General features: G+C 40.6%; 8 protein-coding genes and 2 pseudogenes across 10 annotated transcripts in view; 7 read left to right on the top strand and 3 right to left on the bottom strand.

Annotated features, from left to right (window-relative positions):
* The window catches only part of LOC119893528 (plasmolipin-like), a 9990-nt gene extending 3152 nt beyond the window's left edge, over window positions 1-6838 (top strand). Inside the window, exons 2-4 of the mRNA XM_038705749.1 lie at window positions 3056-3229; window positions 3841-3957; window positions 4693-6838. Of these exons, the coding sequence (XP_038561677.1) occupies window positions 3056-3229; window positions 3841-3957; window positions 4693-4800 (399 nt within the window). The 3' untranslated portion in view covers window positions 4801-6838. The remainder of the gene's footprint in view (window positions 1-3055; window positions 3230-3840; window positions 3958-4692) is intronic.
* On the bottom strand, window positions 6833-10684 carry LOC119893529 (ADP-ribosylation factor-like 2 binding protein). Its single transcript, XM_038705750.1, has 7 exons — window positions 10577-10684; window positions 10175-10244; window positions 9732-9793; window positions 8975-9081; window positions 8443-8528; window positions 8091-8187; window positions 6833-7790 (listed from the first exon to the last, which is right to left on the bottom strand). Exons 1-7 carry the CDS (start codon window positions 10593-10595, stop codon window positions 7695-7697), a joined length of 537 nt encoding a protein of 178 aa, XP_038561678.1. The 5' UTR covers window positions 10596-10684; the 3' UTR covers window positions 6833-7694.
* A 1435-nt stretch (window positions 10685-12119) lies between these two features.
* Window positions 12120-29160, bottom strand: rspry1 (ring finger and SPRY domain containing 1). Its single transcript, XM_038705731.1, has 15 exons — window positions 28776-29160; window positions 27653-28254; window positions 24437-24489; window positions 22089-22201; window positions 19053-19179; window positions 17815-17873; window positions 16703-16769; window positions 16312-16443; window positions 16046-16161; window positions 15690-15833; window positions 15495-15606; window positions 15122-15224; window positions 14815-14967; window positions 13942-14046; window positions 12120-13769 (listed from the first exon to the last, which is right to left on the bottom strand). Exons 2-15 carry the CDS (start codon window positions 28048-28050, stop codon window positions 13673-13675), a joined length of 1779 nt encoding a protein of 592 aa, XP_038561659.1. The 5' UTR covers window positions 28051-28254; window positions 28776-29160; the 3' UTR covers window positions 12120-13672.
* A 2396-nt stretch (window positions 29161-31556) lies between these two features.
* On the top strand, window positions 31557-33463 carry anapc13 (anaphase promoting complex subunit 13). Its single transcript, XM_038705751.1, has 2 exons — window positions 31557-31894; window positions 32744-33463. Exons 1-2 carry the CDS (start codon window positions 31796-31798, stop codon window positions 32867-32869), a joined length of 225 nt encoding a protein of 74 aa, XP_038561679.1. The 5' UTR covers window positions 31557-31795; the 3' UTR covers window positions 32870-33463.
* A 601-nt stretch (window positions 33464-34064) lies between these two features.
* LOC119893521 (lathosterol oxidase-like) lies at window positions 34065-47182 on the bottom strand. 3 transcript variants are annotated; one of them, XM_038705738.1, is made up of 7 exons: window positions 47148-47182; window positions 46745-46814; window positions 37505-37718; window positions 37189-37321; window positions 36896-36996; window positions 34573-34701; window positions 34065-34334 (listed from the first exon to the last, which is right to left on the bottom strand). In XM_038705738.1, the coding sequence occupies exons 3-7, from the start codon at window positions 37712-37714 to the stop codon at window positions 34065-34067; spliced, it is 843 nt and encodes a 280-aa protein (XP_038561666.1). In that variant the 5' UTR covers window positions 37715-37718; window positions 46745-46814; window positions 47148-47182. The 3 variants fall into 3 exon arrangements, with proteins under 3 accessions (XP_038561666.1, XP_038561665.1, XP_038561667.1); XM_038705737.1 differs by lacking the exons at window positions 46745-46814; window positions 47148-47182 and adding an exon at window positions 39323-39785; XM_038705739.1 differs by lacking the exons at window positions 46745-46814; window positions 47148-47182 and adding an exon at window positions 39147-39225.
* A 6780-nt stretch (window positions 47183-53962) lies between these two features.
* On the top strand, window positions 53963-56443 carry LOC119893525 (UPF0428 protein CXorf56 homolog). Its single transcript, XM_038705744.1, has one exon. The coding sequence runs from the start codon at window positions 55520-55522 to the stop codon at window positions 56195-56197; it is 678 nt and encodes a 225-aa protein (XP_038561672.1). The 5' UTR covers window positions 53963-55519; the 3' UTR covers window positions 56198-56443.
* A 2219-nt stretch (window positions 56444-58662) lies between these two features.
* On the top strand, window positions 58663-87761 carry nup93 (nucleoporin 93). The gene is made up of 22 exons (XM_038706250.1): window positions 58663-58790; window positions 59753-59933; window positions 60933-61050; window positions 74818-74880; window positions 76450-76578; window positions 77496-77570; window positions 78705-78797; window positions 78914-79053; window positions 79214-79346; window positions 79701-79858; window positions 79994-80159; window positions 80387-80480; window positions 83717-83908; window positions 83999-84125; window positions 84297-84369; window positions 85089-85133; window positions 85780-85896; window positions 86015-86133; window positions 86227-86344; window positions 86602-86685; window positions 86775-86903; window positions 87403-87761. The coding sequence occupies exons 2-22, from the start codon at window positions 59755-59757 to the stop codon at window positions 87511-87513; spliced, it is 2463 nt and encodes an 820-aa protein (XP_038562178.1). The 5' UTR covers window positions 58663-58790; window positions 59753-59754; the 3' UTR covers window positions 87514-87761.
* A 3915-nt stretch (window positions 87762-91676) lies between these two features.
* Window positions 91677-94494, top strand: zpd (zona pellucida glycoprotein d). The gene is given in 11 exon segments (XM_038705717.1): window positions 91677-91783; window positions 91952-92003; window positions 92096-92203; window positions 92755-92963; window positions 93092-93249; window positions 93316-93430; window positions 93543-93664; window positions 93762-93945; window positions 94077-94182; window positions 94348-94428; window positions 94431-94494. Coding segments are annotated over 11 exon segments (1200 nt in total). The 5' UTR covers window positions 91677-91762; the 3' UTR covers window positions 94475-94494.
* A 902-nt stretch (window positions 94495-95396) lies between these two features.
* On the top strand, window positions 95397-111572 carry LOC119893504 (annotated as a pseudogene).
* A 3578-nt stretch (window positions 111573-115150) lies between these two features.
* Window positions 115151-141285, top strand: LOC119893058 (annotated as a pseudogene).
* The last annotated feature ends 2894 nt before the right edge of the window (window positions 141286-144179 follow it).

Genomic DNA, 144179 nt, shown 5'->3' with positions numbered 1-144179 from the left:
GGTCTCTTTCAGCCTCTGCCATGATATACTGAGAATAACAAGCTATTTTTTTTTCCAAAGAACTTACATTGTACATTATACTTTTTGCTGCTTCTTTTAGTTTGCTTGCTGAAGAATCGCATTGGTGCAGTAAATCATAACACTGTTGTCGTGACAAATGTCCTACGTGGGATTCCAATGATATAGTGCAGTATCTAGTGTAGGGAGCCCCGATTGGCAATGACAGAGCATTCACCTTATTACAGGTCAGTGTACCATAAAAATGATCCTGAAGCTGTTATTTAGATAAGAAAAATACATAAAATACATAATGTTGCTTAATAAGTTGTGAACACAATGGTAAAATAGAGTAAGTTTAAAGTAGGTGTTTCAAAAAAAACTATTATTTAATTCATTTTAACTGATGTTTATGAATTTTAGAATTTAGAACTACTTTTTGATGTTAAAGCTGTTAAAACTGAACACCGACATTTGATCATCTTATAACGTGGCAAGAGTGTAAGCAAACTGTTGCGTATTAACACATCCAGCAGACATGGAGCAACCTTAGCATTTATTTGGAGTCATGGGTCACTTGACAAATGTTAAGTCCGATATTCCAATAACCTCTTCTGGATCTGTTTTTGGTCTCTATCAACTCTTGAGAAAAATATCTGGCTCTTTAGCTGCTAAATGTAGCGCAGTGTTCACCAACCTGCCGTTTGATGATTGGCAGGTAGTGTAGTATAGTGAGTTTTTAGAGCTTTTTGTTTTACTGAAAACGGCTTCCTGAAAACAGCTGTGAATGGAAACAGCACTGATGAGTGCAATGAGATTAAATTAAAACAGTGAAGTTGCGGGACGTAAAAAATCGAAACAATGAGTTGAAAGACAGTAATCTTCTCTGTAGAGCTGATTCACTTTTTACATTACACATTTTGATCCATTGTTAATATGAAATTACTGATTAGAGACTCTGCCACTGCTTACTTTGACTTATGAGCTAAAACCAATGAAATGTGAATCCTGCAGTCAGTGTGTCCCATACAGTCTGTGGTGTATCCTTGAACAAGGCACTTAAGTCCCAGCACCTTCTGCTACATTGCAAACAGTAGAGGTGTAGATTCTGTGTGTGTGGGTCTTTTGCCATGTCAACATTTAAGACAAAGACGAGAACAGAGTGAGATGTTTCCTAGAAGGATTATTGATATAAAAATCGCTAAATGTCACCTTACGTAACATCAAGAATTGGACTGAGCCATTTAGTATCGTGTTGCAGACTATGTGTGTTTGTGTGTGTGCATATGGCAACATCAGTTTTCATTTTCCCTATGCATTGTTAATAAATTACCGGCCACATGCATACTGCATTATAAAACACATCTGCATAATATATAAATACCGGAACTTGTTTTAGAGTACATGGTTTAACTTGAGGTGAGATACATACGTTTCAATTAGGTTCCTTCCTGCACTAGTAATTGTCTTATAATCCTTAGTGCCCTGGCAGTGTAGTGATATCAAACATGCAATGGAAATGAACAAAGTTAGACAACAAACTTGACTCCCGCTGTGGACTATTGTAACATTTACCAGTTTCAGTCAGGAAGTTAATGTTATGTGCTGTTCTGTGGTTCAGAAGTCTTTGTGAAGATAGGTTCTTTGTAAAGGTCAACACTCAGAAGTTCCTAGTGTGTGCATGTGTGTATCAGGTGTGTAAAAAGTGAAACACGAGCTCTGCATACATAATAGACTGCCCTTTCATGTCCTGTCTCGCGGGACAGAAGCAGAGACGCAGAGGCAAAGTTGGGGGACCTGGTTTTTGTCTGGATGACATCTCTGTTTTAAAGAACCTATATGGTGACTTTCAGGCTTAAATCTCAGACATAACTGCATTGTATTATGTTGAGAGTCCCAGAGACTGCCTGTCCACCTCAAAGTGTAATATTCAGTCTTTACATCTTCAGTCCTTGTGCGGGAGTTAGTATTCAGATGCACATTATCACAGGGACTTTTCAGTGCAGTACAGTCCATTAATGCATTACACTTTATACAGCGCTTTGTCATAGAAACTGAAAGTGCTTTAGACTGCAGTCTCAACAGTCTCAACCAACAGTCCATGTGTCATCCAGTCCCTTTTCTTCATGGCAAAATATATAATACTTTGAAGAAAAAGAGGAAGAGGAAGTGCTGAGAGTTGAGTTGTTGTTACCCTCTGTACAGCATGGCATTTTGTACTTTAATCTGAAACAATCAACATTTTATATTAACAGTCAATCAAATAACCTTGTGTTAAAACACAAGACGTTGAACTAATAAAACATCAAACAATTCTGCAGTTTTTGCTATAAAGCTCTAAAAACCCACTGTACGCTACGTACCCAGCACCAAATGACTGGGAAAGAAACAGATATTTTCCTCAGGAGACAGTGGATACAAAAGTAGAGCCAATAGAGAGTGAATATTGGACTTGCCAGAAACATGATTCCAAAAAATGCAAATGTTGCTCTGTTTCTGCTGTAGGCCTTTATGTAAATACACAACTGAGTGCTAACATGTTATCCATATTAAGGTGTAAGGTGATGTGTCACTGTTGTGTTTATGTATTGGTGCATTCACACTGGAACAAGTGAAAGCCTGTGTAACTGTACACAAACACACACCCAAAACACTCATTATAGGCTGAAGTTGCTGTTGACTTTCTTGAATATTTGGGCTGAAAAGATGTTGTCTAACATTTGCAAGGGAAATGTTGAAATGTACCTTCTGTTTGCTAACATGCTAGCCATATGAACTTAGGAATATACCCGTTTTGTGTTCACAGTTCGCTGCACTGCCTGAGAAAGATTTTTTTCCTTTAACATTTTCATTAGCATGCGGTTGTGTGAACTGCAGGCAGCCAATGTCTCAAATGTGGTTTCATTTACTCACAATTTAGTTACTAATTATATATTAATGTTTAGAACTAAATACTTTTCATATATTAACAGTTAACTTATTGTACTTTCAGCAGGTTTAAGTCGCTGCCCCACTTCATCTCTCTCTCCTTCTTGTTTTCTCTCTCTCACGCCTGTAGGTTCTGGGGCTGCTCCAGTGGGCGTTGATAACCAGCGCCCCCTATACATTGCTGCCAGCGTATGGCTGGGTGATGTTTGTGGCCGTCACTTTGTGGATCCTCACCACCATCCTCTTCTTCATGATCCTGTTCGGCGCCCAGCGAAAACTCGCCGCTGTCCCCTGGCCCCTGACGGTAGGGAGGAGAGGAGGAGAAAAGGGAAAAGTGAAGTGTAATGAAAGAAAGGTTTTAAGACTTATTTGTCAAAATCTCCATTAGCTATGGCTTAAAGCGCAGCTAGTCTTCTTGGGGTCCATATTTTGCTTTGCTCACAGTAGAAACAGCTTTCAAATGGTGAGTCTACACAACCAGAACAGAGAGGGACAGAGGAAGAGGAAGTTCAATTCAGGAAGTCATGAAATGTTGCTTTACTGCTATTCAAAAATGATTGTTTATTCCAGGGTATGCACAAATTAGATCTGTCACGTGAAATCTCCAAAACTGTTCTAATTTTGGCAGAAAATATGTTGTACCAGGTCCTTTAAAATAAACAAGAAGAAGGCAACAGGATTTAGATTCAAGTGTTATTGTCATGGATTGAAGATAATTTGAAGCAAAGTAGGTTATGAAATGAGAATGGAGGTAAGATTTAGGAAAGCTGGATTGTAAACAATAGAGAAAAGGTTAGCAAGAGTGCAATAGAAAGATACAATAAACACATAAATAAACAATAAATGAAAGGGCGCACCAGGAGTGATACGAGCAGCTCTGAGGAAATGTGTATAATGTTTCTGCTCTTTTGCTAGGTGATGGCGTATAATGGCGGGGCCACAGTCCTCTATCTGACCGCCTTCCTGGCAAACGCAGCATCAGTGCGGCCCTTCTACCACACCTATTTCTACGGACATATGGCAGCCGCTGCTGTAAGACACCTGACACCACTAACTCAAACACAAACATGTGGTTAAATATGCACAATAACCCTCTGAGATCACCCTGCAAAGGCAAATACTTGTGACAAGAAACAATACTGTTTCAACCCCTGGCACATTTTGTACATTTTCCCTTTCCTCTCACTGACATCACTGTTTGGCTAGGTGTGCTTCTGAAAGCGTGTTTACTTATCAGGCTGTGGCAGGTAGCCTACACACACCCGGAACTTGAGGATGTGACAGTGGCAGATGAAGGGTGAGGGAAGCATATCATGTGCTTGGCAGAGTTTTTAATACAAGTTAACTTTGGACCAAAGCTGGCACTCCACTCTTCCCCTGCTTTTCAGAGAAGTCAATGTTCAACAACAACCACTAAAAAAGGTTTTAAGACATAGAGAAAGAGTAAGGATGAGGACACACACACACACACACACACACACACACACACACAGGCCACAGCCCTTGTCCTGGCATAGACTCTTATCAGTTGCATTTTACTGCCTCTGAGGCACACCACTTAGGAATAATTAGCATTTCCCATGGTTAACAGCAGATAAGGGCTTTGTTAAAGCTATCACGAGTACCAGGCATTTAAAGATGACAATTTAAACTTTTATTTATGTCAGCTGTTGAAGATTTGAAACCTTTGCTCTGCTTCCTGAAGTCACTGAAGAGGTGTAATTTTCTCTCTTTTGACTTCCTGTTGATGCTTCTCTGTCTGTTCAGTTCTTTGGTGCCTTGGTGACCGTGGCGTACGGTGCTAGTGCTTTCTTCTCCTATTTGGACTGGAAGGGAGATGAAGGAAACGCCGCCACCAGTACAGTGCCAACCTAGGCCTCAAACCTGTGAAGCTGATCCTGGAAAAAGACTCCTCATGTTTTCTTTCCTTCAAGATAATTCAGTTATTTGGATTGTCCAGTGTTGATACTCAACTCTCAACAGTGTCACATGACTGCTGACTCTGGTAACCCAAACCCTGACCTTAACTTAACCCCAGGATTCCCAATAACATATCTATAGTTACTTTTAATTCAAACACCCTGGACCTTTACCTTCACATTATGCTAATAGTAGGTGTATCAGTACTGGGTTAGCCACATAAAATGTTTGTCTCTACAACACAGTATTACTTTTAAGGGGCTCTGGGGGACTGCACTAAGGCCCCAAATTCAGGCCTTCCTAAAATAATACACTGAATAATACTATTGTAAATCAACAAATAAATTCTTGGTAATACCAGGGGCATTGTTTATATGGAATTAGTGGGCTTCATACGTGCATTATGAATAATTATATCATGATATTCAGAGCATAACGTAGTTACTAACACCTCCAGCTTGTATTTAAAATACACATAAGATGCCTCACTGCACTTAAAACAATAGTTCAACATTTCAGGAAATTACCAAAACTCACTTTCTTGCCATGAGTTAGACAGATCGATACCACTCTGATGTCTGTTAAAACAACAATGGAACTACTGGCAGCAGCTGATTTTCTTAGCTTAGCATGAAGACACAAGGGGAAACAGCTAAGCTGTCTCTTTCCAAAGACAAAAAATCCCCTCGAAAGCTCACAAATTAACACGTTAGTACAAAAAAACGTTGCTGTGTGGCAGACTAAGAATATTTCTTAGCCAGTGTAAGTGCAGTTATTTGTCTTACTCTGACACTCTAACAAATCCTAATAATAAAAAATTGCTAAATATATAAATGTTTTATAACAATTTTGATGACATTAGTTTGAAATATTCTAAACTGCTCCAAAGTTGTGTCCATGATACATCATTGACGCAAACAGCACATTCGCACCATGAAGTGTAAAATGTTTCCGACCCTGTGTGAATGAGGGGTTTCAGAGGATGGAAGACTACATTAAACATGCCGGTTGCAAGAACTTCTGGCTCCAAACTTGACAGCCTGACCAAAGACTTCCTTCCAGTGTGGAGCACTACACTGTGTCATCTATCAAGGACAAACATGAAGAAACATCATCTTTGTTTAGTATTTTTGTTGTTTATAGAGCGTTGGTTAGGCTGGTGAGTATTGTAGTGATAAGCCTGTAGCATGTCATAACCTGCTTGATGCCTGTTTTGTGTACTTCATGTTCATTTTAGGATCTAATAACCTAACGTGACAGTGCAGGTGTGAAGAACGACTGTGTCCACAGTAATTGTGCCCTGCAGAAATCCATCTTCATTTCCTCCTCTGAATATCCAGGCTCACATACAAACTCGTAATTCCCAGGGCAACAGCCCAAGACAAAGCACTTACAATAAATTAAAAAAATGTGCAGGGCTGCTCAATTAATAGAAATATTATCGAAATCCCAATATGGCCAAGTGCAATATCCACATCGCAGTAACTAACTGTGTGACAAAACAGCATTATAATGGAGTACTGCAGTGCTGCAGAGATGCCCTGCCCTACAAATTTCGTTTGTTTGGTACAGACCCCAAAAATGTCACATCTTCATGATTTTAATAGTTTTGTCAGTAAAAATGAAAAATTGTGATGCAAAAACCATCATTTCCACTAATCGTGAATCATATTGCAAATTGTCATATTTGTCGAAATAATTGCAATGTGATTTTTTTTAACCATATTGTGCAACCCTAATGGAAAAATTGACTGTTTTGATCACATTTACTGAAGTATGTTAGAAGATGCAGGGTTTCTGCATCTTCCACTAAGGACTCACAAATGTGTAACAAATTTCTTTGATTTATATGACACCATGCTCAACTCCTGTTTTATGTGCCTTTATAAAATATGTTGTGTCTTTTTGTACCAAGAATTTGAACACTAGTGAAACTCACTGTGGGGAGTGCTGGGGCTCAACCGTGCACAAATAAAGCAATGAGTGATTTCCACTTAAGGCTTGACCTGTGTTATATTAAAAGATGTTGTTACTAACAAATGTGACATCAAAAATATTTCACCAGTAACATAAATATACTTTTACAGCTGTCATGTTAAGACAAGTAGAAAACACTCTGAACTACTGAAAACTATACTGTATATCATATTTCTAAATTGCAGACACACAATTACTATAAACATTAAAAATCACTTTCACAGGCACAGTTTGCAAACTGACCAAATAATTTAAAACTTCAGTTCTGCTGTAGTCATTTCTTATGAAAAAACATACTAGGCAAAGAGAGCAGATTCAAACATTCACATCAAAGGGTTTCTGCCCCTGCTTGCCAGGGGAACATGGGAACCAAGAGGATGACCTGAAACACACAAGTCTAGTACCAGCACCAAAATTTGGGGTTCCTACTTCCCAACCAGGCGGAACTAATAAATGCCAAATCTTAATAAATATATACTAGAATAAGAGGATGGTTGTACAATCAGGATTATGCCTTTCACCTGCAAACTCTAGTTAAACACATTTGAATATTTTAAGCAGTCATTACATCCAGTGGTTGGGGAGCAGAAAGAAGCCAAAACCATCACTCTTTAACTACAAAGAGGCTCTTCCATCCCATCCACCATTTAAAACACAGAGGAATGAATATATTAAGAATTTCCTGTTAGGGGCTATTTGTGCACAGACTGTATGTTTATGTGGATCTTTCCAGCAGCTCACCATCAGGGTACAACACTCACAAAACAAGCTAACAACTTTCTGAAGGCCCACAGACAAAATTTTACAAACACATGGAGGAGGAGGCATTTCAAGTGTTTGGACTTGTGCGTGTGTGTGTGTGTGTGTGTGTGTCACTGCGATTTGGTGTGTGTTAGTTTGGACCCTGTGGGGACCAGAGATGTGATCACCAGTCCTTGACTCAGGTCCAGGCCCCGGCCCTCTATCTCCTAGAAACACACAGATTCATACAGGTGGTATTAAAGCAAAGCATTACAAGCAGGGGTCCTAACTGCTTATCAGTAATTAACCCACATAAATCTGTCAAGATTCAAATGTGCTTAAACGCAGGCTCATGCTTAGAGTAATAAAAAGATCTGTTTACAATTATAGCCTATGGCACCAACTGTCAGTATGCATACAGGAAAACAAAAACAGAAAACCCTAATGTGATGACTTTGAAAATCTCTTGTTGGGATTCGCAGTGACAAAGGGGTTTAAAGATGCTCTCCAGCTCGCAGAAAACTCACAGCTCTGTATGCCAGAAACATCTCCTTGAAGGCCATGAAGTCAGTGAACGTCAGCAGCATGTCAAAGATGTCATCTGGTACCTCCTCTTTGTGTTGCCTGCAGATGGAAGAGAGACACTTGGTGAAGTGCATCACATATACAGTGTACATTTGTGCCACCTAGTGGGCCGCGGTAAAATAATGCATCTTGGGAGCAACAGGTGCAGCAAACAAATTACTGTGTGAGTTGAGTGTTTGCTTTCAATGTCACTATTGATATGTCTCCAACTGAAATACAGAGGCTGAGTTGTAGTGAGAGGGAAACAGCCAGGACAAAATGGCCTTAGAGGAGAGTTGTAATGTCACATCTTACACGAGCAGCTCTGTGAAAGCATTCATGGTAAAGCCGGGGATCTTCTCCATCAGCTGCTGCTCCAGGTGTTTCTCCAGCAGGTCAACCTATACAATACAGTGTTGTTATTAATTTGGTCTTTTTATTTATTTAAATTAATTTTAGCTGACGCTTTTTTCCCAAAGCGACTTACAATTGCTATATATGACATGGGGTTAAGTATCTTGCTTAACACCTACACATTGCTCAACAAGTACACATTGGTGTCTCACGGTGGATTTGCACCTGGGTCTTTCACACCAAAGGCATGTGTCTTATCCACTGCCCCATCACCACCCCAGCCTACATACCAGACTAATACAGACTATCAGTAAAAAGTCATAATCTTTGATAGAGCTATAGGTTGAAATTACAGACAAGGTAATATATAAGTGTCATTTTTCTGTAACTGTGTATTAGAGAGAGTTACATAAATTAGATAATTGTATCTCATATTCCTTAAAGACAGATATGGGAGTTACATTTGGCCAGAGCAAGATGCCCAGCAACTCACATATGCATTAAAGATGGGTGTGTAGCTGAGCTTGTTCTCGTCAGAGTCATCAAACTCCAGGTAGTGTTTGTCCAAGAAGCTCTTCTGAAGCTGCTGGAACTCCTCCTCTAAAAGAAAAGTAATGGACATGTAGAACATCACATATCTTCACCATTAACTGGTGAAACACTGAGGATTTCTACAATATGTCTTCAGCTGGCTTAGTGTACTGGCCATATAACAGAAATGTGGAAATGCTTCACCTCTGTACACTTTCCTGCCATACATTTTTCACCATGCCCACACAGAATAAGTATATTGTAGCAGCAAATGTTGGCATCTCTAATATATATTCCATACAGTAATTCCCTTTAATTTGTCCTTCTATATTGCCGTGCATTTCTTTTCTGAATGCCTTTTATGTCCTATAAAGCACTATGAATTGCCTTCAAAGTTCAAAGTTGCTGTACAACTAAACTTGCCTTACTCGACAAGTGTACATGTCTTTGAATCAAAGTAATTTGTAAAAATTTCTCTCACAGAACATAAAAAATACAAGACTGAATTGGTTAAAGCAATTTATATAATGTCTCCAAAGCCACTTCAGTGGCTCTATATACAATGATAACCGCTTCGTACAGTCAGGTTGCTGAATTCATCTTTCACAATTATGATTGAAACTCTCTCTATATATATATATATATACACACACACACACACACACAGAGAGAGAGAGAGAGAGTGTAACACCACTAGAGTGTAACACCACTAGTCCTACCCATGATGATGTCCTCTATGCAGCCAATAACAGCATCAAAAGCAGCGTCTGCAGCCGAGGAACTGGAGGGAGATAAACAAGAAATAAAGAACATTTTTCCATTGTGTATATATTGGATTTGCACGTTATTGATAATTTATATTTGCACTCTTTATGTCGGCAGTCTTTCCTACTTTGTGCAGCACAACTATTTCCCTTGAGATAAATAATGTTCCATCTTATCCTAAACAAGCATTCCATCATCACATAGCTTGACCATTCAATGATTTCGCCTTTGCATGTGACTTAGAGCACAAGTCTCATAAAGTAAAACACTGTATTTACACAGCTCAAAATAGAAAACGTTCAAATGCTAATGTCTTAACTTACACTGGTGCCTACCGCAATCAAGACCTGACCTGAGACTTGCTCAAATGGCTTAAAAGCAGGTCGAGACAACCCACCTGGAAATAGCAAAGTTTTCTTCTTCCATGTCAACCATGTCTACGATATTTTCTCCACAGCTCAGGACATCTGGAGAATTAGGGGAGGGAACGTCAAATTAGCTGCTAAACAAAACAGCTAACATTAACTGATACAAATTTCACACCAAACGCACTATTGCCATTCAGATACAAAGCTGTTCAGCAGCTAACAATTTTTGGTCCTTACTGAGCAATAACGTGAGTTAGCTATGCTATGCTAACGTTAGCTGACTAAGTCAATGTTAGCTAACCTTAGCTAAACACAGCTTTAAATAAATACGAACTGTCAAAGTTTGTTTTATTTCATATTTTCCGAACTAAAAGTATTACTTTACACCTTCCTTAAGATGTGTTAATGATACATTTATTTAAATGACTCACTTCGTCCCTTTATGTCCATGTTGTTAAAATAAATCCTTAACGTGGATGTTGTTGCCTTGGAAACGGCGAACGTGTGTGCGCGCCTGTACGTCCCGTCCGGTACAACAAAATCTGTGTCCGGAGGTTCCTACCTGAGAACAGCGGTGTGGACCATTTACACATTTTTACTGACTTTTACTGAGACGAAGTCCACATGCTTTCCGTACTGTTTCACTCAAACTCAAAAGTAAATAATAAAATTATTACCAGATCTTTACGGTCATTATTCAAGTACCGGTATCTACCTTGGTTGTGATCCACTGTTATTTCAAGGATTAATGCGTAGATAAATGTATATTAAGTTCTGCACATCGACACATACCGTACTCTCCACCTCTCACGCCCCCATCTCCATCAATTGTCAGGCAGCAGAAATTGTTGACGGCTTCAGGTACCTTGACGTAATTTTGGACAATAAACGGAGTTTTGGGAAGAGTTTGGTACCTTGCGCTATAACAGCGTTAAATTCACAAATTCACGATGCCACTTCTGTGTAATATGTGTACAATCTATGCTGAAGGTTGCCCTTTTAGGTAAAATCTGAGAGAAAAAAATTCCTCCATTGAGGACAACAAAGAAAAAATCTGAATCACACACTAAGGCCAAGTGTTTATGTAATAACTGGAAAGGCAGTATTAAATAACCAGATTATCATCACCATCATCAAAATTTGATTCTAAGTGTAAATAAACACCACTCAGTCATACAAAAAAAAAAAAAAAAAATCACATGAACATACATTTATTACAAATATCACAATCCAAGAAACAACAGTTCTTCAATCTATCACATCTTTGGGAACTCTGGGGGAAAATTCCTTTATAGATGTTTTAAATACAGCTCACAATTTATTCTTTACAATCCTGAACTTCATCTCCAACCATAGAGACAACTGTATAATTTATCTCCCCTGTAGGTATAAGGTGCTCCAGGAAATACGAGCTAGTAAACAGTGACCAGACCAGTCTTTTGTCACAATGAGAGATGCATGTAATCTTTTAGAAATCATTCCAGTATAGTCTGAATGATTTTACAGATCCCGTCCATGCAATCTTGTGTAGTAAATCTTTCATAAACAATGACCAAAATAAATTTGAAATTATTCAGTGTGACCATTTGAAATGTCATTGATTTTTTTTTAAATGTACTATTAGAATTTGTCCTGAATCACAATCTCTCTCATGTTCGTTTCGTCACGTGTTTCCAAAATATAAATATAAATCAACCCAGAGAGACTTCAAGTAAAGGACGGACAGAAAGAGACAGTGGGAGACAGACGGAGAAACGGCAAGATGAGAGCAGCGAGATGTGCTGTTATATAAAGCACAAAGAGGGGAAACCACATTATACTCAAGTCTGAAGATACACTTCCTGACAAACTTGTTTTGACAAGATCAGTCCTATAAGCAAGAAATCCCACCAAGAGTGCTGTGATTTGTACCAAGTAAATATAAATTCATGTTTTCTTCTGTAGTGAAGCACACACTCTTTAAGACATGTCACTGTGCTGTGGGTAGTTTCTTTTCTCATTTATGTCAAGTATTTCACCACCAAATCAGACCAAAAAAAGACAACATCTTCAAAATGACGCTGGGATATTAAGTAATATACTGATAAAAAGGAAAAAACATTGATTTAAACAATTTATCGGTCAAAACAACACTGTCAATCAACAAAACATGTTGTACCTCTCAACCACGTTTCTACATCTGTGTTCACCATCATTTACAACACAAAATTAAATTACATCTTGTGGATTGAATACAGACGCACGTGTTTGTCATCACAAACAAAAATTAAGACATTTACTTTATTTGCTGCCCCTCAAATGAGTCTGACTCACAGTGGAGCTGCATCACAAGTTGTTGCCAAATTCTTAGCACCAATCAAACAATAACCAATAAATCCAGACAGTGGAAATTCAAATTGTACACTTGTGCCTCACTTGCTCTTCAAACATATCCACTTATAACTGGCGGGCGGGGTGGGGACTTGGTTCCAAATTAAAAAGATTAGCTGTCAGCATGTGTGTGCAAGCAGCCTAAGCAGTAACTGTTACAATTTGTTGCAGTTGTTACATACATGACCAAGACTGAGGAAATATCAACATCTGAGCAAAGACGATAAAGCACAAAAAGCAGCAGGGTCAGCTGTGCTGAGAATCAATTAGCATTTCGTTGGTTTACTGATTATAAAACATGAATTATGTCATTAACGTTCTCTGTTGTGTAACAGCTGATTTGATTTTGTAAACCGAATCAAAAATTGAACGCTAGGACTAATTCTAGCTTTTTGACACCAAGACCAAAATCTGATATTTTACCCAAAGGTGACTTTTTTTCCCCCCAATGGAAAACTCTGGCAGTGGGCGATCAATCAGTACAGACAGTGAAGCTGACAAAAGGATAGGTGTTGGTAGAACCTTGAGAAAAGAGAATAAAAATGCTACCTTAAGAACATCATAACTAGCATATGTATATTCAAAGATCTCTCTCAAATTTATCTGTACCATGGTTTTTAAACTGGATTTAAGGCTGTGTTCTTTTCTGCCACCCAGCCCTTTCAGATCTGCAGACGTGTGCATGATGGTGATGGGATTAAATAGTAGTAGGCTCTGGGCTGAAAGCGCAGTGGGATCCTCCTATCACAGAAAGGATGTCTGATAACGCTACGCAGGGGCTTGCAGATGAGAGGTTGGTTCTGTTTGTAATCTGGTTAAATTGTTTCTGCTCCTCGCTCCTGCTCCTTTTGTCTGAAAAACACACGGTTAGTAGAAAGTTGACGATTGTTGCTTCTGCGGTGAGTTGTCAGAAGGATACAAAAGAGGGGATGTAGGTAAATGAGGGAAAACTGGGGATCCAGCTGTGGCAAATTCCCCTCTTCTAATTCCTCTCTCCACCATCGCCTCCTTTTACCAAAAGTCCTCCCAGTTATGGTATTATCGCAACATTGTGGAGCCGTACTCTCAGCCCTGTTGGGTGAAAGGGGATTAGTGGAGGAGGAGGGAGCTGTAGGGCTTGTGTGTCTCTCCTTATTGGATGAGTGGCTGGAAGTGTGTCAGGAGATATGTGCAATGAGTCTGACGCGGTTCTGGATGTCCTGGCGGCACAGGGGGCACGTCTCTAACTGTAAGGCACATTCCATACACATACCGCTGGAAGAAGATGGGGGGAAAACATAAAGGAAGATTTTATTATCAATTAACAATGCTCTGATTTACTAAGACAAGCTGCTCTCAAAGAAATTATATCCAAATATTTTTGAGCTAACATATCTTTGGGATTTTCAATTTCCAAATTGTTTGTTCACACCACATGCACACATACCCATGTCCACAGGGCCGCAGCTCCGTGTCAGCCATGACGTCACAACACAGCGTGCAGCAGTTGTCTCTGATGCTGACCTGCTTTAGTAAGGCCAGACGCCGGTGTCTGGGAAACACATACAAAAGCAGATAAATGTTTCCGTTTAAAGCAACTTGAGCAACATGACCTCTTGTTAATTTGATTATGCTCATTTATGAATCTAAAATTCCTTTGTTCCCTGTGTGTGTATATAGTACACATCTGCTGTGGGGCAGCTGGCCAAAAATATTTTTTTGTTTATTATTCCACTGTTGGTCCTCTAGTTTGCCTTAATTGCATATTCAAAATAAAGAACAAACTGTGGTGCGAGTAAACACATTTCCAAGCTAGTGTTCTGTTTGTTTAAATAACAACTGCAAACAACTTTGCAATAATTCCCTTCTTTGTCAAGATTGTAATAGTTCAGTTTGTGTTAACACTGTGTCTGAGAAGTGCTGAGTCAACTCTGGTAATATTCTCAGTCATAATGTTTTATGCACAGGATTGCGATAGAGTTGAGTTTCTGAACATTTTAAGCTTCCCAAAGATGTTATATACACCATTTCCTGTACAGATATTGTTCTGCTCATATCACTGCATCTAACGAGTGTTAATAAAGTCCTTTAATCCTTACATTTACAAAGTCTAAAGAGTTGCTTTATTGTTGCCAATGAATAAATGAGTCATGGTTTAACCATGCAATTCCTACGTGCTGGACACTGTGTGCAAACAAATGATTCACTAGTCAGAGCATGGTTGGGTAAGACAACAGATTACATGCTGCTTTCCTAAATTCTCTGCGAGTAGTCCATTTTAGACACATAAAAATCACTAAGGACCAGCTTTATTTCTCACCTGGGTAGGATGATCTTTTCACTGGGCAGCAGTGAAGCGAAGTCGTTGAAGGTGCTGAACTTGACGGAAGGTGGGTGACGGAAAGGCTTGGCCCCAAAGTTAAACTCACACTGCTGGTATGACATAAAGCTGGCTGCCGCAAAGAAACCGGACCTGACAGACACAGAGGCGATGGAAAGAAATGGGTTCATTTGAAGACAGACGGACAGAAGAAAGAAGAAGCACACGCACAGGAAAGAAGGAAGGAAGGAAAGAGAAGGGAGAACAGAGAGAAAGGAAGTGAATGAGGGAGTGCGTATGGACTCACGTGGCGGAGGAGAAGACCTGTTTCTCTGGTGGAAGCTGATGTCCATTCAGATAGAAGATCATCTGCTTCTTGCTGAGGTCCAACAGGAAGCCGATGGCATCTCCTAAACAGGACACACACAGAGCGGAATAAAGTTATTTATTTATCACTCCACGTGGGAGGTAAATCAGAGCCTGAATGCCGCCGATGGGAGCAGCGTGTGGGTGCTAAATTCACAAAACCCTCCAGAGACACTAAAAACAATAATGCAATGTCTGAACAAATGAGTCTGACATTTAAAGCGTGGTGTTGCCTTGCTTCTACTGTTAAAACCACAACTGACAAAGTGTATGAAAAATAGTAGTCTGAAGTCATAACTGTGTGCGGTGCATACCCTCTTTCCAGCAGGGGTGAGAGTGAGGTTTACTGCGAGCGTTGTACCAGATGAGCTGCCTGCAGCCATCATACGCACATGAGTATTCGTCGTCTCCTATCCCATAACCTTCCTGTAACACACACAAAATGTTAACTTGTGCGACTGCAGAAAAACAGTAAAGCTGCACAGTAAACAGACATTCAAGGTGAGTACATGGTTGAGGAACTTGCTGTCCTTGGTGGCCCATCCGATTTGCATCACGCCTGATGTGATGACAGTCACCTCGTAGTACCAAACGCCCGTATCCACGCAGAATGTACAACGCACGCTCTCAAAGGATGAGGCATCACATCGTGCCTGAGGAGGGAAGCAAAAAGAGAGAGAACACATTCAGACTTCATATGTACACAAGATTAAAGTATTAAAATCTCAATGTTGGGGAACTCATTATTTTTAAATGTTACAGTCTGTTACTGATCACAACTATACCTATGAATTCTGCCACTGTGTCTATTGTCATTGACTGCACGCACAAGCGCGCACACACACACACACACACACACACTAACCTCGAGTCCAGAAGGGGAGATCTTGAGGTACTCGCTGACATCGTTGCTGTTGAGCATGGCATTGATACTGGCGAGGTTGACCTTCTCGTAGGTGAACTGACGACCTTCCTTTAGGACTGGACAGAGGACAACAGAGGAAAGATTTTCACATTTCTTTCTTCAGTGACACACACACAAAAACCTAATTAAAGAGGCTGTTGTGGCCCTGTCTCCTCAGCACGTGATAACACACAAAGTTAAAAAAAATAATAATGGGGGCTACTCACACAGGTTGTCAAGGCTCCACTGTGAGCAGAATCCGACCTGCCTCTTCAGGTAGTCAGGATGCTCTGCCCACGACTCCAGGACAGCGAGTCGATTGCTGATACATGACTCAGACACCGTCAGTTTGTTCTCACCTGAGGGTGAGAAGATGCACCAGGCATGTGTGTTTAAACAGCCAAAAAATAGGATGGTGAGGACTACAAATACTTGTAAAGCCAGAAATGGAGAGTTTCTGTTAAGAGTTTTAACATGTAACATAATATTAATATTTTACATGCCTGCTGTCAGGGCAATGGTAGCTTCTTAGCTCATTCCTCTGATAAGGAAGTCAATAATTTTCACCTGTCTCATCATGAATATTTAATAACATTAAAATGCAGTGAAGGAACCTACTGGTCTGGGAGAACTTCTCCAAAGCGATGAGAGCAAATAGCATGACAGTAGGGTGGGCCTCGGAGCTCTGGACGGAGATTGACACAAAAGAAGTAGTCGTCAGTTTGTGCTCTTTTTCAGATTATTGTTTTGACCCAGACAAAAACATTTTCTTTTATGAAAACATCCAATACCAATGCACAAGCTCTCGTGTAATGACGCCTTCTGTTATTAGTCAAGAGTGAGCATGCTTACATTGACAGATGTTAGATGAAACAAAAGGTGGTTGAGAGTGTTGTGAGTGACAGCCGTGTCATGGTTTCACAATGACTTCACTTTATTTACTGCACAACCTTCACTATTATCATTCACCTGTTACATGCATCTGTTAGCATGACTTAAGTCACTGACAGTTATGTACAATAAAATAAAAGGATTTCACTTATACATTTTCCAAAAGTCCTCCGCAACACTTGATGCAACTACTTCATAGTAAAAGGCAACACTGAACATTTTTTAAGAGAAGCAGCTGCAAATGTTTGTTTCTTTTTGTCAGATTAGTATGAAACACTTCCTTATAACTGACTTCCTTATAGCTCTGACAAAGCAATGTCCAATGTTTGATGTCCAACAACACATTGGACAATAAATCTTATTCAAAATGCCTTTTTGAATTTGGAAGTTTGGAATTTGAACCTGTCTGACTGACATGGTTGGACGTCTCATCCAATCTTTTCATCCATTACCACTAAGGTCAATAATTGCTGGATAAGATAACTACAGAATTCACCTAACCAGCCAGGTAGTTGATCGCAATTCATTGGCAAATGTTACACATTGTTGTAAGTATGTGAGGAATGGATTTAAAATGGAAGGGTAAAAAAGGGGTGGATAGCATGTAGCAGGATACAAACATATTGTTTTTATGTTTTCGGTAAACAAAAAAGTAGCTTGGTGTTGAGGTATCACAAAAAGGTGATGGACCCCCCCCCCCCCCCCCCCCCCAACGCAACATTCATGGATAACCTGCCATGAATTAAAACCAAGCAATGTAATGTTATGTCGTTCCACAAAATTAAGATGGGCATGCATACTGCCACCGCAAGAGTGTGTGAGAGTGCGTGTTTGCTCACCAGGCTCTCCAGAAGGTACTCAAGGGTTCCAGGACTCAACAATCCAATACTGGCCGGACCTAAAAAAACACGAGAGAGAAAAAAAAAAAAAACTGTCTGTGTAACCAAAATAATGATTTATGGGAAATTATTTTTGATCATCAATAATAAAAACTACATTAAGTCCTAAGATGGTGTTTCTTGGGCATTATAATGAAACGACAAGAACAAAAGAATATAATAAGTCAACTTTCTTCACCTTTCTGTTGAATTTCATTTGATGACTGGGAGGAGCTGCTTGTTGATTCCAAGAACGTCGAGGGACTGAGCTAAGCTAGTGTAATCTAACCATTAAATATACCAACTGCAAAAAAGCAAACCATGAATGGTACTACTACTCTGGTTAAGTAGTAACAAGATTAGTTTGAAAAAACTAGGGTATCTGATATATCTATAATGTGAATTCCTAGATTTTAAAGTTTAATCTCCCATTTCCTTTTGAAAGAGAACGTATTCTTACTATAATTATAACCATACTGTCTATTAACTCCGCCTCTCTTTCATTCGTTTCTATAGGTGGGATGTCTCTAATTATGTCTATGTTTTGTCAGTGATTGTTATTTTGGGTTTTAACTGCATGCTGTCTAGAAGTCCTCGCTGCACGCAGAGTCGTTTTCTCTACTCTGCTCTCTGCTGGACTGTAACAGTGCGTAACAATCATATGTCTCGGTCTCTGTACCATCTGTGCGCACATGATGTACTGCCCCAGTGGAATACAGACTACAATCGGCTTCACCCTTATCGCACTAGCCGTACAGGGCGAAACCTATACAAACAGAATGTTAGCTACGTTCCGTAACTCCAGATTCTACGTATAGACGTAGTATAGACGTAGCCCTGTATGCTGTGGGCCCCTCTGGTTCCTTTAATTAGCAGAAAACAAAGCTGATTTTGAAAGCCTATTGTCCGGTCAAAAGTGAGACCAATATAGGGTCCACATAGTAAGTGGGCGTAGACTAAAAGTCTTCAGTGCTGCGCAAGAAAGGGATAAACCCACAAGCAGTAGCCTTAGAGGACTGCATCTACACCAGCACCAACACCTGACCAAGTAATGGTGTAACTTCATCAGAAGGACTTTATTAAGGAGTTTATTTGATTTATTTTTGTGCTTATATGAATCGAGGGAAAGTTACTGCCAATGGAAGCAGTGACGAGAAAAACAGGATTAACAACACAGAGTGAGTGAATGTGGACTGTACCAGCCAGTTTCTCTGCCAGGCATCCCAGGACAGCTGTGGTGTTTCTGTGTTTAGCAGGGCATAGAGCATCCTGTCGTGCTACAGCTGCACTCAGACTCAACATGTCAGAGAGTTTCTGAAGAGCATCCTGGAGAGAAGAGATGGAGCGGTTATTCTAATGAAGGCCACATAAACACACAGTTTACACAACAAATATTTACAAAGTTGAAGACGATGGAGATGACTAGGAAAGGAATACCTTCTGCATTTATGAAACTGGCGCCACCTGCAGGCAAGGAGTGTTACAAGCGCAGATGTATCCTTTTTGTAACTGCTGCTTGAATATGTGTGTGTGTGTGTTTGTTTGAAGCTTTAGATTTAAGATTTTAAACCCACAATATGTTTTGTTAGGTGGAGCATATTTCTGTTGAATACTGCAAAGAGTCCAGACTTCATACTGTTCAGAGTGTCATAGAACGTCCTCTGTCCTCAGGTTACTTCAGACATGAAAGCAGGGGGTCCTAACCAGATTTTATTTGTTCAATGGGAAATAAGAAGTAGGGTGGGAGAGAGGGGGTTGAAAGCAGAGGCCAAAAGAAAACAATAAATGGAAAGTCATAGTGAAAGTAGATCAAGTTCTGTCTATTTCTTTAAACATTTATTTAATCTCAACCGGAGGTTAGTTTAACACAATGATGTTTTATGTTCAATAATCATTTAATTGTATGCAGTAGATAGAAACTTCTTGCCTATAGGTGGCACCAGTGTTAAAAAAAATTGGCTGTAGGTAGAGACATCAGGTGTGTTTGACTTCATGTAGCGCTTAACGTGATGCATGCTGGACTTAACACAAGGCATGCTGGTTAGAAATTGTGTCCCACTTTCACCGGAGCTGCAAAACTTCATCATGTCACAACATTAAAACCTCATTGGTTCAAGGCGGCGTTGCTTTTCTCCGGCTGCACAAAGTTGGAACCACCTTTTGACTGATCAGTCATTGATCTCAGCTCACAGAAAGCTCACGCAGGTAGAATTTGTGTCCGACTTGACGGCTGTGTTTTTATACCCCTCCCCTGCAGTCGCCTGCAGCTCACGTTTGACAATCAAGCGAAAGTCAGCCAGAGTCATCTCATCAATACATTTACATCTGTAGGACTAAACTGCTGCTGTTATTCCTTTCCATCCCCATTGCTGCACGTCAACTTGTGTACAACTGGTCTAACAATGACTGGTCCTGAGGAGAATCAGCAGCCTGCCAAATAGGGCTGCACGATTAATCTAATCACAGTCATGATGTCATCCTGTGCGATATACAAAACGCAAAGAAGGTGCGATTTAATTAAACAGAAAAGGTGGGCAGTGTAATTGACACACTCGTCTCTGTGTGCAGTGCAGACTGCTCATTATCCACGCCCACACCGGGCAGTACATGCTAACCAGAAAAATGATTTATGAGCAGTGTGCGAGTAACATTTAAGACAACCTACCATAACCCCCCTCCCCTGCCCGCCCCGCCGCTAATTGTTCAAAACATAGTCGGACTCATCACTCGTAGTTGGTCGCTCTGTGACAGAGACACAGATGCGTTGTCGGCAGCTGAAGTGGTCAGACAGAAGAAAACCGGGAGAACATAAGGAAGGTTTAGGTTTGGCTAGCTGGGCATCTAACATTAGCTGTATCAGCGCCTTTTGTTGTTCAACACGTTCAACTTTTCACAGAGCCGACGTGCTTGTCAGTGTCACTTTTTGTCAACCGACCAATCACTCACTGCAAACACACTAGCTTGCCCCGCCTCTTCCTGTCCGCTCCCCTGACTTTCTCCATCAGCAGTATGTTTTATAAAGTCGGCCAAAAGACACATTTGTCTTTTTTCTGGAGTTCTCCACCCGTTATTACGCAGCAAGTGAGCCACATGCCGGCTTATTAATGACGTAACCAAACGTAATCAAATAACTGAAACCAACATCTGCACTTCACTGTTGATTTACCTGTCCATGCTTGTAAAATATCCACGTGTCCAAGTTTTTACCAGGTGAGGTAGGGATGTCCCGAAATGAAAATTCTGGGCAAATACCAAACAAATTTTTTCACATTTTTTCTCCCCCATTTATTTTGCATTTTTTTACAACTGCATAAATTAAATAGTTAAAATGTGCTTTTTACTCTATGTTTCCCACAGGATTTGGAGAGAGTATGGAGGGTGGGTCTGAGGCCCAAGAGGGTCTGGTAAAGTAAATTACATGTGTCCATTTACTTTTAATGTACACCTGTAATATGTTTTATACTTTCTGAGAATATAATCCAATTAATCTCATTTCCATTCTGTATAGATACCTTATTTTGAAACCGTACGTTGTCACATGTCCAACCCAATATGATAAATGTTGTACGTGGTTCTCGTATCGCGTAACCTGAAGACTTCACATCCTCTCTTCAGGTAGGACTCTCATACTGCAACACGCTAACCTGCCTGTCAGCTCACTCTGGTCCATTTCAGATACATAAAGGCTTGAATATGTGTGCACTCCAAATTTAGGAGCCGCTAGCTCAATCGCCATCTCACAGACGAGTGGCAGAAACACTCAAAGCGGGTCAGATCGTTTGTTGCCTTTTCTAAGAAGTCAGCCACAGATGGAGTGGATGTGCTAGAAGACAATTAAGCAGAACAGTGTCTGCAAACGGCGATTTTTGCGCCTTTCTCGGACACTTTAATATGCTTCCACACTGCCGACATGTCAACGTAATTGTTCGGTAAAATTTATGTCTTTTGACGTATTAGGCGTAACACAGAAAGTGCTTTTTTTTGCCCAATTAATTTCAGTGGGCGAACATTCGGTGCATCCCTTGAGTGAAATCTGTGTGTGAAACACATGTCATTATAAGATGACCGCTACACCCCACCCCACCCGATGCCATTGTCCATCCCGATGTTTCATTGTAGACATCGTCCAATGGCAATTTTATAGACATCGCCCGAAACAGACTATAAGGGTCAAATTATTTTACATGTATTAACTAAATAAATCTCTTTGTGCCTCACACACATAAGCCACTAACCTTGGTGGGCAGGGGACATTCGTCCAATAGAAGGGTGATCACTGCAGGGCCAAGCGGATCGTCCAATGGGATCACTCGAACCAGAGACTGGACAACCTCCAGCCAGCCATCATCTGAGGGAGAAGAGATGGAAAAATTAATTTGAGACTCAAGAGACTGAATTTGATAATTCAGATGTTTCTTCTTATTGGTCCAGATTGACTTCCTTGTCTCTGTGTTGCTTGTGTTCTTTCATTATAATACATTTCTCATGCAAAAACACAAGAATTGCCATTGTTAGTCCTAATGAAACCAGATAACTCAAAGATAACTGAACTGTGCTGAGGCCACTGGATTTTTCAGACGTAGCATAAATAATAAAATATCAATTACCCGTCCATTAGATGACTCTGTGAGAAACTCTCTCTCTCTCTCTCTTCACTATCACTTATGAAAGCCCCAGCCAACTGGCCAATTAATAATGTAACATCATAGCACATGTCAAACTGAAAATGACTGGCTGGGCTGACTGACTTGATGCTTGGCTGCCTTTAGGGTTTGGTATCTGCAAGTTAACACCAAACTTGGCTGTTGTCAAATTACACAACACCAAGCCATGCGGGCATCAAACACCATATGTGCCAGAACACAAAAATTCAAAAGGCTATCGCAAAAGCATACACACAAACCCACAGAGGATGAGAGCATCATTCACACACCATATGCACAAGAAAGCACACACACAACAAACCAAAAACACATACAAACATCAACAGACTATCAGACCTGTCAGTTACTGTCACACTAACAACACAATTAATTTATTAATTATTTCAATCTTATTTAGACATCATTCATATGATCGTGGTGGTAGGTAGCGGCCAACACATGATGTCTGCAGTGTACAGAACTATGCAGAAGTTTAAGGCAGGTGTGGAAAACATGCTGTAAAGTAAGAATGCTTATAAAATAGACATGTATATCTTTTATATTTATTAACAAAATGCAAAGTGAATGAACAGACATTGAAGAAGAATTCAAGCTATTTTGAAGGCAATGGATGGTCACACCAAACTGATTATTTAGATTTTTCGTCTTCTTTTGTTGCATTTTCAAACATGTCTATTTTTGAAAGCATTGTTACTATACAGCACTTTTTCACACCTGCCTAAAACCCTTGTACAGTATTGTAAGTCATGACCATGTCCCTTCCCTAGGTGATGTAACAAACCCCCCCCCCTCCCGGGCCAGTGGGTGTGTTGGAGAAATGCTGAGGCAGCAATACAACAGCAGACAGGTGGTGTTGCAGTCCCAGCAAAGGTTTCTCCAGTTTTATATAAAGGGCCTCTTTAACACTTCATTTAAAGCCACCCATCGTCTTTGTGTGGGATTTGTCCTAAAAGTTGTGTTTCTTCTTAACAACAGAACATAGCTTTTTGAACACCAAATATTTATAAAATATATCTGCACATATCGTTGACAGAGTGGTTTGAATGAGCTGTCAGATAGGCTAAATATGTAAAACTGGAAAAGATGAAGAGGACTGTGACTGTCTGCTGCTTACAAAGTTACTGTAATGTCACAGCCTCAGCAGTTCTCAGAAACAAAACCACCAGCTCAGCCTGAGGGGGAAGGGACAGCATATTCAGAAGAGACCTGTTTAAATTCACGGGACTCCTCACCAGTCAGTAGATGAAAATCCTTAACTTCTACAGCCCAGTGGACAGTTTCATTTCAGCCTGAAGAAACTGTAATACTGACTCAATGTCTGAATTACTAAAACCAAGAAAACCGCCAAATGACTGTTTCCGAGTAGTGCTGGGCAGTATATGGGTAAAATGAGGTATACCAATATAATTTCTAAAGAGATATAAAATTAGACAATACCATTTATACCGATATAGTCTGATGTTGAGTTAATCAATATGTTTTGTTAAGTCCTGCCAGCGTTTGCTCATCTCTCTCCCTCACCGTGCAGCCCCAGCCCTCCCTATGCGTCTGCACGCAGCCTTCTACTCACAAAGTGCACAGTGCTGGTCGACACTGCTGAAGACCTGGCTTGTAAAAAAAACAATGGTCCCCCAGCCAACTTAGCAGAAAATACCGATATATATATTTTATACTGGAGTTCTGCCTAACAGTACCGGGATATGACATTTTGGTCCATATCGCCCAGCCCTATTTCTGCGTAGAGCTAATGTTCCTACTTCCCCCCCCACTATTAAACCTTTCATCCCATCATTTCAAAACACATGAAAAGTGCTTCTGCATCATATTGCTTAGTGGATTCTGTACTGTCTACATGGGCACGGCGCTGTCTGATACGTCCTCACTCAGGGTGTAAATGTGTGTTTTCATCTTTTCCTTACCTGTCTCTGCCATCTCATGCAAAGTGATCATGGAGTAAGGGGGCTCTTGGTCACTGAAAAACAAAACAGTTTGCACAGAATGTGATAATTGTTTCTCACATTGTTTTCACTTTACCCTATCCACCAAACACTTATACATATATACACACATATTTTATCCATAAGAGCATTCAACCAGCAAATACATCTCAACTGTCCATGACCCTGTGATCACTGCATCTGAAATAATGTAAACAAGTGATTCATGCCTTTGTGTGCTTAACGGTGATTGCAGTAATTGCTATGCAAAATAAGGTTGCCCCACAAGGTCAAAGCAAGCGTTTAATTGGGATGGATTTACTGAAGTGCATGTGTTGTTTTTGATCACGCTGCCGTTACTGTAGCTTGTCATGGCTCATCCCAGGCTGAAGACTGCTTTCGTTTTGACAGCCAGAACATCAGCAAGCTTGATCCTCAGATTTCCTAAAGCAACTAAGTAATACTGTAACTGAAATTTCTTTCATTTATAGGTTGAATAAATTCCTGGAAATGTACATGCATGTTTCATTCTCGGCTGCACACTCCAAAGACATGCTGTATTGTGCAGCCACTGTTAATGTTAGTATATTGACAGATAGATCGTGTATAACTTAACAGCGCCAGCTTCCAAATAATGTCCTCCTATGAGAGGTGCTATTGGATATTTATTTTATTTCACTGATCAAACGGTTGCTTTTTTGATTAATAGGATAATAATTTAGGATACAAAATAATAGAAATTCTAAATATTCATTCACATACGAAGCTTTAACACGCTTGATAGCTAAATATAGTTGCACATGTTGACACAATGTTGAACCTTAACGCAGAAGTTTGTAACTTATAGTCTCACATCCAACGCTCACTTCCGTTCCCTAATTTAGTGCATCTACAGTAGCCCGGCATTTTTAATCACACCTTCAACTAGTACGCCTGTGTATTCACAAGTGACGAGACCACCGAATGAACACCACCTCCACCATATTAATGTTACAACAACTGCCACAAACACTGAACCTCAACCTTGAAATACAGTTATTAATTCGGGTCAACTTTCCAGCCTGTAGTTGTTAAAATGTACCTGTCAGGCTAAAATGGTTGGCTGTAATGTGGGAGAATTGTGCTAGAATAAATGTCAATGAATTCAATAGTAAAATATGTAAACTGAAAATAAAAACATGCAGGCATTTCAAAAGATGGCTTGATAAGACAGAATATGCAGAGAAGGGGGGGGGGGGGGGGATCAAACGATCATAAGCTTTGCAGACCAGAGGCCTGTTTCTTTTTTACTATAAACTAAGTTTTAAAAACATACATTTGCACAAATGGTCAAATCAGTGAAAAGTTACATGGGTATGTAAAAAGAAGAGTTTGGAAAGTAACTAAAGCTGAGCTCATGTAGATGGGGAGAGGAGAGGTACATGAGGCTGCACAGAGCTATGACAAAGGCCCCGGGGGACATAAATCAACATTTTAAATGATCCACATGTTGGAGATCCTCAAGAAAACTTCAATAGTGCCAAAAGCTGGTGAAGATGGATGTGGAATCTCTCTGCATGAACTCAAGAAATATGACTCCACACTACGCCAGGACAGAAGAGATACTCTAACGGCCAGGTTCATGGAAAGGAGAGTGAAATGTTAATGAGGTAGGCTGACAAAAATGAGGCATACTACTGAGTTGCTGCTGCTAGACAACCAAAACAGACTACACTGCTGATAATTTACATGGGCCTATTTTAACATTATACTATTATTACTTACATAGTTTCACTTTTCATGTCAATTACGCATCTCCTGAACCATGACACACTCAACAGCCATCCTTTTCCTCTCAAAGGCAACCAAACCTATGCACTGAAAGGCTTTTCTTGCAAGAGAATGATGAAGAGGAGGATAATAAAGTGCTTCAGCATTCACGCAGGCAACATAATTCTTGCTACATCATTGCAGCAAGTCATCACTAAGTCAAGAGAGGAATCACAGTACATAAAGGAACATGAAGTCCTCTCAAGAGTTCAACCTACAGTTCTGCTTGTTGTGTTTTGTTATACATCCATCATCAACCGCTTATCCTGTGTACAGGGCCACGGGGGTGTTTTGTTAGTTCAGGTGAAAAAAGTCTGTTTTGTATGTTAAGTGTTTATTAAGTCAACAATTATAATTTCTACTCTGAAGACATTTCATATTATTACAACTGTGTTTTACTATATTTTAATTAATTATTCGATTATACAGCAGCCTCCACTTACAGGTCTCCACAGAAGACGTTATTAGATGTTGACACATTAATCCCACTCAGTGTTTCCCCTATATGCATTTAGGAGCGGCAGTTTTCGATCTGAAAAAGTGGTTTTGGAAAAGAAAGGACAGAGGTGACTGGAGGAGCTGAGGTTAGTAAAGCTAATTAGTGATGCAAACTAGTCCTTTTAAGATAATGAGGAGACATTTCTTTTTGGATTTTAATGTGCAAATAAAATGCACCTCTGAAGGGAGGTGGTTTCTCATGAGAAAAATTTGGCTTCACCTCCACTGCTACAACTCCATCCTAGGGGAAACACTGCCACTTATAATAGCTTCAAAGATAAAGGACTTAGTCAAAGTCGTGCATGCCGTTTTTGCATGCTCATGACAGCAAAACAACCTCATGTTGTCTCTGAAGTTTGACTGACCGTGGGTTTCGTGGGCAGCTTCTGTGATTGAATGTCATGGCATTTGACCCACAATGCTCTAGTTGACATAAACGGCAACCCTCATGTTTATATCTATCTCACTGTATGACAACAAACGGGATCAAGAAGGTCCAAATGAGCCGAGCCAAAACACCTAGTAAATATTCCACAACAGCTTGATTACTTTTCCAGGGTACTGTGGATGCCCGTTTGCTGGTCCACATCAACTTACTACTCCTTTAAATGTTAATGTATCTACATGTACGTGACAAAGAGTATCATAAAAAGTATTGAAACTGATTTAACCAAAGACCAGGATGGTCACGTGTCTGCTCATTATGGTCCTCACACTGGAACATATCCTCATGACCCTCGTTCAGGTTCAAGAATGTTTTTAGGTGGCTGAGACATTGTCAGAGCTCACAACAGACACCGTTACTCAAACTACAGAATATTAACTTGAAAAACTGTACAGACCACTCTCATCCTTCCTTCCTCTCACATATTTTTCTCTTATTAGACTTACTTGTCAACAAGTGTCCTGATAACAGCCAGTGTGTCCAGCACCAGGCCATCCACATTCTGCTTCTTCCGTCTTGGTTCATGGGGCCCTCGTCCTCTGCGTGGTGGCCTGACCGGGTCCCTGGGTCGACTGCTCCGAGCCTCTCCGGCTTCAACACCTACGCCTGTACCATGATCCACTCGCCTCGGTTGTCCTCGGGTTGCCCTTGACGACCCATGGTTATGGTCTTCCAAGTCACTATCCTCTCGGCACACACAGCTGTTACCCATGTTTCCAGTGCCAGAGACCACACTGGAAAGGGTCTCCCAGAATGGAGGAAGGGAGTTTGCAGAGGAAAGGAAGAGCAGAACCTGTGCAAGGCTCCTGCAGGCACAGAAAGTAATCCAGGCGACTACTATCATATCATTTGGAGAGCTTGGTTTTGGGGGATTCTTATCCCAGTGGGCCGGGTGGAGTCAGCGTAAATGATCATACTGTAGCCACCAGATTGGTTTGAGAATATTGATATGCAGCTGGTTAAATGGACTGAGAGGAGTCAGGTGATGGAAGCAGAAAAGCTCTAAAGCTCAAGGCTCTGGTCGAGATCTCATCCAGGGCTGGCATAGCTGCAGGCGCAACACAAACAGTACAGAAAAAGTGAAACACTGCCCCCAAATTAACTCTGTCAGAACTGTATATTTAACTGTTTAACAGATGTTCATGTGCTGCCAGCAGCAAAGCTTAAAACAAGCTGAAGTGACAGACCCCATGAGATAAGTGTCAAGTCTGAAAGAAATAAAATAGTGAAAATTGGAAGGAGAAATCAACATTAGCCATTTAGCGGTTCATCTCTCAAGCTAAGTAGCTAACGTGATTAAACAATGTGTTTCCGTCTAAAGTTGTGCTGTTTAAGAAGTCACAGTATATCAACAATGTGTACACAACACATGTACTAAATTAATGAGACATTTTAGTATTGTTGACAAAGAAGAGCTTTTCAGTTAGCTGCATAGCAGACTAGCCACCCACCAAACAAGCATTGTACCATCAGCACTGCTGGTAAATAAATACCAAGTCTCACAAACTAACACTTATCATTTCGCCAGTGAACTATAATGGTTCAATTTTAAACTAAATGTATACTTACGTTGCTACCAGTTGAAAAACAGCAGAATGCAAACGGGCCAGACCGAAGTAGTTAACGAAACAGACAACTAACTGGCTAGCTATGTTGTGTAGCGGCTAGCCAGCTAGCGGTTAGCAGGACACTCCTCTGATCCCCCTGTCAAACTAACGTTACACAAGTTAGCTAACGTGAGTAGCAATGAACTACGCGTGGTACTCAAACGCCGGTGAAGTAACTTATTTACATGACCTGCCGTTATGACACATTTGCTTAACTCTAAACCCGCACATTCATATGAGGGTTAGCTAACACCTCGTAAACAGTTTAACGACGCTACACCGCTAGCCGCGTGCTAAGTTCCGTAGCGCTAAGAGAGACGCGATCATCAGCTGTGGCTGCGGAGGCGCGGCTGGAGGAGGTAGGAGGAGGATTTCTGTTAAATACAACGTCAACATACAGCAAAGATCGCTGTTTCCCCAAAACACAACCTTTCTCTCTTTCTTTCATTATCTATGACGTAATATAGAGCCAATTGAATCTGTATTAAAATAGTATTGTTTTGTGCATTATATTTATACACATTGTAGCCAATATAATGTTCTTATTAAGACGGAAAATAAGATTATATTGTTTTAAGACAGATAAAGATTGCAGAAGCAAGAATAACAGCTACAGCATTTTACAGGTTACAAGAAAAGTGCATTCGATGAAAATGCACAACACGTCAGACAAATGTGCTAACTTACTACAATTGATCCTTGTAAAACGTGAACGCTCGTGAATGTCAGCAGGCGCGCCTAGCTTCACTGAAACCAAACTTTCCCACGGGTACTTGAACGCAATCACCTGAAGTCATTTACAACAAAAAAGCAATACGTCTTAAGTGTTGCGCAACAAGACAAGTAGAACATTTCTATTTTAAATATAAAAGTGCACCTATAAAAATACGGCATCGTAACTACAAGAGTCACATTGCCCCCCTGATGTGCTAGAAAATAACATACAGAATTTCTTATTTCTCAGGTGAATCTGCACTGTGACACTGAAGTAAGTAAATAAGGCTTTGAGAATCAGTTTATTGGTCGTCAGTGTCACATTTATTAACACTAACAAGGCATTTTTGGTCAGGGAATCCGGAGGTTACAACAGAGAAGAACTAAAGGTGGGTTAGGTGACTCCATGCAACATCTTGTTCCAGGCTACGGTCCGTTAAAGTCGAATAGTCCTTCTCTATATTTCTATATAATAACAAACATGGTTTCACATCTCTGGGACAGTTTGATTTCTCAGAATTTGAATTCTCAATCCCACATGTAATGGTATATTTAATAGATTTTTTTCTTAGGTCATTATTAAAAACAAAGGTTGTCCTTTTTGTAGAACATTTGTTTTTGTGAGTAGCATAAAGGTAACTACAACTTAATCTTGTGTTGTAAAAAAAGATTAATAAACCTTACACCATGTAGTTGTTCTTCTATTTACTCTATCTTACTTAGAGTGGTCTATAGACTTAAATCAATTACAAATATCACAGAACCAACGGTCTTATAACCATGCAATCAACCATTTAGATGGTGTGCTGTAAATTGGGACAGTCATAGACCCTGCTTCGGTTTAGGGCTGTGTTGAAGGAGTTGTCGTGATACATCCCAGTCTTGCCCAGGTCTTCAGAGAATCTTTGTGATTTAGGGTGAAAAGTACACGGCGAGCTTTCAAAGGTTGGAGAGAGAAGACCATAAGCACTGGAAGTGGTCCTGTACAATAGATCCTGGGGCTTTGCTCCCTGCCTCCGCAGTACATCTTTAACTGCCGGAGTCATCATGCAGGAGAAAACTGGGTTTCCAGGATTGGCACATGCATTTTCTATCTGTTGTTCTTGAGAGGTGGACATCATGCAGTGCCTGTAAAAAAAAATCAGAATTCACGAACCTCAGCTTTAGTACAGGATTACACAAAACCAAGCTCATTTTTGTTGATGTCTATAGTAAAACCGAATGATGCAGAGCATCGTTGTGTCTACCCATTACCACACCTGAAGCCAACATCAACATCAAAGGCCAAAATGTATGAAATACATGCGTTTGATGAGAACAGAAATATTTTGCTGTATAAAATGATTAAATCTTTATCGTTGTGGAGTAATTTACAAATAAAGACAAAGTGGGCAATCAGTGCTTCTAAGCTATCCTTGGATAAGTGTAAACATGGAATCGCAATATAAATTTTTTTTACATGAGTAAACGCTTTCAAAAGTAGCCTATACTCCTAAAGAAAACGCTGACACACCTAACGCTTCAGGGAGATTTCTCTCGACAGATAATTGTACTTGAGTCCAATGGTGGCAACCTCAGATGCTAAAGTAACTTTAGTTAACTAAGCTTATGCTAGCTAACTAATCTACTACAGTAACATCAACGTTAGCTGGCGTTAGATCACCAAATGTACTGTTCTATCTGAATGAAACTTGTGTTATAAATCTGTTATCAACTAAAATATAGTTACCTTCAAATGGTGTAAACCAACACAACAATTTGCGGTGTCTTCAAAGAAGAGGCGCCCGGTTACCATGAAAACCACTAAACATTAGGGCGGGAGTGGCGTTTCACTTACACATCCACAGCCCTTTGTACACTGGCTATATAACTGGTATAAAACCGACATGATTCTAATTATTATTATTGTCAATATTCTTATTGCTGTTAATTATCAATTGACTGAAGCGGCTATTTAACACAGAATGAATATGTAATCCAGTATTTTCTCCAGCAAGTGAAAGCATCATTGGTTACATCATCACCAAGCGTCAGCTGTGTACGTACAATTACCGCATCTACGGTGCTCAAACCGCTAAAAACTCAAATCTGAACCCCTCGTTCACAGACTTTGGTAAAGCGTGTTACTGTTACTCTTATTGTTTGCTAGGCTAACTGGTTTGTTTGTAAGGGTAGCAGCGGATTTTGAATGGCTGTCTGCTGCTAGCTTGACGCTAACTGTCAGAGGAGAAGATCAGAGCAGTTTTTGTACGGAATCCTGCTCAGAGGATGGACAGTGAAATCCAACGAGATGGCAGAGTCCTGGACCTCACCGACGATGCCTGGAGGGAAGACAGACTGCCCTATGAAGATGTCACCATCCCGCTGGTAAATGCTGAAACTTGGCAAACAACGTTAGCATCGGCAGCGGCCAGGTGTTCACAGAGTTTGTTTACAGTGCAGACGTTTCTCACCGACATTTTGACGAGATTTGGTTTTCATGTAGGAGACGTTTCTCAAAGACTACTGTTAATACAGCCTATGTGGACGTTTAGTAATGACACTAACACTATTCAGTGAGCGCAAAACAAACCCAATCTGCAATCGGCTTGTGAATAGCAAGTTTTGTGTACAGAAATCTAGATAGTGTTTTCCAGCGGGTGTGACAGAGCGGGATCTGTAACATTTATGGACTAACAGGCTTTAACAGGACTCAGTATTTTAGACAAATCTTGTGACGCACACTAGGAAGCAAGATGACTAGGTTCAAATTGGGTGAACTCCAGTGTAATTTTATCTGCGAAACTGAGAGCAAGCAGCTTTTGAATATAATGAGAACAGGAAGCCCTACTTCCTTGCTCCAGTTTTGTGACAGTAATCCTCTTTCAGGCTCAAAAACATGCATGACACTTGCGCTTCTGGCCTTACATACTTTTATAACTTCCAGACTTACAAATGTGCCCCATCATGCTGTCAAATGCTAACACATTACGGTTTTTTCTATCATGATTATAAATTAGGTTATGTGCGTGCTTGGTAGTTGTTTCAATTACGAACCATGAGTTCCTGCCTAAACATCTGACAGAAAATAATATTCCTGTTTTTGTTAATTTAAATATAATCTTTTGCTTCCCTCAAATGTTATGTTTTTCTCTTGATACCATAATACCATAGATGTAAAGTAGAGAGTACTGCTTCTCTATTTCATGGCATCTTGTTTCCCCTGTTCTCTGTCAGAGTGAACTGCCTGAGGCTGAGCAGGACAACGGGGGCTCCACAGAGTCTGTGAAAGAACAAGAGATGAAGTGGACAGACCTCGCCCTGCAGAGCCTGCACGAAAACACACCGAGCACTGGAAGCTGAAAGGCTAATCTGGAATCAGACTGTAGGACAAAAACACACATGCATTCGGACACTGAATCCAGACACATGTAATTCATTGGCTTTTGCCATTTTGTTGTGCGCAGTATGTTCCAGCTAAGCAGAAATGATGCAAACATGCCTTTTTCATTGGTGTAAGGTTTATATTGCAGTCTTTATGGAAATAAATGTAAAATAAAAACTTTGCGATAACAAATGGGGTAAAAAGTATATCTTCTTCTAAAAGGTCACAACCAGTTGTCCTGTCTGCCTTCTGTTGCATGACACATTTTTCTTACAACTGCTTTAATCTTGACAGCATGACTTGCATGTGTTAACAACTCATCTTAAAGTTATGTTGTTGGGTTTTTTTTTAATTTGTGTTGTATCCAAAAAGTCAGGAGGATGGGCCCTCACAAAGACACTGTCTGTACTAGGCTCTGTCTAAAAGTATTCTTTGCTTACTAAAAAAATCTACGACTCCACTTCCCATCACTCCTATCATGAAGCTTAGACACTTTGGCCTCATTTTATGAAGTTGTAATCATAAATCGGAGCATTCTGTTGGTAGTTGGATGAATAAAGTCCTGGATGTTAGTATGAGGAAATATGATTTCCACCTGTCACACCAATGTCCTTGAAAAGTTTAACTATTTTCTCTCAGTTTTCTCAGACCCACACATTGTCCTATAATCCTCATAGATTGCTTAAAACCTTTCAAACTCAAGCCATGAAGAAATAGCACCTTATGTGTCAGTTCTAGTTTTTGTCAAGTTCCATACAAGATCTTGTTTAAGACCCTAATGCACACACGGAACATATATTTTGACCAAAAGGGATAGTCAAAGCTGCTGAAATAAACTGTGAGGGACTGTGGCTTAATTTGGGAGCATAACCAATGAAGTTTTAAGAGTAACTACACTGTAAAATGAATGCAGTCTAACCAACAACCCTGCAACAAATCCTATTTTCATGAAGATTAAAATGTAAATCCCTCCAAAACTGCTTTCATTTTATTTGTTTTTAACATTTGGACAACTCTTTGAGACACAATCCATTGTCTTTTTCTGGTCTCTGTGTTCTAATTTCTGCTCCTGATGGATGTTTGACATCTGATGCTATTGTCAATTGCATCATCGCCCAAGCTGAGCATTTCTGTAGAAACCAGAAAAGACAAATCCTGCCAGCAGCTTCATCATCACTGCGTTTGTGCAGCCTCTGCCTTGAGCTCGCGAATGTGGTCATGTGGCCCCTTCCGCAGCAGGGCTGAGGGGTGTCTGTAGGAGCCCCCTAGACGATCCCAGAGCGTGAAGTATTGTCCGTAGTTATAGTTGAAGAAGAGGTGATGGTCTGTGTGGTGAGCAGCACCATTGATCAGACATATCAGGGGGCCGGGAAGGCGGTAGTCTCCATCGTGTATGGAAATGGTCCAGATGTTGACAAAGACAAAGAGTGACAGATAGACCACCTGTAATGTAAATATCCCAGATGTGACAGAGTTTACATCATGCTTACACTGTACTTTTTGGAATTCTTTGCTTTTTTACACTTAACTTTCAAGCAAACATCAAATTGTGTCCACAAGCAGCTGAGCCAGAATAATGTGTTTAATGTATGCAGTGAAAATTGTATAGCTACTTGCAATACTGTTACCCCTCAGAGCTAACATCAGAATGTTTAGTAAACAGTGACAAGTAGACCACCACCTTGTGAAGGGGGAAGACGAAAGGGTATACGTGATAGGGCAAGCTCTGCAGGAAGCCATCGAGTGGGTGGAAGGCATGGCTGGCAAAAGGCGTAGGGATCTTGAATATATGGTGCTGCTTATGTAAGTGCTGAGGGGGAGAAACACAAATGGTCTTAATATTAGGATAATTTTACACCATGCAAACAAGGTACACAAAATCCTACGGCGAATTTAATCGAGATTCAGAAAGTTGCTTCAGAGGTAAAAGACATAGCCCAATTTTGCAACTTTTATAAATTTCAGACTAAGTGGACATCTCACAAATAAATGATAAAAGTGGACAGTTACTGGCTTTATATATTGAGATGTAGCTCAGTTGTTGAATCACTCTTGATTCACTCTCCTTTTAGCTCTATATTGGTCTTCCACAGCTACTGAAGGAAACATCTGCCTCTTTAGCAGCTAAATGCGTCACTCTTTTACCAAGCAGTATTAATTGGCTTTATCAGAGCTTTTTCACTGGAAACAGCTGCCTGCTGAAAACAAGTTGATGAGAGCAGTGAACCAAAACAGTGAAGTTGTTGTCTGTAAAACCAAAACAATGAGCCAAAAGATGCTCATTTGCTCAGCTGAGGGAACCTGCAGAGTCAGGTGATAATTCTTAGTGGGTCCATCACTTCGAGTGACCCCCTTTTCCATTAAACATATTCATTTGATTCTTTGTTTTGATCAGAATTGTTAGGATTGTGGTTTTGTGTTGATGTTTTTCCTGTTTTAGTCTGTTTTTGGGTTCTGTGTTTCTGTAAGTTTTATTTGGGGTGGTGATGGCGCTTAGATAAGATGCTTGCCTTTGGTGTGTCCCTGAGCAAGACACTTAATCCCTAGTTGCCCCAGAGGTGTGCGACCTCTGACATGTATAGCAATTGTAAGTCGCTTTGGATAAAAGCATCAGCTAAATCAATAAATGTAATGTTAATGTAATTTCATCTTGTCATGGTTTGGGGTTTTGTAACCTAGTTTATTCTTTCGTTTATTTGCATGTTTAATTTACTTATTATCTGTCTTAGTTCTTAGTCCTGTGCCTTAGTTTATGTTTTAGTGTTTACTCCTGGGTGCTGTTTCAGAAAGTGGGATTAGTGAAAATGCTGAGTATGTTAAGCCTGAGATGAGGGAAACTCTGGGTTTTCTGTTTCAGAGATCGAGATCAGATTAACCGAAGATCAGTTACTTCGGCAACTGATGCTGTGAACCTAACCTCCTCCTGAGGAGTAGTTCAAATCTCTATGATGTATTTTATGGGCTCTTCTTTTATGTGTAATATGATTAAGATGTTATGGTAGGCTACAAATGCACAAAAGGTCCATTGAAATTGCTGTTTCATGCTGAACAAATCAGGATGAAATCTAAAAATATTTTATCAAGTGGTAGCATATTAATAGCCTACTTCTCATCATTAACACTGAGTACAGATGTGGTGTGTAGTCCACGTATACAGGGTAAACTCGAGTTAACCACGAACAAAACCTGCTCGGAGCAGTTTAGAGATGCAGCGTGAACTGCCATGGACCACAGGTTAACACTTATCCACCTTTCGTAGTACGGGTTAATCAGGAAGTTACACCCGACGTCACAAAGTTATTCCTGAACATACCTGGATAAGCCAGTTACCTCGCTTCATAGTACAGACCACTAGTCTTAGTCTGTTCGTTGTTAGGTTGTAGTTTATTTGTGTTATTTAGTTTTCTGTCTGTTAAATGTTGGTTTGTGTTCTCTATCTGGTGATTGTTCATTTGACAGTGTTTAGTCTTGTGTGCTTGCTTCCTGTTATGTTTAGTTTGTCTTTCAGTGTTCAGTCTGTCCTGTTTAGTTTTTATCCATTGAGTGTTCAGTTTGTGTTTCTGCATTTTGGTCTGGTCCTGTCTGTTCCCCTCAGTTGGTTTCACCTGCTTGCCTGTGTCTGATTGCCTCCACCTGGTCTTGGTCCCGCCCTAGTGTTTAAATGTTTGCTTGTTCTGCTCAGTCTTTGTTACATCCTCGTCTGTGTTGAGTGTTCTGTCCCTGCGCTTTTTAGGATTTACCCCTTTGGATTGTACCTTGTTCTTTGTTTATGGATTTTCCCTTTGGATTATGTTTTTGTTTGGAATAACCTTTGTTTGGACATTTGCCACTGTGCTCTCAGTGTAAGCCTGCTTAGTTTTCTTTAATAAATGTTTGATTGAACTGCATCCTAATGGCTGTAGTCTGCATTTAGGGCCACACCTCTGTTCACAGCTACTGCACATTTTATGACTAAAATATTGTTTAGAGCACCTTAACATATTCATAAACATGCTAAAGCTCACCTTGTAAATGTTCTTATGGTGCATAGAGCGGTGTATCCAGTAGATGCTCATGTCAGTGAAGAACAAGAAACCAGCAATGCTCAGGAAGACCCCGGACCAGCCTGAAACAGAACAAACCAGTATGCTAATGGATGTTGGCTATTTTAGCCCTTTTAAACAAATGCGAAAGCTTTGTCTTGATTAACCGCTCACATTAAGGCAGTTAATCAAATAACTTCAGAATAATTTCAGATTTGAGTTGATTGAAGCTAACATAAATCCTGGCCTCGGTTTTAAGGTAACCATTGTCTTACCCAGAGGAGATCCGCTGATGTTGTCATAAAGTTTGCTGTTTCCCCTGACCTCCCAGAAGAAAAGTGCCACTGTAGGGAAGCTCATCCAGAAGATGGCAACAGTTCCTAGCTGAATCTCTTTTCTTACCTGATTCTGTCATTGGGTCAAAGACAAAATTAGGATTTGGGAGTTTGCTTTGGAATTGTTTCCAGGTCTGATGTTGTGTTAAATAATAAAAACAAAATGGTCACTAACAGTTTACACCTCCAATCCATTCAATGACTTATAAATTGTCTACAGATGTCAGAACAGGGTGTTGTCCATTAAACAGCTTACCTTAATAAACTGTGGATGTTTCATGAGCTTATGGTCAAACACATAGTAGAAGCTAAGAGTACCAAAGCCCAGGTAAATTAGCTCAGCTCCAAGGTTGGTCACCACCCACAGGCTGATTATCTGACGCACAGCCCAGTCCTCGGTCCATGATGCCGGGTAAACGTAGGGAGTGAAGATGTATGAGTCAGACATGTTCAGCACATGATCCATGCTACTGTGAAGATGAAATTAATAGTGTGACCATTGTTGTGTTTAGCCACAGGACAAAAAGCTGGATAAAACTTCAAAAACAGATACATATATGTGCAAATGTAGTGTTTCTTTGTGAAGACTGTGAAAAGCTTGCAAATCAGAATTTAATGGCTTTGCATTCAGTGTCCATGCTTTATGGACTAAGATCTGCTTTAGGTTTCAAAATTCATCTCCCATTTTATCCTTTTTTGTTGTTTGTTATTCTGTTATAGATGTTTTCCATTTTGTCTAACCAGGCCAAAACAGGCAGCTTACACACACACTTAAGATTGCAACGCATGAAACAGCGGAACAGTAGGAGAACAAACACAAGCATAGTTATATGACAATGAAATAAAAGCAGCATACCTGTTCAAATGGCTACTACCCTAATAGACAACTTTACTTGTTAGAGTGAATGACTGGACTCCTGTTGCAACTGACGCCAGTGCCTTAAAGCTGATGATACACAGAGCAACTTTTAGAGCAATCATGCAGGGCAACGTTGCCGTCAATGGTAATGAGTAAAGATTACTACCATAATCCCCTTCCCCCACCACTCCGCCACCCGCCCCGCACAGCCACTATCCGTTCAAAACATAGTCAGATTTGCCACTAGCAAGATTGCCCAGCAACATTGCTCAAAAAGTTGCCCCGTGTATCATCCCTGCCTGCTGGTCCTCCAATAATGCAGAATGTCTGTCCGAGACTACAGCACTTTGCAGATGATTTGTTTCTGTGGTTATCAAACACTGCATCTGATGTGATTAGTTTCACTTGATTGATGAACTTTTCTCAGACCCAATTAGACTAGATGCTAATCGGTGTGAAAACAGGGGAAGCTGGAAGCAACAGAGCTAGTTGAGCATTCACATACAGTACATGTGGACTTCATGCAATGTATAGAACTGCATCTGCTGCAATGGAAACACATGCAGGACACAGCTTCTCTCTCAGCAAAGTAGTCACCCAAGTGACGTAGCCTAGGTCTAGAAATGTCTCCACCTGACGTTTATAAATTCTTTGTACTGGTGAAGATCCCATTTTATTAACTCTTCACTTGTTACATATGCTTCAAATACAGGATGACTTCATTTTATTTAACCCCAGTATAATCACCATTACTATTAGCATGCACTGTAATACATGGCCTGTTAATGGTATAAATTCAAAACAAACAGGAGCAGCAGAATGATAACTGGTTCTGAAGAATTGATGCAGAACAGTTACCTTCACTGAAAACAAAATTATCACAAGCTCTAGATACATTTTCACCTTGTCGCCAGATTTACTAAAACTGATATTATTATTTCAGTGTTAATCTTTGTTGTCACTCATAATAAATTCCAAAGGGCTGTTTCGTGCTTTTCAAGCATCATTTTGTCAGGATTTCCAAAAGAGCTGAACTGACCTGCTTTAGGGCCAAGGCCAGACGTCAAACACGTGTTAACCTTCCTAGAAAGTGGACAAGTCCTCCACACACAGCACGTACTCCAGCATATGATTTAAGATAGAAAACATGTGGCCTAATGTAGCAAATAAATTCTTGGCAGATGAACCACACGCTGCTGATATTAATTTATTTACCATGAATTCCAGTAAGTTTTTCCTAGAAGCCGGTAGAGATTCAGAGGGCAGCTTTTCTTTGCTTCATTTTGTCGAGGCAGTAGGCTAAGTATGTGTGGGGGGATCCAGGGAGACGGAGACGTGTCAGTCCTGGTGGAACAAGATCCTAGCATGCTCAGCAAATAACAAGGAGCTCAGTGACAAGACTTGATCTTCAACTCAGTTCTCCTAATTTTGGTACAGTTTGAGTGAAATGATCTTTCTATAGTAGCCTAATAATAGTTCATCTGATTCCAAGCAATGGGATGTGCTTCATTATATTATGATATGACTTATTAAATCATTTATATGAAATAAATGAAATCATTTCCAATCTAATGTCTTTTTATGCATAAATAATCACATCTGAAATTGAAATTGAAATTTCTGTTTTAAAATAAAATAAAATCACTTGTGAGGGTAAGCATTTTTTGCAGTGCATGTACCCTGTCCCATGCTGGGCTTAAGGATCAAATTCTCCCGGTCTGCCCTTTACACACACACACACACACACACACACACACACACACACACACACACACACACACACACATACTCCTGTTGTTTACTTATATCGCTTTTGGGGACATTACGCTAAACCGACTTAAATTCCTTTCCTGGAGACTTAATCCGAATCATAAACACTACTTGCCCAACACTAACTTTTATCACAAATCACTTTTATCACTTTTATCACAAAATCAGCAATTGCCCAATTGGTGACATGGCTTCTGTCTTCCCCAAGTCAGACAACACACACACACACATCATGCACACATCCTGCGCACACAGCAAAAGTAAGAGCTGCAAGTTTGATCAGGAGAAAATAAACCTCAAATATATCTATATAAGTATCTCCAATGTACTGTATAGTTTTTAGTTAACAGGTGACAATAGACTGTTTTGATGTATGTGCAGGCCATGTTTTGGTTATGTGCTCCTACAAAGTAAAAGTACAAATTGTACTACATGTGTTGCTTGCACATTTTTCCATCCATTAACTTCTACAGTAACACAGTAAACTGGAATGTAACGGGGTAGACCTGTATCGGCCTGATTTTGAGTGCAGTGATAGTGATTGATGTGATATGTACTGTGAGCTCTTACTAGTATTTATTGCTGCTCTTACTAGTATGTTTTGTCAGTTGTAGATCTGTTATTGATGCTCTGTTGATGCTTGTATGTTGTTTCTCAAATGTAAGTCGCTTTGGATAAACGTGTCTGCCAAATGAGTAAATGTAAATGTAATGTAAATGATGGGTGACCACCTAGAGTGAGTGTGTTTGGTGGGTGTGGTTTTCACATGGGTTGATTGCATGGGGATGTGCTGATGGCAGACAGGTGTGCTTGGGCGTGACCTCCAATCTGCAGCCATTTAACCAGCCACATACTAAGCTCTGAGAGTTTCTGCTTGTCTCCTGTGTGCAGTGTGCGGGTGTACTGAGGCTGCTGCTGATATCCCAGATAGTGTGGCACACGGCTGTGTTGTGGTCTGGGGAGTCGCATGGTGCAGAGCCACAGCTACTTAGTGGAGTTACCAGAGGCCTCAAGCAGTGAGGAGGCCACAACCGACCAGCCTGTGACCAACAGCAGACCCTGTCGCGTTGTTGGGCTTCGCCCACGCAGGGAGCCGACGCTGAGCACACCCAGCCACAAAGACCCTGATACCCTTTTATTTAAATGATCCTAAGCTTTCCCCATTTGAACTGACTTTTTAGCTTCAGCCTTGTTTTAACCCTTTTTTTTAATGTCTATTTACTGAAATGCATGAATAAACTTGGAGGCTATATTTTGCACAGCTTGTTGGTGTTGTTGCCCACTTATTTTTAACCACTGGCTGGTCAATTCCAAACCAAAGAGGAGTGTTACAGGAACTAAACTGGAGAAAAAGTAATATGTAGACTATGTTTTTAAAATGAGCACAGAAAATACTAAATTTAGGACCAAATAGTTCAAAACTCAACAAGGAAAATCTCTCTCTCTCTAAATGTGTAGATGTCTCCCTCTTGTGGTCTCGGACACGAACAGCACCTCTCTGTCATCCCCCAAGTGTCCCAGAATAACAATCGTTGCAGTTTGGAAAAGAAAATATATATAAAGAAAAACACAACCAGCGACATGGGACCAAACAATGGATGAATGACAAATGAATACCTTTGTATTTATGTTTCTAAGCCAGAACCCAAACTCTTAACAGGCTAACTGAGCTTAATTATGTTCTGAAGTGTTTTTTTACTTACAATACTTCACTAACCACCTGTAGTCCCCAACATCCTGTTTGAATAATTCATAATCACTACAGATGTGTCTCATGTATTCATAGGTGTCATTTACACTGGGGACGCTGGGAACATGTTTCAATCACTTTTTTTTAAAGCATGTTAAATATGTTCTGAAAAATGGTTGGCAGTCCAAAACCAAAACCATCTGATCGCACAGGCAGTAGTAGACATGAAGAGGCTTTTCTCCATCGTCGTACTCCTCTCTGTCTCTTGTGTCCGAGCACACAACACTTCTAGACACGACCTTTGGCATGTTGAGCCATTTAAATATCTTATAAAACAGGACCGTCTAGTGCAATGCTATTGTTGAAACGCCATAAGCACCGGGTAGAATTTTTCCTGGACACGGAAACAACACAACACTTCCGGTGTACGTCACTGTTCCTACCAGAAACAAGTGCTCCCTTTTTGTTCGCATGGTTAGAAAGTTCCGCGGAGGCCAAGTTCAAAATAAAGCCAGGGAGTTTATTTATTATATATGTCGTCTTATTGATATCAGGAGTCAGCACTACAACATAACACACGGACTTGGGTTTCAGCTTTATATAGGCCTACTGCCTCCCTTTGAGAGTCAGCTTTGTTAGATCAGTGGTTCTCAAACTTTTTCACATCAAGGACCCCTAAACTCACACAAATTAGACCACGCACCCCCATTGTGATAGAATTTTATATTACAGAAAGTGTATGAAACCTTTGACCCAAGTAGTCATACATATTCTGTCATTGTGTTCCTTATGGATGGAATTATAACGAAAATAAATTATTCCACTTTTTGCTGGGGACCCTGGACTCCACTTTGAGAACCATTGTGTTAGATGACTTTACACTGTACAGCTCATTTTTTTCCGAGGCTTGAAACCCTACACGTAAGACCACTTTAAGCCAAAACCAAGACAACACATCCACGTTAAGGAAATCAATTTATTGCAACGCTGAGACGAGTACAAAATACATTTTATATAGACATTTGCAGTTAGTCATTAGTTGTTAACACAGGCGCCATCACAAGGGCAGTAGAGCGCTGATGTTGCAGGCTCCTCACTGACAGCAGCTGGTGTCGCACTTCTTCCCTTTGCACACGCAGCCGGAGGCGCACTTGCTGCAGCCTGGTGGGCAGCATGAGCAGCAGCCTGCAACAAGAGAAAGAGTTTGTTAGTGACAGGCCAGCGGTCAAGTAAGCTGCCTGAGAAAAGAAAGAGTGCTGATCTCACAGCTGATGCCAGCTCAAGTACCCGAACATGGACAGTAAGACACCAAGTCAAATCATCCATTGGGTACAGATTGGTCAACTTGGTGCCGTGAACTAGAATTTAGCCTACACCTTTACGCTGCAGCTAATTAAGCCAATTAACAGCCTCTTGGGCAGCTGGTTGGAGGCAGATAGGCTGCACACTACAGCCTCAACATAAATGACTGAATTTTTACTCTACCTCATGAGTATTCTACTGTTACAGTGCTAATGAAATATAAAATGCTATCGAGGGTGAAGGGGGAAATGTAGCTTAAGCAATTCAGATATATTGCATCCAGTAGTCCCTCTGACTGGGTCAAGATTAAATACCAACACAATACGTCATGTTATCGGTGTAAAGATGTCAGACTTACTCTTCTTGCAGGTGGTGCAGGAGCAGTTTGTGCAAGCGCAGGATGCTCCGCACTTGCAGGTTCCACCTGGAAGACAACAAATTAAGCCAGATCAGCTTCACATTGTCCAAAAATGACAAATAGTCTGGTCTCCAACCATGAGAAATGTTGAGACAAGACATAACAGTTAACACTTACTCTTGGAGCAGTCGCAGGGATCCATTGTTCGATTGATGTCTTCTTCGTGTGCTGGTGGAGTATGTTCAGTGTCAAACGACTCACTGTTGTGACTGTCAGTGAAGAGGCGGCTCTTTTATAGCGTCCTGGAAACAACAGGACTGGGTGCAAAATGCGCCTGCCACTGCACGCTGGCACGTAGCAGGTAATTACAAAGAAGTGTGTGCACACGACTTCTTGGTTAACCACCGAGGAGCGGGAGAAGTGAGATTCCCAGGCAAGGACGAGTTGGCTTGTTGTCTTAAAAACATCTTAGACTATGTATGGTGGTATAAAGAGAACAGGTTACTAAGGTTCATCTACAGATTGTCTCGTTTTCTGTATTTTTCACCTGTTTCCCCCAGTAGGATATTATGATGTCCTTTCTATACGCTACGTGTGGCCAGCAGGAAATCTCTGAGTAGAAATTTCGGTTCACAAAGACCAAAAAGTCATGTGCTCAGTTTGCGCACGGATTTACAAAACGAAAGTATGTGGAGGAGCACTTATAGTGAAGATGCGTTCCTAGGTAGGCTACAAAGTGGACTTCCGACATGTGGCCCCTCAAAATAAAAAGGTAGCCAATAGTAGGCTATAGTGTTATCAGGTATCATCATTTACTCACTTAATTAAAGCTCGGAAAAATGTTTTAAAGAAAACCAATAATTGGTTTATACATATATATATATATATATATATATATATATATATATATATATATATATATAATATATATATATATATATTTTTTTTTTTTTTATTATTTATTTTTTTTTTTTCTTTTCTCGATGAACAATTGAAGATAAACATTGTAAACGTGTAGGATCAGCTGAAGGACCTTTTTATTTTTCCATGAGATTTAAACAGTCATTCTTCTGTAATGTTTCTCGGTGTTTTCGGGTTTGTGCACACGGTACAAACAAACTGCTGTCTGTTGACGTTTGTCCGCTCCCTCCCGCAGCTCTGCACCCGACCGCTTCACCAGCGCTCGTGAGCAAACCAAAGCAAACAGCCCATTGTAGCCTGTTGTGCTGCTTTTACGTACCGTATGCGGTAGGAAATATCTAATTCAAGGGTCGAGTACACGTGACATCTGAGGAGTTTTTTCTGTTGGATATTTCAGAGGTCATACAAAATTATTTTATGTAAATCAGAATTCCATCAAAATCTGTGTTTAGCATTATTACAATTTTATGATGAATCAGACCGGGCTGGTCTGTGACCACGAATAGCCTAAGTGGAATATTAGGATAGCCTACTCCCTGCTGTTTTTAATACTGTGGAGATAGTTAGCATACTCCAGCAATTAACACTAGTGTAGATACTCTTATGTGAATTACTGTATCTTTATATTATGTTCGCTTGTTACCTTTAGCTGGCACATGTTTGTACAGGTGGGTGTCGATTTACATTCACTGCCCTCGGATGTAGAAGCTTGTGGTGGGAGCCTGAAGGCAACATTGTTTCTTTTTTGCGCTCGCCACCATCCAGCAGTGTTTTTCCACGTTAAGTGATTGCTGCATGTCGGCACCGTAATGATCTGAGTCATTACATGATGTGACCAGTGCAAATCACTATGTGTAACCATAGTGTAACGAGTGAACTAAAAGATTTAGAGCAGAGTGCAACTTTTTCTTTTACAAAGAACTAGAATATTAATGAATATAAAATAAAATAAACATAACATTAATTAATTATTAAAGTCCACATCGGGTAACATGAAATGTGGTTCTTGAGAGAAAATAGCCTACAAGAAATAATTTATTTATATATGGTTGCCTATATTGTTAATGTTAATTGCCTTGTCATAGGTCACATCAGCCAAAGCATAGTGCAGACAAATGTTTGTTGTGTAGAAAAGTGGTGTTCAAATCCGGAGAGCTTTATTTCAAATGTAAAATAAGATCCCAAATTCTCCTAAGATACCAAATAATGCAGACCCCAGCAAGCAATAGCCGTCATTTCACCGTCTAGGTTTTCTATAGACCTCATTTAGTCCTGCTATAAGTAACCCACTTCTAGCCACAATAACTTTACATGTGATTACATGACGTTTTTGCCAAAATAACTTGCAGGGTGTATGATATTTCATCATGTAAGCAAGGTCTACAGTGATTACAAGTTTTATTGTTTCATTCCTTTCACATGTTTTACGCGCAGCTTGTGGGTAGCCACGATTTAGCTCGTAGACAGACCGGCTATTTGTAGCCCATGTTAGTCAAAATGGTCAAAAATGATTAATATATTGACAAAGGGACACCCTGAGGTGGTCTGCTATCACTGTGAAGTGAAATGAGTTAGTGGAAACAGGAGGTTTTCTTTTTACATGAGTTCGAATCTTGGCTGAATTTAGTAAGCTTTCTGTCAGAATGTAATATTTTCATATAATATTATATATAATATTTTATATAATATTTTCTTTAGATACTTGTGTTGTCTTAAGCATTTATTTATTTATTCAATCGTTTCTGCCACATCAATTGCATTATGTTCAGCAGAAGCTCACTTTTATTATGAAATGTGCTGCGACACGACGTTACCGTAATGTCTAGAAAAAACACGCATTGCAAAACATCGTGAGGGCTGGCTTGACTGTCGTTTTCGAATAGGAGTCTGGCTTGACTTCAGTCAGTAAGGGGATCAGCTGTGCGTTTATAGGTGATAGATATTTAATAGTCCTTTCGGAATATCATAGTGTGTCATACAGCAAACATCAGACCAACAACCAGACATCTGCTTAACAAACAAACATCACTGGAGTGCTATACAAGTTATACTAAAGGCTCCTGCAGACTACACGACTTTTAGCATCGGCCGATTGCCGTGCGTTCACACAATTTGCGGTCTTATGATGGCAGTCTTGAAGTTGTTGTGGCGTTCACACTACCTGACTGATCACTGATCGGTGACAGGGACACACACACTACAGGAGCTGACAGCGCTGTGTCACCCCAGGCTGGTCTCCAAACCAGGTTTTGTCAAGAAAACACACATGGAATGTGAAACGGGAAATGAGCGATCCTGCACACGAAACAGCTGTTTGTAATTATAAAGATGGCGATAATAAAGACAAAGAGTCTGGGTGAAAGGATGGATTAGCACAGGCAGGTAGCAGAGCTGTCTCTGAGCTACAGAGAGAGCTGGAGGGGAGTTAAAAGGTGCAGCTCCCCAAAAACCCAGTTAACTCATGACTGTGGGGTTACACGGCCCAAAAAGGAGAACAACAAACGCAGTGCACATTTTCAGCTGAGGTCTGCCGCTTACTTTGGCTTCAACTCAACAATCAATCATGATTTCAGATAAATGCTAAAGTTGCTGTTACCTTGTCTGTGGTCTGCTGGCAGAGCACCTTTTGTTCAGCTGCCGTCTTTCTCCTTGCCCGAGTACATTCGCTGCAAGTGTTCACACACAAAGCGAGAAGGCGATTTTAACGCAATAACGTGAATAAACAACTGTATCAACCCAAATTAAACATTTTGCTGTAATTAAATAGCAATAAACGGATTAAACTGATGCCGAAATAACTACAACATGATGCAGATTTGTTAAACATATGAATTCATGCTTTGTCAGGTCTGTCAGCAAGACAGCGGGACAACAACTTCTAAAATGTTTGTTTTCTGAATGGAGTTTGGATTGATCAGGGCTATGCTATGCTAACTTGGTCACAGTAAAGTACAATGATAGCTGGAATAAAGTTACAGACACATGTTTTCTGAACTCACCAGGTAGTTCAACCTTCTCGCTTTCTTTTAACCAAGCAATGTCCAGTTTTGTCCGGTTTTTATATATATATGAATTCGTAGTCCGACAGAGCTAACGACGCTAACAACACTGGAACCGGATGTGCACGGACCTAGCTGCTGAGAAGCTCCAGTGAAGATAAATCAACGTTGTAATCCCAAAAACTAAAGTAAAACGCTAATTTAATAAAATAATAATAATAATAAATTAAATTTGTATAGTGCTTTTCACGAACTCAAAGTCGCTTTACAGAGCAGATAATAAAACATGACAACAAATGGCTACCCATAGGCAGTGGTGAAGAGATGGGTCTTAAGGCGGGACTGGAAAATGGTGAGGGACTCAGAGGTGCGGATCTCATGGGGGGAGGGAGTTCCAGAGCCTGGGAGCTGCCCTGGAAAAGGCTCTGTCCCCAAAACCGCGGAGCTTGGACTTGGGGACGTAGAGGAGACCGGCTGAGGTGGATCTGATGGACTGTGAGGGTTGGTAGGGGGAGAGGAGGACAGTGAGGTACGAAGGGGCCAGGTGGTATGGCTTTGTAGGTAAGGACCAGGATTTTGTATGTGATCCGGTGAGAAATGGGAAGCCAGTGTAGTTGTTTTAGGACTGGAGTGATGTGGTGCCAGGATTTGGAGCGGGTGATGAGTCGTGCAGCTGAGTTCTGGACCAGTTGGAGCCTTTTTATGTAGGTTGAGCTGATACCAAGGAGTAGTGAGTTGCAGTAGTCCAGCCGTGAGGAGATGAAGGCGTGAATGAGTCTTTTAGCTGCAGAGGGTGTGAGTTAAGCAGTTAACTCCGAGGTAGTAAACGGCGTAGTTGTTGAGCATAATCCAGTCTGACTACAGGTGTTTATTTGTCCAAAGGTTGCAGCGCTGCTCTCTGTTCCTCTCCCTGAGAGCAGAGCTTGGATGCCGGAGCTTGTGCACCGCGAACACTCCAGTCCAGAGAGTAAAGCTAAACACTGACGTGAACAGTAACATTACCTGTACTGCCGTATAACATCCACCTCACACCAAACAGAGTAAATTGTAAAGTCACACACACAAAAAGTGTTTATTTATGACGTTTTGGCATTTATTTAATCCTACAAAAGGACAAGAAAAAAGACCTTTGTAAATTAAATTTGATGCTTTGTAAATTAAATGTACTTATTTTTAGAATATGAAATGTAAGACTTTTTTAATACTTTTAAGACCCCGCGGGTACCCTGTTCAAAGCGTTTTGTCTTGGTGTGATATTCACCGTGGTGTCCTGCAAGTCCTGCAAACGTCTTGAGGTGCTGAAAATGAGGTTTTGAAAATGTGTGTTGGTGCACCCTTCTTAAAATGTCAATGATGACAGATTAATCAGTGAGACTATTCTAAAGGGAATTTGTATGTGAACTTACTCAAGCTGAAGTGACTGTCTAAAAAAACAATCAGCAATAGTTAATAGATTCAGTCAATCATTGAAGTAATTTATCAAGAAAAAAAATGCCAAACTTTCTCAGTTTCCATCCTCAAATGTGAAGACCTGCAGCTTCTCTCAGTTTCAGCGTCCTGGTTCATGCTGGTTCTTTGTCACACTGTCACAGCTCACTGGGAGACCTGACCAGAACAGAGCCATCGTTAAAGTTTTTACGTAGACAGCAGCAGCTGAAGCTATGTTATAATGATTCTGAATTTACTAAAGGTTTGCTAACATCATTTTTTTTTATTCACTTAGGATCTGAAGTGAAATAAAATTCAGAAATCTTTATAAAATTGCATACGACGTCAATTTACAGTTAACTGTACTAAGAGGATTATTTGTAATATTTATAATGTGTACAGTATGAGACAGACGTTTGAGGTTTTCTGTCAGTGATTCGTGATCAAGAATATGGGTGAATGTAGGTCGGCGCCTAACTGGCAGGTCAGAACCTTAATGTGGGTCACAAACGTACAGGACAAATTAGGAGAACAATGTGTTTTGTAGACTGGACCAGAACTCCGCCACAGCTGATCTAAAATTCTAAGTATTTAGGGCTGCAGATGTAGGCTTTTCTTTCTCTCGTGAGGAACAGAACTTTGTTGAAAATGGTTAATGGTTACACACAAACGCAACTACAGCTTACAGTGATTTCAGTGCATATTGCAGCAAAACACTAAAATAAGTAGGTAAAAGTCATTTCTCATAAAAACTGAAAGTCAGTTCTCCAAAAACACAGTTCAAACCCATCAATGCGCTGTTTTAAAGGCCAAACGGTCCTGACAGTACTATTTTTTTTCTTTTGAGATTTTAAATTGTCAAGACAGAAAAGGCCCAGGTGGAACTATAGTACTAGTAACGTTAGAGATGGCTCAGTCCCATTTAAATGTCTAGTGACTGGTGAGTCATCATGCACAATTCCAGTTCCCTAAAATAGAATTAAGTTATTACTGATGTTATCAATTTGGCCTGTGACTTGTGAGAAGAGCAAGATCACTTATTAATTGTGACATGTTTTTGTCACCGGTAAAGTTTTATTATGAAACATCCACAGAGAATTAGGTCACTTTTGTTTGGCAGGCATGTAGAGGACATATTTAGTTCATTTGGAGCAAGTATATTCTAACAATTGCTGTTTTCTATTTATTTGGAGAGCTATCCAAAGGCACAAGAGTACGCTCATTACAAGGTTGACTGACAAACACAGGCCCAGAGATCCAGTCAGTTTAGGTTAAAGGTCTCTGTGTGTTGTAGTAAACATACACACACGACTGTGATGCTCCATCTGTGTTGTATAACCTGGTATAACAGAGAAAACAGTTGTACATGCTGTATTATATAATGGCGTTGCTCTGTGAGTTTTCACTCCATATGACCAGATCTGTCCTAACCAAGCAACAGACTGTAGCCTGGAAACAGCAGTTCAACCACCTAGGCTTTGTGAGTAAAGCTACATTCAGTAGTTTCCTCTCATCAGCTAACAGCAAGGGCTAAAGAGCAATGGATGTCCGCTCTTTTTAAACTCATGTCTGACACTGTCCCATGCTGGGCTTAAGGATCAAATTCTCCCTGGTCAGCAGTTTACACACACACACACACACACACACACACACACACACACCTGATGTTTACTTATATCGCTTTTGGGGACATTACGCTAAATCAACTTAAATTCCTTTCCTGGAGACTTGATCCGAATCATAACCACTACTTGCCCAACACTAACTTTTATCACTGACCAAAAATCAGCAATTGCCCAATTGGTGACATGGCTTATCTATTTGAGCCACTCTACAACGAAAACCTCTCTCTCTCTAAATGTGTAGATGTCTCCCTCTAGTGGTCTCAGACACAAACAGCACCTCTCTGTCATCCCCCAAATGTCCCAGGAAAATACAGTATTTTGAGTTACTACCAAATCAAAAACACAACCAGCGACATGGGATCAAACAACGGATGAACGACAGATGAATACCTTTTCTAAGAACCCAAGAACCCAAACTCAGTCTTAACAGGCTAACTGAGCTTAATTATGTTCTGAAGTGTTTTTGCATTTATTACACTTACAATACTTCACCAACCACCTGTACTCCCCAACATCCTGTTTGAATAATTCATAATCACTACAGATGTGTCTCTGTGAATAATCACACCATCTATAATTGTGTCTGTTCATGACAGAAACGGAGTTCAGGCTAAACACAGGAAGGTCCAGACTATTGTAAACAATGATTATATTATAATTATTATTATTATTTATTATAAACTGTCACATCCATTCTTATGTTCCTAAAATTGTTTTCAACTGATGGACCCTGAAGTTTCAACATGCTATTTTCCCCCTTAGTCATCCTCAAAGTTAGATGTTTCACCATAGTATCAGTTGAGTGCACTGATCAACTTCACTTTGAATGAAATATTAAAATCCAAAAATTTAATTTTTATGGTTGTAATAGAGTCGAAAAACATACGTGGTGAGTCACTTATAAACTTCTGTGTTATTTGGTATCTTAGGAGAATTTGGGATCTTCTTTTACATTTAAAATAAAGCTCTCAGGATTTGAACACCACTTTTCTACACAACAAACATTTGTCTGCACTATGCTTTGGCTGATGTGACCTATGACAAGGAAACATTAACATTAACAATATAGGCTACAATAAATAAATCAATTATTTGTTGTAGGCTATATTTCTCTCAAGAACCACATTTCATGTTACACGATGTGGACATGTAATGTTTATTTTATATTAATTTATATTCTAGTTCTTTCTAAAAGAAAAAGTTGCACTCTGCTCTAAATCTTTTAGTTCACTCGTTACACTATGGTTACACATAGTGATTTGCACTGGTCACATCATGTAATGACTCAGATCATTACGGTGCCGACATGCAGCAATCACTTAACGTGGAAAAACACTGCTGGATGGTGGCGAGCGCAAAAAAGAAACAATGTTGCCTTCAGGCTCCCACCACAAGCTACATCCGAGGGCAGTGAATGTAAATCGACACCCACCTGTACAAACATGTGCCAGCTAAAGGTAACAAGCGAACATAATATAAAGATACAGTAATTCACATAAGAGTATCTACACTAGTGTTAATTGCTGGAGTATGCAAACTATCTCCACAGTATTAAAAACAGCAGGGAGTAGGCTATCCTAATATTCCACTTAGGCTATTCGTGGTCACAGACCAGCCCGGTCTGATTCATCATAAAATTGTAATAATGCTAAACACAGATTTTGATGGAATTCTGATTTAAATAAAATAATTTTGTATGACCTCTGAAATATCCAACAGAAAAAACTCCTCAGATGTCACGTGTACTCGACCCTTGAATTAGATATTTCCTACCGCATACGGTACGTAAAAGCAGCACAACAGGCTACAATGGGCTGTTTGCTTTGGTTTGCTCACGAGCGCTGGTGAAGCGGTCGGGTGCAGAGCTGCGGGAGGGAGCGGACAAACGTCAACAGACAGCAGTTTGTTTGTACCGTGTGCACAAACCCGAAAACACCGAGAAACATTACAGAAGAATGACTGTTTAAATCTCATGGAAAAATAAAAAGGTCCTTCAGCTGATCCTACACGTTTACAATGTTTATCTTCAATTGTTCATCGAGAAAATATATAGCCTATAGATATATATAGGCCTATAGAGGGTATATAAATAGGCTAGGCTATAGCATATAGACTTTACAGTTTGAATATAAGCTCGGCTATATAGTTTCTAATTTAAACACTATTTTACTGGCTGATTGTCAATTCTCCTATGCAGAATAGTCATAGATGATGCATTTAATAGTAGGCTTAGGCAATTATTGGTTTTCTTTAAAACATTTGTCTGAGCTTTAATTAAGTGAGTAAATGATGATTACCTGATAACACTATAGCCTACTATTGGCGAACTTTTATTTTGAGGGGCCACATGTCGGAAGTCCACTTTGTAGCCTACCTAGGAACGCATCTTCACTATAAGTGCTCCTCCACATACTTTCGTTTTGTAAATCCGTGCGCAAACTGAGCACGATTTATTGGTCTTTGTGAACCGAAATGTCTACTCAGAGATTTCCACATTGAAATAAATAATTGACTCCCATATAATCCCTGGGATCTTTAAAGTCACTGCTGGCCACACGTAGCGTATAGAAAGGACATCATAATATCCTACTGGGTGAAACAGGTGAAAAATACAGAAAATGAGACAATCTGTAGATGAACCTTAGTAACCTGCTCTCTTTATACCACCATAGGCTACATAGTCAAAGATGTTTTTCTTCTTGTAAACACGGTAATTATTCCGGGGTTTAGTGTCTCTAGGGGGAATAATGGGGTCCGGGGTCTTACGTAATTTTCAGACAACAAGCCAACTCGTCCTTGCCTGGGAATCTCACTTCTCCCGCTCCTCGGTGGTTAACCAAGAAGTCGTGTGCACACACTTCTTTGTAATCTGCTACGTGCCAGCGTGCAGTGGCAGGCGCATTTTGCACCCGGTCCTGTTGTTTCCAGGACCCTATAAAAGAGCCGCCCCTTCACTGACAGTCACAACAGTGAGTCGTTTGACACTGAACATACTCCACCAGCACACGAAGACATCAATCGAACAATGGATCCCTGCGACTGCTCCAAGAGTAAGTGTTAACTGTTATGTCTTGTCTCAACATTTCTCATGGTTGGAGACCAGACTATTTGTCATTTTTGGACAATGTGAAGCTGATCTGGCTTAATTTGTTGTCTTCCAGGTGGAACCTGCAAGTGCGGAGCATCCTGCGCTTGCACAAACTGCTCCTGCACCACCTGCAAGAAGAGTAAGTCTGACATCTTTACACCGATAACATGACGTATTGTGTTGGTATTTAATCTTGACCCAGTCAGAGGGACTACTGGATGCAATATATCTGAATTGCTTAAGCTACATTTCCCCCTTCACCCTCGATAGCATTTTATATTTCATTAGCACTGTAACAGTAGAATACTCATGAGGTAGAGTAAAAATTCAGTCATTTATGTTGACGCTGTAGTGTGCAGCATATCTGCCTCCAACCAGCTGCCCAAGAGGCTGTTAATTGGCTTAATTAGCTGCAGCGTAAAGGTGTAGGCTAAATTCTAGTTCACGGCACCAAGTTGACCAATCTGTGCCCAATGGATGATTTGACTTGGTGTCTTACTGTCCATGTTCGGGTACTTGGGCTGGCATCAGCTGTGAGATCAGCACTCTTTTCTTTTCTCACTAACGAACTGTTTCTCTTGTTGCAGGCTGCTGCTCATGCTGCCCATCAGGCTGCAGCAAGTGCGCCTCCGGCTGCGTGTGCAAAGGGAAGAAGTGCGACACCAGCTGCTGTCAGTGAAGAGCCTGCAACATCAGCGCTCTACTGCCCTTGTGATGGCGCCTGTGTGAACAACTAATGACTAACTGCAAATGTCTACATAAAATGTATTTTGTACTCGTCTCAGCGTTGCAGTAAATTGCTCTCCTTAACGTGGATGTGCTTTGGCTTAAAGTGGTCTTACGTGTAAGGGTTTCAAGCCTCAGCATAAAACGGGCTGTGCAGTGTAAAGTCATCTAACACAATGGCTCTCAAAGTGGAGTCTAGAGACCCCCCGAGGTCCTTGACGGTTCTTGGGGTGACCACCAGGAAGTACAATTTTGGTTATTCTATCTGTAAGTAAAATAACTACTAGGTCAAAGGTTTATATTTAATAAAAAAACATAAAAGCCATCATAATGGGGGTCTGTGGTCTAATTTGTGAGTTTAGGGGTCCTTGATGTGGAAAGTTTTAAACCACTGATCTGAAAGGGAGGCAGTAGGCTTACAAAGTTGAAACCCAAGTCCATGTATTATGTCGTAGTGTTGGCTCCTGATTTCAGTAAGGGGACAACTGAAGGGCAAACTCAAGCATGTTAAAGAACCCTCAGTTGAACTGAGAATAGGCCCTATGCGCTTCAGTAGGCATATTGTGGTAAGACGAAAGCTGGTATTTTTCCTCCAACCCAAATTTCAAAACAAAGGGTCATTTGTTAGAGCAGAAATGTGTCGGTGGTAGCAAGTTTTGGTTCGTCGGCTGGGCCTACTTCCGGTTAAACTGCTTGTCCAAAAATATAAGCTATGGAATATTTTAACATGTTGTGACACCTCATTTATCTTGGGCCATCATACACAAATTAGGGCCCCTTATGGAATTTGATCTATTGATCACGAGTGACATTACGTTTATTCATTTAGGTGACAGTTTTATCCAAAGCACAATTGAACCCGGGTCTCTGACACCAAAGGCATGTGTTTTGTCCATTGCGCTATCACCACCAACTTCTACGGCGAGATGAAAGGAGGCTGACTCTGTCTTTTACATCAATGATGCTTGGTGCTCAAACACATTCACAACAGACGCACACAAAAGTCAAACTTTTTATGTGAAGATGAAAACACAGCCACATTATCATGCTGTTGACATTCACCCCAGACGCAAATTCATAAAATGCTCTATGGAATGGTCTGTGGAGTGTATAGGCCTATGTAGACTAAATAAATACCTGGAGCCTATTTATTGTTCTATTGTATTTTATTTGTTTTATATGTCACCATATTTTAATATAACTTTAATTATCTGTTAGCTTGTGTAGCATAAAGGACTACAAACTTTCTTTTCGTTATACAACCTTGTGCTGTATAATAAATAAACTCCCTGGCTTTATTTTGAACTTGGCCTCCGCGGAACTTTCTAACCATGCGGAACAAAAAGGGAGCACTTGTTTCTGGTAGGAACAGTGACGTACACCGGAAGTGTTGCGTTGTTTCTGTGTTCAGGAAGAATTCCGCCCAGTGCTTTTGTCGCCATGGCGTTTCAACAATAGCGTTGCACTAGACGGTCCTGTTTTATAAGACATTTAAGTGGCTCAACATGCCGAAGGTCGTGTCTAGAAGTGTCGTGTGCTCGGACACCAGAGACAGAGAGGAGTATGACGACGGAGAAAAGCCTCTTCATGTCTACTACTGCCTGTGCGGTCAGATGGTTTTGGTGTTGGACTGCCAGCTGGAGAAGCTGCCCATGAGGCCCAGGGACCGAGCCAGGGTGATCGACGGGGCCAAACATGCCCACAAGTTCTGCAACGTAGAGGTGGACGAAAACGCGTACATCAAGAGAGCCGAGGGCATCGAGAGACAGTACCGCAAGAAGTGCGGCAAGTGCGGCTTGCTGCTCTTCTACCAGCACCAGGAGAAGAACAATCCGGCCACCTTCATCGTGGACGGAGCGGTGGTCAAGTTCGGGCAGGGTTTCGGCAACACCAGCGTCTACAGCCAGAAGCAGCCGGAGGCTCCCAAGAAAGTCCGCGTGATGATGACCAAGCGGACCAAAGACATGGGCAAGTTCAGCTCTGTCACAGTCTCCACCATCGACGAGGAGGAGGAGGAGATTGAGGCCCGGGAGGTGGCGGACTCGTACGCCCAAAACGCCAAAGTGATCGAGAAGCAGCTGGAGAGGAAGGGCATGAGCAAGAGGAGGCTGCAAGAGCTGGCCGAGCTGGAGGCCAAGAAGGCGAAGATGAAGGGCACCCTTATTGATAATCAGTTCAAATAGAAGAGTCTCAATGAGGGACGCGCTGTGACACAATGTAATCCTCTGAAGATCCTCATGCCCAGTAGTTTTTCTGTGGCGAAACAGCACTCCAGTACATGGAGGGCAGTATTTGGACATATCAGTATAAGACTGGTGATTTGTGTTGCCTATTAAGATGGTGATGTTGTAGTGCTTTAAATTAGTTTAAAATGTTATTTTGTACAACAATTAAAAGACCAAATGAACCTGTTTGGTATTTTTTTCAAAGCGTTTTGTCTTGGTGTGATTTTCACCGTGGTGTCGGGCAGTCTTCAGGTGCTGCAAATGAGGTTTTGAAAATATGTGTTGGTGCACCTGTCTTAAAATGTCAATGATGACAGATTAATCAGTGAGACTATTCTAAAGGGAATTTGTATGTGAACCTACTCAAGCTGAAGTGACTGTCAAAAAATAATCGGCAATAGTTAATAGATTCAGTCAATCATTGAAGTAATTTATCAAGAAAAAAAATGCCAAACTTTCTGAGGTTCCATCCTCAAATGTGAAGACCTGCAGCTTCTCTCAGTTTCAGCGTCCTGGTTCATGCTGGTTCTTTGTCACACTGTCACAGCTCACTGGGAGACCTGACCAGAACAGAGCCATCGTTAAAGTTTTTACGTAGACAGCAGCAGCTGAAGCTATGTTATAATGATTCTGAATTTACTAAAGGTTTGCTAACATCATTTTTTTTATAAAAGAGACATATTTTCAATTAGGATCTGAAGTGAAATAAAATTCAGAAATCAATCTTTATAAAATTGCATTCGACGTCAATTTACAGTTAACTGTACTAAGAGGATTAATATTTACTATTTGTAATATTTATAATGTGTACAGTATGAGACAGACATTTGAGGTTTTCTGTCAGTGATTCGTGATCAATGGGTGAATGTAGGTCGGCGCCTAACAGGCAGGTCAGAACCTTAATGTGGGTCACAAACGTACAGGACAAATTAGGAGAACAATGTGTTTTGTAGACTGGACCAGAACTCCGCCACAGCTGATCTAAAATTCTAAGTATTTAGGGCTGCAGATGTAGGCTTTTCTTTCTCTCGTGAGGAACAGAACTTTGTTGAAAATGGTTAATGGTTACACACAAATGCAACTACAGCTTACAGTGATTTCAGTGCATATTGCAGCAAAACACTAAAATAAGTAGGTAAAAGTCATTTCTCATAAAAACTGAAAGTCAGTTCTCCAAAAACACAGTTCAAACCCATCAATGCGCTGTTTTAAAGGCCAAACGGTCCTGACAGTACTATTTTTTTTTCTTTTGAGATTTTAAATTGTCAAGACAGAAAAGGCCCAGGTGGAACTATAGTACTAGTAACGTTAGAGATGGCTCAGTCCCATTTAAATGTCTAGTGACTGGTGAGTCATCATGCACAATTCCAGTTCCCTAAAATAGAATGAAGTTATTACTGATGTTATCAATTTGGCCTGTGACTTGTGAGAAGAGCAAGATCACTTATTAATTGTGACATGTTTTTGTCACCGGTAAGGTTTTATTATGAAACATCCACAGAGAATTAGGTCACTTTTGTTTGGCAGGCATGTAGAGGACATATTTAGTTCATTTGGAGCACGGTTGTGATGCTCTGTCTGTGCTGTATAACAGAGAAAACAATTGTACATGCTGTATTATATAATGGCGTTGCTCTGTGAGTTTTCACTATATATGACCAGATCTGTCCTAACCAAGCAACAGACTGTACAAGAAATGTTAAGTAGAAGGTGTTATTAGAGGTAAGATAAGTTTATGAAGAAAACTACTGACCGACAGTTTATACAGAGAGATACATGACCTATGTTTTATGTAGGCTTATTTTCACAAGCAAATGTTTCACATAGCTAGACTTTCAAATGACACTTAAGAAAGTCTATTTAAGAAAAAAAAATCAATCTTTGTGACCGGAGAAAAATAGTGTAGTATGCTATATTACGTGATATTAGAGAAATTAAAACCCAATGTTTTTGGTGCTTTAAAGCTGTTATTCCACGTGACCTAGTTAACCCTAGAGGAGTAGCCTGTAATGCAGTGTTGCTGCCCCAAACATTTAAAACGGAAACAGTTCAACACATTTGGGCACTTGTGATGTGGTCACAATAAAATATATCATGTTTGAGACAGTTAAATTCACAACATGTTGGATTCCCTTGCAAAAATAAAGTGTGAATGTAAGTGAATGCAATCTCGACCTTGCATCAAACCACAGAAATGAGAAATGTTTTGTTCAGCAAATCTGGACTGTGTCATGCGTCTGTTCCTGTTGACTGACATGATTTTAGGTTTAACATCGGGCTGTGTTTTCATAAGTAACTTTACAGTTTAATGTTGGACCTGTTTCTCCAAGTCCTCCCGTCCAGCTGGCAGAGCAGCGGGGTTTGTCACATCTTGAAGGAGGCGAGCAAGTGTGACATCCGGCATATCGTCCAATCAGCATCGACCCCAGAAGTGCCGGGGCAAATAATATACTTTCATGCGTGAGCAAAACTGAACAAGAGGTAATAAGTGTAAACGCATTCACCAGAGGAATACAGACAGGACCATACTTACGTCTGCCCTACACAACAGGTATGAGGCATGTCTGCCTGCAACAGTGTCCAATCAAAGATGTTTAGGTTCATGCAACTGCGAGCATGCGAGAGAAGGCTAACCGTTAGCCATGTCGCCTGCTGGCTAACCGCTGAGCGCCATACATTTGGACATAAAGTTAACTAATGTAGCGTACTAACAAAGCTAGGTCTGAGAGGAAACGTGTTTAAAATCGAGGTAGTTGTAACTCTGGTATGTAATTTGCCCTTCTCGACTGTTGAAACTGTGTCTCGCTGTTGTCACAAGTTTCTAAACTAGCTAGCCAGGGTGTTAGCATTGTGCTGACGCTAAGCTAATCTGACAACCACGGCACTCCATGCGCGCGCTTAAGGTGTCATCCTGTTTACGTCAGCTGTCAAAATATGTTATGGTACCTGTATGTCCTATAAACTCCAGGCTATAGTATCTTCACTGTTCACTCTTAGATTTAGATATGAACATAGGTTAATCAATATTTCATGTTATCCTAAGTGAAGGGTTTTGTTTCTGATGTGTCCATGTACATGTTCTACATCTCTGGTCTCACAGTATACAATACATCCAGCGTTTTAGAAGTGAACTGCAGCTTTGACCTTGGTTCGAGAACTTTTAGTTTGAATATGAGGCTGTTTACATAGTTACATATCCTTCCTGCAGTCTTTCCTGAATGCTTAATGTCTACAACCCACAAACATCAGCAGATACTTGGTACACAGTATATTTTCGAAGCCTAACATAATTTTTCGGCTGTGTTTATTTATTGTGCTTTAAAAAAAAATGCACTTGTCATACCTAGTAGGATCAACAGTTTTGCCCTTTCCCAAGCCAATGATACAAATACTTGTGGTGAAGTTTGGGGTAGGATCCATAAAACACTGTCCACCCAGTATTGATGGTGAATGGTGAAGCTTAAATATCATTGCGTTCATTCATTTAATCACTATTCCTCTCTGCGTCTAGAGGTATGGATGCAGAAGGTTTCGGGGAGCTGCTGCAGCAGGCAGAGCAGCTAGCTGCTGAGACAGAAGCAGTGTCAGAGCTGCCGCATGTAGAGAGGAACCTCCAGGAGATCCAGCAGGCGGGGGAGAGACTTCGATCCCGCACCCTGACCCGCACCTCGCAAGATGCTGCAGATGTAAAAGCGTAAGGAATATGTCCTATGCACACATGGTCATCTTGCACAGTCCCATATGTTCCTGTATTGTGCTCACAAAACCTAAACTGACTGTAATACAAATCCATAAACAGTTGTCTGTCATTTTACTTATTCCTTGCCTGCCGCTTTGATGTGCTCTTGTTTCTTTGTTTGATGTTCATGTGTTTAAAATTCGATTTTTGTCAGGGGATCACATTTAATATAATGCTTTCCAGATTGAATAGCCATCTCCTAACTGTGGAAATCCAACTATATCCCTTTTTATAGTTCTGTCCAGCATGTCTGAAGCTCACACCTTTTTGATTTTGACATTTAACATGTAATATATAGAATCTTAAAGTGGCCATTGATAATATATTATTTAGTACAGTTAACTGCCAAATTGTTATAGGGCTAAATGATTTTGAAAAAATATCTAATTGCAATTATTATTTTGACTGATATTTCAATTTGCAATGTTGGAGGCAGTGATCCTTTTTACATAATTATTCTAATTTCCAATGAAAAAAATATTTAAATGATTATGGTGTGATTTCTGCAAGGGTCTTTAGTACTAAACAAAGATGTTTTCTTAAGTCTGTGGTCGATTAATTTTTCAGCCCTAAATTGTTGATGAAATGTAAAACGTATCAACACTGAGTAATAGTCACTGATCCCCCTGTGACCCATCTGCGCACTATTATACAGACTTCTTGTTTTAAGAAATATGTAAGATGAGGTTTCATTGTTGTCTTGTTTAACAGATTCAGTCTTTTCTAAATACCATTTATTTTATACTTGGTTTAATTTTCCTCAAATGCCTTAACATGAACCTGTGTAATTGGTTTGAGTTGTCTTGACATGAATATTAAACCAGTGGAATAGTAGCAAAGCCTCTTGTGCCCTCTAGTGGTTGTGAAGCAAACAAGTTCATTGTCAGTCTTGCTCTCACTTTAGTCCTTCCATTACATGGATGCATTCTTACCACCGCTCTGTCTTACTCTCAGGTCAATCCTTCTTGGTTCCAGAGGTTTAGACATCTTCCACATTTCTCAGAGGTTGGAAAGTCTAAGTGCTGCCACCACTTTTGAGCCCTTGGAGCCGGTCAAAGACACTGACATACAGGTATGAATGACCTAATAGGCCATGCATCCAGCTAGCTGCTAGCTTTGCTGTCACTTACAGACTGTTTTGCTAGAGAAAGACTCCATCAGTGAGTGTTTTTTGTGAAATGCATAAAGACACAGTTACAATTAATATTGTTTCAAATATAATGTGGGTTTTTCTCATCAGGGTGCTTTCATTCCTGTAGTTCGGTTCATTTGGTTCGGACCACTGCGAAAAAAATTCTACATTGTTTAATTTTAGTTCTGGTCTTGTTCACAATGACCGTTGACCAACGAACCAAGAGGAGTAAACATGAAGTTATACCGACTGATTGATAAGTGCAGTTACTCATTGATTGGACAGTTTTGATGATTGTCATCCTGCATTGTCAGGACCCATGTGGGTAAATCATGTTCCTGTGACTGACAGAAGTTTATCCAGCAGTGTAATGCATCTGATGTGCATACTTGTGTTCTTTGGTGTCACAAAGAGCTCACCAAGAAATAACTGATTATTAGCATATTATTAGTATTATTACACTGCAAATCGGCAGAATGTTGTAAATAATGACTAACAAGTAGAGACAGGACAAAAATGAGGCGTCTTATACAGTAATGTACAGCTAGAGGCACTAGTAAGGCAGTTGTGAGACGCCTCTCTCACTCGCCGTCAACTAGGGTGGGGCCAAATTTCCTTGGAAAACCTGTAGGAGAGATGCTCATTTTTGTGCATTAAGTGTTTTGTTTTCATTAATTTTTTTTGTAATTACTTCTGCCATGGATGTTATGATTTGAATATAAAAGGAACAAAATACACTCTTTACAAAAAGTTACTTTTATAGTCATTTATAACAATCAGTTTTTCCCTTCAAATTTCTTTCAGCATCAGTGATGCATGTCAGTTGTGTATGAGCTGTATTCATGCACTTTGGAATAATGATAATTTCAGTGTTTTCCCTAAGTTTGTAGAAGACTTCAAAGGTAGATTTATTTTAACAGCTTGTAAAGTGAAATTGAGTTTGTCTCTCCCTTCTCCTACATAGCAGACAATATACAGTAATACAGAAGCAATTATAAAACAGAAATAAACTGTATTCAGTGGAGCAGGGCTGAGGATGAATTATAATTTTAGGAGTCTGATAGCTTGGGGGGGGAAAAGCTGCTCTGCTGTCTGGTGGTGTGACAGCAGAAACTTCTATATCTCTTCCCAGAAGGCAGCAGGGTGAACAGGCTGTGGCTGGGTGGGTACTGTCCTTTAGTATCCTTTGGGCTCTGCGTAGGCACCTCACCTCACCAGTATCACTGATGCTCGGGAGATGGGTACTAAAGATCTTCTGAGCAGTTTCAATCACCTGCTGCAGAGCCCTCCAGTCCTGGGCAGTGCACATCCAATGCCAGTTTGTGCTGTTTCCAGTCAGGATGCTCCTGCTTTCTTTTGCTCCTCTGTAAAAGCTGACAAGAACTTGGCACAGGAATTTGGCCTTCTTAAGCTTCCTTAAGTGCATGTATTTGGTGTGGGGTTTGGGGATACTCCCCCAAGGAAATTTAACTTAACATTTTTCTTATGGAGACAAAAGGCAAAAGTTAGTTAAATTGAATGTATTTTTAACCATCTGCAACTGTCCCAGATCACCCTAACTGTTCCCAGGGTTGGGGGTCAGTCGCAACATCAGACTTCTTAAATTCAAATACATATTGTAAACGATATGTTATATGTAATCTTCTTTAAATTGTAAGGGTAATTAGCAGACCGATGTAAGTTTAATATAACAATTTAGTTGGTCTTATCCAAATAGTCTATGAGTAACTGAAAGAAATGCAGAAAGTGTTGCAACAGTCCCCAGTTTCCCCTAATGTTGGGTTTTAGGTTTGGTTTCTGATCAGCCTCCAGAACATAGTCTGAAACCCACCTTTTCAAGCGGTCTCGGTGCGGTTGTTTGGTCCTCAACAATGTTTGACTGACACTTTCACATCAGTTTTTCGGCCAAGGTATGTAAGTAATGTTAATTACCTACAGATGATGTTCGCCAGATATTCCCTGCAAATTGTGTCTCAAAAACGGAAGTTTGAAATTCCTAAGTCTCAATGAGGCTAGCGTAACACACCCTGAATCTTCAACTGAACTGTCAGCGGTCGTGTTGCATTGTGGGTAATGTAGGCACCAAAAAGATGACATCTCTGGTTGCGCAGCAACGATTCAACAAGGATCTGCGTCCCATTTTTACCTTTTCCATCCACTTGAATCTGCTTTCCTTTATACCTATCTCATCCTCAGCTTACCCTCGGTCTTCTTCTGGTTCAGAGAAGTTGCTGCATTTCCCTGAGCTTCATCTGTTTCTCTTTCTCTTCATTCCTCTTTTCTACCCTGCTTAATCCTCTGTCTACAGCTGATCATTCATCTCTCTCCATCACCATGTCTCACTCTCAATTTCTCTCTTTTTTTCTAACCCCATCTCTGTTCATTCTTTTACATTTACTTGTCTTTTTTTTAATCTGTATCGTTCATTTGTCTTGGACAGTCGGATGTATGCTAGCCTGGTCGGGTTTGACTTACTGACTATCACACACACTCTCTCTGCTCTTTCTGTTTTCCCCTTATTGGTTTACAAGAAGACAGTACATAACAAAGTTTCATTTCAGAACAAATGTGCAGTGCGTCCTTCAGTAGAATAGCTCTCTGCTGGGTTACAAACACCACAGCTCCATTTGAACAACCAAATTCCAGGAAGGTGGTGAGAATAAAAGGAAACTCTGCAGAGACAGTTGCATTGAATTGGCATTCATCTTAAGGCCCATTTTGTTTAGTATATAACAGTTTTCCGAGGTTTTTCTTAGTGGCTCATTCAGCCGTAAACACAATAACAACTACATAGAATATATTACTGAAAGGTGTTTCTAATATTTTATCTACCTCGAACACATGCCTTACAAAGTACAGGAGTTTTTAGTTTTCTGGGCTATCTTAGTGTATTTGACTAGCTGGCCAATAACAGAGGTAAGCTGCTACCATATTGGGAATTCTCTTTTAATCGAGCTCATGAGACAAAAAGTTGACTACTTGTGAGTGATTTGGCTCGATGACAAGGAGGCAAAAAAATGAATCAGACTCAGGAGGCCCGTTCAGCAATAAATAACAAAACAGGAAAAGCTTGTTTTTATATGTTTTGTTTGAAAGTAAGACCACTGAAAGAAACCTGATCAACACCAAGCTACACTGCAGCCTTCTTACAGATCTCCATTTAGTTTTCTTTTGGGATGCAGTCACATTGTCACCAAGTACTCTGAGGTAAAAAGAGTTTATAGTGAGTGGTGTGGAGATATAAGATAGACGATTGACATGCTACGTGTAGGACAGAAGGCAAGTTTCAGTAAATACAAGCAGTGTATTGCAGTAATTGTAACACAAATACTCTGTTTTCTAAGATTCAATACACTATGAAGGCATTGCTCTAGTAGTTAAATGTTAGATATCAAAGGAAATTCACATGCTGTATCCAGGTTTTTTTTTTTTGCAATCAGTCATCAATGAGGCAGACGTGGTACCATCCTGATCACGTGCACACACATGTATGTGTACCAAGTGCATGTACCAAGCAAACGAGACATATTTTAAAAGTTCTAATAATTCTAGATGATTTTAGAAAATGACAGTGATCAGGTTGATGCATATTTTATTTTAAACAGAGGTGCCCTTTTCAACATTGAATCAAATGCAACATAAAAGCTAATGTGTTCATTTACACAATTAACAAATAGCAAGTTGTTTAAAATTCAACAAAATATAAAATCAGCTCTTGTTTTCATTTATAGTTCAGGGTCCTCCTGCAGTGTAGTCAATATTCCTGGATATTAAATGCTCATCTGAAGTTTTCTTTAGTGGTCCCAGTGATATTTGTTCTTACTGAAGCATGTCACATGACACGGTTAAGCGCTGTTTGAGACTGAGAGCATGACGTATACTGAATATTCTGCTTACTTATGTAGATCTCCTGTTTTTGTATTAGTTATAAGTTATTGTATTTAGGTAATCCCCTCTCACACTTTTACAAGACAGTTTTACGAGACAGCCTATAATTTATTAATTTTTAACTAATTTTGTTTATTTTACTTCCTAATTTAAGTTATTTGCTTTTATCAGTATAGGTGGCAGTCATGTTCTCACATGTGGGTATCAAACTTTTGTGTTAAAGTAAAGTGGGGAAAAAGTTGATTAAAACTTTCATATCACCAGTGGAAACAAATGCACTCTGGCTTTGTAGTTGCTATGAAGGAGCGCACAAAGTCGCTTGAGTCTGATGATGTTCGTGGCTTTTTGACACATGAAAGTATGTTAGATCTGTAATAGATGGAAATTTAGAGTAGAAAATGTACTATAGACATCTGGGTAATCCCCAAAGAAATGATCAGAATCTAAACATTTTATTGCAAATATGGGAGATTATCATCTCTAGCTTCTAGGTGTATGAGAAGTCTGTTGAGATGCACCAGTATTGTTGCACCTCTAATCATATTTAGTGGTTGAATTTAGCTTTAAATGATGCAAGGCCTTGGGATTGGGGGAGTACTGGAGGTTGATAGACAGAGAAAATGCGAAAAAGCTTTCTGTGTGTGTCAATAAATGTGTGTGTTTCGCCTGAGTGAGCTGATAAATGCCTCTGCGGTTGCTGCGTGGAACACACACACAAACGTAGTGCGGGAATTGGTGTGTTAATGTGTCTGTGTGTACGGCTGAACTCAAATTAGTGAGGATCTTACAACAGAAGGCAATATTGACACAGAGTCCTAGATCTATGGGATTTATGGCTTGATGGATGTAGGAGTGGCTAGTTATGTGACATCAACTTGTTAATAATTTTCCATATATTGATGGGGCGGGGGTTCTTTGTTCGACCCATGTCCCATCTGCAAAAATAGAGGAGGCTGGGTTTATGACCTGTACTACAGCCGGCCACTAGGGGGCGATTGGCTTCACTTTTGTGGAGCTGTCACGTCATCCTCTTTATATGTCTATGCTACCAACACATCTGTATACAGAATTGTTACCACATAGCAGACGTCTTTACAATTAAATCTTTGTTCTGTGTTCTGCCAGTTTTGCGTTTGTTCTGCTGTGGGTCGGTATTTTTTTGTCTGTCATAAAATAATGTATCCAGTGGTTAACAAAGGAGGTTGATAAAGAGAAATATGTAGAGAGAGAGGCCGAAAGAAAATCAGGAAATGTAGGTGGCAATCAAATGACAACAATGGACAAAAAAATTGTAGAAATGGAAGGCGGAGAGCTGTGCTCGGTATAAAAATGGCGACTGGCTGCAATTTATTTCTGTCTCTGTGTCCTCGTCTCACTTTTCACACTGTTCCATCTTTCTCTGCCCGGGCTTGCTCTCTCTCCTTTTCATAACCTTACCCTCGTTCAGCTGGTCCCTCTGATTACTCTCCTTTTCTCTTTTACTTCCCCTTCTTTCCTCTCTGATTTTTCCTCTTTTTCTCCCACTCCCATTGACACACATCTCTCGGCAGTGATGGCATGCGTTCGGCAGCAGATGCAGTTGGCTAAGCCCAGAGCATCTGCTGAGATAGACGAACACTACTGACATAGCTTCACAGGACGTGTGTTGTGCACAGGCTCCTTGTGCTGTGTTTGCATGTCTGTATCTGTGTCAGTCGCGATCGATTGCTGGCGTATACAGTGTCTCTCTGTGGCCTTATGAATGAATGTGTGTGTCTAGCATAGATTTGGCTGCACGTGGGCGCATGCATTTTCATCCCGTCTGTGCTAGTCTGCACATATGAATGCGGCTATATGGCATGTGTCTGTTTGTGAATGAGTGTGTGCCATGAGCACACGAGTGTGTATGAACATGCCGGCTTTGTGTATGTGTTGTCATCGTCAGCCTGCATATAGGAACCCCCCACCTCCACCACCACGTGCCTCCCAAACCCTTCATTAACTAAACATGACCCTTAAGAGCATGATTAGCCTCGTTTCAAGACAGGATGTCGGAAGCCATCAACCAAGGGGGGGGATCCATTACTATAATTGCATTGAGCTGAGGGAGGAGGAAAGGAAGGATGCATAGATGGATAAAAAAGGAAGAAAATGAGGGGGGGTGGGGGGCAGAGATGCCGGGATGAAGTGAAGGAGGGAGAGAGACAGAGGATGAGGGCTGTGGGGGTGGCAGCTGATGGTAGGAACTGATATTCTATATGAATCCATAGTTCCTTCTCGTGGATCCCCCCTGTGTCTGAGTGCTCAGTTGGTACGGCCCTCTGACAATAAAACCACCTCCAGTGAGTCTTGATGTGGTACTTCCACTCAGTACTCCAGCTCACGCACAAGAGTCACTGGCCTGCTTTCGAACGGGGAAAGGCTGCAAGTGGACCGCCATGCCGGCTCGAAAGGGCACAGGGAACACGCCCCAGCATGGCGGCCACTGCTGCTGCCCTGGCACAGCGACACAGAGGGATGGAGAGGCGGAGGGGCGATGCAGGTCTCCTGGGCTGTCAAAGCCCAGATACCTGGGCACAGACAAAGAAACGAAAAACATTTTTTTACTCTTTCCTGTCTCATCGTGTCTTTTCATCTGTCAGTCTGAACGCCAGGCAGGCAGGCAGGCGCTCGGCATGAGTGAGTATTGCCTATACACTTGGATATGCACACACACACACCCACTCATTCACTGACAGACAGACAGGCATGTGCTTTGTCTGTCACACTTGTTTTTGTCATTTGTCTCTTTCTCCATCTCTTCTCTGCTTATACTATATTGTCAGTCTCACTGTATGGCGCCCATGGCGATGATGATGATTGTATAAAGTGATTGTTAATGATTGAAGGCAAACATCACTGCCTCACTATGAATACACACGTGTATGTATGCTGTAGTACTTTACGTATATATTTTTGCTACACAGGAAATGAAGGAGTGATGGGTGGGGTTTCTCTCACACTCACACACATGCACACTCACTCACTTAGGCACTGGCCGGCTCATTGTGTCATGGCAAATGAGGACAGAAAGCCTCCCACTCTCACTTTCATGATAACTGGCACTGAGAGCGAAGCTCCCTGTCTTCAGTTCCCCTTTCCACACCATATCTCATAGTGTCTAATAAGCATGAAGCCAGATAGAAAGAGTGACACATCCGACTTGCTGATATTCCCGAACATACTATAAGATCGCATTCAGGCGCAGACAGTGTGACTGTCTGCGAGGCTAATGGAATGAGGGCCTGAGTGTGCCGGCACAGAAAATGAGCACATGCGTACATGTTAACATGCGTATTCGAAGGGACGCACGCGCACATTATCACCATTTTTATATGATTTCCTAAAATATGGCCATTCTTGTCCCTTAGCTTAAAATCGGGTGTATTTTTAAAAAATGTTCACTGATCTTTTATAACATCTGCACATTGTAAAAATTACAGAAACGGAAAGAAACTTCCATTATTGGCTTTTCAATTTAACGCAGACTAGCCCTCTTTCCTATGTTCTTTACTCAGGGTTTAGCTTTAATTTGTCGACGCACATCCGCTATTTGAATTTAACAGCAATGGAGTATTTTCTGATTTATCTCTAATTATTAAAATCCTTTTTTTTGGCCATGTTCTTGTGGAAGCTTCTGGGCTGTCTGGCCAGCAGCCTGTGGGTGTTCACAGTGGGTTGCAGATCTCTGAGGATACACGATACAGGGGTGGGGCAACAGATAATGTACATCTTTAGATACACCTATAGCCCAGCACTGAAATGATTGTTGAACATAGGCATGCCCCCCCCCCCCCCCCCCCATGGTCTCAATATGTCAGCGTGGCTCTTTAAAAAGACATGTTTTTCCTATTTTATGTTTATTTTTACCATTTGGGAATGAATGCAAGAAAGAACTGAGGTGTCGGCTGTGTCTAGTCAGTATGAAATGCTGGGTTCAGTGTATGTCAGACTAAATAGTATCTAAAATTTGTAACAAACATTAGTAACAATAAAAAAGATAACATTTGAGATCTATTTATTTTTTTAAGCATTATGTATTAACAGTAATGTTTCTTGTTCGTTACACTGTCTTTGTTATTAGTAGTAATATCATTCTAGCACAAAGATTTTGAGGTACAATATACATTTTTTTTTTTTTTTGTGAAAAGTAAAGAGCATTTGCATCTCAGACCAATGGGAATTATAGCCAAGTTGTCATTTTACATTTGGCACCAAAAATGTTGTATAGGCAAAGTCATTGGCAGTACAAGTGCAGCTGGCAACGAAATGACAGCAATGGAAAATCTTTGCCTCCTGTTGTATTTCAGTTGAAGCAAAAATGCTGAGGCATCTGCCCAGCAGAGTTATCCTGTGCTGCCCGAGGCCCCCCCACCCCATGTGTTTCTGGAGATGATGTCCGTCTCATTTCCCCTCCTCCAATTTATTGGAATAACAATCAGTCATCACCAATGACTAATACAATCTCCTGTTCTCTTGTAGTAGATATCTCTTAGCCTCTGTTACAACGATTCTATTGTATTCTCCTACTTTTTGCAGTCCAGCTCTCCAGTGAGTGTTGACCTGAGCTCTCCTCTGGTTAGAGTGGTTAAATATAGACCTATTCTCAGAAATGGAGAAAGAAAAAAGAAAGGGAGGGAGTGGGTGGAGAGAATCCACCGATATGTGGACTGGACCAGAGGGGTAAATGACAGGTTGGGGGAGAGGGAAACTTAGTTCCCCCCCTAAATGATTAATTAATAGAAAAATTGTATTAAGCTTTTTACCAAGACCAAGTTAGACTTTTAGTTTTAGCCTTTATTATGCCCAGTAATATCACACCATGCATCTATCTGCAATATAGGGCTGGATGATTTGGAGAAAGAGTGATTATTGTGGACAATATTCAGTTATAATGGAACAAATGGTACTATGAGTCTACTTTTTTAGACAATTTAGAAAATTCACAAAATACTGACATTTTGAAACATGTATTTCTCAACAAGTTTAAACAATATTTATAACAATAACTAGTAAAACAGATGTAAAAGAGAGCAAGGGGAGCAAGTTGCTCTACGGAGGAGGCAGCTAGAAGGATCAAATATTGTCTGTATATCTGTCTACTGCTGAGTCTCTATGGAGGAGGAACTGTACATGAGTGTATTAAATAAAGAGTATAATGTTTAGTTAAAAGTATACTGTTAGTATAACAATAATATATTAAATACTACATTTCTCATAATTTCATATAATAGTATAGTTTTTTTACCACTAGTTGAATATTAAATGCAGTTATAGCTGTTTCATTTCTGTGGGTTGTTTTTATTCATTAAATCCTTATGCAAGAAAAAGGCTCTACATTGGTCTCTAATTTGTTGATGCTAAGTACTTACTTGTCAATAATAATAATAATATATTGTTCAACATTTAATGATTTGCTGTAGCACGTCTAACTTTTTTTTTTAATGTCCTGCCCCACCCAGGCTGTGATTGGTCGGTAAACGAAAAGTGACTGACCAGCACGTGGCTGTGAAAAGTTGAACATGTTGAACAACTAAAGGCACTGATACAACAAAAGTTAAAATGGTCAATTTGCTAAACCCAAACATTCCTTATCTTCTCCCTGTTTTCTTCTAGGGATGCACCGAAATGAAAATTCTTGGCCTAAGCCGAAACTGCATACGACATAAATAAATTAAATAGTAAAAATGTGCTTTTTACTCAGTGTTTCCCACAGGATTTGGGGAGACTATAGTGGGTGGGGCCGAGGCCCCAGAGGGTCCATTTACTTTTAATGTACACATGTAATATGTTTTATACTTTCTGTGAATATAATCCAATTAATCTCATTTCCATACTGTAGACACCTTATTTTGAAAACCGGACGTTGTCACATGTGTATCATCGCGCTAAATTTATTAAATCCGATTTGATAAATAATGTTGTATGTAGTTCTCGTATTGCGTAACATGAAAACTTCTTAGCCTCTCTTCAGGGAGGACTTTGTAAAGAGAGAAACTGACAGGATAAAGTCACTAACCTGCCTGTCAGCTCGCACTGGTCCGTTTCAGATACCATAAAGGCTTGAATACGTGTGCACTCCAAATCTAGGTACGGCTAGCTTCACCATCTCACAGATGAGTGGCAGAAACACTCAAAGCGGGTCAGACCGTCTGTTGCCTTTTCTAAGAAGTCCGCCACAGATGGAGTGGATGTGCTAGAATACAATTCAGCAGAACAGTGTCTGCAAACGGCGATTTTTACGTCTTTCTCGGACACTTCAGAATACTTCCACACTGCCGACATGTCTTTGTAATTGTTCGTAAAATGTATTCGGTCTTTTGAGGTATTTGGCCGAACACAGAAACTTTTTTTTTTTGTTTGTTTCTTTTGGCTATTTTCGGCTGAATAATTTCAGTGGCCGAACTTTAGGTGCACCGGTTTGCGAGAGCCCAGCGTGGCCGTGGAAAATGAGCAGACGTCAGCGCACACAGAGTGTCACACACTTTTTCTGTTTTTTTTAATCGCGCACTTTTTGCAGTTACATGACAACATCGCGAATGCGATTAGATGTGTTGAACTGAATCTTCACCTTTCTAAATTGGCGCAGACACTGCTTTTGTTTTCCAGCAAATGTGTAAAGAAAGAAGCTTGACTGGTTGTGCTTTACTGACCCACTTAAAGCTGTAGCAAAGTGCTATCCACTATGATTGAGCAAGATGAAGTTAAGTTTTTCACCGCTGTATCATAAATTCCTTTTGATAAAGGACCTCAATAAGAAAAAGTTAAACAAAAAACATATTAGTAATATATAATACATACTACAGTATTCATGTATGTGAAAGAAACTGCTGTTGGAAATGTAAAGTAAAACACACAATACAGTTCAGTATGAAATCAAATCACCTGCAGCGACCATGCCACAACAGAATACACCACTGTCCTATTTTCCAGAGTAGAATATCAGAGTTGGTTGGACTTCCTTTTGTGTGTGTCACAGCCCGGCTTCTGTACTTTGACTTGATGACTCTTGTCAAAGGATAGCACGTCTTCTGCAGTATTAAAAAGACATTGTTGTTAAGCTGAAACTGGTTAGATTGTCTCTGCAGGCGAGGAATCAAGTGAAATAAAACACAAAAGACCTAGACACTCGTCCAATTTTACGTCATATGCCATACTTAATATTCTGATTGTCAGCCTAGATCTTAGACTTACATTTTTATAGCACTGGTAAGGTTTTGTTTTCAGTGCAGTAATTATCAGTTACTCAATTATGTTTTGGTATTGACATTGTTTCAAGAAGTTATTCACTCTGGCAGTGAACCTCTCTGCTTCCAATTGGCTCTCATTTGTCAGGACAAAGGGATGGGAGTGAAGGAGGATTAGAGGAATGCAATGACAGACAGAGGTGAAGGCTGAGCGCTTGCAAAGAAAGGAAGGGGAGCAAATGAGACTGAAGTAGGTAGAGGAACGAGCAGGTGGAGGGGTAGGGACACAAGGGAGAGGTGACTAGAGAGGAGAGATAAAAAGAAGAGGGAAGCCAAGAGCACCCACATCCCTGTAGGGCAGAATAATCTCTAATGTCTCACCAGGTACTCGTTCTTCAAGCTAAAATGATCCTACATACTTCTAACGCAGAGACAGATGGTGCTAAAAATGTCATCAGTGAATTAAAATGCTATTATTTGACAGAGGGAGCAACTTTCCACCAACTTTAAAGACTGTTATGTCAGAGCCTGTCTCAGGGCTTTCTTGCATGATGAGGAGTGGCAGTATTTTAATTTACGTCTCAGGAATGTCACACTTCTTCTGCTGTGGTGGGCAAACCAGCTTAGAAGTGCTTTACCGCCAGCAAGTGTGGCACTCATGACTTGTGAGAACAGTCCTGCTGCCCAAACCATGTTACCTTGCAAGGTAGCTGTTTTTTTGACATCATGTGAAAATCCAGCCCTGATTTGCTACATAGCCCTGAATATATAGCCACAACTGTGAGGTGGATGGATTATCTCGGCAAAGGAGAAGTGCTCACTAACACAGATTTTGACAGATTTGTGAACAATATTTGAAAGAAACAGGCCTTTTGTGTACATAGAGAAAGATCTTTGAGTTCAGCTCATGATGAATGGGGGCAAAAACAAAAGTGTTTCATTTATAATTTTGTTCAGTGTATATAGCAGAGACACTAATAAAAATACAAGGAAATTACAATTTAGCTCGTTAACTGTTAAACTCTTATTTGCTGATTCCAGCTTCTACAATTTGTGGGTTTGCTGGTTTTCTCCATTTCATATTGTAAATTAAATACTTCATTTTTTGTACTGGTTAGTAGAATATCTTTGGGTTGGGGACTGTTTGTCGGACAGAACAAGACATTTGAAGATGTCTCCTCTGGCTTTCAGAAATTGTGACGTCCATTTTTAACTATTTTTTTTTTAAGACATTTTGTAGACAAAATGATTCATCAAGAAAGAATCAGCTGATAAATAGATAATGAAAACAAGTATTAGTTGCAGGCTGATTGATAAAATTAAAGTCTTTAAGAAATCAACTAGGCCTCTGGGAAATTGTGATATCTAGCTATTTTTGGCATCTTGTGGTCTTAATGATCAATTAAGAAAAGGGTAGATTAATAAGTCTATTTTAGGTGCTACTAATTAGTAACAACATTTCTAGTGAAATTATGCCTTTTAAATTGCTTAGCATGCTGATTATGTCAGTCTGATATGTTATTCTAATTGACATTGCAGTTGTAATGTGATCCTAGCTATGATGACAGATAATCAGGTGAAATAATGGTGTTTTTTTCTCAAAGTAGAAACACACATTTACAGTTCCAGTTTACCATCTTGTGTTTTTCATGTGGTATCCAACTGGTCTTGGGTATAAGAAAAAATATATATAACCAAAGGCATTCCAATGTCATCAGTTTGATCACAGGAAAGGCTCTCTATATATATATATCAATATTTCTGAATAAAGAGATTTTTCATTCGCAGCTAATGAACTGTCATTGTCTGTATATTAAAGTGTTAGACATGTATCAGGAAAGAATCTATATTTTTACATCAACGTGTATCTTATGATACTGTAATGCTTGCAGTGACACGCTCTTTTATTTGCTTTAAGACAGTAACGAAGTGCATACAGCGTAGCCCCCATTTTTGTGTTCTCTCAAGATGTCACTTATGCACGTCCACGTTCACTCACTTTCCTGCTGAAGACGAGTGCTGTCGTGTTCTTTCCTGCGTACTCCAGGTGTTACATAAGTACCATTTACTCACTCGATAGCTCAGATCTTGTGTGCAAGATAAGTGTCATTATTATTATTATTATTGTTATTATTATTTTAAGATGACTAGGGTGTGAATAATTACCATTTTCATAGGAAGGGCCAGAGACGAGGGGGTTGATGAATGCAGGGGCAGCCATCTTGAGAAGTTACCAAAATGGAGGCTATGCTGACTGCTGTCTCATAGCAAAATGGCGTGTGAAAAGCATGGACACCTCTTCCTCTGGCGTCTGTATAAAACAGCAACCATATGTTTGACTAATCCGGACATGAGACTAGGAAGGGCAGAGAAAAATAGGATGGAAACTTGAGAAGCAGCTTCGATCTCCCGTAGAGTAAATTACTGTGCGCCTTCTAGATCTGTCCCCCTAGAACTCTCTGAATACGGTTTATCTCTGCTTCAGTTTGTCCTCATTGTTTGAGCTAATATCTCCTGCCTTCTCTTTCTGTTTTCTGTGTTTTCTCTCTCTGTCTCTCTCTGCGTTTGTCACACATCTCGTCCTCTCCCTGTGTCTTGTCCGCCTTGTCCACAGGGCTTCTTGAAGAACGAGAGGGACAACGCCCTGCTGTCAGCCATCGAGGAGTCTCGACGCAGGGTCAGTATCTGCCCAATGTCTGATTGCTTCTCAGGTTGAAAACATATGGGTGATGGAATCTAAATCCTACAGTGTGGGGAAACCTGTTTAAAAGGCACCTCTGGGTTCAGACAAAACCCACATCTCAGTATTATTTTCATCACTTTTCATTATGTACAGGTGAATAATTTACATTTATTTACAAGTACCAGGGGCAGTAATTAGGCTTTATAGTGACAGACGTTAGTGGCTCTTTGTTTGCTTCATATTTAGTTTTACAAAATCAGATAAGTTTTCAGCACTGCAGAGTGTATTAACATTAGAACATCCCAATACAGGAGCACTTAGAAACCAATTTTTTTTTCCTATAATTTCTGCTTGCTGTGATCTAAAAATCCTTCTGGTGTGAACCTTCAGGGAATGGTTTTGAAATGGCTTCCCTGGTGTGCAGAGCTAATAGGCCCTGCGTTTAATTAGCTGCTGTTCCCATTATCTCTCTCTTCTCCCTGAGAGAGGAAAAAAGGGACTTATGTGCAAGAGTGGAAAGCTCAAATGCAACGAAGATTAAAAAGATAGCTGATGTTAAAGGATTTCTATCTGACTGCTTTACCTTTTCACATCACATGTAATGTGTCCTATTGGGCTGTTAAATGACATATTTAGTCTGACTTGTCCAGTCTCGTAACTACTTGACATTAATATGGTCTCATTTAAATGCCAAGACCAATTCTGGATTTTTAAGGCAGATACTGATATCAATATTTGAGTGTTTAAAAAATCTGATAACAATACATTGAGTGATTAAGAAAAAAATCATTCAAACATACACGTGTGTGTGTGTGTGTATATATATGTGTGTATATATATAATAGATGTGTCCGACATCCAGGTAGTGACCAAGTTAACGAAGTAAATGGTAGCTCTAGTCTACATTTGTATCTCCCTGAGCTGCAGATTGGAAGGATTCAATTATCTCACGTTCCCATTACTTTGAGTCTCTATGGAGAGTTAAAATAAACGGCACTGTGCCCTGGTGGAGTAGTACAATCATGACAGAGGTCTGTTGCTAAATCCGGGGTGTTCACATGTATGCCATAGATTTAGCCCAATTTACATAAAGTACATGTATTTTGTTCTGCATGTGCGTACCCTAGTTTGTCTGGCTACTGGAGACAATTCTTCTTGCACTAAATCAGTTGCTAATATCTGCCACGCCCTCCACCCACCTGCTGATGCCATTAACACCCACTGACACAAGATTAAACATTTAACTTGGTAGCATTCATACATCCACCTTAAGATCAACAGGGAAAATGTTGGAACCTTTATTTAATGCAACATGCCGCGTAAACTGACTTGTTCTCTCATTTACAAAAGTTCTGTAGCTTTCAAGTCTGTCTTCACAGTCCAACATGCCAAATGTAAGAATGCCCTAACCCGTGTGCCGTAGTATATGGAGTACAACCAAAAAAGCCTCTTGAATGAGAGGTGAAATGTCTTCAAGGATCTTCAACCATTTGCCCTTGATTTCAACCTTCCTTGGATACACGGAGTATGATTGGGTACCTTTCTCCCTTCCTTATGTTTCAGACGTTCCTGTTGGCTGAAGAGTACCACCGTGAGTCGATGCTGGTCCAGTGGGAGCAGGTGAAGCAGCGAGTGTTGCACACGCTACTCGGAGCAGGAGAGGACGCACTGGACTTCAGTCAAGATGTGGAGGTACAGGAGGACACACAACACAGAGCTGCTCTAGGAGGAAGGACCTCAACAGTTCAAGGGGAGACAACTAAAGAAAAAAATGGATCTTTATCAAAAGAGAGACAAACGGTCTCAGTCTGATAGACACCTTGGGTAGCAGTGTTTACCTATTGGGAAAGCTCAGATTTTTCAGAACACTTTCTGCTTCCACTGTTGAGGTTTAAATTCTTTGCTAGAGGTTGATATTTATTAATTTACACTGTTATTATATCGATAAGTCGTCTAACTTATTTTAAATCTCTCTCAGTTTACTTGTCAAGTATGTCTATAACACAGTGGATTTATCAAATAATAGTGACCTCGTTTTGTGACTCATTGAGCAACAATGTAATTTCTTTTCCAAATCATTTGATCACACAGACACACATACAAAGAACATCTATATTGTACTTTTCTGTATTTCAACTTCCTGGACTGAATATGTCTACTTAAAAGTCTCAAGTCTCTCACGCAGATTTCTTGACACTGTGTACTCGTAGCTGTCTACACTCTCAACTGAACTATCCAGAATAACTGTTTCATCTGTGACTCATGGATACTATTTTTGTCTTCTCCCTGAGTAAAAGTAAAAGACTTTTATCCTTGTGTCGTCCTGTGGGAGCCTTATCCCAGTATGCATTGGGCAACAGGCATGGAAACACTGGACAGGTTGTCCTTCTATCAGGGCCGGAAACACTCTCACAATATTCAGTTTGTAAAAAGGGCATTCATATAAGATGCTAATCGATGATGTCACATTAGACACACTTGACAGTTTCATTGGCACATGATTGACGTGCCTGTTGTTTCTAGCTTTATTTAACTTCCTTTTAGAAATTCCACTTGCTTGTGCGCAGTGTATTTATTAAGTCATCTGTCGCCCCCTCTGTTTCTTGTAGCCTAGCTTTGTGAGTGAAGTGACGGCTCCGGGAAGGAGCGCGTTGGACAGCGTGGAGGTGGCCTATGGACGGCAGGTGAGTTTCCATCAGTCTAATCATTTTGATGTGCATTGAAACTCCAGTTAATGGCACACAGTTAAATTAAGTGTGGACAATCAAAATGCCCGTTCAACTTAGTGCCGCAGAGTCTTTTTTACTGGGTTTTTATTCTACCCCTGTCAAAGTCAGAAGTTAAGCTCTTAAAATCGGATAACGATATATTTACAGGTATTAATCTAATGTACTGAGTGGGACATTTTACACTCGAGAAATAAACTTAACCAACATATATACTGATACTGATTTATCTGGTTAAGCTAAAATTACCCTCTGAATTACCAGACTCTGTTACAAACATCAGTATTATTTTTTTTTTTTTATTATTTAGTTTAAGAATACCATCTGTGACAAAATGTGGAAATTAAGGAAAATGATTGCCATAGTTAAAAAATTAAAAGAGATGATATATCTGGTTGTGATAGCTTCTGTTTCATTTATTTAATGAATTTGCTGTAAAACGCTCAGCTGTTTCAAGTAAACGTTTTCATACCAGATGTTATCAGTACCTAAATGTGTTGATACTTTAAATCTAAAGCAAACCCACCTCTCAGCTTGACTGTAGTTGAAGTGTGTTGTGATGCCCTCAGTCTGATTGTTCAGCTGAAATTGGGTCACAGCAAGACAGGAAGCGCCAGATCAAAGATATCGATTGATTGGGCGGTAGAGGGGGTAATTCTCTCTCTCACTCTCTCCCTACCATCCCTCCTCCCTCATCATCCTGTCTGACCTTCTCTTTCTCTCTGCTTGTCTCTGATCTGCTACATGACGCAGTACTTGAATTGTGGCTTTTCCTCCGATCATGTGTCGACACATTGCGTGCGGCGTCATTTGTCTAGTTTTTGTTATCCTCTTTGATGACATTTTAAACATTTTGATTCTTTTTTTCTTGTTTTTTGTCGTGAACCATTTCACTCGATGGTCATAGGGTTTGCTTTTACTTGTGAAACTGAGGACGTAGTTATAGGCGGATTCAAACCACCAACAGTAATTTAAAAATGTAGAAATTAAATCTGAAGACTGGCATTTGACAATTTGGGGATCTTATCAAATATCAGTGTCTTGTCCTTTTTTGTCTTTCTCTCCCTTTATCGCCACCTCTTCCTCTTTCAGATTTACATTTTCAATGAGAAGATAGTGAATGGTCACATTCAGCCTAATCTGGGAGACTTATGTGCTTCTGTAGCAGAAAGCCTGGATGACAAGGTAAGAACATTTTCCCTTCACATCTGATATCACCAAGAAAATTTCATTTCATTTTCAGATTTGTTTTGTCTTGTTTGCTCTATACATGTCTTTACATGACTGTGACTGTCACGCAGAATGTATCCGACATGTGGCTGATGGTGAAGCAGATGACAGATGTGTTGCTAGTTCCCGCCAAAGACACACTCAAAAGTCGCACCTCTGTTGAAATGCAAATGGCCTTCGTACGCCAGGCGCTCAACTTCCTTGAGAACAGGTAACTGTGCTTGTTTTTGTTTTTAGTAGTGTTTGGTCTTGTTTTTGAAGAGGTTAAGTTTTTAGAGGGTGTAAGTTGGCACTGGACATACAGAAGCCTAAATTTAAGATGACCTGCGCCATGATGTATTCAGTGTGTGTGCGTGTGTGTCTCCTCCCAGTTATAAAAACTACACCATGGTGACTGTGTTTGGAAACCTCCATCAGGCACAACTAGGAGGAGTGCCAGGGACATACCAACTAGTCCGTAGCTTCCTCAACATTAAACTACCTGGGCCCCTGCCTGGCATGCAGGTAACAAACACACACAGATATTTAATGTTGTTTTTTTTTTTTTTTTTTTTTTTGCTAATTGTTTTAATTTTGTTACAAGTATACAGAATGTCTGAAAAGCTGAATGTATGTGCAGGTCAAAAACACTAAGATTAAATCTTTTCTTCAGCCTTCATTTACAAAAACGGGCTTGTTAAATCAAGCGTGTAGTCAACCGGTACATGTACGCCGATAGTGTCCCAAACATATTCCACCCCTGCATCACAGTGGCACACAATAGGGACAGAACCTTTTATTTGAAATTTATGATGAAAACTAAGTCATAAGTCAAGGGAATATTATCAGCCCTGTATTAAATGTCTGTGTGTGCAACAGGATGGTGAGATAGAGGGCCACCCAGTGTGGGCTGTGATCTACTACTGTCTGCGGTGCGGAGATCTGAATGCAGCCATGCAGGTTGTGAACAGAATGCAACATCAGCTAGGAGACTTCAAGACCTGGTTTCAAGAGTACATGAACAGCCCTGACAGACGGTGAGAACGCCTCAGCTCCTTGGCTTTGTGTATTTGTATATGTTTAGATGCCCACATAGGCAGGGAAGGTCAAACCATATTGTAATTTCTCTCCTCTCCTTTCATCTGTTTTACCTCTTGATCCCTTCGCTGCAGCCTTTCCCCGACTTCAGAGAACAAGCTCCGCCTGCACTACCGCAGAGTGCTGAGGAACAGTGCTGACCCCTACAAGAGAGCCGTCTACTGCCTGATCGGGAAATGTGACATCAGTGATAACCATGGAGAGGTGGCAGACAAGACTGAAGACTACCTCTGGCTTAAGGTACAGTATCATTCACTTTGCTGTTTTTGGTTTATTTTGTGAAGTTCAAGCATTAGCACACCAGAGCAGAAGCTGCCTAGTTTATGATCTCTTAAAGTTTAGTTAGTTCAAATCCGTGGGCTTGTGGATCATTTACTGTCTTACAGTATGTTTTGTTTTAGTACAGCAGTCATCAAGTTGTTGTATTTCTTTTCATTATTTTTACATGGTGTGTTTTGTCACTGCAGTTGAACCAGGTGTGTTTTGATGATGACGGCAGCAGCTCTCCTCAGGACAGGCTGACCCTGCCACAGCTACAGAAACAGCTGCTGGAGGACTATGGTATGGAACTGCGTTTCTGTTTCAGCTATAGAAATGACCACAAACATTTAAACTGTTTATTTATTTTTTATTTATTTTTTTGTGATATTTGACCTCCCAACTCTCTTTTCTTAATTTTTTCCACTGTAGTACTAACAGATATTGTTGCAGAGGGGGCACAGATACTTGCTGTGTGCCCCCTGTGGAACACACTTTCCTTGGGTAACCTTTGGCTGATGTGCTGCTGATTGTAATAAGACTACAACCATACCTGTTAGTTGTTGTAGATATGAGAGCAGCTTGCGTCGAGGGTTTTATTACCTTCTGTTTTAAATGAGTCAGAAAAGGTTAACCATATATCTTCTCCCATTTTTCACAACTTCACAACACCAGCCTTTTCTCTCCTCATTCAAATTTAAAATCTCTTTGTGATTTGTGAAATGATTGTTTTGTAAAGGAACAAGAGGCCAGGGATTACTAAAGAGTGTCCCACCATGACTGAGGGAATGTTACTGAAACGCTGAATTTTACATTGATATTAATGGTAACTGAATTCAATGTGGATCTGCCACATCATGGCTCTTAACCGGATTCATGATTAATTAGGTCAGTATTGGAGTACTGTGAACTGTACACTCAATTATTCCTGCTCTCTGTCTGTTTTACCTATGCTGTGAATATACATGCAAAACAATTGTATTCTAATCTACTGTTGCTAATAGTGTTAATAATAAACTTTGTCTTAAATGTGCAAACACACACAAAAAACCTCAATTTGCAGATATGGATGAGACACTTAAATATAAACAAATAAACTGAAAGTCAAATTGCAAAGTGAACAAAACATAAGGATCTGGAGGTAACTAATCAGAGAAACACGAGTCTACTGGATAATTAAACAACACTAAAGCAAACATCTTTGTCCCTGAAAAATCAGCTTTTTTCCCCATAAGTTTGGTTTGGTGAACAGCTCTAAACTCTCCAGTACCAATAAGCTGCAGCAACTGCTGCTAGACAACAAGCCAGCCAGAGGACTGACTCAGAGCGGGAGCATGTTCAGAACGCTTTCTCATAGTAGACAGGAACAAAAGTTCATGAGTTTGTGAAAAATTGAGCCAGAATCTGTTTATGAATCGATTTTTAAACTGCCAAATGTAGAAATAGCAACACAGTTTCTCATTTTTTATACTTTCAGCCAGAAGAGTTTCTAGCTTACAGGTGCTACTCTCTTCCAAGAACTCCGTGTCCTTGATGTCTCAACACAGTGAATAATACAAGAGGGGGCAAAGGGCACACTTTTGGGTACTCCCCCCTAGAAGGCATTCATGGTGTCACACGTGGAGTTGTACACTAGAAAAGTGATGGAAGTTGTTGTGTGAATGCTGAAATAAGAGAGCTTGAGAGAGAAGCTCAGATCCTGCATATGTTTGTGGTTCTGCACACCTGGTCAATCACTGCATGAAGTGGGAGCGCAGGTCAGATTTGTTCACAAACAAAATAAAACCACGCTCTGAAACAACCACATGCCCCCTGATACACAGAAAAGAGGGCGAAGCGTAAGGGCATTCTCTATCCCGCAGACTGAGAAAGCACAGTCCTCTCTCCTGGGTGTTGCCTTCTCCACGGGCCGATTCTGCTCCGTTCAGATAAGACTGCACTCTTTCCCTCACCCTCTCCCTCTCTCTCTGCGCAGTGGGAAGTACAGCCTGAAGCCTCATTCTGTTTTCTCTCTGCTGCTCGGCTCCCTCGGTTGTCTGGCACAGCGTTCCTTGTTGTCCTCCATCTTGCTTCACAGCGGGTCATAAAGCCCAGAGCCCTCTCGTCATTTCTCTCGCATACTGCCAGCGCTCGCCAGCCTCATCTGTTCTCTGCTTCTCTGTCCTTCGCTCGCTGCATCTCCGTCCTCTCCTCTTATCCCTCTCTCTCCTTACACCTGTGCCGTTGTTTTCCCTCTTTCCTCCCACTGCTTTTCGGCCTCTTTCACGTGCTCTCTCCTCGCATGTGTGCATTTGTTCTTTCTCATTTCTTGTTTGCACACTCTGCTGCAGCCCCTCCCCACCACCACCACACTCTTATCTCTCCTCCGTCCTTTTTTTTTCTCTTCATCGCTCGCTCCCTCTCTCTTCATCTCTCATGCGCTTTCGCTTTTTGAACTAAAGTGCTGTAAGTCTGAGATAAGGCTATGAAATGGCTGACACGGTCCACCCTGTTCTACTCCTCAAACTCTCAGCCAGCAAGAGGATTAAGGATTATAATTAAAAAGTAAGCTTGATGACTAAGTACCTGTGCTTGACAATTTATTTTACAAATTCTTACATGTTAGTTGCCATAGCAACTGTCAAAAGTTGACATGGCATGTATAGACCCAGAGTTAAATTGGTGCCATGAAGTGGCTGTTACTGTTTAACAAATTCAGTAATGACATTAGAAGAGTTTCCGCAGTAGCTGTCAAGTAGTCATCAAGTTAAACACTGAAACACACATCACAAAGGTGATTTTAATTATTTTCCTTAATTAGACCTCTACTCAGGATTGTGTAATTGGGTTCAGACTGCTTGATTGATAGGTCGCTCCTCTCTCTGTTTGCAGGAAGTTTGGGTTTATTAGTTTAGTGTCTTAGGCCACATTCAGACTGCAGGACAAATCTGATTTTCTTTTCTTTTTTTCTTTTTTTATATAAAAGTGAGCAGCCTAAGTCACATGGAATCTGATCTTTTCCAGTTCGGATTAGTTTCTGTGTGGTCCAAATCTGATACAGGTCGGATAGTTTAAGATGCAACCTCAGTCTGGACGGTCGGATCAGAATTCATGCGACTCTGATTCTGCGCTAGCGGAAATAAAATGGAGAATTTTAACTCTCCACAAAAAGCCATACTACAAAATTTGGTTCTCTTAATCCATGTCCTCGTTATCATTTGCTCTTTAATTGAAAAACTCTGAAATCACTTAAAAACCAAAAAAATCTGACCTGGCCAATAAATCGCAAATTAGCTTTAGTTTGTTGGCTCCATCAGTGCAAGAATTTAATATTGCACATGATGTTTTGATCTGTTTAGAAGGAGCTGGTGCAGTTCAAAGTTTGGTGAGCTGCTTAATGTTTACGATATTTTTTGTTGTCCTTGTCGAGATGATTTTGTGCCATGTCCACCTTCTTCTAAGTTTAATTTACTTTATATATAATTCAAAACTTTATAGAAGTGACACTTTTTTTGGTCTCATCTAAACCAACTCCCCCTCACCCATCTTTTGTCCAACAGGAGAGTCCCATTTCTCTGCGAGCCAGCAGCCCTTCCTGTACTTCCAGGTGTTGTTCCTGACGGCTCAGTTCGAGGCGGCGGTGGCTTTCTTGTTTCGTGTCGAGAGACTTCGGAGCCATGCTGTGCACGTGGCGTTGGTCCTGTATGAGCTACGACTGCTGCTGAAGTCGTCCGGACAAAGCGCTCAGCTGTGTGAGTGTAGTCGCTCTTCTTTTGTAGCGCTGTGGAACACTTGAGAAAGAACTTTTATTTGAACAAAATGTATTTGCCTGTTCTCTGTAGTGAGTCAGGAGCCAGGCGACCCTCCAATGGTACGCCGCCTCAACTTTATCCGTCTGCTTATGTTGTACACTCGCAAGTTTGAGTCCACTGATCCACGGGAAGCACTGCAGTACTTCTACTTCCTACGGTAAGTAATCCTGCACTCTCACAGTTAGACGAACATCCTGTTTTGACCCTTCTTCTTTAGTTAATAGATAGTTGGTAAAGGGAAAACAGGATGAGTGACAAATTCAGCTATTGCGTGTGATGTTCACCCTAACGCCTCTATTTCTTTTCTACTGTATGTGTTGTTCTGCAGCAATGAGAAAGACAGCCAGGGAGAAAACATGTTCATGCGTTGTGTCAGTGAACTCGTTATTGAGAGTCGAGAGGTGAGTGACCCACATTTACATAGAGACCCTAAGAGGAAAAATGCCTATACTGTTGTTCAGTACTTTTTAACACGGTTAATACAGTCACAATTAATACCAAGAGCCCAAAAGATGATGGGGCAGCTGATATGGCCGATGAATTTTTGGAATCTGCATGTCAGTGGATCCATGATGGAGTCATGGGTTTAGTTTGTTCTCATTTGTTTCTGATCACTCCTGCAATATTTCTCTACTTTTAAAAATCTTGCCAAGGAACAAATGTGTCATGTACAAAATCTTTTGATACTTTTTACTCTTTGCAAACATATACAGTAAAAATACCAATTTAATTATAATACATCCTTTTTATTTGGTTTTGAATATTTTTAAAATAGATTACACCTTTCTTTCCAGAGGAATCCACTTGAAACACTGAATTTGTTGACACTGTTTCTGCACTTCCCGGACTTCGACTACAGTTAAACATACCACAACTCTTTTTTTTTATTTTTGGTTGAGCAGCATTGTTTTGTGTTTTACCTTTTGTAAACATAAGTGAACAACATATAGGTTTGGAGAGACTTGCATACATGACCACAAAATGAACAGAATATGATAAGCTTCATAATGTAGGATTTATTACAGGACTGTTGTCTTGGTTTGTATTGAACTGTTTATCTAGTATTAGTATATACTTTACATGTTTTATATAGTATTGTTGACTTTGTCTTTTTTTACAGTTTGACATGCTGTTGGGGAGATTAGAGAAGGACGGCAGTAGGAAGGTAGGAAGATTGCATCTTTGATGTCACCCTCTCCCCCTCTCATCTCCTCTGTGGTTGTTAGGGTTAGTTTCTATGTATGACACTTTTGCTTCTCACCTGCTCCTTTCTCGTCTTCTGTCTCTGCGTCACTTTTTTTCTTCTGTCTCTCTGGCACTCTTTGTCTCTGCTCTACGTAGGGGTTTCAGTGAGTCAGACAAGGACAGAAATCTTCCTTCACTAAGTGTCCTACATGTTTTGACACTCGCCGTTGGAGCACTGTGTTCCACTGTCATGCATCAAAAAGCTCTTCACAGTGATTCATTGTAGCCTTTGCTACCAAAACTTCTTGAAATTTCTCACTGTGCCTGCAGCTCTCTGCACGATATGACGCTTGAGGGTCTTTTATTTCCCCTCAACTTCACATCGCTGTATGCTTCATCCCACTCACATGGCGTTGTCATACTCTTGTGAAATCTGTTACCGTCTGACATGTTAAATTAACACTGAAGTGGTGGTTTAAAGTGCCGTACATACAGATAGAAATTTTCTGTATTTTAGTATTATGATGACAACATTACAAACAAGCTAAGGATAGTTCCCATCCACTCCTCCATCAGAACTGCAGCATTCTCAGCCTCACTCTGATCCTCTCTCCTCTTCCCTTTAGCCTGGGGTCATCGATAAGTTTGCCGGGGACACCAGAGCTATCATCAGCAAAGTGGCTCTAGAGGCCGAGAACAAGGGCCTGTTTGAGGAGGCAGTCAAACTCTACGAGCTGGCTAAGGTGAGCAGACCTTTCTGGGTGATCTCTGCATCCATACACTGCACAGTATATCTGCAGAGCTGCTGTCGTTTGCTGTCTGAGTCATCTCTCTGTCTCCTTTCCATTTGTCTCTGTGTAGAACCCAGATAAGGTGTTGGAGTTGATGAACAGGCTGTTGAGTCCAGTCATTGCCCAGGTCAGCGCTCCCCAGTCCAACAAGGAGAGGCTAAAAAACACGGCAGTGGCTATTGCTGAGAGGTAAGGATACACACACACTATGCACTACTACTAAATGTAATCAAAAGAATTGTATAAATGCCTAAAACTGAATCATTGCCTTTTCCACTGCAGGTATCGCGCTCAGGGCGTAGCAGGAGAGAAGTCCGTTGATAGTACTTTCTACCTGCTGTTAGACCTGATGACGTTCTTTGATGAATACCATGCAGGTCATGTTGACAGAGCCTACGATGTGAGTATCACTCTGATAATACAGGTAGAGGAGCGATGCGTTAAATTGTCTCAGGGCAGTAGCTTAAATATCAGACTCACCAATAACAGAGCCATAGAAAGACTCAGTAATAACCTATAACCCAGCAGCTCCAATGAAGTCATATTTGTCACAGACCTAATATGTGATATCATGATTACTACACTGGAGTGGTAATATTGTGTTTATTATGCGAAGCGCCCCTGTTAATGTCGTCCCCCTCTTTGTTTCTCTGTCAGGTTATGGAGCGTTTAAAGCTTCTTCCTCTCAGTCAGGACAGTGTGGAGGAGAGAGTGGCTGCTTTCAGGAACTTCAGTGATGAGGTGAGGTCAAAGGGGACTTTCAGACTTCCTAACAGTACACAGCGGTATTCTTTTACTCTCTCTTACCTAAATTTCCTCCGTTTCCGTAGGTGCGCCACAACCTGTCTGAAGTGCTCTTGGCCACCATGAACATCCTGTTCACTCAGCACAAACGGCTGAAGGGGGCACCAGCAGGCACCCCAGGACGACCGCAGAGGACCATAGAGGACAGAGACATGGTGAGAAGCAGAGGGACAAACTGGATAGACATTGGTTTTGTAAGGCAGATGCCAATAGTGATACTTCGGAGTTTAAAAAAAAAAAATCTCACAATATGTAACGGCAACATAATCATATAACTTAAACATTTTTGTTTACGTACAGAGCGGGACATTTTTAAATGCCATGTAAAGGAGAAAATATGTTACACTATTTCAAAACTTTAACATACTTTGGGCATGTGTGTACTGCAGTATCTTTTACTAAAAGGCTGACGTATAGACCAATATATGTGTGATAAGCTCAAATCGTCTGGCCATGTTGAAGTATTGTTCAGGCTCTAATATAAATGGGTCAATTTTTACTATTCAAATTCAGTTGTAGTAATTTGGTTTAGTTATAGATCTTACAAACACTGCAACAAAAAAAAACTGCAAAAAGTGCATGGTAGCAAAAAGCAGTCTTGCCAAGTCTACACATTTGTGTGCTAAAGCTTTGCATGCCTTCTTCCTCAAACAGCAACTCCGCAGCCAGGCCAGAGCCCTGATCACCTTTGCTGGTATGATTCCCTACAACATGGCCGGGGACACCAACGCAAGACTGGTGCAGATGGAATTACTAATGAACTGAGACAACACACGCACACACATACAGCTATCTTTCTGACAGCTAGAAACCTTTTTGGAGACACAATCATTCACACACGCTCACCAGTCTACCATTTTGTTTTGTATAGATTACTACATTCATCCTTATATCACCCATCTGAGTTCCTGTTAAATGTCAGTCTGTTGTTTTTTGTTCTGTTGTTTTTCCATTTTGTTGTTTGCATATTTGTATGTTTGACCATTTGGAATAAAAAAATAAGTTTACTTTTCAGTTGTCTTTTTTATTTTAAACCACTTAATGTCCATTGCTTTATTTTCATTTACCCTCATTTTTTTAAAGTTTTGTTTTCACAGTAACTGTTGCATGTGCAGAGCAGTCAGTCAAGTCTTTGGTCTCTCATAGTAAAGAGTGCCGAAGGACCACACAACCATTCTGCATCTGCTATGAAACTCTTTAATTTCTTTTTTTTTTTTTTTTTTTTTCTTTAATTTAATTTTAAAAGTGTACCTTTTAAATTGGATAGTTATATCAGTTTGCAATCAAACACTTATTCACATTTTCCTGCAGCTGTTCTAGCTTATTTTCTCTGTCCAGGTCTTAGATGAGCTGCATTTATTCCACGTTTTATACTCATTAGTCATTAACTCACGAATAAATGATAATCAAAATGATGATCAAACAGCTGACACAATAATTAGAGTGCAGCTGTTTTGAAAGGATGGTCGTTGTGATTTTGTGTTTGATTATTCATAAACATGTTCACAGGGACAGTCAGCGGCTGAACTGTTTAATCAGAGGAATAGAGACTGTTCATATCATTTAGAGGGAAGCTGCAGGTACGTCTTGTCAGACGCAGAACATTGAGCACAAAACGATGCACACAGGTGTGAGATTTCTTGAGCTCATTTATCCATGGAGTGAAGTGTTGATGAAACTCTCTGGTTTAACATGAGCAAGCTGCTGTCTACAATAGCCGATCCTGAGTGTTGCAGGAGGCAGCCATGTTGTTTCCACCGGCTGTAGTGCAGTATCTGTGACACGTCCTGTCCCCTGGCAGATGGACGGTTGGCTTGAACTTGACTTCACTGGAGGGATATTTCTGTCCATCTCTGCATCAGAGGGGTGATTTCTGGGCTAATAACATTATTGAAAACTCCTTGCACATTCTTAATCATATTAGGTATTTTACTGTATGGAAAAAAAAGGAGTGAGAGTTTTACATATTCTCTAAGTAAATCAGCCTGTTCTAATGAATTTATTGCTTGAATTTCTCAGTTTTGCAGACACTGTTTTTTCTCCATTGAGAATCGTGAACCGGTTGTGCAGAATGCTCATACCCACTCATATTTTGTGTTCACTGGACTCTGTCATTATTTGATCTATAAATGTCACTTAAACAGGTCCCTACACTTTGAACATTTTTCCGCCTGACCTGTGATTACGCCCTAGCGACCATCTAGAACACCATAGTAACCACCTTACAATGTCTTTAGAATCCACCTGAACACAACAGCCCACCGATGTCCTGTCAAACTGACTTCAGCTGAGGACTGCTATCCACCAAAGCACACGCAAATCCTCAAACAATTGCTCGTCGTCCCCTCCGTTAAATTTGTGACCCACACTCTCTGTCCTTCAGTCTGGCCTGAGAGAACGCAGATGGAGGCTCATTCTGTCTTGGCTGCTCCACATAGCTGTACATAGCTGTTGAGTCCATCCACGGCCACAGAGAGAGAGAGCAGAGCTGAGCCAAGCACTCTGGGATCTGTTGTACCCAGCGCCGGGAGCAGAGATGCACCACTGCCCTCCAACACTTGATAATGTGCCAGACAAACTTAAGATCACGTGGCATATCAGCTGGGCATATAAATGACATCAGATTAGCTATCCTCAACTAGAATCGGATGCAGATTAGTCACAAGTGTGTGGTCAGGCTTTAGTAACTGGTGTTATCAGTCTTTACATCCCTATTGAATGAGTTCTTCCTCTTCCTGTGGTTTTTGTACAATCTGCCTTGTGTGTGTGTGTTTTTAATATGTCAAGCAGCAGAAGACCTGCCTCTCAGGTGTGTGTGCTGCAGCTGGTGTTGTGAATCAGGCCGATGACAGACACCTCCTATAACCCGGCTATTTCACAACACCAGGGTGGCACTGCACCACTGCCGACGAGACGAAGAACCAGAACACAATGCTGCTAAGGGAGATGATGCAAGGAGAAAAAGTGTAATGTATTTGCATAAATTCGATAACTCAGAGTTATCCTGCCAATTTCCAGTGGAATAGCATGCATTTAACTGTAAAACTAAAGGTGTTTTTAAAAACCTGGAAAATGATTTCACTGTAACCTGCTGTGCTGACTTCTCCACTCAATAATAACATAAATTTCATTTCAGTGACTCAGACATCAGGACCACGTATGTTTTCTAAATTAAATAATGTAAAGACAAATTCTTACCGGTAAGATCAAGCTGCATTCACAGGTGAAAATGTTGACACGTTTCATAAACCGTCTCTGCAAAAACATCTTTTCTACCCCTTTGTTTTTTTAATATATAATATATCACCAATATTCCCTCTGTATATATCTTCTGGTGCTGCTTGTGTGAACTTGAGGTTGTAGTAGCCCAATAAAATAATAATGAACATCTTATTTTCATTTCAAAAAACAAAGAAAACCTCAAATGAAGCTGAACTTCATGATCAGTAAAAATGAATTTTACTGGGCCAAAAATAAAAGTGTTTTGAGGTTTCATTTGAGCGATTTAACACTTTGATATGCTAATAATTAAATCCACTGGCAGAGAGTGGAGTCTTGGGGTGTATGAACAGAAACCCTCCTCACCATATGCTTTTTTTCCAGATGATGGGACGCTCCCGAACAGAGTAGGCTATAATTTAAACAAATTTAAAGATTTTAAAATCTCATCTCAAGCTGACTGGCAGTGTGCATTTATGTGGCCTCCCTGCTTAATACATTTACAGCATTTTAACATAGACCTGTTGTTTGCCATCGTTTGAAAATCTTTAACAGCTTTAGGTTTAGCAATGTTGCATCTTTCAATCTTACTTAGGCATATGTGTTTATTAATTTTAAATGCCTTAAAATTATATGGGAGACTTTGTAATGGTGTCCAGTTCAGGAAGAATGTGGTTGGATGGATTGTGTTTGTGGCCTACAGTGTCCCTGAGGCTGTGTTGCCTTTAAGATCCCATCCTCACATATTAGTGCTTAGTGCTTTACCATGAACGGTCTCTCCAAGATGGAGGGTACCAAGACAGACAGAAAACACATTGTTATCTCAGCCCATCTGATCTGTCACCACAGATGGACTGCTGCAAACCTGCCTCATCAATGGTGCCTCCCTTTTTATCTAGCAACGTATTCTGGCTCTGATCTGCCCCATCAAAAACAGATGGTCTGCGCCCAAATGTCTGAGAATATGGAGTCTGGCCTCCGGGTGTGACGAGTTGGCACTGTAGGGAATACAGTGACACACTTACTGCTTTCCCTTGAGACATCATGGCAGAGCCACTAAAATCCTTTATTCTATTCCTTCTCTACCAAAATCTCTCTCTAACTCCACTTTAGTGTTTGGTTTACTGAATGTGAGATCCAAAAGAAATCTTCTTAGAGATTTCCTAATCCACTTGAGTACTGATTTATAATTTGCAATGTAGAGGATAGTTTACATAGCATCACACCTCCTGACAGTAATGTTCAATTGTTAAACCCTCCAAAGCACTGACCACTTTGTGCTGATTGATAATAGTGACATCTGGAGGAAATGTTATTTTTATTAAAGGCAAACCCTATCTTTGAAACAAGGCGACATATGCTATGTGAGTGAACTGTCTTAAATAAAGTGGATGGGTTAGGTTTATGTTTTGTGCCTTTGTCTGATATGCTTGTTGCAGTATGGTATAAAAAGTTACAAATTGAATAGTGTACTGTAGGCCTATTTTGTAAATATGCTTTTCATACATTTCATATTTTTTACAAATAGCTGAAATAGTTTTAATTCCCCAATGAATACTATTATATACAGTTTAATACAATTCACTTAAAACATACAATGCCAGCACTGATTCTCCTGTTGGAGAAAATGGTCGAATTTGATCGCGTTTAATGAGCACACGAGCACCAAAACCTGACAGGTGTTCATAATTGGAGGAGCAGGTGTTGAAAACAGCGACATTAATGGAGAACATCCCGTCTGACTGAAAGTATAACCAGATTTATTTATATTATTTTTACGCGAAAAAGCACAGCAATGAACCTTATCGGCTTGAAGGTGGGTGTAGACACACATTTAAAGAGCATTATTGATCCTTACTGTAACTAAACTAGCTTGAGGAGTTTTTTTTGCATTGGGCTCAACTGAATGTGACCTAGCTAGACGGTAAATAAATAATTTAACACTTTACACAGTTAAAGTGGATATGTTCATTCTTCAAACCAGCTGAGCGTGGTCCTCGTGCTTCTCCTCGGGTTCACGCGCCACCGCGTTGAGGGTAAGATGATGGAAGATGTGGTCTACTTGTATGAAAATGGCAAATGTGTTGACGCTTGGCGAAGTTTGAAGAGTGCTTTCTTCACTGAGCAGGAGTCTGCAGCGTGGAGCACTGCACCGACCGCACAAGATGTGTTCTGTCTAAAGACCAAAGAAGCTGCAAGTGTGCCACTGGATATTATTCTGACCAGTGTGACAAAGGTAAGCACTGTGTGTTTATATAATTCACTCTGCCTGAAAGGTATTTATTTGTGACTGTGGGTGGGTTACCATCTTCTATTAACTTTTTCAAGGGTCAGCAACTTAGTATTGCACCCAATGTTGGGACAAAGCTTAAGACTGAATGGTTAAAAACTGATGTAACAGGGGTCCAGAAATACTGACTTTTAGTCCCTAGTGAGTGTTAGGCTCCAGAGATGTTGGCTCCTACATTTCCCACAATGCAACGATGGCATCCTTTCGTTTGTCCCAACCTGCTTGGTTAAATGCCCACATCTTTCAAACTCCTTGCCCCCATTGTACAAAGGCTTTCTTTTACACTGTTTAGACTTTTTAGACACCAAGCCTGAGAAATAAGCTGATAAATAACCTTGATGACATCATCAGGGTTATATTTTTCCCTCCAGAGACACAGACCGTAAACAAACTGTAAACAAAGGTTAAACTGACCATTATGTGTAAAATCAGAGGGAGTAAAACATGTTAATGACCTGTAAGCTATAAAAATTTTCATTTATTTTTTTTTTTTACAGATGCACACATCAAAGTCATGTGCGGCAGAGACTACATAGCAATCAGAGTGATAGAAGATTTCTTCAAGTATCACAATGTGCCGCTTGAGTCCCTCCACTTACCCAACAAATCCTGTCGCGCTCAGAGGGAGGTCATCAAGGGTGTGCCATACTACATGTCCAGGATATCTAAAGACCAATATCTAACTTGTGGAGGCAAGCCGCTGGAGGTACAACCGGCCCATTATGTAGTTTAACTGTCAAGCACAAACCTGTCACTGTGGTTCAGCATAGAAAAGGGGCAAACATTTGAACAATTATGTGTCAGTAGTGCAGTTTTTTTCCCTCCTCCTTACAGAAAAACTTTACTCACATCTCATATTCCCTGAGTCTAATGTCAGACCCTCAGATTATTGGAAACATCATCAGAGATCCAGTCATTAAGATGAATTACACGTGTGTGTCTCCGTACATCAGAAGAGTCAGTCTGCCTTTCCCGATCGCCGCCATTATAAGGTAAGGATCTCGAATTTCTTATTTATAGTGTTAATAAGCTGTGTACTCACCTCCGCATGCCGACAGTGAGACGGTGATTCGTGTAGATGAACATGACGCCAGGATACAGATGATGTTGTACACAGACCACTCCTACACTAAGGCCTTCAGTAGTACCCCCATCATTGAACTCGGAGACAAAGTAGGTGAATGTTCATCGACCAGTTCAACCATATATGAATCATATTTTGGTCAAGCTATTATCAGATGACTTCCTTTTTTACTTTATTTTTATTTTTTTTAAATGTGCCTAGGTGTATGTGGAGGTGACAGAGCCTGCTGATATCTTCCTGCTTCGGGTAAACGAGTGCTGGGCCACACAGACTCCCCATGCGAACACCACAGAGGGATCGGTCCATGATCTGCTTCTGAACGGGTCAGAACAGCTCCTCCATATTGACAGTCCATCCCTCTTTTGAACTATGAGCTCCACTCATGCCAGTCCTACTCCTTGTGCCCATCTCTTTACCCAGGTGTGCGAAGGACCAAACTGTTTCCTTTTTAAACGTGAGCGCGGGAAAGTCTGGCCGTAATGGAGAAAGTTCCACCATTCACTTCAGCTTCGACATGTTTCGCTTCACGGCAGAACCTCGTCACTTCTACCTGCACTGCACTATACAGCTGTGTGAGCCAGAGGACCACATGTCCTGCACACCTGTGAGCTCCTCTTACGTCATTAATTGTAGCTTTAAGAGGTTATATGACATTAGGCTCACGGTGAGACTTGACCACCTAAAAATATGTAGGCCTATGTCTAAAATGTTTGTCTGTTTTTGTTTTCTTCACAGAACTGTAATTCAATCAGTAAGAGAGAAGCGGTGAGAGCAGACCCCACCCAGGGCCTCTTGTCATATGGACCCATCAAGATTGAAATGCCAGACATACCTCAATCCAGTAAGCTCCTCTTTATTTGTAACTGCTGTCATACTCCTGCCCCTGCACGATCAGGGAGTTATAGCTGTTAGACCTTCCCTTTGTTTCCCTGGCGTCAATGGCAGCCATATATTCCCACTGTATTTGATGTGGATACCACTATTATCTCTTTGGCATTTGTTTCAGGCATACTGGCGACAGTGGTGCTGCCTGTAGCAGGCATCTGGACTGTGGGCTTCTTCCTCATCATCCTCATCACTATGGCCAAGGCAGGCAGCAGGAGGCTTGCAAAAATGGATGGGCACTCACTTGAATAAATCTTTTAAAAAAGCATCCATGTGTTTTTGTTGTTCCTGTCTTGATTCCCCACAAGTGTTGTCACAGTGGGGTTAAGAAGTTTTAAATTGGGCACAAATGTGACTACCAAAGTTAATGTTATGAGGCAATAGTGACAATTGAGTTATTCTCAGCATTTCATGTCAGATGTGAACAGTAAGACTTGATATTTGTGTAAATTAAGTTCCTTAAATCAGCCCAGTAAGATCAGTGCTGGGTTAATCCATTGTCTTCTGTGAATGAACTGGATGTTAACAGGTCTCGGTTTAAGAGTCTGAGAGTTGCACTACAAAGTAACTTTTCCACTTTGTTTTATTTGAGAGAAATGAAACACTCCGGAACAATAATGAAAGTAACAGCATTCCTGGAGATCAAAGTATTTTAAAAATGTAATACTACAGCTAGATTTGACACGTTTGTGTGTATCCCACAGGTTTAAAGAGCTTAGAGTTAAGACTTGGTGTTAAGGTTTAGGTTAGGCATGTAGTTGTGATTAAGGTAAGTGGCTAGGAAATGCTTTATATCAATGGTAGTTCCACACAAAGTTAGTGCCACAAGGCGTTTGTGTGCGTGTGTTATGTCTATTTGTGCCAGGTGGCTCACTGTCACACTTAATTAAACTGCTCCATCATTAATGTTGTTAGTCACACCTGTGATGTTCCTGCTATGACAAATCAATATGAAAGTTCTGTTGTCTTGTTGAATTAAACATTTTGCTTTGAGGGATGCATAAGGCAAACTGCATAAGGCAAACTATGTAATATACAAGTTAAAACACAAACTTGATGCTGAATCTAATTAAATGTCTGCACACATTTAAAGTATTAAAACTTACCACATTCTATTTTACTGTAGTTTACAGCAGAAACAGCAGATGGCGCACTGACCATTTCTTCCTGTGGCCCTTTGATGTGGATCTTATGTATCAGATCCAGAGGGAGGAGGGCCCTGGCTTCATATGAAATCAGTACAAATGGACAGCTGTTTGATTGCGGTCTCATAAATATTTGCACAACGCTCTTCCGTTTCGAGTTGGAAGTCCATTGGTGCAAGACGGCGCAGGTGAAATCTGATAGCCTCGCACTTGAGTTCCGAAGGTTTTTTTCCTTTCGTGTGCAACATTTTGCAGCAGGTTGAGAAACTGCGTAGCTTTAGAGACACTTTTCGTGTGCTGACTGCTGGGCCCCGGATGCTTATGTTGGCAGTGGACGAGGACTTGTTACTGTGCTCCCCGCTGCTGATCAGCCATTGTGGATGTCGGAAAGGGGCAAGGACCAGTTCATTCGCCCGCTGGCTACAGTGTTTGCATGAAATAAACTGATGTATTAACTCTTGGATGAGCCATGAAGCTGCTGGCCCAGGTAAAATCGGACTGCCTGTGACCGGGAATAGATTAATATCTTGATTCCTGTTTTTCCCGACGGTTTGTAATTGCGCCGTTATTTGTGTAATATAGCCTACTTTGCAGGACTTTTTCGAGGTTTCTGACATGCCAACTCCAAGAATGAGCAGATAGCTGACTTGTTGCGGAGCTTTGTGATTAAATGTGAGAGGACGAGCAGAGAATAAACCCTCCAGCACTTTGTTCTGTGTGCCTGCCTGTCTGAGGAACTTGTTTAGCTGTGTTCTGTCATCTTCATCGCTCGCTTTCATCGGGGGACCGCAGGCTGCACACCATGAAGCAGAGGGCATCCAAACAACCCTGGCCTCACATCATAATCGCTCTATCGTCTTTATTCTCGTCTATCGTCTTGGTCCTGTGCAGCGCAGCAGCAGATGTCCCAGAGGAAGAAGGTTTCAGTGCTGAGGTATAGTCATGACCACATTTCCCAATTAGATGGTCACAATATTCCAATTCAGGATTGTATCATTTGTAACTTCATGAATCAACACTTCTCAAAATACTGCTATATGTTGTCTTAGGGGATCCTTTATGTGGATATGTTGTAGAATTAAAGCTCTTCATAACCAGGTTATATTAGTTAAAATCTACATGTTTGTTTTGCTAAAACGTCAAAGCTTCATGTGGGGCTATTGCACTGCAGGGATGTTGTCATCTGACCCTTTGACCTTTTTCCAAATAACATCACTGACCATGTGGTACACACATGGAAAGAATGCAAAACCATCTAATTACCAACTGTAGTGAAAAAAGTGTGATGGTATTACAAGGTAAAACTCACCCGTAGGGTTAAAAAATAATTCAGTAGTTTGACTTTTGTTGGAATCAGATATGATCACATTATGTTAAACTTCATGAACCCCACATTGACACACTTTCTTTTAGCATAAATTTGCAGAACTTATAAGCAGAGCCCTAACCCTAATAAACTGTTTATAACAGACTAACCTAGTTTTAAGCAGATATAAGGAGTTTTTAAGTGTTCATTAATGTATTTGTCAATTGGAACTCATAGTATTCATAACTGGTGGTATAAACAGATAATGAATGATCAACAATATAATGTAGCACAGTATTAATTATAGCCTATAAAATATTTCCTTATAGTTTATATCAATATTTCTTCACTCTCATGACAACTGGGCAAATTCTAATTCATGTGGATATTTTAGCATTTGATTAGACACTGTGCTGTCAATCATTCGTTAACCGTTCATACAACAGTTACAGATGGATGGAACCTTTAATTGTTAACAAATGCATTAATAAACACAAAACATTTATACTTACATCTGATCAAAAACACATTTTAGTGTGTTATTAAGTGTCTAAGCAATGCTTATAAATGCTTAATAAGGAGGTTACCGTTATTCAGAGCAAGGTGCCATTAGAAAAGATATTTGATTGAAGCCTTTTCATACATAAAAATATAACACAGTTCATTGTAGTGAACACCAGTTTGCAGCGCACATGATGAGTTTGCACGTCGCATGTGTGTGTTTTGCTCCTGCCCTGTGTTCATCCTGTACATGCATTTAAAGTATACCAGAGTCCCATGGTCCAGCTGTGTGAGAGGGTCCTGTGGTGTTGTTTTTGAGCTCTGCTGATGAGGCTTCTTAAAGGGCAAACCCCCCCCCACACACACACCCAGCCAGGAGCCACTGTCCTGTTTGCCTGGCTACGTGGCTCCACACGCTTAGTTTCACAGTCAGCAAACATGAAGCAATGAGGGAAAATCCAGCATGTGTCACTAGACTGTCAGCAAGATCGTCTTTTACCGTCATTTGAAGTATGCACATGCACAGCTTTGTGTTTTTCTTGTGTACAACAGTAGTGATATGCAGTTTAATTGTTGTCCTTTCAGTTTCCCTGTGTCCAGATCTTCCTCTCCTCATCTCGGCTGTCAGTGAGGAGAAGGCGCAGGAATGGGAGAGCTGGAATGTCATAATGTTAATGGAAGCCATCTGGTTTCTATCTTTACTTTCTCTTTTCTTTTAACTCCTCGGATGCTCCCTCCAGTTATTAGACAGTGTCTTGAGCCTGGATTAGCATAACATCTCGTCCCTCCCAATTTTAGTTGTCATACACATAATACTATATGCACCATGTGTCCCACACACACAAAAGCAGACACGTGTGTTGAGCAAATATCCCCAAGTTGAACTAAGCAAAACTGAGTTCTCACTCTCTCTTCGCAGGCCTGGCTTCGTAAGTTCGGCTACCTGTCTCAGGCGAGCAGGCAGATGTCCACCATGCAGTCGTCTCAGATTCTGTCCAAAGCCATCAGCGACATGCAGCGCGTCTATGGCCTAGAGGTGACCGGAGAGATGGACCATGCTACTGTCGCGTAAGCTCTAAATTGTTTCGTAGCGATGGTTTCATTCTGCAGGATGTTTGCCTCTTATCACATCAGCATTTCTTAACATTTGTGTGCAGTGACCGCAAACTGAATCCAGGGATCTTGCGGGATGTTGTAAAGCATGTAGAAATTTGTTTTTCATTTATTAGCATTATTGCAAATAAAGTATAATAATTGTTTGTGCACGCTGTGGTATAGATGGCCACACACTTCTATTTGTCATTTTGAGAATTCTGGGCAACAAACTTCACCTCCGAGCATGCTGAAGCATTTTGTTCCCCATCACGCAATAATATTACCAGACTAATGTGTTTGTTATTACCAGCGGCTGCTGAAACAGCGCCAGCCTTTAATACGTTTTTATGGTGATAAGGTTCTGCATTACAGTTTAGTTTTGCTTATATCACGTCTTGACTAATGAGGCTAGTCAGGCTATTTTATCATAACTGGGACCTTGATTCATTGTGTTAGCTGTTGTTCTCACGGTGTTTACTGTATGTAAGGTTTGTGGACACATTATAAGGTCCTAAAGGAATAGTTTGACAGTTTGGGAAATACACCTTCTTACCGAGAATTAGATGGGAAGTTTGACACCACTCTCACATCTGTATGTTAATTATAAAGCTACAACAGCGGTTAGCTTAGTGTAGCATACCAACACTTCACTAATTAACATGTAATATCTTGTTTTCTTTAGTCCGTACAAAAACCGAAGTGTAAAAAAGACACGTTGACAGGTTTCAGACAGAGCCGGGTTAGCTTTTACCGCTTGTTTCCAGTAATTTGTGCTAAGCTAAGATAAGCGGTTGCAACTATTCTTTACATCTCAACAAAATCTCAACAAAAAAGTGTATGTACGCATATTTCCCAAAAAGTTAAACTATTCCTTTAACATGACAAATTGAGTTTTTTGAGGTTTAGTCCTTTTCACAGTTTCAGTTTTCAGAGATTAGTAATTAACACTGCATGCTGAGCTGTTGGAGTCCTGGCTTTGTGCAGTGTTTAGAAAAAAGATTAGAAATTGCAGTAGTTCACAAAAGCTACAGCAAACAGCGTAAAGTCTGAGTTGATGGCCTTGAGAAAGTGGTCATTATATTACCTGGACATGCTGCATTTTGTAGAACTGTGGAAATTCTGCAGCCAGTTTTTGCAACTAACAGTTTTTATGTGCCGTGTGTGTGTGTGTGTGTGTGTGTGTGCGCGCGTGTGTGTTGTGGCTGTGTAGGGCCATGCGTCGGCCTCGCTGTGGCCTCCCAGACAGAGAAGTGGCTGAGATAGATGATGGCGTGAGGAAAAAACGCTTTGCTCTCACTGGTCAGCAGTGGGGCAAAGATCACATCACTTACAGGTTTATAGCACTATTATGTAAAAAAAATAAGACAACACTAAAGGAGAAAGTTTAACCAACTCTAATATACCTTTTCTTCTTGTTCTAGTATAATGAATCAACACGTCCCCTCCTCGCTGGGCGAGGAGCGGACTTATGATGCTATCCGCATGGCCTTTGACGTGTGGAGACGGGTCACACCACTCACTTTTGAGGAGTTACCTGCCGAAAACAACATGAACATCAACAGCAGCCAAGCAGAGCTCGCTGACATTCTGTTGTTGTTTGCCTCTGGTTTCCATGGTGATATGTCATTGTTTGATGGCGAGGGGGGGTCGCTTGCCCATGCCTACTACCCTGGACCAGGAATAGGTGGGGATACACACTTTGATGCTGATGAGCCTTGGACACTGGACAACCAAAACCCAGAAGGTTAGTGGGTTGATTTTCCCTGTGGGGATTGAACCTGTAACTTTCTGGTGAATTTCTATAATCATTACCTGCTTATCTGTGGTCTTGTCTATCCTGGTCAACTGAGCAGGCAGATTTTGATTTCTTCACTAAGTTGTACAACAACATTACCAAAACAAATTCATGGGTTAATGCTACATGATGCCCCTTCCTTTATGTGAGTTTTACAAGGTACTTATGTGATTGCAACGCCCGTGCTGTTTAATAAGTATCAAGAGCTGGAGTTGTGTGATCACTTGTACTGTTTGTCTGAGTTTAGGGACTACTTTTTGAAAAGTTGTCAATGATATAGAGAAGTAGGCAACAAATGCTGGTACTTACACAGAAGCCACAGATGAAAGAAAATCTTGAAATGTGGTTTTCCTCTGGTTTTCTGCAGAAGATTATTATTTGTTATTCGTACAGTTTGCAGTTACTCAAATTAACATGTATTTTTAATAGAAATTACAATGTATCGTGTTATATGTGTTATCGGACTTTGTTGCGTGTATTTCATTATGTACATATGTGCATACTATATGTGTGTAACTGTTTGTCTTGCAGGTGTAGACCTCTTCCTGGTTGCAGTCCATGAGCTTGGTCATGCTTTGGGTCTGGAGCACTCAGACAACCCCAGTGCCAAAATGGCTCCTTTCTACCAGTGGATTCACACACACAACTTCACACTACATGAGGATGACATCAAAGGAATACAGCACATATATGGTAAGAAGCACATGCTGTACTGCCACACCTATTTAAAACACTATATTTGCAATTAAAGTGACTCTACCAGCAGAAATTGGTCTGAATAATTTGAGACCCAGTGAGTCCTTTAATGGTAGTATTCTGCTAATCATATGCAAAAATACTTGTCATTTGCAGACTGCAAAGAGACAGTGTACACAAAAGAGATGATGTGAAAATGCCGTAATGAACTAAATGGCGGGACTGGAATGAATTTGGTTTTATGTTTGCTAGATTCTCTATTGTCAATGACACAGCACTTTCCAACTATACAGTCAAAAAAAACATTTTAGCAAGTTTTATGGAGAATAGTCCCCATTTATTAATTTTGAGCAATGCTAACAAAGCAATTTGGCAAAAAAAAGCTAAGCTAAGCATTGGTTAAGCTGAAAGACATGATACATAAAGACAACCCACCAGTCTGTGGCTGTGTGTATTCTTCTTGACAGTATATAACATCATGTAGATAACTACCAGTAAAGACATTGTGGTCCTTGTCCATTTCCCCTTTTCCACACATCCATTCAGAACTCCAAGTCCATAACCCAGCTTTGTTTAAAATGATTAAAATCTAAAATGTATCTACAACTACAACCTTTTTTAAACTTTGCAGGGACACACAAACAGTGTAAAACAAAACAGTGAACTCCCATGTCTTTGATGTTTTGGCCTCGTACTCAATCAAGCTTCAAAATCACTGTGAGGTTGGAGTGCGGAATATCAGCTTTAATTTTATTTTGTGTTACATGTTTCAAAGGATAACAAGAAGCCTTGAAAGAACCTTTGTGCCAACCACACACAACACCAGGTGAGACTTTGCTCAAAACAGCATATAATGCATGCCGTTATGATGTCATGCTTTTGCTGCATGAACGGATGGCATTGTTAATTGACAGATGGCATCTTTGTGTGTGTGTGTGTGCGTGTGTGTGTTGTCTACAGAAAGAGCATGTGTGAATTATATTAGAGTGTACTGTGAGTATGTGTTGATGTGTTTCCGCTGTGGCCCAGTTATAAGAGCTGTAGTTACAGGCCAAAATACTTGTTTGTCTCTTTAATACGGACATAGATTCGTTACGGACATTGTTTATACTGAAAAACTGATAAATTATTTATTTTGCTTTAGGCAAAAAAAAGGATTTTCCACAAGGTTAATGTTGTCCTTTAAAAAAAAAAAAAAGTATTTCTTTACTGTCCATTGTTTCGACCTGGTCACATCTCTGGTTTCACATAACAGATATAAAATGTGATTCAGTTTGGGAATGTTGTCTATGGTTTTAGTTTGCCCAGCAAACCCCAAGTCTTTCCATACCCACACAATGCTGGCCTATTGATACGCCTACACTAGACATCTACACCAGAGTGAACTAGAGTTTTGGCAAATCTTGTAGGTTTTCAGCTGTAAATAGTCTAAGGTAAATGTTTTGACTAAAATTATACTAGTTTCCTTTATTAAACCGATCTAAAGGATTGCAATATAGAAAAGTTCTGATTGGATGAGAAATGTTTAATTAGAGTGACACAGAATAAACTTTGTTGGTAGAATAAACATTTGGGTTCCTTTTGTAGAGGTTTTTATAGGATAAACTGTCAGCTTTTCAGTTTTCTGCCTCCCATGTCATTTCATGTCATCAGCTGCTCATCTGTTGATTTATATTTTAACTATTGTGAGAGAAAAGTTAAAAGTAACAATCAGGGGCTCAATTCCAGCCCAGTGCTGGAGCATCCAATATTTGCCATAAAAGGTAGTCAGATATATTACAAACTAACAATATGAACTAATATATATAAATCTAAGTACTAAAATACTTGATATTTTAATACATGAATATTGCTATAAATAAATAAAGGCACATGTTTAGCTTTAAACTTCTAACAAAAACATTTAAAAGGGAAAAAAGACATTATAGTAAATAGTAAATTTGACATAGTAATATTCTTATATTAACAATGGATCAAATGATTGTGTAATGTAAAAGGTGTCGCTTGTAGTCATGAAACCACAGAAAGTTATGACTAACTCTGCAGTTGCCCCTCAGCGCTACCGCGCAGTTTAGCTTCTTTCACCACATTGTTTTGTTTTTGCAGCCCAGAACAACTGTTTTGGTTCACTTTCATCAACCTCTTTTTACACCCACAGCAGGCGGCTGTTTTCAGCCAACAAGCTTTAAAATCCCACTGTACTCTTATCTGCCCAACACCAAACAGCAGACAACGTTAACATCTAGCTGGTGAACATAGTGGAGCATTTAGTAGCTAAAGAGCCAGATTTTTCCTTAAAGAGTTGGTTGAGACCAAAACAGAGCTATAAAGAGAGGGAATGTTGGACTTTATGTCATCAGGTTGACACAACCCACAAATGAAAGCTCCATGTGGTGGCATGCAAAAAGACATTATAAGGTGATACTATGACAATATTGTCCCCAAGTTGCCAAAACACAATTTAAATGAATGCAACTTTAACATCGACACGACTGCCTGCCAATGTACAGGGGCTTTAATTTTGAAAAGGTGCCCCCCCCCTCTCATTGACACGATTCCACTCTGTGCTACTGCTAGCAGTCATTTTTTTTGTCCTGTGATAAAAATAGCCAACTAATAGGTCTTTCATCAGCTAGTGAGCTTTTCAAGGCTGTAAAATACAGGTATACTGTATAAGGAAGAGTCCATTATGTGTGAAATGAAAATAACAGAATGAAACACATTTTTTAGAATTTACAGTCTGTCTGCCATGTTGCCTCTAATACTGCTTTAATACACTGGGAAAAAGCATAGCTTAGGAAACTAAGACTTGTTTACCTTCACTATCTGTAGCCCATATTTCAGGTTAAAATGCTGGAGATGCTGAATTTCTCCACATGATAGCTGAGTCACTGGCCAACAGCCATCCAGCCTTCACATATTCCTAGCAATAGTTTTTGCTCAGTGTAACTCAATACATCAGTCCATATACAAGCCCATCAGCTGTCCGTATGCATTACATAAGTGGCTTTATCTGTGTGTTTTCTCCTCTTAGCAACCAGCAGGGCTGGAGTGAGCAGCAGCAAAGTCGTAGTCAATCAAGCGAGCTTATGGCTGCTGCACAAAATGGAAAATTAAATTTTCTTAGTGTGAGGGAGAGATAGAAGGCATAAAGAGGTAAAGAGAGTAGAGTATAAAATACATTATTGATGTCTTATGCCACACAGACAGGCTGGAAGAATTTATTTAGTTCCAGATGGGAGTAGTTTTCGCATTTTTGATGAAAATATGAGAGGAAAAACAAACCATCTTAACTGTGCAAGCTTTCCATGTTTTCGTTCTCAGGTCCTCCTCTCATCACCGGTGCTCCACCCACTTCTACTCCGGCCCCTGGCAACAAACCCAACGATGACTCCCCCACGTCCTCTTATCCCCCAAAAGACGAACCCACCTCCACCTCTCCCACCGACCCACCACATGAATCACCCAACCCGACTGACGGCAGCCAACATCCCCCAGCCCGGCCGGAGCCGAGCCCCACCTTACCTCCTGCCCTCCCTGAGCCAGAACCTGTCACCCCGCATGTTAGAAAAGATATCCCCCCTCCTCCCCCTCCCCCTCGCCCCCCTCCTCCTCCCCGACCTCCCAAGCTGCCAGAAAATCAGGCCCCTAATATCTGTGACGGGGACTTTGACACGGTGACCATGCTGAGGGGGGAGATGTTTATTTTCAAGGTGAGAAGTAAACAATTATTGATCCTATTTGTGCTGATGCAGTTTTTAATTCAAGGGTTTGCTTTGGATTGGACAGCTGTAAACTCTAATATTCCACATGTTGTCAAAAAGCATGTCACTAGTCATTGGTGTTTTTACAATCCCTGACATAGGAAAGAAGAAATGTGTGAACTTACACCACCCTGCTTAGAGTCAAAACAACATTTAAGACATGCAAGAGGAAGTGAACAGTCAATCATTTTGATGAAAGATAACAGGATGAAATAAAAACATCTTTATTTTGCTTGCTTGTGCAGGGTCGCTGGTTCTGGCGTGTGAGGAGGAACCGGGTCTTGGATAACTACCCCATGCCGATATCTGTCTTCTGGATCGGCCTGCCTAGCGACATCGACGCAGCGTATGAGCGCCAGGATGGCAAATTTGTCTTCTTTAAAGGTATGCAAATTTGTTTTATACCAACAAAGCCCCTCATTTTGCTAAGACTTCGGCCACATGCTGAACAGAGATATGTTACATCAAAACCTTCATGCAAGACTGTGCTGAGCTTTTTTTTTACAGTTTAGCACCCTGCTTAAGGGCACAAATGGCTGCTTAGTTTCCGCAGTGTTTCTCAGCTACTTTTCCACCAGCAAAGCTGAAGCCAACGTGGAGCTATTTAAGAGCATGTTATATAACACACAAAGGGGAGTGAAACTCAAATCTGTGCTTTGATTTGAACTGTTCACACTGAAAGGAAACGGCACAAACTCAGCATTTTTTAACGTTGTTCACGAAGATAAGGAAGTAATTCACACAGCTGTAACTCTCTGTATTTGGCACAGAAACATTTTAAACACTAGAAGTTAATGCATAAAAAAACAAAAACAAACTCCTAGCCAAATGATTCACTGTTTAAACATTTTGACAATATGGCTGCAGATAGACTATTTAGAGCATTACGTTTGTGTGTCACAGAGTTCGTGTGTGTATTAGTGTGTGTGCTGAGTTCATCGGGTGTCTTGAATGAGGCCTGTGCAGCGTCGCAGCGTCGCGGCTCTTGCTGGCTCGGTATGACCTACACTCCAGCTGAGCCCCAAAAGGTGTGGGATTGCATCAGCCTCCTCTGCAGTGCACTGCTCCAGATGTTGACAGCCGCAGAGCTTTCACTTTAACAACCAGGCCGTATGCTGATTTGTCATGAATTTCTCTGAATTTTCTGAGATAAAGGTTTTTTCCTTATCCGTATCAAGGGTCTAAGTATAGAGGGTTTCTATATATATATATATATATATATATATATATATATATATAATTATTATTTTAATATACATTCTGAGGTTTAAGAAGAGCTGCGCATGTTGATTTTGAAGAACAGATTTGTTGTAATCAAACCACCTGCAGAGATGTTACCCATATAAATCACTTCTACAATGATTTTAACAGACAAATATCAGGTCAAAATGTTTTTACAGCATCTCAAAGTCAGTGTGCACTGATTAGTAAAAGCCCCAGTGGACAATCTTAGGTATTGTTCAGCATAGTATGTTGCAATGCTGCAGTGGCTTGGCAGTGGAGGTGGAAAATGGCTCAACAGTGTGTCCAAAGGTTAGTGTTAGAGAAGAAATTGGCTTCCACATGAGGAAATCTTGGAAAGAAAGTGTTATGCCTACCATTTCTACCTTGCCTGTCCTTTCTAGTTTTCCCCTGGAGGGAATAACCCCATGACATATGCTAATGCAGTGGCTATCGCTTTTTCTCTGTATACCACTGCTCCTTCCCACCTTTATTCTCTCCCTAATACATTTTCTCTTGTAATTCTCCACTCTTAGCCAGGTAACAAACATTACCATTGTAGAAAGGTTGTACTGTAGGTGTTACTATTTCTTGAGAGAAATGCATATCCTTTTGTCCCTGCAGACGATAAATACTGGGTGTTTAGGGAGGCCGACGTGTTGCCAGGGTACCCACAGCCCTTACATGAGTATGGACAAGGAGTTCCTGCATACAAGATTGACACAGCAATCTGGTGGGAGCCCAACGGATACACATACTTTTTCTCTGGAGACAGGTACTGTATGTCAGAGGCACGGACACAAGATTTTAACACATTTCAAAATAATATCTGTATCTAGAAAAGGTTTTGTATTTTATGAATCTCTGTGCGTCTTTATACATCTCATTGTCTGCGTGCAGATACTGGCGTTACAGTGAGGAGACCCGAACTACAGACCGCGACTTCCCCAAGCCAAATAGCAGATGGGGCAGGATCCCCCACTCCCCCAAAGGAGCCTTCCTCAGTGATGACGGCGGTAAATAGTGACTTTAAATAAAGCAAATACTGCCTTTATTTGAAGGAAGGAAACAGCTTCTGGTTGTGAGAATCACAACATACACCAAAAGCTGTACATAATAATAATAATAATAATAATAATAAGCTTTATTTGTAGAGCACTTTTCAAAAACAAGTTACAAAGTGCTTTAACAAGTGTAAAGACAATAATACCCAAAAGACAATAATACAAAAACAAGATAAATCAAGAAAACATTGAAAAGACTAAAATACACATTTAAGATAAATATAAAATATCAAATAAGATCGGGAAAGGCTCTCCTATAAAAGTATGTTTTAAGAAGGACTTAAAAGAGTTCACTGACTCAGCCGACCTGATTTCCTCGGGCAGGCTGTTCCAGAGCCTCGGGGCCCTGACAGCAAACGCTCTGTCCCCTTTAGTTTTCAGTCGAGACTCTGGAACAGACAACAGACCTCTGCCCGAGGATCTCAAGGTACGTGCTGGTGTGTATGGGACTAAAAGGTCAGAAATATAACAAGGCGAGAGGCCATGAAGAGCTTCAAAAGTGATCAAAAATTTTAAAGTCAATTCTAAAACATACTGGGAGCCAGTGTAATGAAGCTAAAATAGGAGTAATGTGGTCATATTTCTTTGTTCTGGTTAAAAGCCTGACAGCTGAGTTCTGGACAGTCTGGAGTCGATCAATAGTTTTTTGGGTGAAACAGGTGAAAAGGCTGTTGCAATAATCCAGGCGTGATGAATGAAGGCGTTGTAAAATGGTCTCGGTGTCCTTAAAAGTTAACATAGATCGAATTTTTGCTATATTTCTAAGTTGATAAAACATGATTGAACAAGCTTTGTGGTGTGCTGCTCGAAATTTAAATTACTATCAAACCTAACACCAAAGTTCTTTGCAACAGGCTTAATGTGATTTACTAGGGAACCAGCAGATGGCAGTATTTGATTTGCCATCTGCTGCGACCCGATGACCAGCATTTCTGTTTTGTCTGAGTTCAGCTGGAGGAAATTATTTGACATCCATTTTTAACTTCACAAAGGCAGTTGTTCAGTGAACTCAGCATTCCGGGTCTGTGGATCTGACGGCAAGCATATTTGTGTGTCATCAGCATAAATATGAAAAGAAATGCCATGTTTATGGATAATATGTCCAAGGAAGCAGAAACAAGGAAAACACAATGGGTCCTAAGACCGACCCCTGAGGCACACCATATTTAACTGGACAGAATGAGAGACATAGTTGTTTACAGACACGCAAACTTCCTATTTGACAGGTAGGATGAAAACCATTCTAGGGCAGTACCAGAGATCCCCACCCAGTGCCTCAGTCTGTCTAACATGATGTTGTGATCAATGGTGTCAAAGCAGCACTAAGTCCAGAGTACCAGGACTGAGCACATACCTTCATCAGCAGACATTAAAAGGTCATTGGTGACTTTAAGCAGGGCAGTCTCAGTGCTGTGGTACTTCCTGAAACCAGACTGAAACTTTTCAAACACATACAGTGTTGAAAGCTGGAGAACAGCAGGAGTGAAGAGAGGCAGAGGGAAGAAAGAACAAAAGGTTAGAGGGTGAAATGGGGTGTGTATGAGAGAGAGGGGGCAAAATTAACTTTTGAGACCGGTTAGCCTGGAGCAAGCAGAGAAGAGAGAAGGATAGGGTATGAGAGAGAGAAGGAAGGAATGAGAGCTCTGGTTTGAGGCTTGGCCTGTCCTTCCTTTGGAAATTAGATTTGTGGTGGAGCTGCTCTAAATGCACTTAGTAACAGTCCGCTGTCATCTCCACCCAAACTGTTCTGATGTCTCTGCAAGCCCGGTTTCCACGAGCCACATTACACCACGACGTTTACCCCAAGATGATTGTATAATGTTCTTTTTGCCCACTGCCAAATTTTGTTCATGTAAGCAACACATCTCATTGATTTATTGCTTTCTAATTTGATATGAACCCATTTTATCTATGGTGTGGTATTTTACTCATCAGAATCAGCACTGGCCCTACACACGTCAATTTGGTGCAAAATGTGGGAATGTCGGGAAAGTGCAAAGGCTAAACTGGTCCCTGGTCTTCAAAAGCTTTCAAAGGAATAATTCAATTATTCGAGACAAGAATATTTTTAGATGAAAAGATTGATACCACTCTATGTCTATACTACAAATGCAAAGCTATAGCCAGGAGACAATTAGCTTAGCTTAGCATAAAGATTTGAAACCGGGGGAAACAACTAGCCTGGTTCTGTCAAACAGTTCAAAATCTAGTTACCACCACCTCGTGTGTTTTTTTGTTTGTTGTCAGGCTAGTTCTTACCCCATTTCTAGTCTTTATGCTAAGCTAAGCTACCACTACTGTCATATTTACTGTACAAACATGACAGTGGTATTGATCTTCTTATCTAACTCTCAACAAGAAAGTGGATGATTGCACGTCCCAAAATTTGAACTATTCCTTTGAAAACAGGGTTGAATATATTAAGGACATGATCAAAAGCAAACCAGAATTTTATTGACATTAGAAATAACAAAATTAAGCCTTTGTGCTGGCTTAGGCAGTCAACTCCACATGGCATACCCCTCTCACTGCAACATTTTCCAACGTACCCTGTCAATTGTGGCGGTGTACTTAAAGCCTAGGCAGACGAGACGACTTTCATTGTCAGCAGATTGCTGTTCAGTTCAGACGCGTGACTAGCTGTCAGTGATCTTCTCAGTCCGTGGCTGCTGCTGCCACCTTCAGACAGGTCAACGGGTCTGCTAGTGTGACCTTATCACATTTCAGTTTGGCCAAGTACGTTTCTTTTCTTCGACTGGCAGCTAAGGTTATTTACTTGTTATGGATTGCTTGTAAGTCTGCCGGAAGTTAAGTTTGGGCCAGAGTAATGCACATGCGCATTGTGCAGTACCGTTTGTTTATGTTGTTACCATTGAAAGTGTCTATATTCCCATAATAATCCATTGCACGAGTTGGCTGGCTGCCTTAATTGTCTTTTATCTTTCTCTCATGCAGCTTACACCTATTTCTACAAAGGCACCAATTACTGGAGGTTTGACAACCACAAGACAGAAGCAGACAAAGGCTACCCTCGCTCCATCCTGAAGGATTTCATGGGCTGTGTGGGAGTCCCTGAACCTAGCCTGATACAGACACTGAGCAGGAACCAAAGACAAACCAGTCAACCCTTCAGATCGAGGCAAAGATGAGCACAAAGAGCCGGACAGGGGCCGGACAAAACACAGAGCCAGAGGAAGAAAAAACTCTAAGCATGACAGCAGAGAGTGGAGGAGGAGAGGAGGACAAAGAGGTGAATGTGGTCGTGACGGTGGCCGACAATGAATCAAAGGTCATGACCCTGATCATGGTGATTGTTCCTCTGGTGCTTATCCTGTGCATTCTGGTCCTAATCTACGCAATCCTCAGGACTCTGCAGAAGAAAGAGACGCCAAGGGCCTTGGTGCACTGCAAACGTTCGTTGCAGGACTGGGTATGAGGCACAGAAGTGGAAGAGATAGAACGGGTATTCATCATTTGTCTGGTACAGTCGTTGGTGTCAAAATTTGTACTCGTAAAGAAGCTTCAACGCAGTACTTAAGTCATAGAAAGCCAAGGACCGTTTAGGGCCCCATTCATTGTGAAAACTTTTATTGCTAATGTGACGTAATGCAAAAGTAGTAAAGTCCACGCCTGTGGAGCTCCAGTGTACATTTCTTTCTACTGGCCTTGGAAGATTCTTTCCTGTGCCACCCAGTCTGAAAAAGTAACTCTTTCTTAAAAATTCACATTTATTTCATCACAACATAAAAAAGATATTTCAGCCTCCAGATTTGTACCGTAGAAGACACATGACACAATGTCCGTTTCTGTCAATTCTAGGACAGATGATTAATTTGTAGTAAAAATGCAGACAAGTCGATAATGCACATACACTACACAGAAGCACACATACTGTACATACTCACACAGTGCTTATAGAGATGAAAACAAATATACTTATAAAGTCTACCATTATATTTGACTATGGTGCCTTTACCAATCTTGACATTTTCTTAGTTATAATTTGCACTTTTGATTCTTTGTTTTGCTGAGGTTGCTTCACTGCAGGTGTGTGTGTGTGTGTGTGTGTGTGTGTGTGTGTGTGCGCAATGCAATGCAGAACTCTGTTTATTAAACACACAGACACACTAGCAGAAGAAGCTCATCCTCTGACCAGCGCAGAAATGTCAGACAGCTGTGTCTACCACTGAGCCCATTATGTCTGCCCTCTCTCTTACTCAGACACGCACGCCAAGGTCACATGATCTAAAAAAAAAAACCTAACTCAACTCATTTGTGCATGCTTGTCCACACACACACACACACACACACACACACACACACACACACACACACCAAGACATAGAGACCACTTACCTAAACAAAGGCACATAGAGTTTTTTGCACAGACACAAGGGCTCCAGCTTTCCCCTCCTCCAGCCACGTTCAGACTGCACCACTAAAACACAATCCCAGAGGAGACATATTGATATACGACTGGTGCCGGCTGGGATGAAATACAAGAGGAGGGGGATTTAGTCACATTTAACAAGAATAATGGTATTTTGCTAATTCTGTCCATCTCATCTTGACCTGTAAAGAGTAAAACCATAGCAAGAGTGGAGTGCCCGTCTGTCTGTAAGTCCTTTTTTTCATGCTAAAGCTACAAAGTTTAAGCTCATTAAGTGTACAAGGGAGAAGCCTGCAGGAGAGAGAGGACTGGGTAAGGGTCTGGTTTCCATTAAGCCCACATGATGCTGATTTAGTAGTGTCAGGCATGTATGGGTGGGGTGGGGGGGGGGGGGGGGGTGAGAATGCAAAAAGAAGGAAGTATAAAGCATGGTAGTGGGGATTAAGGATAAGGGGAAATGAGAGAATGAGATTTGTGAGGGTAAGAAAGAAACCAGGAGAGGCACAAATTGAGGGGGAGAGGGAGGGCTCTGCCAGCATTTCCTCTCCAGTTTTCTCTGGAGAAGGAGGAGCGGGGAAAGGGAGGAAAGATTTCGGGAGCGGCAGCGCTGGCGTTGTGCCTCCTGACCTAGATTGGGACACTTAAGTCCACTCCTCTTTTTCAAGTCTTCTTGTTTTTGCTCTGTTTGTTGTCATGAGCTGGAGATGACTTCCTCTGTGACCCCTCTTCCTATCCTCCGCTGTCTTTCTCCCTGCTTCTTTCCCTTTCCTTTTTCAAATCTCAATTTTTGTGTCATTGCTGTCACCTTCCTTACTCCACTTCTGCACTCCCAAACATTTTAACACAGAAACATCTGCAGAAAGTGATCCTTAATGTGTCTATTGAGCCTCGTACTATGTATCTGTCTCTGTGTAATGCCACTATTCAAACACTACAATTATTACCCTTGAAGTTTGTGCCTATATTTTGTTTTGGCCTGTCTTTGACATTTCATTGTGCCTTTTTTTTTCTGTGAATATTGGGGGGGCATTTTTTATACTATAAATAGCATGAGGGAAAGTTTTTTTAAAATATATTTCTTCTTTTTTACTAATCGTATCGTTTTGTAGTTTTGTACATTTTGTTTGTGTTCAGGTTTCTGTAAGAACAGCAGTAGATTATTACGACAATGTTGATGCATGCAGGCATGTTTTGTAAGGCCTGTGCACTCCTGTGTAGAGTACCTTAAAGATTTCACAATAAAACTCACAGGTATAAGCAACTTTGCTTTGCTGCAGTTTTTTAACTTGCTGTGCAAATGTCAAGTTCACGTAGACTATTCTACCTGTGGCCACAGGAGGGCAGCATTGCCTTTAAAATGTTGAAAACTAAACTCTTTCACTGCTTTCATCACAACATACACACACAAAAATCAACACACTGTGTATGTGTGCTTATACAAAGGGCAATGCCGGAAATTAAGTACATTTACTCAACCACTGTACATTGGTACAATTTGGAGGTAATTGTAGTTGAGTGTTTCCATTTAATGCAACTTAATGCTTAATTTGAATACTTTTTTAATACTACTTTATACAGTTAAAATATTTCATTATGAAATACTGTTCCAGTTTTTACTGTACTGCATGTACAACTGGGGTTACCTGTTACTTTCCTTTCATCAAAAATATGATGCATTTATTGACTACGCGTGAAGCCTAATATTACTAATATAACACTGAAAGATGCCACTTGCTGATAATTTTTCAGTATTTTTATTATGCAGGACTATGACTTACAGAGTACTTTTACATTGTGGTACTACTACTTTCACTTAAGTAAAGGATCTGAGTACATTTTCCACCAATAAACAGATGTAATGTTTGTGTGTGTGTGTGAGAGAGAGAGAGTGTGGGCACAATGCGTGATTGCCTTTGTCTATTGTGAGTGAGCGCTCTTTCCCGCATGTCTTTATGTCAGAGGTAATCAGGCTTAGCTTCCATCACAGATCATCCACTACAGCTTTACCTCTGCACTCGCCTTTTCTTTCATCTACTCCGTCTTTCTTCCTTTATTTGAATCTCTCTCTGTAAACCATCACAGCCCATTGTTCTTTTCAATCTCGTTTAAGATATATGAACACATTTAAACAAAAATGAATGATATGAGGAACTATAGTTTACTCCAAACTAGAGACTGTCATCCAGTTTCCATACCCTCAGCTTTGCTCACTTCCTCTCCCCCAAGTTTTTGCTCAATCTGCCCCCTGTGTTGTGTCTTATCCAGATGTTCAATTAGGATTGAGGCCACTATGGTGCCACCATATTCCAGCCAAGGGTCTGTGTCATCGACCTGTTCTCCCAGCTTATCCCCTGCTGAGCTGATAATGGGATCTACCCTCTGCCTCCTGCCTATTCAGCACCATAAATTGTTCCCATTCTCAAACACAACATGCCTCATTAAATGAGACCTAACCACCTGTCCGAACTGTTAAACTTACATTACATGTGATATTTGCTATGACTGATGCTCGTACTAGTTGTTTGTTTGGGACCAGAGCAGCTATTCTTTCATTGTTACAGTACAACCAATTACAACAAATATGCCATGTCCTGCTTCCAAGCAGTCAGTTAACTAGGCAGTGCTTGATCACTCTCAGGTGTCATGCCATGCTTTCTCTCCTCCTCTTTATCCCCCCTTTCCTCTGCCTGAACTGTCTTTATCTTGATTTCTCCTCCTCCTTCTATTTTCCATACTGTTTGTCTGCCTTTAATCCACCAGCCACCCTCCTCCTCCATATTCACTGTTAATACTAATTCCACAACTGTTTAACACCTTTAAGTGAATTAGTTACACCGTAAGAAAACTCAGTACACTACAGTAAAAGTCATGTTTTCATTACAAATGTACTTAAAGTATCAAAAGTAAGTGCACACTATGTCGAAAAATGTCCCCAGTAAGTGATATTTTATATACTACACTATTAGATTGTTAATACTAAAGCAGTAATTCACAAGCAGCAAATTTTGGAGATACTAATTTTACTACTACAGTTTGGTAGCTCAGTCCAGCGGATCCCAACCTACGGTCATTAGGCCCCTCCAAGGGTTCACAAAAAATGTGGTAAGATATTAATGGGTGTGTGTGTGTGTGTGTGTGTGTGTGTGTGTGTGTGTATGTATATGTGTATATATATATATATATATATATATATATATATATATTCAAGAACAATGCATTATATTTTATATGGTTATCAAATGTTTCAGGATTTAAATAACATTTTGTATGGACATTCATGTCATTTCAAAAATGAATGGCATTTGTGCTCAGTGTTAGCAAATTACTACACTAACACGGTAAACAGTAACATGTCAGCGTTGACATTGTAAGCCTGTTAGCATGTTGACGTTAGCATTTAGCTGAAAGCAGCGGTGTACATCCTCACAGAGCTGCTAGTGTGGCTGTACATCTCTGAAAAGTAACTGAAGTATTTAAATACAAGTAGTTAAGTAAAAAGTACAGTATTACCCTGTTGTTGTAGTGGAACGACATTATACAATAGCAGAATACTCAAGTATCTCAAAATTATAGGACACAGTACTTTAACTTTTAGTACTTTCCACCTCTGCTGTTAAACGACCATTTCTGAAAAAGATTGCTTCCCGGTCAAACTTTGAGACTTACTAATAAGCTTTACCTTCCTCTGTCTCCTGCTGACAGTTATTTAGTCAAAAGGTGGCTTATATAGCTCATCGCTGGCCAGTCAGCATAAGGGGCCCTGCGTCACTTGCTGGGGATAAAACATGGGATAAAACTGTAATGAGGATGGGATATGAGATAATAGCGAACAGAGATGACAAGGTGGAGGAGAGCGTAGTTGACTCTAGCTGCCTCATATACCAAGTGCATTGTGCATATAGTGCAGAAAAGAGACATTTGACATTTGAAAATTTGCATTTAAATTATTCTATGTAACTTGATTATAAACAAAGGGCGATTGAAAACAAACTATACCCCTTTTCAGATCAGTATACTGAATATCAGAATATCAGGAAAGTTCCCTCCTTGGGCAGAGAGGCAGAGTGCAACAAACAAAGATTCATAATCCAGACGCAAACACATAATATCACACCAATACTTTGCATCTTGCACTATGTCACAATGGTGGTAGAAAAAGTGCTCTTTCTTTCACAAACCCCTGTAGTCTGTGGTTATGTGAGGTTGGACTATCCACGTGGTGCTTGTTGCTGTCTTCCTTGGTGTTGGTGGAGTGGTAACAGTTTATAGGTAGCAGTATTTGTAGCATAGTTACAGGGAAGATGTCCTGATGATACGTTTCTCTGCTGTTAATCTGTGTGGGCTCACAGTCCAGGATTGTGCCTTGACCTTCAGGTGGTGCTGGTTAATCCTGTTGCCGCTGTGGAAATCCCAGCAGACCTGTGCTGGCAGTGCCGCACTCTGGATCTCTACGCCACCGGCATGCAGAACCACCTGTAGACACGCAGGTAAGGAAGTCTCAGTTATTCTTTACAGATACAGGGAAATACACAAATTAACATATAGTGGTAAAATGAATTCCTGAGTGCTGATTTGAGGTGAGTGTCATGATGATCTGTCTTGGTAAATAGACAGTAGGTGAAGTCGCTGTTTATGTGAGCAGAAATGTTGATTAATGTTTTGACTGGTTATTTTTTTCTATAGCTTCGGATTTGCTTTTGTCAAAGTCTATACTGCCAGGTTTTATCTGAGGACAGACAGGCTTAAATGCACAAATCCTTCCTAAATTAGTAGACAAAGAATTACATCTTTGGAGTGTCGCCCTCTGATTTATGCTCTTTTGATGAATGACCTGGTGTGATGAGGACATACGCGAGGAATTGATCCAGGCCTTAAGCAGCGAGGAAGGCTGTAGATTAGTTAGGAGGGAGAGCTGCACTATTTAATCCAATGCTACGAACTTGAAATTAGGCCAGGGAAGAGGCCCCTCTGATCTCTGCTGATTGGGACAGTGTGTCAGTAAACACACTCTGGAATAACAGAGAAAACAGCTTTGGAAAGAAACCTTGTATGTGGATTTTCTATGAACAGACAAACACTTCATAGATAACCAATCCCGCACCTAAATAATTTGAAAACTCTGCGAGCTGTGAAACTTCATCCAGGCTATATATATTTTCCCTCTATGTCTAGAGTGTACATTTAGCTCCAACAGACCTTCCTGGCCTCTTTTTGGTCGCATTATAGATACAATAGATATCCTCTTGGCTCTGGACATAAAGATGCAAGCAATGCAAAACAAATTAAAGATACTGTACCTTTTAGTTGTATCAGCAAAAGGAACTATTTGAATTTGACTAAATTGTGATTATTGTCCATGGACATTTAGAAATCATTATATTTGTCAAGACAGCTAAGACAGCCGTCCTGGTTGCTGCCGACCTGCCTGCTATGGTCAGTTAGCAGGACATCCTGCAGGTGCAGTGGCTCTTTGCACAATTTCTGAAGTGGAATATTTCAACAGCCTGATAAACTGTCACAGCAGATAATACAAAAAAAACAGCCAAGTGGCAACCTCGCTAGCTCTGTAAACCCCTGTCAGTTGTCCTCCTTCCTGTACATTTGTGACTGATTTCTCCTGGTCTGATTTAACTCTCTGTCACCTGAGGATGCTGTTGGTAAAGCAGCTTATGGTGCAGTTAACCTCTGCCCCTCTGCCTTTTAGTCTCCCCTGACTTTTGACTTATGTGCAAGATTTGCATAAAAAACAGGGTTCTGGTGTGTCTCTCCTCTCTGAGTTCACTGTGAGATTTTGGATAATTATGGATGCACATGACAACCTAATTTATTCAGTTATATACGATTCCAGCTTTACCTAACTAATGTTTTAATTGATTAAGCTAGAGTCAAATATTTTCTAATTCATATTCCAGGCACCACTGTAAAAGTTTTTAAATCTGTGATTGAAAAATGAGTCAAGAAGACCATAGAGTGATATTAGAGAGAGCAAAAATGAGGCAGGTGAGTGTCCTTCATCAGACCTCATTAGCTCCAGCTAAGGGCTCTCTGTCTGACAGATGAAGTGGCTGCTTTAATGAAGACACGAGGAAAGAGTAATAGCAATTATCATCATTATCATCATCATCATTATCAACAATGTTTCTATGAAGGGCATTTGAGTGGCTGACTATGTGTGTGTGTTCAACAGGATGTTTAACTGGGTGGTGAAAGTGGTCCCCCAACTCCCTGAAGCTCCCGGGACAGACGAAGCTTTTAAGATCCCTGATGCTGTACGACAACACACACACACACACACACACACACACACAATCAACACACACACACACATAATCAACACACATCAGACCAAATACAGTATAACTTCCAAGTATTTCTTCTCACTCTTTTTTGTCTCTGTCTGTCTGACCTTGCAGGACCTCCCCAAAAATAAAGGTTAGGATTATTTTCAACTTGTTTCATGCTGTTTGCACTGCACCTTTAGATATGTATGTACATATATATGTGTTTACATGAGTTGTTTGCTTATGTGTAAGAATGCATCTAAAACACAAGTATATTTTGGTTTTAACTAATCCCACAGTGAAGAGTCCTCTACAGAAAAACACAGACGAGGTTTCAGAGGACAGGTAAACCTCTCTGTCCATTAGTTTGTGTGTGTGTGTGTGTGTGGAAGTACCAACATCTTACCATCTTTCCTCACCTCCTCTGCAGCCAGGCCCAGACTGGAGTTTTAGGCTGGCTGTCCAATGGGTTTGTCAGCTCCCTGCCTCAACCTTCAGGCTCCCCTCGACTCAGCAGGTCCAACTCTGACGCCAAAGTGAGTGCATACTAACTCATGTACATGTTTGTGTGCTCATGTTGACGTCAGGTCGTCTACATATTGTCCTATGAGAAATAAATCTGTTTGCTGGTTAAGCAACTGACTGATAAATTGGTAATCCAAACATATCAGCCAGTCATGTCCCACTTCAAAGTGAAACTTCAATGGGAAGCTTTAGTACAAACTTGTCTTTGCACATTGTCATTTTATCGATGTCTGTCTTAATGAAGCACCAGGACATTGTTACGGGAAAAAAAAACCTTCACCTGGGCCAGATAGAGTTCAATGCAAAATATATTTAAGGTAATGTCAATGCAGGGTACAAATTCAATCGAGTTAGTTCATGAAAAAAACACCAAAGCTCAGTCATGCATTCACTTATATTTTTAAGACATGCTCCTCCCAGGATATTCCCATTGGTCCACAGTCAAAACCCAGAAGTTATTGGTTATAAAATTAAAACGTGATCGGATGCCATTATGCTTTTACCTGTGTGATGGCATAAAGAATTTCCTGCCTACCTATATCTGTATCCTGTATCCGAAGCCTGTTCCCAGCACAGCGGACCCAGCACCCTGTTATATGGAGACTATTCTCTGAAACTCCTTCATTAGTAAGTCCAGTTAAATATTTGCTCTGGTATGCAAAGGTCAAGACCCCTCTTCTGTGCTTCATGTTTTCTATGATCACTTCATGCCTTCTATGACTAAAATATTATAAATAATAAGACACTTATTAAAGCAAATAACACTTATTAAATAAATAACGTTCAACAAGGAAATATTTCAGATCAAGTGCTCTTTTCTACTGTTATTGCACAATAAACCTGGTGTCAGTTTGACAAAGACAAAACAAGAGGAAGGGACATTTGGAGTTGAATTTTTTGGCCTTTCATTCTCTATTTTGTTCTTTTTTTGCCTTCCATAACCAGTCTGGAGAGGACGGAGAAAGGTATAGTATGATTAGATAGGAGTGAATATTTAATGTTAAATACGGTCTTCAAAAGTTAAATACAAATATGTTTTTCTCCCAGGTCTGGAGTCATAAACTGGGTCACTCAGGGTCTAACCAAGGTGTTGCCTCAGCCTGATGAAAATACAAAGAGAGAGAGATTATCGACACCAGCAATGACGAACACACTGAGGTGAAAGGCTTGGACTTTTAGTCTATTTAGCCAGTAAACTATAAAGTTTACCGATACAGATAAAACTTCACAGTACAAGACAACATCTGAACTACTAGTGCTATTATCAGTACTGCTACAAACTTAGTGCCTTAAAACAAAACCTAAAACTTATTTGGCATATAAATTATATATTGTTATTATATTATCTTAACATCGAGGAACAACAACTCCTATGTAATCAAATGCATGGTCGTCAATAAGCCAGTCTAGTACATTACTTTTCTCCCCAGAAACAAATACTCCAACGTAATAGGAATGTGTTTTATTTAATTAAGTTTTTACTTATGTATGTGCAAATGGATAAATCTAGTAGTTCAGTCAACAAGAGAATCTACGTCTTTGAACTGTGTGACACTTGACACAACTTAATACTGTCCCACAGGCTTATATGACTAATCATGTGTTAGGATTAAGCTTATAAAGGAATCCACAGGGGCTTTAGCCAGGTTAAAGCCCTCCAATAACTTCCCTGCTATTTAAACCAGTTTCCTCGTGTGACAATGCTCTTACCTGGAAGCCTCGGGGCTGCAGTGACAAACATCAAGACAACTCCTCACAACAAATCAGACACATTTTTTAAATAACATTTTGTTGATTTTTAACTTAATTTAAAAAAGGGATATACATTTATCAAAAATGTTTATATTAGAGATGATTAAATCTGGCCCCAGCAGAGCTTGCATGAGGAGACACACATTTGGCTTATACTGTAGAGTTGATGGACAAGCAAATAACAGACCATCATTAACCTCTGTGGGGCTCACGTTGACACAATGGGTGTAATACACAAGCACATTCATTATTTTTTCATTAATAATACAATAAGTGCTACAAGAATAAAGTAAGACACTTAAGAAAATGTTAAAACCATGCTCTGTTGCTTTGACTTCAAATGCATGTTGTCTCTTTTGCCCTAGGTCTATGAGTTAGCAACAATGCCAGGTATGTTTCTTGATCATTTGCCTATGTGTTTCGCCATTTTACAGAGAAATAAATGTTCAAAAATGTTTAAATTTGTGATTAAATATCAGTATTTTACCACCCGGACTGGGGAGCTGATCTCTGCTGTCTGACTAGTCTGTCTGTCTGTCCAGATTTTGATCCCCTCCCACACATCCCAGTGGTGGAGGTAGAGTCAGAGGATGAGATGGAGGTAGAGACCCCTCAATTCCCTCCCAAGTGAGTATAATTTCTACACATAGACAGTGATAAGAGCTGAACCTTGACACACCAACACATACCCAACACTACCTGACATTTGACGGATCCCTTTGTGTATAGATTATAGATTTTATATTTTTAGTCCAAAGTGCAGTAGCATGATCAGCCGGACATTGCTAGACTATCGCACACACACACACACACACACACACACACACACACACACACACACACACACACACACACACACACATCAGACTAGGTAGTGAGGAGCTTTGTCTTTTTCTACTGCAGGGTGGTGAAGTGGATAAAGCAGATCATCCCTCAGCCAGTTATACTGCCGCCTGGTGCTGTACCCATTGAACCATCAAACAAGTCCTCTCGCTCATCTCTGGACAAAAGTACACACACACACACACACACACACACACACACACACACACACGAATGTACATTTGCCCCAATGCACACCAGTGGGCGTGTGTTTACCCACAGTGCAAACCTACACACACTGGCATGGACAGTCACAACTTACCTCCTTGAAACCTTCAAGTCTTAAGATCTCCAATACTCAACATATTTTGACTTTAATGGATGGACATTTGTTTTGTACAGCATCTTGCACACTGAATTTCATGTCTTTCTCTTCTCTCCAGTTTTGTCTCCACCACCCGAATCTCTCAGTGGAATCTCACTGGATACTGATAGCAAGGCCACGGGGTACGTTTTGATCCCTCATTGCCATTTTGAAAAATCTCATAAAAGATAAAATCACACTTTAATGATCTCTAAAAAAAATCAAATTCCATGGGAATTTAGATAATTGTGACTAATTGTGCGTTTAAAGTGGTGCTTTTAAGGCCAATGAAGGTCGGCATCTTTGCATAGAAGAGCCAGAATAGACCTTTTTCACAGCAGACATCTTGACGTGTCATACTAAAAAGGAAAAGCTAGGGTGTTACTAATAACATTAACAATGGCTCCATTCTGCTCAAGTCCCAGTAAGCCGTGACACCTCTGCTAGACAAAGTGTCTTCCATGAAAAGGTGTAGTCTGTATCTCTGCTAGTTCCCAATTATTAAAGCTGAGCGCACCATTTAAGGTTTTTATAGGCTCCCCTTGGACAAAGCATCAAAGCATACTGTAGCATCATCTTACTACCACTATATGGACAAAGTTCAGTAATGTCAGAAGCCATGCGCACAGCTTGGCAAGCTGGAACGCATGATGCTTCAGGAGCGAGAGTCTTAATTGGCTTAATTTGTCATCCTTCAATCCATCGATCTTACTACACCAACAGATCTTTGAAATTACCTTTATAATTGGAGGGCTGGGATGTTGAAAAGCAGCAAAATGTATGTGTTTTAAGTGTGTAACAGCTTAAATGCATACAGTTAATTAGCTTGTCTCTCGACAGTGTGGTTGGCTGGTTCGTGTCAGGACTGGGCCTGAAGATGCCTCAGCCTGCCATTCCACCCAAAGATGATTCTGAGGTAACTTTTGGGAATAAACAGCTGCTTCTTTCTTTGTCTTTCAACCTGTCAACCTTTCCTTTACCATCCATCTTTTCTGGTATTTATTGTCACTCTCATTTTAGAACTATATTGAAAGCAATTCAACTTATACAACTGCTTTTTCTTTTTTTTTGCTCTCAGAGTCCAGCTGAAGTTCTACAGAAAGGTGAGTTTAGGTTTTATTCTTCTACCTTCCTGTAGTTACAGAAAACCATCTGCTAGCCATTTTCTTGCCATGCCACTGTTCCAGAGTGCCACAATTCACAGTTCAATCAAGTAGATCTACATCACAAAATGTTGTTACTAGAGAGTAATTCTAAAAACATCTCTTTAATAGCATGGGGTGCGTTCAAGTCATTACTCTACTGGCGAAATACTGTATGCCAGTATGCCTTTTGAGTAACTCCCGTGTCATATTTGGATAGTATTGTAAATGTGTTTTCTGCTGAAGCACCGTCTTGTTTTTCCTCCAATAGTCTTTGAAGAGGTGTTTTGGTTGGACGGTCGGAGCCTAACTCAGTCCCTCTTCTCCTTCTGTTTCAGGGGGGAAGGCGCTGCGAGCCCCTTAAACAGCAGGAGGAGACGACTGGGGAACGCTCTGATTCCCACACACAGACAGACAGACACATACAGATAGACATATTGTGCTGTTGGCAGAACAACAGGTGCTGTACAGCGTGCAGCTCAGTACAGAAACTAGGCAGCTGTAAAATACTAATGAATATAGAGATATATTCAACTCACCTTACTGTACTCCATGTACAGTTTCATATGAATGTATTACAGCGTAAAATGTGTGCACTGTTATATAACTAAAACTTGTACTGTGTATTCTATAGCTAATGTATGTGTTTCTGTCTTCAGTCTTTGTGATTTGAATTTGCACATTTTCTATTTGCCACAGAATCATTTAGTAATTGCCATTCATTTGAAATTCCTGTAGAATAAAAGATTGCAGACAGTATATTTTACTACTATTGTGCTTTCACCTATGGCAATTTACACTATATATTCACGTTGCCATTTTCACATCCAGCAAAAGAGCAATAGGAGATGAAAAGATTATGTAATTGTCATTCATTTAAACAGAAATCTGTTTCTGTTTAGAAGAACATTAGCATAAAATGTCAAATCTTCCGCTAGCAATTCACAGAAATCTGGAAATAATATTTAAATGGCAGCTATTGATGTTCATAGGCAAATTATAAACCATATCTATATTTATACATGATATTTAGTGGAAAAGTTTATTTTTCATGTATAAGTCCTACTCCTTAAAAATCCATTAATTATTGTGCTCAAAGAAAGTTGAGTTCAGATCGGGTCTTGATCACATTACATTTTGTGTAAGCTTTTTCACAGGTTTAATTGACATTGCACAACACAAATGCATGAGTACAGCATGCAGTGTATGGCCTACTATGATCCACTTGATATATTTCTATGGCCTTGAACTGTGAAATGTGGCCTGGGGATGTGGCGTGGTGTTGCTTCAGAGAGTTTGACTTGGTTTGAAGGAGCCATACTTGCTCACATTGAAAACATGTTGGCTGTGATGCAGACAAGGTGTTGGAACACATTCATATAATTAAGTACTGTATTGTAAGGATAATGCAGGAATAATAAAGAGTCAGTATGAAATGATTCATGTGGTGGTCTTATCAATAACCTGCCCTATAATTGGTATAAAGAACAACTTAAGCCTGACAGCATCCGTGCCCACTTGAAACACTTCCATTACCGCCATACATCATCAACACACAAAGATGAATTAAATGTTCCATCTCTTAAGAACTTCCAACATGAAACCAAAAAAGTGAGCATGTAGAAACTTTACAGTTGTATACCTGCATTATAAGCAGCCCTGTCTGAAACCCTGGTACTTTATTAATTCCATCAGTAGATCAAATCCAGTTTGTAATGTGTGTCCATACAAAAAAATCCTTCATATAGAAAAACCCAGAACCAACATCCATCACCAACATGTCCAATGTCAACCACAAGTCTCTTGCTCCTTACACACAAATTGATCCATGTCACCCTCTCGTAGTTTCATCCAAACTCAAACCTGACATGGTACTAGAAGACGTGGAGTCAGACAACGAGGGCCAGCCGAAACGTGAACATCAGTCCAAAGCGGCAGCACCGTCCACATCACTGACTGCACCATCACTGACAACACACCAACAGCAAGAAGCGACACAGCAGACACAGTCCAAACCACTGCAGTCTCAAAAGTGCGTTGACTCCAACCCAGGACCAGAACGGTCAGAGAGCTTGACAAAGATATCTCAGGAAGATGCTGAGACCCAGACAGGCCGCTGGACTCCATTCATTGAAAGCATCAAGAAGGAGGCCGAAGATGTGGCTTTGGCTACCATGGAGGAACGGTAAGAGAGGTGGAGAACAAGAGGGTGGAGGTGCTGCAGACTATTGCCATATTAAAGACACTTCCACTGTGTGTAAATTATTCATATCATTTAAAATAATAATTAAAATAAGTTAGTCAAGAGTACTAAGTCACAAAGAGTGGTCACACTGGACTCTGATAAGCCAATAATACCAGCTGTTCAGTTAAGCCAACAGGTTGTTTGCTTTTCAGTAAAAAAATGCAGCAAACCTAAACAAATGTCATTTTTAAATTTCCCTTCATCATTTTTTAAGAGTTCTAATGCATAGAATCATCAATTGTATTGATCTTGATTAACTTATAGTATTAAAGTAGTAGTAGAAGTATTCAAAATCAAAGTCTTCCTCAAAACATCAGCGACAACACAAGCTGTAACTTGTTAGTTCAGCCTCTTTTTAATGGATTCCCTTGCTTTATGCCCCTTATAGTCTTCCTGTTTATGTAATTTGATTTGATTGACTGGATCCGTAGAGACTCATGTCACATCCAAAATTTAATTTACCACAATACTAACAATTATCATACAGCACAATCATATCAGTGTGTCCTGCCTCGCTTTAGTCTGCTGCAGGAGCGCGTGGAGATGGCTCGAATGGCTGAGGAGGTGGCCAGGCAGACAGCTGAGATGGCCATCAGACAGATGACCAGTGAGGGACAGTCCATCAAACTTTCACTGGGGAGTCAAGACCTGCTGGAGGAGCCTGAAGCTGAGTAAGACCTTATGCTCAATTAGAGAGCGAGATAGAGTGTTTGTGCATTTTTGAATGTTTGCATCCTTGTGACACTGCATCTTCATTATGACCAGGCAGAGATTGCCACAAGAAGAGGAGAGCGAAGTGAACTATAGTAAAGTCGCAGAACGCAAATATGGAGGCTTCTCTGTTCTTATCGTCCTTGAAATCCTTCTTGAGACCCTCAACCCACATATGATGATATAGTGAACTATAGTGAGACACTCTGTGGTGGAAGTAGTATTCAGATGACTAACAAAAGTAAAAGTAGCACAATGTAAAATAAACTGCATTGCAACTAAGAATGCATTAAATTTTTCATTAATTATGCATCAATATGGACCCTTTCAGAGCATTTTGTTTATTTTTTTTTAATTATTATTATTCTATTTTGACTTATGCCCTACAGAGAAGACTTCTGCCTCAACAAGCAGTATTTTAATGTTGCAACTGGTGGAGGGGGAGCTGATTTAAATTATGTTATATAGTTTAAACTGTAACAAACTGATGTTCTGAAACTGATATACACAGTAACTAACTCGTAATAAATATAGTTCAGTAAAAAGAACAATAGCGTATTTCCCTCTGAAGTATAAAGTGTCATGGAATAGAAACACAGCACTTCCCACCACTGACAGACCTCGGGGCCCCAGTATAACCTGTTGCACAGCACAGTCGTGTGAATTCAGTCTCGTGCTGATCCAGTCATTCGGCTGTCAGCTCCCAAATCCCGCGGGCTCTCGTTATGTGATCCTTGCCGCGCGCTGCCTCAGCATCACACTACCGTGCCATAGCAACCACAGCTTCACTTGGCAACAGCCGGCCCCCTGTCCCCCCACCCCCGGTAACACTCTGCACCTGCTGCTGCTAGAGACGGAAAATGATGGACGGAGGTGTGACGGAATATTTCCCCCTAAACTGGTTTATAAGACTCCGCAGCAGAGTTAGTGTTAACGTTACTGTGTCGATGCTGGTGGACATTTTCTGTCGGGACTATTAACGATTAACGCACGTGACGGGGCGAGTGAGTATCTTGTCATAACAGCGTGATTATGTAATGTACTTATATATGTTACGAAATTAATAAACCCTAACTGTTCTTCTACCCTAATGTAAACATATACTGTAGGCCTAATTAACGTTTTGTAGGCATCCTGCTACAGGTGGTCACTAAGCCAGTCGTTTTATTCTAACAACAGAGAGAAAAACTACTAACGTTACAGGCTATTGGGAACGCTAAGTTAGCTAACACCGAGGAAAGTTCATGTTTTCACATTTTCCAGTATCATCATTTCAAGTGCAGTCTGTAAAATAATAATGTCATTGTTAACCTAATCTGGGTGCCTACATTGGACAATTCAACACATCACATGCTATCTAAATGTAGAGAAACAAATGTGTGCTGAATACAGCAGTTACATAATGCTAAAAAAAAAGGGAAAATAGAAGAACAGTTTTACACTATTACCTGTATCATTTTAGCTGACTGTGTACATACACTTTTAAAGTGAGTCATCCATTTTCTTTTTAAATCCATGTGTTTCTAACATGTTCAAATACAGTCAAATTACTAATTTCAGAGGGTGGAAACCTTCACAAACAGGCACTAAATAGTCAAGTACTTCTGAAAATGGCTGTCTTTGTTTTAAATATTGACTTTACGTTTCAAGATTGCTGGAAGAGTACAGTGTACATTCTGTGTTTGGGTAGGTTTTCCCTAAAAATACAAGCATGTCTGTCCTAACTGTAGTACTGTTTTTATACAACCAACTGTTGTTTAATGGACCACGTTACAATGTGGGGCCTGTCACACTGCCAGACAGCCTGATACATGAATTGTCCAACTAGTTTGTTCCTTGTCCTGTCCTGCAGAGAGGAACAGAGCCTTGCTGAGGAGAAACAGGAGGAAGAGACTGAGGAATCTAAGGAACCAGGTAGAAATCATGACAAAATTGAGTAGATGGCAAAGCACGCTGTCCACGTGCAAAATATTATTATTCAATATTATATTCTTATAATATAATAAATGGTATTTTATATATATAATATTTGTTAATCATTGTCTATTTCTAAAATGTCTGTATCATTTTGTTAATCATTATATATTTCTATAATGTCTGTATCATCAACACCAGGCACATGTTTATCACTGTTGTATTCTAATGTTTATATCTCATGACATCTATAATTTCAAAAAAATCTAGAGCCAAAGGAGGAAGCAGAGCCACAGCAGACTTCCCCCTCTCCACCTCCAAGTCCTGAACCAGTTAAGACCTCTGAGCCTGAGCCAGAACCAGAGCCAGAACCAGAGCCAGAGCCAGAGCCAGAGCCAGAGAGCCAAAGTCAGAACCAGAGCCAGAGCCAGAGCCAGAGCCAAAGTCAGAACCAGAGCCAGAGCCAGAGCCAGAGCCAAAGCCAGAACCAGAGCAAGAACCAGAGACCACGACCCAGGAAGCCAGTTCAGAAGCTGAGCCTGTAACCAAGCAGCCGCAGAAAGCAGAGAAAGACGATCGAAGCGCCAACGCTGACAAAGCTGGTGAAAAAGTAATGTCCACGGCTCGAACATGCACAGTGATGAATGGTTCATCTCATGACCCATGAGACTGTAATACACATGACTGCATGGCCTGACCTTAGGGATGTGCGAGTACACCATTATCTGTATCAGTATCTGTTCAACCAACTAAATTATCTGTATCCGCACTAGAAGTGGGTGAGGTTTAAACCGAACATTGGCAGGACTAACCAGAAGTTGATAATTTAAGCCTGAAATTGAGTTGATCAGAAGTTGATGTACTTACTAGAAACTATGCTTCAGAGCAATGTTTCTGATCACAATGGTAGGAGATCTATTTATATAAATAGTTTTTTTAATAAAAGGTCCTATATTTGTTCTTTATTAGAAAACGGATATTGACACATTTTACTCTGATGATACTTGTGTGTATCAATTGGGTACTTAGCAACAATAATACAAATTTGTGATCTTCTCACCTGTCATTCATTCACATGCTTTGTGTTTTTTGTAGGAGGAGGAAGCTACTGGGGACGGCTGTGGGGGTATGTACTATTTTTTTTGTATGGGAAAATATTCGTCATTACAGATTCTATAGGAGACTGTGGTTAGAGCTGTTAATGCTCTAATTAGCAGTTTCATTCCTGTATGCATGACTGACTAGTTGTATTGTGTTGAACACACAAGCTGCTTAACTGACAGACAACTATGACTGCGTTTTATTTTATTATTGTACCTCTGTGTCTATCAGAATGGCAGATTCAAACTGACTACATTGCTGTTTGGCTGTCTATTGAACCCATCTCCCACCTTGCTTATATTCTGCCTGACTGTATATCTGCCTATCCACCTGTCTCCTCTATAGCTCCAGTCAGCTGTGATGCATTAAAGAGCTGCCTGATGCGCATTCCTCACACCTCTGAGTGCCTCGGCAACATCAACGCGTTCTTCAAAGAGAACGGCATCTCCACTCCCAAAATACCCCCCCATGCCTAAGCTACCCACCCAGCTCTCTGACGTTACCAAGTACTTACCCACCCTGCCCCCCTGAATTGCGCCAAGAGCTCTCCCAAATCCGACTCACGCAGGTCCCACGAAATATCGCCCAGACACTGACTGAGCTATTGCCCAAAAGCTCAGACGGTTCCGTTGGCCCCAGTCTGTCCAGTCTTTCCCAGAGCTTTTCAACGATCCCTCAGAAGCTCTCCCAGTTTCCCAGTCGAACGCAGCAGTATTTCCTCAACGTCCGGAACCGCCTCAACAGCCTTATGCCTCAAGATGCCTAATACACAACAACAACAACAACAACAACAACAACAACAACAACAACAGCAAAAACAGAATCACGACAAGAATCAGCAAGACATTGAACTCTACCGGCTCGTCCGACACTCCCCTCTCCCTCCTCCTCACCACCCTCACCTCCGGTCCCGCTCCCATCTCCATCTTCCCCAACGGTAGCACCCTCGACTTGCCTAATGTGCCATCCTACCCACGCCTGCCGCCAATTGTCGGCCCCCCATCAAAGCAGCTCAACTCACCATCCCACAAGCTGTCAGGTCTCTCTAACCCAGCGTTCTTCATTGAAGATGACATTTCAGCAATAAAACCCACAGGTGAATCTGCAGCAGTGGAAAGTTAACTGTGTTCCATCATAAGATTCCTTGTAGATACCTGAACTCAGTCCTAATAGGTCAACAGTTGTCTCATAATGTGTGGCATCAGGATAAAATAGCTCTAAAATTGAAAGAACAACTGATTGCTACAAAACTTTTCTTAAAATAACAAAGACATTTTGCAAGCAGTAAATGATCACCTGAGTTCAGATGTCAAATGAGATGGCAAACGACAGCGTGTTCATAACCCTGAACATGCTGTCACGGAAAAACAGTAGCAGTTTGGTTGTTGTGGTAGTGGTCTTTTTTGTATGTTTATGTGTTGTCTCTTTGTGTCATGTGTCTAATAAGCTCAGACATGATGTGAATAAAGCACTGCAGTTAATTTGTTTGCTAGGGCTTTGAAGATCCAAAAAAATAAACATCCACGCACATGCACATCCTGCCGTTCATTTCCATATAGTGTTGATAAAGTCTGAAACAAATTGTGAACAATGTACAAGAGGAGGCAGCACACTGACTTACAGGGCACTTTTTGTATCTGATGAAGAAGACAGAAGTGTGCCAGCTCACCATGAGCCAGATTAGCCAGACTGAATGGCTTGCCAAATGAGTAAACTAGTCCTCTCAGCTATCAGGTCACTCTTATACATGGCCTAGTTCACAGGTGGATCCTCTTGCATTAGCGCAATGTAGGTCTCGGTAAATCTGCTTCCCTCTCACGCTGCCCTGCCTGGCCTCTGCTCAGAATTGTGACCTGCTTTGCTTACTGCTGTTCTGCACTGCAGTGTCAATGCTAACACGTGCGCATTATTTGTGATGCTCTTCGTTAATCTACAAACATTTTGTGCCTTTCAAACTCTCCAGAGAGCTCTAGCCTCAGCCTTCGTCCAGCCGTCAATGTAGAGGATGTTGATCATGAGAGAGGAGGAGGGGTGGAGGAGAGCAATAACCCCAAAATCCTCACCCCCCCAGGACCCCAAACTTACGACCCTCACTGTCCCTGTGACCCCCTTCTGGAGGTCGTCAAAGGTGAGAAGTACCACCCCTAGCAATCAGCTAGAATTGTATAACTGAGAGGGTATTATTCCAGTAATATTTCAGTTTATCTGGGTGTGCATTATAACATTTGTTATCTTTTTCTCTCCCCTCATGCTTTTTATCCACAGTAAAGGAGACAAAGAGTAAGGAAACTGCATGGATCGTTGGAGTTGTACTAGCGCTTTTAATTGTCTTTCAGCAGTGATTAGTCTTTTCCTCCAGTGAAACAATACATATGCATAGCTGTTATATGCACTTATGGCTAATGATTTCACAAGAGAGGAAAGCAAAGTAAGATCAGTAGGATGTGTTATTTGGGTTACGTCAAGGTGTAAGCTTCTCTGTTGTGGAGTGTTTTCATCCAAAATGAGATCAAATGATATATTGGTAGCTGGCAAAACACAAACTTCTGAAGACTCTAGATTACAAAACATCTAAAAAGACAAATAATTTCAGTGATAGAATTGTGTTCATGGTTTTAATTGTTAAATTATTATCATTTTGGAGTGAAACTCTTCATGTTTTCCCTGTTTTGTGCAGTTTGAAATGCATCTACTGCCCTCTACTGTCTGCTGTATGTCAGTAGTTAGAAGCATCGTATTGGTCTTTACATACGTCAGTGTCCTGCAGAAACCAAAATCTGAAATGTCTATCGATTTGGTCCCAAGGTTATGAAATCTTTTCTGCACATAAAAGACAACAAGAACTGCTAAAATGACACAAGCAAGTTGAAATGTTTTCGAAAGTCAAGACAGTGTTATTTCTATAGCCCATTATCACAAATCAGCCTCATGGAGAATTTACAACCTGCACAGCACACACCCTCTGTCCTTAGACCCTCGATTTTAAGGGGGAAAAAATGGGACAAAACTCAGGAACATCAACAGAGGAGGGATCCCTCTCCCAGGACAAACAGACGAGCAATAGATGCTGTGTGCAGTGTAGACCAATGTAAAATCATAGTATGGAGTGTTTTGTGTTTTGTGTCGTTCTGTGTTGTAATGTTGTGTTGTGAAGGTAGTTTTGCATGGCTTTCACAGATTGTGCTTTTGGCTACTGTGCGGATATTGTCATAACATATCAAAAGTCAATAAACATATGCGTCACAGTCTTGCGCTTGCATCATCACTGTGTCACCTACCTGCAGAGCACTGTGGGTGATTATCTTCACTTGTTATCTGTTTCTTGGAATAATATCATGCTTTCCCTGCCACACACACCACACACAAACCCTCTCTCTCCCCCGTCCCTCTCTCTTAAACACACACAATCAATTAAAACCCTGCTCTGACCGTCCACGACAGTGGTGGAAGGAATCGAAGGACTATCTGGACAAAGATGTAAGATATCCTACCCTTATTAAATACTGTATCAACTCATCTAGTATCCATCTAATTGCTTTCCCCACACATCGTGCTGCCCAGTCGATATATTATCCATCGCCATTCATTAATCCATGCATTTTCATATCCTGCCTGCCTTTGCCCATTCACTCATAAAATCATAAATCATTTGCATTCCTCACAATCACTAGCAGCATGTAGTTTTTCCATTTTCCCTTGGACAACGTCTGTCATTTTATTAGGCAGAACTGTATGACAATAACGTGATTTGTGTTTGCAAATAATGTTTTACATGTTGTACAGTAACGTCACAGAAAGAGAAGGAAACAATAACCTAACTAAGGCTGCACAGTCTGAAAGATGTTGCTGTGTCTAACTTTAGCGATAGGAGGCTGCACTCTCAAAGTGAAGATGATGACGATGAAGCAAGCATCCCTGTCAGAGCCTGGCCCAGCCAGTCCAGCTTGCACAGCGCAGATGACATGTGAGCACTGTACACAAATACACGCACACAGTCATGTTTTCACATTAGAGGACATTACACTGACTTATGGAAAAGTATCCGAAGCCTAACCTCAAACCAAGTATTAACCCAAAAACTTTATGATTTACGTTATGGGGAGTTGGGGCCCATAAGGAAGGCCCTACAATATAAATGTGTAATCAGATTAATGTCCTCACAACATGAGTAATACACACTCGCTCTCTCTTACACACACACACAATATATGGACATTCATAATAAAAATCCATCAGCTAATTTTATTTCTGACTTTATTTTTCAAGGCTGAAAGAACGTCCTGCTTCTGCAGCCAGTCAGACCAGTACAGTGGTCAACGAGCGTCTTCAGGAGCTGGTTAAGATGTTTAAAGAGAGGACGGAGAAGGCAAAGGAGAAACTCATTGACCCTGACAGCTCAGATGAAGACAGCATCATCCCCTGTGAGTTTTTTCTCACCTATACACAAACACACACACACACATACACACAGTGAGCTGGCCTGGGACATACAGCATGAAACCTTGCATCCTAACTCACAAAAGTAGAACAAGGCAGACATAACAGGCAGACAGCGGCCTTAGATTGAAGCAGCTGTGTGTGACAGTATATTTTATTTCCAGGTTAAAAGAATCAGCCTTGTCCAGCTGAGAAAGTACTACTCATTTAAGTCACACCTTGGACTGCCATCTATGCACAGTAACATGAAACTGCCACTGACAGACAAACACAGGTGAGAAGTAGCAGTAGTAGCTTATCTCCAGGCTTCAATCTCCCAACTTTCCCACCTTCATCCCTAAAGTTGAATCACCAGTGTCCCTCATTCATCCCCCAGGCCCCATCCACACTACTGCGTTTTTGTTTTAAAACGGAGACGTTTTGCTATGTTTGCACCACCCATCCAGACTAAAACGGCGAAAATTAAGACCTGAAATGGAGAAGTTTGAAAAAGCTGCCGACCCCGTTTTCCCTTTTGAAACTCCAGAGAGCGTTTTAGGCTGTCTACACTAACACAGGTATTTTCAAAACCGTAACTTTTTCTACGCGGTTTGGCCGTTCGTCCACACGGAAACGCAGTATCAGGTCACCGAAACTGACCATTATTGAAAACCCTTGCCAGGGTGAAGATTGTAAGAAACGCCGGTTGCAGTGGTTTGGCATTTGACAGAGCTTGAAAGCGTGTTTGTGCGTTTTCATATAGACAGAGATTTTTTTTAAAACAAAGGAGGAAAAATTCCTAAAAAAATACCTGCGCACGTGTGGACTAGGCCTTAGTGTGGACGGGCAAAAACAGAGGACTTTAGAAACGGTGACGCAGACTCTCATATTTGTCTCTGATTGGGTCTCATATGTCATGCAAAGTAGAAACACGATTCTTCTGACAGACAGAGTTTTTGACTTGGTATTTTTATTAAAATATTTTGTTCTGTGCAAATAACACTAAGGCTATAGCCTACACTTGTAGATTAGATTTTTAGATTAGATTAGATTCAACCTTATTGTCATTGCGCATGTCACTGGTACAAAGCAACGAAATGCAGATAGCGTCTAACCAGAAGTGCTTAAGCAATAATTAAATAGAATATAACACATTGTTATACAAAGTGCAAGGAATGAATGATATATAAATATAAATATATGTCTTCATGAATGTCTATTGATACAGGTAGGTACAGGCTATGACTATGGCAATACGGTATGAATAACTATATAGTATGCCTGCAGTGTGCGTTGAACGAGATATCAGAGGAAGGGAGGGAGGGGTTGGTTGCTAAAAAAGGTGTATGTGTGTTTTGGGGGTTGACAATGAAAATGATAATGAAAAATCATTATAAATAGGTGCAGAGGCTTAAAAAACTTTGGGAATCGCACTTCGGGATAATGCTATGTTGATGTTAATACATTTTCCGGAGACTGTAAAATGTAGGGTTTTTTTACACATGTATTAGTTGACCCTAAGTCTGGTCTGTCTGTGGCATTCAGCAAATAGTTTGAGGTGCACTTGTTGTTCACTACAGAACCTTACTGTACATTAGCAAGGTATGAACCATAGCACTTTCTTTGTTAGTTAACTTTTCAGAAAATCTATAGTCTGGATTAATTAGGATTGAGCCAGTTTTGTACTTGAGAGACATTGTTTAGTTCACTGACAAGCAAATTAATTCATTTGTGGAAACAGAAAACAGAAATGCCCTTGAAACGACCCCCACACAGGCACCACCCACCCACTGCAAGCACTAACTCCATTATTCAGCCGAGACTAACACTCAACTTTGTGCCCTTAAGAATAATAACTGGAGCACTCTGATCCGGTCTGAGATGGCAAATCTTATTCTTTGCTTCCGATCTTTCAGGCAGGGACGTCTTGACCAACGCGTTGCGAGTCCAGTTTCCAAACCTTTAGTAATTCTGCGCCTGTATGTTTTCTAAATGTGTTGTTCTGACCTTTTGACCCTTCCCCTCTCACCTCCCTTCAGCTCCTCCTCAGACTTCAGCTCCTCAGCCTGCTCCTGGAGGTCAGCCAGTAGACGGGGGAGAGAAGGAGGCACAAGCAGGTCCATCAGGAGGAGGAGGAGGAGTGGAGGAGAGTGGGGCAGAGGAAAAGCAGTCTAGCGCCTGCTGCAAGGTGAAAACTCCTCGGTGGATACGCGCCTGTATGCACTTCCGCTTCCCTGCCAGCATCGACCCTTTCACCAGTGAGAACCCTCCCGAATATGTCACCCGCTTCCACCTACAGCACCGTCCTGTACAGTAGAATCTTCTTCACTTTAACTACTGAGAAATGAATGACATTTTTCAGGGGCATGGTCCTGACACAATGTCTAAAATAACACACTGATTTCGGCCACTTCAGAAACAAATTTCATTGAGCTGCTCAAGAAACTAAACACTCAAGATATATTATTTGACTTATTGAGTTTATATGCGACCAGAATGAATGATTATTGTGAGGTTTGGGTAAAGGTGACTCTACTGTACTGTAATCATCTGTCATTTATCCTTTTCTTTTCCCTTTGTTTCACATCCATAAGGACTTTGTGAACCAGTCCATATTCTGTTACCATTCTTTCTTCTTTAGCACAAAACCAAGTTCCAATTTAATGCAAAGTGTGCTTAATAATACTGCTTAAATCTTGCTTATTTGTCATACTGTTATTTCCATCAGTGCCTAGTTAACAGTGCATAATGGTAGTTGGTGCTTAGCCATCACTTGTTCTGTAAATACTGAAAGATTTTACTTTCACTCTACACCTGTCAATTCTCCTATTGTCTAATTCCCTCAGTTTCTCCATCTCTCTCACGGCCTACACCCTCTCATCTCGTCGCCTCTCTCCACAGACCTAATGTATGTGCTGTGGATGTTACTGGTCTCTCTGGCGTGGAACTGGAACGCGTGGTTCATCCCAGTGCGCTCTGCCTTCCCCTATCAGACCCCAGACAACATGTACATCTGGCTGCTGATGGACTACCTGTGTGACCTCATTTACATCCTGGACATCATCATCTTCCAGCCGCGCTTGCAATTTATTCGTGGTGGGGACATAGTGGTGAGTGGGACACTGGAAGCCATTACTGTAACATTCAGGCTGTTGAAATCACAGGAACCACTTAAAAAAAAACAATACCAAAAAAAGAAATAATCACTGTATTGTATTTTTACACAAGGGCTTACAGTAGTGTCAGTTCAAGACCATAAGAATCAACCTACCAGGATCATTGTTCATATCTGCAGTTTTTTTGTTTTTATTACAGTGTGACAAAAAAGAGATGAGAAAGAATTACATGAGCACCAAGCGCTTCAAAGTAAGTAAATAGAGATGAATAAAAGTCCATCTTTGAGTGTATTCTGCTTTTCTGGGCTTAACATGTGAATAGTTGAATCAATCATCGAAGCAATCCAGTCAGTGAGGCGGCACCTTCCTGTTTTTCAGTTTGATGTAGCCAGCCTTGTTCCCCTGGAGCTCTTCTATTTTAAGACTGGTATCAACCCTCTGCTTCGCATACCCAGGCTGCTGAAGGTGAGGTTTATTACTGACTGAAAACTAAAGGGGACAAAGTGTTTTCAGTCAGGGCTGAGTCAGTTCTTAAAACATCCTTTTATAGAAGAACCTTTCCTGATTGTAGTTGATTTTAATTATCTATTCTTCTTTTAAATGTATTTTAATTTCATAACTTCCTGCTTTTACTGTGTATCTTATTTTGTTAGCTGTGTTTTATTTTCTTTGTTCTTATGAAAGCACTTTATAACATTGTTTTGAAAAGTGCTATATAAATAAAGATTATTATTATTACTGTATATTCAGCCACCTCCCATTAACAATCCCTTACAACCTGTTGCAGTATGAGTACTTGGGCAACCAACACACAAAGAAGAACACACACTAGCAACACACCCATTCGAAGGAGAATTTTATTTCCAAGGCTCCATGTATCCAATTTTGGAAATCAAATGTCAACTATTTAGATATCACTTTTTCCAATGTTTGAAAGACAAATTTTGAAAACAAAATCTTTAAATATTTCTTCTGTTCTCTATCAATGCAGATTAACTCCTTCTTTGAGTTCAACGAGCGTCTAGAGGCCATCTTGACCAAAGCCTACATCTACAGGTCAGCTGAACCTGACGGTATCTTACTGTACTCAGTTCTCTCCCTTCTATCTCTGTACCCTTCTTCTCACTTTGTCTTCCTTGCTTGGGATGCAACGCGGTGACGGAGATGAACAAATAACTTTTTTGGTGTCGAGTTTACGCAAATGTGTTGCTCTCTCCCTCTCCGTCTCTCAGGGTGATCCGCACCACCACCTATCTTCTTTACTGTCTCCACTGTAACGCCTGTCTATACTACTGGTACTCTGCCTTCATGGGACTAGGATCGACCAAGTGGCTTTACAATGGCAGTGGCAACAGGTTGGTGGGATAAATACACACACACACACAGCATACACGACTACTGGCATGAGATTAGGATGGGTGTTTAAAGGTGATTGATAGGTGCCCAGCTGTTCTGATATAACAGAAATTGCAGATGAACACCCTAAGGAGCAAAGTGAAGACCAATGAGGATCACTCTCCTCTGTGTCATTCACACAAACCATCTCCAGTTTATCTCCCTTAGTCTATTCTAGTTGCATCTTTTGACTTTTATTGTACATCTCATTTATTTAAAAACTCCTGCCCATCGTGTTCGTTTAAAGCTATATTCTTGTTCTGCCTCTTTCTAATGCCCCGTCTTTGTCTCTTCTCAGTTACATTCGCTGTTACTACTTTGCGGTGAAAACCCTGATCACCATTGGCGGATTGCCAGAACCCACAACCCTGTTTGAGATAGTCTTCCAACTCATCAACTACTTTGTTGGAGTCTTTGTCTTCTCTATCATGATTGGACAGGTAGGTAGATAACTATAATTTAGACCTTTAGAAAATCGGTGCCTTCTACATATACTTAACGTTCAAAGCTCCAGTGTGTTATGTTTCTAATTATGCATGTCATGGAGCAAAGACACTAATACATCAAAAATAACCAACAAACCTTTCCGATTGGCTGATTTTGCTCATTTGCCTCCCAGATGCGTGATGTGGTTGGTGCAGCCACAGCAGGTCAGACCTACTACCGCACGTGTATGGACAACACTATTAAATACATGTCCTCCTATCGCATCCCCAAAGATGTCCAGAACCGTGTCAAAATCTGGTACAACTACACCTGGCAATCACAAGGCATGCTGGGTAAGGACAGCATTACAGTATGTGTGCGTGTTCATATGTATCTTATACATTTGACCTCTCAGTCACATTGTACCTCCTATTGTCTGCCTGCCAGATGAGCAGGAGCTACTGACTCAGTTGCCAGATAAAATGCGTCTGGACATTGCTATAGACGTGAACTACTCCATTGTCAGCAAAGTCCCTCTTTTTCAGGTAGGATGTCCTAAAAACACATGAAAAGAATTGCACGGTATACCAGATAGATAATGCTATTCTAAACTTCGCAATCACGAAAGTCTGACATTGTTCAGTGAGGATCCCAACAGTCTTTGTGCAGGACTCATTTGTTTTATAAAGCTACTGCATTCGCCATGTAGAGATCAACAAGAGACAGACATAAAACATGGTTTTAAAAGCACATTTTATGTGCTCCCTCTTGACAGGGTTGTGACAGACAGATGATCTTCGACATGCTGAAAAGCCTACGCTCTGTTGTCTACCTGCCTGGGGATTATGTCTGCAAAAAGGTACTTACTGTATGCAAACTTGCCTGTGTTCTGTTTGTAGAAGACAACTGTATGTGGTAGCGTTTGCCATTTGTATTGTTCTTTCCCTCTCTTGATCTGCCTCTGCCTCTCTCTTCTGTCTCGCTCAGGGCGAGGTTGGTCGGGAGATGTACATCATAAAGGCAGGGGAGGTGCAGGTGGTTGGAGGACCGGATGGGAAGACAGTGTTTGTCACTCTCAGAGCAGGTTCAGTCTTTGGAGAGATCAGGTGAAGAGATTTTCACAGGCGGTGAAATAATTTCCCACAATAGTACAGGACATCTTCACCAGTCTTGCCACTTAGGATCTAAGCTATCATCTCTGACAAATATCTAATATAATAATATTTAGAGGTTTGGGTCTAATGGTTTGGTTTCCATATTACATTGTGATTTTGCACAAAATCAAAATAAATATTGCATGACAAATTCTAACTGACCTCTGTTTTCCTGACATTGAAATGTCAAACGTGATGGAAAATGCCATTTTCAACCATAATTTCTTTGATTGGCAGTTTGCTTTCAGTAGGAGGAGGTAACAGACGCACAGCAAATGTAATCGCCCATGGCTTTGCCAATCTCTTCATCCTGGACAAGAAAGACCTGAATGAGATCCTGGTCCACTACCCAGAGTCTAAGAAACTGCTCCGCAAGAAGGCCAGGTTAAAAATCAATGGCATCACAGTACCCCCTGCTTCGCATCTGTCTTGTATTAGTTATGCATGACTCCCAAACATTTGTCTCTGCTGTGGAAAAGTGCAGATATAGTGAGGCCACCAGATCAAAAATCTACTTACACAAGAGCTTTGTTCCATGTATATAATTATTAAAGGCTGTTCACAAGTCTAATAAAAGTTACCGTCTCAACCACAGGAAGATGCTGACCAAGGGAAAGAAACCTGAGCCCAAAGAAGAGGCTAAGGATCCTCCTCAGGTCCCAGCAGCCCCTGTTAGGCCGGAGACACCCAAACTGCTGAGAGCAGCCTTGGAGATGACAGAGAGATCCACTGGACTGAAAGGAGCTCTGGCTAAAGTCAAAGAGAAGACCAACAAGTCCAGCATCTCATTACAGGTAAACGTACATAAAAATCTGAACAAAACAAAAAGTTAGCATAAGCACAAGCGGCAGTGACAGGAAAGAGGGTGTAGGTTCATCTCTTCTCTTTTCTCTTCTCTTCCAGCCCTCCATCTCCTCCTCCCTGCCTCCCCCGTCTCCCACTTCCAGCTACGGACCTGACAGAGACATGGACACGCCATCACCCATCTCTGCAAGCTCCGCAGTGTTTCGCTCTGCTTCCGGTAGCCGCAACAACAACTGCCACAGTGACGCAGACGAAATGCTCGCCACGGACCAAAGAGAGGAGGGTGTCAGCGAGGCTGGAGGAAACGCGGGTGGGAAGAGGAAGGAAAAGAAGTTGTGATACTTGTTTAAAGGACAAGGGAAGGAGGATAACAGTAAGAAAAACAAGTGGCAGCTGTGAAGGATGGATGACAAGAGGAGAGGGGAAATTTGAGTGATCACAGGGAAATTGAAGAAACACTCACTTTACAGGAGGGGAATAGGAATAAATAATGCTGAGTATATCTGCTATAAATTGACAGAATGGTAGAATGATAGAGAGAGGAGGTGCTATAACATGTACAAAAATCAGCCTGATCTGCTAAAACTGACAGCTTCATTGCAAAAATATCAAGGTAGTACTGTTTACCATTCTGACCCACAACACACTTTTTATGCATTATAGCCTTATAGCCTACATTACACTGTCTAGCTGTAATGAACCTGTAAACCTAAATAGCTGGAATGTCATGTTTGTGTCAAATATCATCAACATAGCATTAGCTCTTGTAGGGCGAGCCATGTTTAATAATAACTAAATCTCGGGTGCGTCACAGTCTTTTTCAAGAGTTCATTTTTGTTTTCCCATTGCTTCTGCACTCGCTGTGTTCATCTTTATTAATCTCGTTATTAGGTTGTCTAACGTACGGTAGGAGCAAGCCATTCCTCGCATCGTTACCTCTTCAGAATTCAAGCACATTTTCATCGTCTACACTGAGTTTACTGCATTCAATGTAGCTGATGAAGATGAGTGAATTTTGTGTAGGATGGCATAGTTAAGCCATAACAGATAACTCAGATCAGTCATTTCTACAGAACTGAACTTCTTTCTAAAACATTCACAAAGTGTTTTTGCTGTTGTTGTCTGCAAACTGTTTACAGATTCTTTTGTAAACTTGAAAGTACAATTTGCCTTATATGTTTTGTCATTTACCTTTGTGTCGTGTTGGTGTGAGTAGCTTGCACTGCTGATGTTTCTACAAGCGGATCTGAAAAACAGTACAGACCTAGTAAAGCTGTATTTAAGGTTGTAACAACATGATCATCTAGTCTTCCATCATAAGATATGTTACAAATAGGTCATAAAGTCTTCAGTTTGTCTTTGACCATCATAACTTTAAGCATAGCAAGCTCAAACATCACCTAGCCATCAAAACTGGATTTTACATGCTAATACATACTGTCAACTTAAAAATTTACATTTTTATGTTCATGTTTTCTTTTATGTTTGTTTTGTACAATAATGTAAATATATTTGTTTTTTGAGAATTAGCTGAATCACATTTTAATTTTCCTGTTAATGTAAAATCACTGTACTGCTTCACAGCATCATGACATGTACATGTGCATTTTAATAACGCTAAATGTTTAGTTTGTGCTGTAAATGTTTTTAGGACTCAGTCATGATGTAAGAATTATGAATTAAGATGGGACCATAAACCAGCTAATCATACTGCCAGATAATTTGTAGAAAGGACTATTATTGTTGTCTTGTTTTATTTCATTTATGGTGTGTGTGTGTGTGTGTGTGTGTGTGTGTGTGTGTGTGTGTATGTGTGTGTGCGCGCAAGTGTAGTGAGAGATGAGTGCTTATGATGGTCTCAAAACAAAAGTGTGTGTATAATAGTGGCCATAAACTCGATTTTGTTCCAGTGTAGCCCTGTCTTTTGTGAACTTTGTTTGAATAAATGACATTTTGTCCTGAGTTTTGTTTGACCTGCGATGACTACTTAGGGTCAAAATGTCTGACAAACAACATGAAAAAGTATCCAACGAAGGTTAAAATGAAGGGCAACTGGACTTGGTTGAAGATACTGGAAGACGTTTCGTCCCTTATCCAAAGGACTTCTTCAGTTCTGACTGACTGGCAGGGAAACTCAGTTATTTAACCTCAGTGGGGTCGTTGGCCCGGGTCATCGATACCGCTGGTTCGTTAGTGTTCCTTGGTGTTGTGACGACAGTCGTTACAATCGTTGAGACTACCTGTGGCCAAGACTGAACGACCATCGTTGGTATCTTCACCTGAGGCCAATGGGTTACGTTTGTTGAGTTTCCTGGGAAGTGATGAAAGGACAGCATTGTAAGTGGGGGATAAGTGGTGGCGTAGACCCCCTCCCCTGTTCAATGACGGCTTCTCAACCCTGGTGTAGATGCTTCCTTGACACCTCTTTCAAACCATCCATCTTCTCTGTCTAAAATGTGCACCTGGTGGTCCTCAAACGAGTGTCCTCTGTCCTTCAGATGTAAGTAGACAGCAGAGTCTTGACCTGAGGAGTTGGCCCTTCTGTGTTGAGCCATGCGTTTGTGTAGTGGTTGTTTAGTCTCCCCAGTATACAGGTCTGTGCATTCCTCACTGCATTGGACCGCATACACTAGATTGCTTTTCTTGTGTTTGGGTGTGCGGTCTTTGGGGTGGACCAGCATCTGTCTTAGTGTGTTCTTGGGTTTAAAAAACACAGGGATGTTATGTTTGTTAAAAATCCTCCTGAGTTTCTCTGATACTCCAGACATGTATGGAATCACAATGTTGTTGCGTTTGACCTTCTTTTCCTCCTCCCCTGTAGTTTTGTTCTTCTTGGATCTTGTGGCTGTTTTCACAAAGGTCCATTTAGGGTATCCACAGGCTGTAAGTGCCCCCTTCAGGTGGTTCTGTTCCTTCTCTCTGGCTTGGGCGCTTGTTGGTATGTTTTCCGCTCTGTGGTGCAGTGTTCTCATGACCCCTAGCTTGTGCTCCAGTGGGTGGTGTGAATCGAAGAGTAGGTATTGGTCTGTGTGTGTGGGTTTTCTGTAAACACCAATCTGCAGGCTCCTGTCCTCTTAATAACTGAGTTTCCCTGCCAGTCAGTCAGAACTGAAGAAGTCCTTTGGATAAGGGACAAAACGTCTTCCAGTATCTTCAACCAAGTCCAGTTGCCCTTCATTTTAACCTTCGTTGGATAACTATGACCTGGATGACTGAGAATCTTCATAGACAACATGAAAAAGTGCAACAAACCAAAACAGCAAAAACTAAACAGGGAGGAATAGATTTGCCATGCATGTGCCAACCATCTGTTTAAAGATATAATGTGGTTCCTGGTTTAACTAGATTACCACAGTGCGGTTTTCTTCATTCAGCTGCATATGGACTAAAGTAGACCAATGGGTGATTTTTTAGTTGGTTTGGTGATAAGAATTAATTTGCAACTTTCCTTTCATTTGAATTTCGTATCAAACATCTTCACAACTTCCTGGTAATTTGTGTTAGAAAGGAAACGCCAACATAAAATTTCCAGTTTCGTATCAACGTCGGGGGGAGGTATAATAATGTTCCATTTATTTAGGAAAAAGCGTTAAACTACGGAAGCGCATTGTATTCACTAAAGAAAAAAATAGACACCTTATCTCATAATTAGGAGATCAGGATCTCCTAATTATGCGAAAAGATGTCATAATTACGAGCTAAGATGTCATAATTACAAGATAAGACATCATAATTACGAGATCAGGATCTCATAATTACAAGATGTCACAATTATGAGATCAGGATCTCCTAATTATGCGAAAAGATGTCATAATTACGAGCTAAGATGTCATAATTACAAGATAAGACATCATAATTACGAGATCAGGATCTCATAATTACAAGATGTCATAATTATGATATCAGGATCTCATAATTACAAGATGTCACAATTATGATATCAGGATCTCATAATTACAAGATGTCACAATTATGAGATCAGGATCTCATAATTGTGATCAGAATCTCATAATTAAGAGAAAAGATGTCATAATTACGAGATCAGGATCTCATAATTACGAGAAAAGATGTCATGAATACCAGATCAGGATCTCATAATTACGAGATAAGATGTCATAATTATGAGAAAAGATCTCGTAATTACTAGATAACGGTAAAGTTGGAATATATATTCACAGATTCGAGCTTCCGGGATCAATAACTCGTAAGCAAAACGTGTTTATAACACAAACAACGCCTTTTTATTACCGTAGTTAAGTAGACAACATGATGCATGTACATTTTCACATAAATGAGTCTTCCTAGGAGCGGCACAAATAACATTGGTCTCGACGTGCAGCAGGCTGTGAGACGAGTGCGCAGGGACCGTCTACAAAGTGCAACACCGAAAACACATTCTGCAGAAATATTCTTCTAACTTCACACTTATACAATGTAGTGCCTCCAAAATCACCTTACACATTAATGATATACTGCTGGTTATACTACAACACTTAGTTTTGGGGAAAGACTTTTGCATACCCAATATTAGGTAGGCCTATTTTTAATATTCAATAACTACACTGTTAAAGGCTATAGTGTCTCAAAAATTACCCCAGGTATCAGTGATCTCATGTTGATGATACCACAACACTTAGTTTGTAGAAATCCAGTAATAATTTTGGGGAATTTTAATATTCAATAATATTCAATAACTTCGCTGTTACTGCTAAGGGGTGGTGATGGAGCAGTGGATAAGACACACACCTTTGATGTGAGAGACCTGGGTTCGAATCCACTGTGAGACATTCAACCCCTAGTTGCTCCAG

This window comes from Micropterus salmoides, unplaced genomic scaffold (genome assembly GCF_014851395.1).
Source record: "Micropterus salmoides isolate LMB-PRFRI ecotype aquatic unplaced genomic scaffold, ASM1485139v1 Ms_hic_scaffold_8, whole genome shotgun sequence".
Taxonomy (NCBI): domain Eukaryota; kingdom Metazoa; phylum Chordata; class Actinopteri; order Centrarchiformes; family Centrarchidae; genus Micropterus; species Micropterus salmoides.
Note: the sequence above shows the minus strand (reverse complement) of the source record. Positions and strands in the feature narration are given on the sequence as shown.

Bases quoted from the DNA above. Each gene is read 5' to 3' on its own strand.
- LOC119893529 (XM_038705750.1), bottom strand. The intron at 9,794-10,174 runs GTGGGTTGTCTC...ATCTCCCTCCAG, and splicing joins GAAAACTTTGCTATTTCCAG to TTCCTCGGCTGCAGACGCTG. The intron at 7,791-8,090 runs GTGAGTTTTCTG...GTGTGTTTCTAG, and splicing joins TGTTTCTGGCATACAGAGCT to GAGATAGAGGGCCGGGGCCT.
- rspry1 (XM_038705731.1), bottom strand. From the start codon at position 28,050: ATGATAGTAGTCGCCTGGATTACTTTCTGTGCCTGCAGGAGCCTTGCA. The intron at 22,202-24,436 runs GTAAGGAAAAGA...CTTCTCCCTCAG, and splicing joins GCATGAGATGGCAGAGACAG to ATGATGGCTGGCTGGAGGTT. The intron at 15,834-16,045 runs GTTAGTGTGTGT...TTCCCTCCTCAG, and splicing joins TCTCCCCTTCTGGACTCGAG to GCACGATGTGATGCCTCATC.
- anapc13 (XM_038705751.1), top strand. From the start codon at position 31,796: ATGGACAGTGAAATCCAACGAGATGGCAGAGTCCTGGACCTCACCGAC. The intron at 31,895-32,743 runs GTAAATGCTGAA...GTTCTCTGTCAG, and splicing joins AAGATGTCACCATCCCGCTG to AGTGAACTGCCTGAGGCTGA.
- LOC119893521 (XM_038705737.1), bottom strand. From the start codon at position 39,474: ATGCTAGGATCTTGTTCCACCAGGACTGACACGTCTCCGTCTCCCTGG. The intron at 37,322-37,504 runs GTAAGCTGTTTA...ACCCAATGACAG, and splicing joins AACATCCACAGTTTATTAAG to AATCAGGTAAGAAAAGAGAT. The intron at 36,997-37,188 runs GTAAGACAATGG...GTTCTGTTTCAG, and splicing joins CATCAGCGGATCTCCTCTGG to GCTGGTCCGGGGTCTTCCTG.
- LOC119893525 (XM_038705744.1), top strand. From the start codon at position 55,520: ATGCCGAAGGTCGTGTCTAGAAGTGTCGTGTGCTCGGACACCAGAGAC.
- nup93 (XM_038706250.1), top strand. From the start codon at position 59,755: ATGGATGCAGAAGGTTTCGGGGAGCTGCTGCAGCAGGCAGAGCAGCTA. The intron at 79,054-79,213 runs GTAACTGTGCTT...GTCTCCTCCCAG, and splicing joins CTCAACTTCCTTGAGAACAG to TTATAAAAACTACACCATGG. The intron at 85,897-86,014 runs GTGAGCAGACCT...GTCTCTGTGTAG, and splicing joins AACTCTACGAGCTGGCTAAG to AACCCAGATAAGGTGTTGGA.